Source organism: Rhipicephalus microplus, chromosome 3 (genome assembly GCF_043290135.1).
Source record: "Rhipicephalus microplus isolate Deutch F79 chromosome 3, USDA_Rmic, whole genome shotgun sequence".
NCBI lineage: Eukaryota > Metazoa > Arthropoda > Arachnida > Ixodida > Ixodidae > Rhipicephalus > Rhipicephalus microplus.
In genome coordinates, this window is record NC_134702.1 from 45,880,616 (window position 1) to 46,024,794 (window position 144,179).

Here is a 144,179-nt window from a genome sequence, read left to right on the forward strand (position 1 = left end):
CAAGATTGGTCCGGAGCCTAGCAGCTAGGCTTTCAGTTGTGCAGCCCTATTCTAACGCACTTGTTGGGTTTCGATTTCAAATCTCCGGACTTGGGGAACAAGGGGCATTTTCTTCGTTAGTCGGGGTGCCCAATGTTATCCGCAGCCCTTTCGCATGACAGCTCCCGCTCCTCCCTCATGGCGTCCTCCTCATCTTCATCCTCTTCCTTTCCCGTGCATCCCAGCCGGCACCTCCTCTTTTATTTTTGTCAGTGGCCGCAGACACCGGCAGATGGCGACTCTGTCGATGCGGCGGGCATCCATTCTTGGCTGGGCTGGCTGCCGCCGTGTGGCGATGCAAAATCGTCTCGGAAATTTTACTTCCCGATGACATGGGACCCCCGCCTATTACTCCGATGATCCAGATCATACGCTGCGGCCACGCCCGTCCTGTGAGTAGCCCACTGTGCGGCCTTCTCGATAGATTACTGAATGCTTTCCCCGTGAGCGTACCCGATGTTCCTTCCCGTGCAATACTACGCGAGAGAGCGGCCGGATCCCAATGTAACTGCTGCCTCCGCCAGTGGCGTATTAATTTGAGGCGCGCTGTCGAGGAGCTTAGGCAAAATACCGCTCGCGTCGATTTTGGGGCGTGTACTGTGCCCTTCGTGCGTGAAATGTAAGGCCCCGTTTGCGATCAACGACCGCATCTGAACGCCTTTGTAAGTGAATGCGAAAAAGGAAAAAGAAAAAAAAAAAAAATGACGGGGGTGCCATTGGAGCTGGGTGTTCCGGTCAGCGCGTCACTCGTCCCTGCTCCGTGCGATACTATTGTAGCGTGTCCGGCTTACAGCCCTGAAGGAATCGTTACTCGTGAAGTGAAAAATGCACGCGGCTGTTTCCTATTTTTGCAAGGCCGGCGCGTGTTCCGGCAACAGCGATAGGTTTCCGTTGCTGATGCTGAGCACTGGTTTCCATATCGTCAGCTGTAGTGGTCGTAGTGCGGCTTGCACGGCAAGTCTGGCTTCTCGCTTAACGTACTGCATGGGTTCGCTTGAAAACAGTAAGAGCGGACGTGTTTTCTGTTTTTGATTTCCCATTTACGCTTTGGTTTAGGGTCTTCCATTCTTGCTTTCGTTGTTAACGGTGCGCTGGTTGCTTACGGACTGCGTGTGTTCGCTGTTTTGCATGCGATGTTTTGCAGAGGCACGGTTAGGTTCAATATTTATTATTCGGAAGGAAAATGGCGCGCCGAAAATCGTCGGAAAAGTGCAACCAGCAACAGAAGCCGAGTACCCTGAAGCAAAAGAACAAGGCCAACAGCGACGATGAGAATTTCACGAGCTTCAAAGATCAGCTCAAAGCTATGGGGCTGACGCTGCGGGAAATACAGGGTGATGGGTAAGAGCCTCTTTCGCTCTTCTCGCGTGGTGCATCTCGATTTGTCTCGGTAATTGGGCTCACGTTTATTTAAATGCTAGATCGGTCGCTGGACTACGTATAGGTTTTTCCACGAAGTCATTTCCTGATTGTTGGTTGTGCCCTTGTTGTGGTAATCATGCCATATTCACAAATAACTACTGCCGAGAAAATTCGGCAACCATTTCTACCCTTGTCATTATATGCGTAAAAGTTGTCAGACTGCGTTTCGTACGGCGTAGGCTCCTATCCTTAGCCATCTGTCTGTCCGGGGGGGGGGGGGGGGGTACGAGCTTGTACTATATATCCAAGATACAACACAAATACTGCCAAGAAATTGTATAATAGCTTTGACTTGCATTGAAATTTCGAACTGACTGCATGCCTACTTTCCCTGCTTCTCGGATGTTGTGATTGCAAAGTGCATTTATATCGGATGTCTAAAGGTACTATGGAATCAATTTTTTTTTTTCGGACGAAAAACTGCACTTTGTGGCTCACTGAATGACATTGCGCTTACAACTCCTTCATTACGCAGGCTTTTGAAAGTGGGTGCATGCATGTATGTTTACCTAAAAACATGCAAAAAACAATTAGATGCATGCCTAACTAAGGTGCTCTTCACAACCATGCAGATTCCTCTGTGGAGGTGCTTGCAACTTGGCTGTATAAATTTTCTGGAGTAGCGGAACCAGGCTAATTTAGCTTTTCCAGGTTTGCCGGCATTCTGTGCCTGCTTTGTAACAAATCTTTCAAAGATCAAGTGCGTTTTGCTTACGGCCGATTTTTCGCTAAGAAATTTTTGCGTACCTCCGAATTGCACTGCTTTAGGTTATGTGTCTGAGGCCAAAAAGAAAACAAGGAGGCTTGTTCTTCTATTGGCAATTATTGCTTAACATTCTGCTCTGTTAATTTTTTGCACCATTCTCAGAACATCTGAATTGTAAAATTATAAGCCAAGCAGCATTCACTTTGAAATATAAACCTTGCTAGGAGAAGGAAACTTGAGAACATCTACATAAACGAGGACATAAGCACAAGGTCTGAACAAATTAATAGGCCTGTAGCTGTAGAGATTAGCAGTGCTAATGTCTAAAATAGTTTTGCAAAAAACGGCCATGATGGAACACTCACAGGCTTTTTCCCTGCACACACTTTGAAAACCATTATGTTTGGAAATTCAGTGGAAATGTCTCTTGCACACAAGAAAATATAGTTGCACTCGATATACACCCACTGTGCGCTATACTGTGTTAAGCATGCTGAAGGTGTTAAGGTACAGTGATACACGTGCCTGTCCTATTTGTGTGTGTGTGTGTGTTGGTGCAATATAATTTTGAGCCGCAGCGGTGTCTTAAACGTGTCTTACATAACTTGAGCTCGAAGGCTTTTAGTTGCTTGCATTTTGTTAATTAGGGCATCTATTTTCAGCAGTAAAGCTAAGAGGCTGCCTTTATGCTCTCTTTCTTCAATGCTAAAAAGGAACTGTCTATTCCGTGCTCTCAATGACCAACTCGAAGGCCATACGAGGAACCACCTCAAGTACAGGTTCGAGACGGTACAATACATGAAGGAGCACAGGAACGACTTTGAGCCCTTCGTCGAGGACGACGTCCCTTTCGACCAGCATTGTGAGTACATGGGGGCTGAGGCGGAAGGTTGGGCTAGTTGATATCATGAATAATATGACATGGTTGTAGCGAAATAAGAGACAAGGACGGGAAGAAGGGCGATAGGACTACGCTAGACTTCAACTAAACAAATGAGACGGGAACGTGAAGGAAGAAACATGGGACTACGCTCGACCTCAGCTAAAGCTTTGGTTTTGTTGAAGTCTAGCGTAGTCCAGTGTTTCTTCTTCTCGTCCCCATCACTTATTTCACTACTACTATGTCTTGTTATAAACATGCAAGCTGCATGCATGCATACTAGGGATATCAGAGTTAGAGGTCCATTGGCATCACCTAAGACATTACGTTTGGCAGAGCAGCAATGTCAGAATCCCAGCCAAAACTTCTGACCTAAAATGAGCTGCAAACGCATGCCTATTTGAGAAAGTGAACTATCCGAAATACTCAAGAAGTGCTTGACATCATGAAAATGTAGAAGCACTATTGCCTGGAGCGTTAGTGCAAATTCTCTGTAGGAAAGACGGCAATCTCTGTGGGCAAAGCTGCAGGTGGTGAGACATGCATACAAGTCTTTCGCCGCATCGACAGTAGTCTTTCAAGAGTTTTTTCCTGTTCTGAACCACCACCATGTTCAACATTACAACATAAGGTTGTTCACTGGCTAACTCGGGAAGTCTAGCTACATTGATTTTGGGAAATTGCTATGATCATATGAGACAAGCTCTGTGTCTAGTTCTCGGCAACGTGCTGCTAATTTAGCAGCTGTTATGTCGCACTGCTTAGTGCAAAAATGCTTATTTGATTCTCGTCTGTGGTTTTCACTTTTTCAACGGTGTTTAAATAAATGAAATGCCCATTTGCTTAGACTTGGGCACATGTTCAAGAAAACCCAGGTGGTCGAGATTGATATTGATTCTCCTGCACCAGTGTGCCTCACAATCGAAGCGTGGTCCGGTATTGTAAAACCCTAGAATTCAGTTTTCTAAAAGTTTTTTGCGCTGTTGCTAGGCTCGATGCAAGTAAAACAACGCTCGCAACACGTTTTGTGTTATGCACCTGTACCTTGGAATGCATTTTGTGCATGTGTATTTTTTGAAAGGTTTGCTTTTGTCTGCCGCTGTGGTGTAGCAGTTACGGCTGCTGACGTGAAGGTCGCTGGTTTGATTCCGGTCACGGCAGTCGCGTTTTGATAGAGGCCCTTTTACATACTGCGGGATGTCGGTGCACATTAACACCAGAAGGTCGGCATTTCCGGAGCCCTCCGCTATGATGTGCCTCACATTCATATCATCGTTATGGCATTTAAAACCCCAGATAATATAATAAGTATTGGCTTTATTTTGAATGGAAGAAAAACATAGTTATAATAGTAACAATGACATGAACTTGGAGGCCAACAGAAATTCAATAATTTAAAAACCACACAGCATGGTATTGAATGAAAAAAACACAAAAACAAGAAGACAGCATATTGGAGCAGGGAACAAAGAGGGGTATTTTATGCCTTAGTATACACTAAAACAGCCCTCTAACACTCTAGAGTGTTAGATCATTGAATGGCTTCATTAAGGATCTTAACCGCCTCATGAGTTGGCTTCAGCAAAAAAGTTTAAGTCCGTCAAATACTAGCAGAGAGAAAGCGATTTGTCACATGGACTTTGTGACTCCTGTTATACCAGTGAGCACGCTGAAATCTAGGCAAGCGGGGCGTGGAATGAAAAAGGGGCAAGTAGCTATGACCATTCATCAGTGCGTGTCATGACCTTGAGCACTTTCTTATTTATATATTTTAGCTTCGAACGCATCGCCCTCTTCTAGTGTGAATGCGAGTGTAGTGGTATTCCATGGCATCCGCAGTAACTATGCAGCTCACGATGCTGAAATGTAGACATTAGGTTTGGGGTGAGATCATTCAGGCTTATGGCATCAGTTCTAGAGAGATGAACGAGCGATTTAAAGTTGACATTAAAATAAAATTGTAAGTTACAGGCTACTTTCACGCTATAATGTCTAGCTCACATGTTCTGAGAAGTGTGAAGAAGAAGCCTCCTTTTCAGGATGTTCAACAATTGATCGCACTGTTTCCTGACCATGCTCAAAAAAGTGTTGCAGGGCCCCTTTGAGCAAAACAAATGGACCTGGGCAGACCATGTCATGAGAAGGACAGATAACCAATGGGAACAACTTGAACAGATGCCAAGAAATCAGGAGTGCGGATGCAGATTGCATAAAAAAAGTTTGGTGTAGCCTAAACAGAAAACCTGCAGGCATAAACGAAATTGGCACATGGATGACAGTCTGGTTTGGACATTATTTGGGAAGGCCTTTTTCTTGCAGTGGCGCTTTAGGTAGGCAGACAGTGATTATGACAGAAGAGCAACACCAAAAGTGGTGGCAACAACTGTATTGAGACAATATACTGAGCCGTGCATTTGCGTTCTCACATCCTGTGGCTGGTGATAATGCATTCACTTATGAATGTGTTATACAAAGCAAAGCTATTAAAGCAGAAACGTGGCTTTAGGAGTGCTTAGCTGGTAAACACACAGTTTGTACGTAAACATTGTCAACTGGAGCTGTTCTAAAGCAAATGCTACAAGCAGGTGGCATTGACACATCCGTGTAAGGTGTGCGCTCATTTGTAGTTTGTCTTTGACAGTCCTGATCGTATTGGCGAAGAAAGGTAACAGGAATTGAGCTTTGCGTAAATTTTGGTAATTGAGTATATAGTGGGCCAATTAAATGCAGTTTACCTTTTTTAAAATTATTTTGCATTGCTGGAAAGGTTGAACAGTGCATTGCGTCTTTCTTTAAACATGACACATACTTGACTGAGAGTTACAGATCAGAAGACACGAAATCTTGCATGATACTTGCATGCACGAGTTTGCTTGGGTATCAGCAAGTGCAAAGTGCATAATTGGCTCCTGGGTATGCGAGGCCTGTGTATGTGTTTTTTTTTAAATGTAAAGCTTTCTTTTTTCTGGTGGCACGAAAGATTTGAGTTTCCAACATATTTCCCTGTCTTAATAAATGAAAAAGAAAAGGCAGAGGATATACAGTAGTGGGATTTCCTCCGCTAATGTAATTTACAGTTGTCACATTTCTTGTATTGCAGTACATAACCTGGGTCAGCCTGGCACCTATGCGGGCAACGATGCCATAGTTGCCTTTGCCAAGCTTCGTGAGCTTGTAATTGTTATACACCAGCTAAATACTCCCCTGTGGCAGGTGAGTTTGACTGGCATTGTACCACGTATACTCTTTGTCACTTAAGTTTGGTGGAAACCTAAAATATGTTTTTCACTGGACCATCATAAACTAATTTGCGGCAGCTTGGAAACATGTAGCGCAAAAATGCCATTAAAAATGAGAATAAGGGCTGCTATAAAATATAACACTTTATTCATCTATTTGAGGCTTAATTAAGAAAATTACATGTTGTAATCTTAATCATTTTTTTGCTAGATGTTGCACTGCTAGGGAAGTTTTTAGTGACTTAGCCATTGGAACATTAGAGTACGAAGAGCTAACACGTGGCAGCATGTTTTTTTGAATACTGCAGTAGAGTTCACTATATCAGAAGCTTATGTTGCCTACAGACATTGTTTCCCGTGAAAAGAGTATTATCATGAAATAATAAGAATAAGAACTGCTATTTGTCATTTCTGTAGTAAATGTGTTTGCTGTAAGTTGTGCTGAAAGGTGCACTTGGTTGCTAGAAATGCATCTTAACACGACAAGTATGTACGCTGGTGGACACCTTATTTGGTGTACAGTGATATTTTTGAGTATTTTCATTCAGTACTGTGTTAAAAGGTCATTAAGCAACAAAGGAAACCTTTGATGTACTAGATAGTATTGACGGGAGCATTGCATTGCCGCACTAGTGGTACATTAGATGTGTTAATTTGAAGGCAGCATCTGTGTATTTTGAAGGTAGCAGGAAGTAAATTAAATTGTGCACCAAAGGACTGTGGTAACATTACTGCAGCTTCGTTATAGGATCATGCTTATTGTCACCGTAGAGGTTGGCAAGAGCAGTGGATTGAGGCTGCAGTTTGATTCAGATTCACAATGAGGGCAGCCCAAGGAAGAATAATGAAACTACGTAACACGGTCCTGAAATAGGAAGTGGAAGCCTATTCATTGCAAAAAAGGAAAAAAAGTGAACTCTGTGCATGTCCTGTGATTTGCAATCAAAATGTCACGGTCCAGGAGCAGCATAATGGGATCCCTTCTCAGCCATGATCTTGAAATAACTTGCACAAATATCATAATGTTTTGATCAGAAATTAGCATAGAGGCATGCGCCCTCTGGCAGAATCCTACAATGACTTGCGCAGATCGTTCAGGCATCAAAGATGGTGACATGTGGAGAGGGCACGACTGCAGTTATGACAAAACGTGCGAGCTCAACCCGGATCTAGCAAAAATATCTCGCGTTCAAGCAATTTTAAAAACTGCTACCTGGTATTTGTGGAAACCTCTTTGATATGCAAGGCATCCATGACTTCCCTTCTCACTTCTTTAGTTACCTCACTGCTCCTTGTGCTGCTGCCATCACGAACGTTCCCAAGAGTGCTAAAAAATTGTCAGTAATATATGTCATGAGACTATGTATTTATATGTAAGTATGTTGCATAGCTACATAGGCATTGAGTGGGTGTGGCAGAAATTATAACCAATCTACATCAAGTAAGCAAAAATATATATAAGAACGCATCGTGGGAAACAAAGAAGTAGTACTATAGAAATGCTATAAAAGGCGAATAAAAAAAAAGGGGTAGAGGAGATAAAGACTACAACATGAAAGCCGTCGTACATGTAACTGCGCAAGCAACAGAATGAACACTGAAAACACTAATTATTACATTTGATACGTTAAGTAGAAGGTGTACATCATGTCATGTCGACTGATGTGTTACCTGGAAATCATTTTAAAACAGAAACGCCTCTTTGCAGGTGAAGGGAACTGACAAGCCCAACGCCACGGAGCTCCACCTGTCCTACCACAATGGCGACCACTACAACAGTGTCCGCAAAATTGGCGACAATACTCAGGGTCCCGCATCAATCCGATTAGCTGTAAGCCAACACGAAGTTTGAGTGCCCGCCACTGTGGCCCCTCCCGTGTGCTGTGTGTCATTTTCCGCCCTTGGCCCTATGTGATCATGCTTGCATTGTGGTAACACTGCCACTGGCAAAATTGGCTGCCATCAGAGTGTGCTTCTCACATTCCTGTTTTACAAAAACCCCATTGTGCAACTGCGAAATTCATCTCTTCCCGTCATTCTTTGTGATTATTTCACCATCCCCTCGTGGCCTTTTCGATGTGCCAAATTGCATGCCAGAAGTGGAGGCGCAAATGTGTGATTAGGTACACGACTTGTTCAGCGTAGTGTGATAATAGATATTTATATGGTACGTTTGTATGAAGGGATTGTAAATCTTTGTACATATATAAAGCATATATATGAATAATCTCTACAGAGCGAAGAGCGCTAAATTATTACTATCGGCCATTTTTATGGCCTGTACTGCCAATGTGCTTTCAATAAAGGTGATGCGGGAGCCTGGTCTGTGGAGAGGAGAACCTTAACATCCCCTTATGAAAAAAGAATACCTGTGTACTGTGTGCGTTTCTTGCTTGGTTGTCGCTTTTTAGATTGAACTGCCCTGCCGAACTACGCAGCAGTCCACTCATGCATTAGGTCACTAGGTTACCTATGTTAAGATTCAGTTCCAGTGAACTTTCATTTCAGCAATATTCATTTAAAAATTGATAGAGACATCACCAAAGTAAGTAATGGCAAGTTTATCAAGCTGGCAACTTGATGTAGCAACTTTTCAACTTTCTGTGCGGGATTGCGGGCACCTACTGGAGGTGTCCACACTATAACTCTAGCATGTAAATAAGCCATACCTTGTTGTCAATGCCAAAACCGCACATGGAGCGGTAGAAGCTGTCCTGATGGGAAATTCTGTCCTTAGCTTATGCAAAAATATGAAGCGCAGGTTACACTAGTTAAGTGATACTCTGAGCAGGCACAAAGAGCCTAGTCAAGCCTAGTGTAAGTATACACCAAGCATGATGCCTTAAAGAGGCCTTGCAACACTTTTCCGAGTAACGATTGAGTGGGTTCACTAAAGGAGTTCATTGCCCCATGAATCGACCGCCAAAATAATGATTAGAATCCGCCAAACACAAGCCGAGTTGGAGGTTTGTCGCTCGCTGTAATTAGTTTCTCTCCTCTCGTCCTGACGAGCGGCTGGAAGATAAGCAGAGGGGGATGGCAAGGGGGGGGGGGAGTTGTGTCATGAGCATTATGACCTTCAGCTTTCTAGTTTTTTTTCTTTGACTGAATGGCTTACTTTCAGTGTGATTGCAGTCATGGGTACCACTTCTCAATGGCCACAATAACTATGCAGTTCACAATGTTCAAATCACCTAATGGCTTGAAATTTACGTATACGGTGCGGTCATTTAGGTATATGTAGAAAGAAGAGAACGACTTCTCTCTGTCCAAGAATCAACTGCAAATTCCAGGCCGTATACTGCGCTATAATGTTTGGGTTTGTGTTCTAAAGAGCACCGACTATTGATTGGCAGCGTTTCCTGATCATGCTGAAAAAATATTGCAGGGCCCCTGTTAGGGCAAGTGGTCATTGCAATAAGAAAAAAAAAATGTTTCTTTCATAACTTTCATGCAAAAAAGTCAATTAAAAAAAAAATTGTTTTTCGATGAGAATAGTTCCATTTTCGACTTGCTCTTGTCTTTAGCTACACCACGAACTTAGGCAATTTGAAATTTCAGAGTAGTTTGCCTTCAGCAGAAGAGGTTGACACTCTGTGCACGTTGTAATGGGTAACCGTGGATTATGCAGATCATTGTACGAGTCCATTCCAAATCAAGCGATCAATTAGAAAGACGTAAATGACAGAGGTTTAAGAGCCTACGATAAGTAACCCACAGTATGTTCCAGCTCGCAACTGCGAGGAGAAAAATTGCATACATTTTTGGAAATTCGGAGACTATTTTCAGCATGCAAACAAGACCACCTTCTGTTTCGATTGTGAATTAAGCGGTTGTGGGTGCGAGAGACACATCCTTAAATAAAGGAGGGAGGGGTAATGTTGGTGGGCATAATGTGGGGACTAACGGTGCGAATCGAGGTGTACTGTGTACTGTTATTGTAGGACTGCTAACCATCAGATCAAGCCATTTTGGGGAAAGCACAGGCTAAGCTATCTCCTCCCCATCCTGCTGTGCGCAAGGTGAAAGTTTTGCTCTATTCCTGCTTGCGGCCTGCTTGCTGATCCTGCCTGCCTTGTGTGTAAATCCTCTGCACTTTCGTCTTGGTGATTCTTGCTTAACTATGTCTCCTGGGATTTTATTCTCTGTGTTGTACTGTTGCAGTAGAAGTTTGGCGACCAGAAATTGCTTAACTGGAACAACTGCCTCTAACTAGGCTGGTTTCGTGTTTGCTCTGCAATGATCTCGATAAATGAAAATGCCTTTGAAAGAAACGCTTTCCTGCTCCTTTCAGGGTCTATGAACAAGAACTGCACTCAAGCCTTGATACAATAAACACGTGTGCAATGATTTGTTGGCTGTAACAAATTACAGTCACCAGTGTTTTTTGCCAGTATCTGTGCTTAATGAATATCAGTGACAATGACGGTATGACATCTCAGGTGCAGTTTTGCTTCCACAAAGTTAAACTGTCTTGGTAAAATCTTATGTCAATATGGTTTTTACGTGACATTCTTACTCAGGCACATTAGCAAACACTCCCACGTGGCATGAGCCATTTGAAAACTCGTGGGCAGGAACTAAAGTATTAATCTGAGTCGATCAGCTTGTACAGCCTATAGCATGCTAAATGAAGTTTTGCGGCTTGCAGAGGAATAACAGAGTTGTAGGACAGTAGTACGCTTTGGCATGCTTGGAAGAACATTACATCAGCCGTTTTAGTGCACCCTACAAATTCCTTATTCACGTATGCAATGATGCATAAAACCTGCATTTGAATTGTACCTTAAGGACTTGTATGTAGATATATGGATGACACAACCAGTATGTGGAACCAGTGCTGGAGTTTTTCACAATGCGTGCAATGCCGCCCTTGTGGTCACAATGCGCACATTCCAGCTAATTGAGCAGATGAAAGTGGCTACTAAATGAGGAGGTGGTTTCACTGAGAGCCAAAAGTGCCACAGTTATGCAGAAGTGAGTGAGAACGTTTTATGCCACATGTTACTTTTCTTCTAAGTCCCAAGAACGTGTTGATGGATTGAAGAAGTCATGCGAGCGATATGTTCCAATTGAAAAGTTTCTCTAGAGGCTATTTTCTTTAAACTTTTTGGCCTAAACGCCAGCCTGAGGCATGTGACCTGACTAGTTTACATTAACTGCATATCTAAGCTTGAATGAGATGTTTTTGACGTGCTAGCAAGCGTCGTCACTACTGTCCTGGGAACGAGCAGACGGTTCCGTGATAGCTGCAGGGTAGCACACTGAAATACCGTCATATGAATGTGAATAACATGTTGTTGCAATAAAGTTCTGTGCTTTTCACACATCATTGTTGACTTTGCATTTGCACCATAATTTAAGCACCTCAGCAGTGCAATGTAACCAACACCATGATTTATTATGTGCAATCGTGCATTTCCTTTCCATCGCAATCAAACAAGTTCACCATAAAAAATGTGAAACAAGTGCTCAACAGTGAACGAGTGAAAAGCCACACATGTTTGCTTTCCTAGGACTAATTGTTGGGCTAGTGCCTTGCATTTGGGTAGAGATAAATTAGCGAGAGAATTGAGGACAACACAAGAAAGCAGGCAGACAACTTCACTAGGTTGCGCTGGCTGAATGCTTCTTTATGCGAGCTAAGAAATGCCCGGTTATCTGGTCAGGTGGCTAAGATGTGCAGTGTTTTCTCCCTAGGCATCATGTGACACGGCAGATTTAGGCAGTATACTTGCTCTATGCAGGTTCCTCATATTGATGTTTCAAGTATGAGAATTCTTTGAGCAGCTGCAAAATAGCGCCAAAATTTACAAGAGTGTGGGTGTAGGCCAGTTGGTAATTCGTAATTGGCAAAGGCGGCCGTAAAAGGTACCCAAACAAACAGAGAGCAGGGATGTGAGATTGTACAGAGTATGACCCTCTACTTAGGCACATCCATGGTTGTGCAAAAATACCCAGACAAACGTAATTAATGCAGCACTCATTAAACAAGAGTTCCCTAAGAACAAAATCCAAGGACAGACACATGGGACAGGCATATCTGTCCCATATCCTTCACTTTATTCACTGTGCACACCTAAAGTCTCTAGATTTTCTTTTCACTTTGTTGTTAAGTAGCGACAAGCACTGAAGTGCAGCCGTCGAATCTCGTTGGGTGATGCTCATTTGCAGCAGCCATGTCGTTAACTCTTTTGCAGCGCCTGGTAAAGCTACGACGGTGGATTGGCGGGTGGAAATATATTCATTACGTTAGTTTATTGTCTGGTGAAAGGTGCATAGCTCATGTGCCAAATGCATGTGGCTTTGTACATATTCTAGGTTAGGAGAACATGGTGCCAGATGCTGGCTACATGCAAGAAATGGTTGCGAGAAGAGGCAGTTGTCGCTACTTAGGTATGAATGAAAAACCTAGGGACTTTGCATACACCTATAACCAGAAGAATTCATGTACTTGACCGTGAAGTTATGGCTCGAGAATAGGCTCGAGTCTTTCTTGAAAAAGCTATTGAAGTGTACTGCACTTGTGAAAAGCATGGAAAAGTGTTGAGCAAAGATGAATTTGAAACTTTCCAGTTGATGATGATGATAGCCTCTATGTATGGCTCACACCCACTTTAGGGCTTTGGCCATGAAACGAATAATTTATAAAAAGTGGTGACATGAGAATTCTATGACTAATGAATTATAGAATAGTTATACAATAAATTAATGATGCTGATTTATGTACTTAAAATCAAAACTGCACCGATTCATTTAGGTAAAGTTTTCCTACTGCAGAACAGAGATCCCGGTGGCAATGAGGTAATGAGTTCCAGCTGTCTTGCTTTTCTTCCTCTGTGTCCACTTCATTCTCTTCTCATTATTAGTGCCATGCAAAGCATCCTCCCTTCTTCCACTCGTGTTTCAGTGCATGCAATAGCCACTTCCTGTCCTCAGTGTCAACCAATTAATTGTTCAATACCTCTCTCAACAAAGGCAGCAAGGGCCGACAAACAGCAGAATTCAAGTAAGGAAGGGGCGGCGTCTGGTGATGCGGCGGCACCGTTGGAAGAGCAGATAATGCGAGAGACCGGCATCCAAGTAAGCAACCCGCATGCGTGTTTCACTTGTGCTCACAATTGTTGTTGGGCAAACGAAAAGCAAGCCTGTCGGGAACCATCATTTTTACAAAAGGAAGCCATTTTCACCAGGCCAATGACTACATTTCCATGACAATGTTCATTGGGCGAGTTGGTACAGATGGATTATAGATGGATTAAAAGATGATTAAAATACTTTAACCATACAAACGTGGCACTTTTGTTCATATAGTTAGTCTTTTCCTCTTAGTCTGTCATGCCCTTTTCTTAACATTGCAAACGTTTCTGTATCCACAGTGCTCACATACCAGAATGTTGGCTTTTGGCTTTCCCCATTTAGCGATTGTTGGTCACTTGAAAGATTTTGATATCTCGTGAACATTCATTTTTGTCTTCAAGATGGTGATAACGAAATGTTCTATTATGCGAGGGACCAACATGAGGCGTTGCGTTTGTTTGGGGTGACAAGTGACTTCTAAAGCAGCATCGTGAATGTATAAGAGTTGCCATTTCCCCTTACCAGGGCACTGGCTCCTACCCGAGCATGGAGGATAAAAAAAATGTCTAAAATGGAGCACCACATCACGCAGCCAGCCTTGGCAAGCATTTTCATGAAGCCATTATCATCACCTTTCGTTACCCTCGAATTGTCGGCCCAACACTGCGGGACTATGATACTCTGCATACTGGCTGTTGGTGTTGGGTTCCTGGTGGCTTTTAGTCATTGCAAACGTGCTCGGTCATGGCTTTGCATGCAAAATAAAAGCACTAAAACATGCCCTGTGCTCCAACGTAACAATTCTATGTTGGGCTGACTCGTTCGGATTCAATAGTGTGATGTGGCAATCACACTCCTGGTTTTATTCCCTCTCGGTGTAGCTGACTGAAGCTTCCCTTGCCTGCCCACTATTGTTCACTTCATCTTCATTTTTTTTAGTGTTTGGTTCTGGCTTACTCCATTTGTCAATTACTTTTCTAATTGGTGTCCTATTGAATAAGAATTAGATACGGCCATAGAGTACAAGCAACATTGTAACAATTTGTTCTTGTGCGAATGAGTAATTGCAGGGCTTTGAAAATGCAATGTGCCTGCAAAGAGGCATAAAAATATGGCTGTCTTGTGCCATAGTTTGGTGAAAAGTCCTGGCTGCGCTAATTAAATGCCGCTACCAAGAGCAGGCTCTAATATTTAGAGAGCCGTGTGACAGTGGAGCGAGAAAGGATCTCGTAAATGCACTGTCTCGTTGAGCTACCCCACAAAGATGCCCATATGTGACGTCGAAAACACTCTTGGGAGAGGCACACTGTCATAAGGACCCCAGGTGTCACTAGGTACGTCTTACTGGTGATGATGATGCCTTAAGGTGCTGCCAACTCGGATGAAGAACTTAAGTATTTGTTGTCTGAGTTGGCAGCACCTCATCACATCAGCTTACTTTTAAAACTGTATTGTTATACATTCAAGGCGATGTTTGCCATTAGCACCTGGTCATGTGTACCTACGCAAACAAGAGAATCGAACACAAACATTTGAAGTTTCATGCTTTGGAGACTTTTTTATTTTTTTTTTACTTATTCAATACTGCCAGCCACCCTCTGGCAGCCAAGGCAGGAGTGGTACAGTGCAGAGTTTGAACACAAAGTTTACACGCGACCAGTAACACGGTCCGCGGTACACAGGGAAGCAATAATGCAGTAAGCTTACAGATTGTCACTACACTCAAGCACGCACAATCAGTAACACGGCCCACGATTCGCAAAGCAGCAGTAATTCTCGTTACAAATAGCTACGTGAAAATTCAATAATACCGGCAATGCTAGTCTAATGCAAAACAAACAAAGTGCACTGCGCGCATTGACCAGGAAGCGCGAGTGTGCGATAGTGGCATGGAAGCAAAAGAACGCGTGAAATACGTTAGCTAAATAGAACAGGGGAACAAGACCAGCACTGACAATCATACACATTTTTGAATAGCTGTTGAAAAAGCATATTGATTAGTTAAGTTAGTAACGTCGCATGGCAAAGTGTTTTATTCTGCTATCGTTCTCGGGAAAAAGGATAGACGGTGAGCGTTTGTTCTCGTGAAAGGCATTAGGATTGTTTTGTTGTGCTTGTTTCGGGTGGGGCGTGACATGTTGAATTTGAGAAAAGTATAGAAGTCAGGCTTTGAATAACCATTGATTATGCTGTGTAATATTTTAAGACGATTTAATTTACGGCGGGACTCTAGTGTTCTTAGGTCAGAACGCCTGCGCAGCTCTGTCACGGATACTTGCCTGCTGTATGCGTTGTGAATAAATCGCAGCGCTTTCTTTTGTACCCGCTCGAGCATTGCTAAATCCGTCTTTGTGTGTGGGTCCCAAATAACGTCTGCATATTCGAGCAAGGGGCGGACCAGCGTAGTGTATGCAACGGTCTTTGTTTTGCTTCTTTTGTTCTCTTGATTTCGTTGTCTTGTCATTATAGCCACAACCCCCTTGTCTGGCCATGGCTAGACAAGCTGATGCTTACTGTTTGCAATGCATCCTCAGGACCTGCAGTTGATCAAGGAGGCCCTGCAAGAGAACGCCTTCAACAAAGTAGGAGCCATCAGTCAACTCATGACGCGTCGAGCCTCCCTTCCCAACAGGGACACAGGTGAGCACCAATGACACGATGCAGGATCACGCGCATAAACAAATCAAGGAGCAACGTTCACTATAAACAGCACTGATAATCACTAGATGGTGAAAATTTCTGAGAGATTTAACAAAAATGTTGCAGGAGTCATGGTTTTGGCTATCAGAACTTGTCTCCATCGTCGCAGCAGTCACCTTGGCAACTACAAGTCCCTGGCTCCTCTGCTCCGATGAAGACGAGTGTTGTCGAAATGTTGGCCCCAGCATGCATTCCTTGTTCAACTTTATAACAGTCTCTCTAGTCACATGAGTGTACATTGTAGTCATTTATGAACAGGTGAGTGCACGGCCTGCACTCTGCAGCGGCTGCCTGCAGCACCGTCAACTGACGGCTAAAAAAATCACATTCGCTTTTGCTGGCATCGCCCATTGCATGACTGAAGCAGGAGGATAATCTAGCAGCGCTTGTCCAATGACCACGATTCATGATATTGTTAGCCAATAGATGACGCCTAAAGCAGATGTACTTTCTTCAGATGGCATTGTGGGTAGCTCCCCCAGAGTGCAGGTCAGGTGCTCATGTTTTCCCTTTTATAAACGATAGCGGTGTACATACAGTATAAAATAAATTGTTCTTGAATATGCTGGTTGACACTTGAAGATGCCACTGTAGCTCAAGTAACTTCTTGGAGCAACAGTTGAAGCTGTCACGTTGACGATTTTGTGTTATCTCATCACTTGAGCTGCATGGATGCCTAATGAAAAGTGTCATGCTCATTGATATTGTACTCCCGAGTTTACACTTCTTTTCTTGATGCAAAGTGTACAGTTTTAAAATTTCTTTTGTGCTTGCGAATAATGGCAAAGGACTGCATTTACTGAATCTTCAACCACATGCCATGATTTGATTTCTTACTCTGCATGGTGGCTTTGCATAGCTAACATGTTGTGCTCATGAATGACTGGTCGTGGGTTCGGTTTTCGGTTGCGGCAGGCACATCTTGGCAGTGGCCAAACGCAAATACACTTATGTGCTTAGTCTTATTACCCTTTTAAGGAACCCCAGGGGGTCATAATGAATCCCGAGCGCCTCCTTCCCCCCCCCACACAATTGTATGCCTTATAGTCAAGTACTTGGCATGTAAAATGCAGGTATTCAATTTCAATTTTTAATATTCCTTTTGTTTTATTTCTCTCTTTATTCTTCCTCTAGATGACTGTGAGGACGTTGAGTCAGCTTGGAATGCTGACGGGCTGGAGCCTCTGATAGTCAATGAGGGTGCAGCAGCAGGAGCATCGCCGAAGAACGGGGTTACGGAACCAGAAGAGGCCAAAACGAAAGCAGAATCCACGCCTGGTCAAAAGGTAAAATGTCTTGTGTAATGCCACTACTGCTGCTTTTAAAGTGTAGCTGTTGTGGTGGGGTACTAACACCCCCTGTAAAGTTATTTGTACTTCTTGGCGCACCTATAGGGTTCACAACTGTTGAGCTGTAGGTGGCGTTGTGCTCGCGAGCGTTTATTACCACCACCATCATAGTTAGCGTGGTAGCGCTGGCACAGATGCCTGGCTGCCAGCCTGGGTGGTGGCACACGAGAGATGAGCAGGTCTCTTTGGCGCGTGGTGGCTGCCGCGAACGGTCGCCGCCTTCTCGCGGCGTGTGCGTGGGGATGGATGGCACTGTTGGCCGTTTCCCGTGAGCTTGTCGTGGTGAGTCAAGCGTTGGCGATGGTGCCTTCGCATCGCCTTGTGTTTGTTCTTATGTTACGTTGTAGAGTGTATTGTGATATTGGTTGTAAGGTTGTTTTAGCATGTTGATCACTTGTGATGTATTAATTCGGCTTGTAATATCGTGGATCTAAAAGTAGTTAAATAAATGTGTGTTGTTAGTTCGTTTCGACAGCATCTGTTGTGTCCTTGCGTGAGAGCGGCGCTCTCCATGGCAGGACCCCACACTGTTAGTCGGAGTTTCACAGGCATTTCCATGTAGTGAACTCTTCAAGACAAAAAATATGTGTACGCAACAATTGTAATCTATATTTTGGGCTTTCTTCGCGTGATCACCGTGCATTCAGTGGTCACGAATTAAGTGCAACAGTCGGCTTCATATAGCATTCATGATAAAAAACCACTGGGCGCATAGTATTCAAGAAATTAAATTTGAGCAGGCCTCATGAATATTATTTTTGTGTGGCAGAAAGACATGCCAAATGCTAGAGTTTGCCCTAAATGCTGGCGTGCTAGGACATTACTCTATACGAGACAATGATGAATCTGTTTCAGCCGGGTTCCCAAATTGTTGCTGTGAAATGCAGTGATTAATAGTAATAAAATAAAGCATGCCTTTGCTGCTTTACACAGACATACTATATGTTTGTTTGTTTTTTTGGCTAATAATTCGTAATTATGAATACTGCATACTCTTTTGAAGTCTATGCGTCTCTCAAACCACCGGCTTGAAGTTGTAAATTGTATGTGCCATAATGTAAACGGCTGAAAACTTTGCTGGTGTAACATTTTTAAGAGGTTGATTATTCATTTTGTTTTGTCAAGCAAATCATGTCCATCTCTTCAAGAAATCCAGCTCAAGAAATAGAACCGGGATGCGTGCCAAAAGCAAGATAGAAAGAAGTTCTGTGTGGTCTAAAAGTGCACCTGATAGATATCAGAGCTGATAAAGCCATATTCACATTACAGACATGGTTGTGGCTGAATAATTCATGCGACATGACGCGATTCGGATGGCTGTGCAGTCGGCATTCAGATGACGGGGAACGATTTCGGTATTTTTCACTAAAGGTCTCAGCATTAATGTGGGTTTTCGTCGTCTCGCAAATCGCTTTGCGCAGACTGAAGCTGTGCCACAAGAACAGGTGACATATGGTCACATGATATGCAGTCCCTGGGCTGGATTTTGATTTGGTTCATTGTGTGAATACAGGTTAGCAAAGATGGCATTCCTCTGGTCTGACTTTGACATTGACTCTTTTCAGAAACGGCTGTCATCCAAGGCGAAAAAAGAGATCAAAAAGCAAGAGCGCAAGCAGCGGAACATCCAGCGCAAGAAAGGGGACAGCAACACCCTGAAGCTTCACAACGAACAGGAGGCCAAGGCGACTGACGTCATTGTGGCGGACTTCAAGTACCTCACCATCTGAACGCCGCGAAGCAAAAGAGGCAGCTGCGACCACCTTGCGCTGATGATATGAAGAAAAAAAAAAGCAAACAAAACCTAACACCAAAAGTGAACTGTACAGACATTCCATGTTGCGTGCCTTAACGACCGTTGATTGGTTTCCGAGGCGATGGCGTAGTTCCTGTTCCGATTTCGATGCCGAGACGAAGAGGTCTTCGGCTTCATTAACTTATTTAGAATGAAAGTGGGTTGTGAGTGTCCTCCGCCTTGCAGGACAAGTGTGTAGGCACGTGTGAGCGTCTCGTGGACGCTTCGCCTTTTTGACGGACTCTGGGGGCTGCGACAACGCTTTCTGTTGTTGTTTGGAAAGAGAGAGAGACTTTGCATTTCGACTTTAGCGCCAATCGACCCCTTCTCGTGGGCTCCCATTTCCTATCGTCGTCGTACAACGGAGCGCTCTAGTGTGTTCCAAAACTCTCTATGTATAATTTATTTAGATGACCAATGAAGCGCTGCTCCTGTGGAGAGCGCACATAGATGATGTAAAGATATGATGTTGGCTATAAAGGAGATGACCGTATGTACATGATTGCTTGATTTTTCTTCCCATCAATGGAGTTAATGGATCTTGTCTGGGAGCAGATTACAGTGCCAAAACGGAACATGACAGACGAGTGTGTGTGGAGCATTGCTGGCTGTCCCATCTTGCAACACGGACACCAACGAGACATGCAGCACTTTAAACAAGCCACTATACACTATCTTGCAGATGGGTTTCAGTGTCCCTGTTTTTCGGGCCGGTAATCTTGCCATTTTGCATGTTAAACAACTAAACGAACAGTGCTACAGTAAACGCATACAAATGAAAACATTTAGTTTGGTGTATTTAGCGTTCCATGACCACGTTGATGTATTGTCACAACATTCCGCATTGATGTATTGTCACAACATTCCAAAGAAGTGAACATTAGCAGCCAAAGGTGGCGGTGCTCATGTGTCGAATCTAAATTTATCTGCAGACAATTGTGTCATGGTGTAAACGATTCCACATGCTGAATACTACAGTACTCGGACGAGGAGTGCTGAAAAGGGAGAGTAGACAAACGGGCACAGCTCAGCAAGTGTGTGCACACCCATACTTGCTTCTTAAAGCTTTCCCACCTATCTGTTTGCGCACACTTGTACCCACTCACGCCTGAAAGAAAAAAAATTCAATGCACTGGCGAAAATGCTTTACGAGCCGAACACACACAACAAAACAGTAAAAATAAACAGGCTCACTAGCGAAATTTTTTTTTAGTTTTGTATAATTTTATGTAGACAGACAGATTTGTGTCAAATACCCCTAGTGCAAAAGAAACAGGTACACAAAACACAGCGCTACTTTCAACGAATGTTTATTTAAAGGCTAACAGAAAAAAAAAAAAGCTGAAAGTTGACCTGCAAAATCGGCAGGTAATTTCGTTGCCTATGTTGCACTACATATAGCTTTTATTTTTGTCCTACGAGGACAAAGAGTGCTGATGAAATCTGGTTTTCGGGAATAGGTTTCTGTTGCTTCTATTATAACTGCTCAAATATTATTGTCCCCTATGAAAAATTCATAAAAACGGTGTGTGTATTGGAGCAGAAGTTTCGATGACTTTACTTGTCTTCTTCAAGGCTGCACCTCGTGCTAGTTATGAAGAACACTGTCATACCGTCTGCTCCAGTGCACACCTTCTATTGATGAATTTTTCTTTGCAAGCTTCCATCTTCCCTACCATTTTTTTTTTCCTTATTGTCCTCTGCGTAATGAATAACGGCACAGTTATAGATATGGTCATTTGCGACGAGTTTTCTCTGCCTGTTTCATTGCTTAGTCCCATTTGAGATCTATTTGGAAAGACGCGCCCAAGTTCACATACTGCTGGAAAAATCTGCTCAAGTGGTGTGTGTGCACTTGCGAACTGTTGTGCCGTCCTAGGCAGATGAGTGTGTTTGATATCAATGCATGCTGAAATATACATATTGATAGGTTTGGTGCGTCTGCCTCGAGGAATGGAAAAAGTGGATGAAAACCTAGAAGATTCATGAACCAACACTAAAACAATTGACTCAGAATTACATAAAACGGATGAGCCACGACATTGCCCACTAACCTACGCCCCAACGTGGCACCCACCGCGTGTGTGCATGCTGGTCCGTCACCCACTTTTTCGCTGGCGTTTTGGCTGGCACATGCATCGCTGATGTGAAACACTCCCACAATGTATAGTAAGAGCATAGGTGCGAGTTTATAACTTTGTATAATACAATCTTGATCAGTATGGTAGCCATCTTAGGGTGGCAAAAGTAATTGGGTGAAAGTGTTTGTTTAAAAAATTTTATTCACACAAATGAGCTGGCATAATTCAATACATTTCTCAATAATTAAAGCTTGTTTTTATAGTTATTGTATGTTTCGTAGGCTCGAGCGAACACGGTTGGCCCTGAGAACAGTTCTTTGCTCGAGTGAATGCAGTTGGCTCTGAGAACAGCTTTTAATTCACCTGAGCACACATATACACAGTTATGCTAAATGCTATTCAGTGGTATGGAATTGCATGATAGCTGCTGCACTGGTTAGAATACCAGCATGAGCAACACGACCACGAAAGCACCGTGACTCAACAAACACTTGCTCTCATTTTTCTGTTGAGCACAAATGTATGTATTAAATAGTAGTATATAGCATTTGGTAAACAAGCAGCAAAAGAGAAGCCATGAAGCTACACTTCGAGAGCATCTAGACAAAACAAAGCATTGAGTTTTCCTCTAAAACTAGCATATGTATAAAATAGATGTTGTTCAATTAAATGTATTACAAAAAAGAAAAATATATGAAGAGATTCTGAATAGAGAAGCAGGCAGAAAATATAAGGCACTAAATGTGTAGCTGGCTACAGTAGACATTAAAAACAGCTGGTCAGTACACAATAGATTGCCACGTAATACTGACATACATAGTTACGTGGCACTTGATATTGTTATGACTATTTATAGGCTGTCTGCAGCTGATAAAATTTTATAAGACCAAGTGTCTCTCATGATATTAAAAAAAAGCAACATTTCACTGTATATAAAGAGTATTAAGGAGTATTCGTCAAAATGCATTTGGTTATAATGAATGCTATTGATTGTGCATTTGTTCAAGAATTGTGATGAGTATTTTTAATACCGATAATTATTGTTGTGACCAATATTGATACTACAAAGTAAAGCGGTCTGCATAGAAAGGTTTGGCCTAATTATATTACTTGTAACTAATAACACTCTGGCACTTTCACGTCTCAAGTTTTGTTCACTCTTACTGATATGTGTCAGGCGCACATTCATCCACTACATGAAAGGTTATGTGAGCACACTATACTGCGTCGCACACAACTGCATGTCATCTCAGAGACATGTTGATAATAGTTTTACTTGCAATTAAGGCGTACAAACCAGTGCACCCAGATTACCTCTGTGAATCCACACTCTTTGACCACAGCGCATTTTTTACATTACTATTGCATTTCACTGGTATCATTTCACTGATACGAAAAGGCACACCGAATTGAGGCGAGCATCACTGGTCACTTACAGGTTCAGACGACATGCAAACATGCCTCCACTAAATTTTCTTATTGACCATAACGCTTAATTATGTATTCAGCATTATGTACACTTTTTGTTAAAGTTGCGTTAGCTTCATTGCTGGTGGCTGCCGGGCCTGACTATGGGCTGTTTACTGAACTTCCTGCAGCATACAGTAAGTTCCAGAGCACTGGGAAATGAAAAGAATGTTCATAGCAACGATCTGCTGGTCTGTAGTTTTGTGAATGGCATAAGATCTGCACCGCACAGGCACGACCATCTACTTTAACCTAACCAAACAAAAGTAATTAGTCTGAGGCAAGGCCGTGCAGAAAGGCCAAGTCGCGGACTTCACAGAGCGAGATTATGCCGTGGTTACAATAGTCACACGAAAGACTCTGTTGAACCTGATCAGCTTCGGAATCAGCACGGTGTCGATTGAATGGACTACGCCGTTGCTCACAGCAGCATCCGCAAAGATGACCGAGGCGTCGTTGATGTGAACACCACCTGAAGAAACACAGACGGGTAACTCGGTTGTTGAGAAGCATGTCTAGTAGATGTGCTCGGGCATTTATTTTGCAGCTACAGTTATGATATTAAAAAAAATTCTTGAAGCAGTTCAATGGAGGCTTTTCAATGGCATTTCTCAAAAATTTCTTTCTATTCACTCAAATTAGTTTGGTACTAAACCTTTTCTGGTATGAACGCCATCATCAGAACTCTGATAATTTCTAAACATGTCACTAATTACTTTGTGAACTTCAACATCGAGCCCCCACATGTGCATAGTGTTAGGATATAAGCACAGAAAAAAAATTAAACCAACTGTATGAGGTTAGCAACAACAAGTTTCAAGTTTATTTCAGTAAGTATTAGATGCAAATTGCCAAATTTTAGTAGTGGGCCGTTTATAAACATGTACAAGTATTTACGTATATAAATATGTATTTGGTGGTAACAAGTTAAAGGGACACTAAAGTCAAATAACAAATTATGTCAGAGTAAAAGCCCAATGAATGGCAACATTTAAAACGACAATATTATCAACAGCAGTGCCCTATTTACCGAGAAATTAAGGTAAATACACAAGAATACATGCGTCGCAGCAGGACATTCTCAAAATGATATTGATGATGTCAGACGAATTGCCTACAATTAATCACTAGTAATAAATCTAGCTGCACTGAATAAAGAACCTTCCTTGCTTCAAGAGACTCAATAAAATGCTGCTTGTTCATTTGTTTGAGTCATGGAAAAAAGAACTGCCAAATGTCACTATGGGTAATGGCGCGAATGGTTAAAAAATTCAATTTTCACGTGGTTACACTGGACAGGTCATGTCATCTAGCAGGGTGCACTTGAACCAAAACACATCTGCCATCTAGGAGCCAATGGCAGGAAATTATCAATAGCCTTTGCTGCTGTGGTACCCGCTGCTTTCGTTCTGTCTACTAGTGTCGGCAACCGCGCAGATCTGAGCAACATTGTGCACGGCAACAGTGACGCGAGTCGGTCCGCTTCTTGAGACTGGCAATTGGAAATGCGCTAACCCAATGCAGGCCACTAAAACATGATTTTATTTCAAAATAAGCCCTTCTTTGGCACAAGGGTAATACTATAAGGTTTCTGGACTGCTATTTCAACAATCGTCTCCTTGATAGTTACTTTTAGTGTCCCTTAAAGATACAAAAATTACTGAGGATGAACATCAGAAAAACAACACAATTGTAGCTATCTAGATGAAAAGTACAAGAGAGCATTTAGCAGTTCTTTTGCTATTCTTTATTTAGCTTATTATTATTTATAGTCTCAGTTAATATATTTGCACTGCAAATGTCAATACAAAGTTGCGAAATTCATTCAGGCACACACATTTCAATTGTTTACAGTATGCCGTCTTTTGGATATTCATTACACGACGACAATATTGCAAAGCATTAAGCATGGTGCTTCCTGAAGCTATCACTTTTTTTTTTTTCAAATAATTATATTTATGTAAACATGGTAAACCGCAACTCATTACAGGCACCTCACCTTCATTGATGGAAACAGATAAGTTCTGTCCCTGCAGTGTCTTCAGCTGCCCATTCGTGAGCCCGGCACTGTACCACACATCGGGCACCACATGGTAGAGCAGAACCTCTGCGCAATTATGCGGAAACTGAGTATGTATTTGGAATGTGCACGGTGAAAAATGCTAGAAAAAGTGGCAATGCAAGTCTTACTTATATGCAATAGCAAGGTATTCTCTCGAAAATAACAAGAAAGTGATTAACCAACTGTTAAGATCACAACTTGAAGTGCCCATCTGCTTGTTCATGATGCACAGATTACTTGGATCCCACATTTATGTTCCCAATGTATGTCAATGGATGAGCTGCGAGTTTGATGCTGAAGATGTTAGTGTAAATAACATGGCCCCAAGAATATGCCGGTCACACTGTTATGCACAGTTAATACAATAACTCATACTACAAACGTAAGACGATAATGCATGTCTGTAGCAATAAAGAAGTGACATAGAGCAAGATTGTTGTGTAGGAACACATAGAGGATTGTTGAAATCGAATTGTAAAAGCAGGGCTCTGGCAGAATTTGAAGGCCCAGAGACATCACCAACGAAAAGGGAACATAATAGAAATCACTGGGAAACCGTGAGCACTTTTCATACTACGTCTTGCAGGATGTTCTCATCCAACGCTCCTGTTCGTGACTTCATCCTGTACTTGGCAACACTGTCACCGCGGTGAATCTTGTTGCAAATTTCATTTTGTTAAGGAGTTCTTTAAACTGAGAGACTCTCTGTCTTGTGGCTAATCCCAACTTCAATCCATTTTCTGTCAACTGGAATAAAAAGAGTTAAACGAGTCTAAACAAAGAGTACACACCCTTTTTCTAGAGCACAACGCTAAAGCTTAATCAAACATTCCTCAGTGCAATAGCTGGAACAAAATTCAGTTTCATGTGTGCCTGCATTGGACAAGGGTAATTTAACTCCTCAACTCCACCATGTGCGGTACTAATGTGGGATTCACCCCAAGATTTTCGAGTGGCACCCTCTCCTGTATGATGTCAGGAGGAGGACTAGGGTGTTGCTCTTTGGCTGCAAGCCATGAAGGCTGCTCAACACTGCCACACTGTCTGTCCTGCTTCAGTTATAAAAATAAAAGCATTAATGGTCCAGTTCACAAAACAATTTGCACTGAATGTTCCGGCAAAGTGCTCCGTAAAATCGAGTGGGGCTGCTGTCCGAAACATGTTCAATGTCTATTGCTCGGGGTGCCTATTGCTAACCATCAAGGTAGAGATCTGCACTTATGACTTGGTTATTCGTTCTCAGACTGTTATATGGTCCTAGTGCGCTCAAAATAACTTGCTAACTCGTTTTAGATCACCAACTCCCATGTTTGGGATTCTGCTTTCATGTCTGCAGTATAGCAAAATGTATGTGTACAGCATGCTGCACGTGTTTGGTTGCCCAGCCTGCTTCGTTGGTTCAATTTGCTGGTCAGAATTTCAAGCATATCACAAACGTGTGATGTCATCCCAATAAGATATTGTTGGACACAACAACCTTTGACGAGATTCAAGTTTCCAGCAGCTCTTGTGCAAGAGTGAAAACTTTTAAAAGACAACAAAAGGGTTTATTTTGCACTAAAAGCTACCGTAACAGCAATAGGATTAAGAACACAAGGTAAAAGGGGATGCAAAATGATGGCAGAAAATACCGAGAGGTTTAGTGTAGTTCTTTTATGCAACATATCTTGCTGCCTGCGTAGATTAACTGATATTTTCTGACTTGTTCACTGTCATCTGATAGTGTTCTGAACAAAATTAGTGCTATCATATCAATGTAGCTAAACACAAAGCTATCCCATCAAAAAATCGTATCAAGATGTAGAGTAAACAGAAATCTCCTAAAGGGACACTCACCAGGCCCCATACCGAGTTTTAGTTAGACAGTGGAATTAGTTGGGTGTCCGATGAGGAACATTTTGCCACAAAAATTTTTTGAATCGGTTCATTACGAGCGGAGAAAACAGTTTTTTTGAAGCGGCGCGAAACAAGGATGAGAGGAGGCGAGCTCGAAACCCTTGCCACTCCTCCGCGTAGCCTTCGCAAGACAAATCTCTTCCCCACCCTCTCCAGCATCCGACCATGAGGTGACGTGCTCATGACGTGCCCAAGCAAGTGCAACCCCCGAGAACGCGAGCAGCGTTGCTTTGTTGACCAGCATTATTTTGTGGTCTTCTGCCTGTTTCTGTGGGATGGTTTGAAAACGCTAGCTTATACGCGGTAAAGTAGATGAGCACAATGAGTGCGCGAACGCGTAAAAGCGTTCCACAGCGGTTGTCTGCTTCATGCGCTGACCGCGGGGACACTAACGCATGCGAAACGCTGGCACATTAGCCTCGCATCTCGTAGGATTTCACAGGAAAAAAATAAAAGAAAGGCACGCACAATTTTTATTGCGTCTGAATATTTAATTCAAGTTTTATTATCTCTTAAAGCAACAAATATATAAACTACGCATGTTGTGTTAAATAATTTTTGCCATGTCACGTGGTATACTGTTGACAACGTCAGAGCAGGCTCGTCCTACGCCTACGTCATGCCCTCATTCTCTACGCAGGCGCCGGCAGAGGGGAGGGGAAGCAGCTTTCATCTTGAAATTTGACCCACTTCCGCGGCGCGTAGCGTTGCCAAGTTTGGCAGACGTGATCATGAACGCCTCATCTACGCATTGCACTTGTCAGCTAAAAATTGTCAAACCTGGTGAGTAGCCCTTTAAATGACATTGCCGCTTATATGGAACGACTGCCTCAAATATGTTAGGTTTCGAACTTGGAATTCCGCACACCTCTTTATTGCTCAGAAAATAAGACTCCTGTCAAATAGAACACATTTTCCTGATTCCTTCAATTTCCGTTCAACGAGACTCTACAGTATTTGCAATACAACGGTGTATATCACTCCTGATGGTCAACGCCAGATAGAGCATGGTGCGATCGTAGTATGAAAGATTCAATCTTGTTACAGCATCGTGATTAATAGCAATAACTGGACAAAGGTGCCAAAAATAGGGTGGAAAAAGCAATCTTTCCTTTATGCCTGGTCTTGTTTGCCGATTTTTCCTGTTGTTTACCAAGCTTTACTATAGATATCAGACGAAACGCAAACAGTGGAGCACATGACCTAAGCATTAGCTACTATATAGTAGTGCGCACCTTCTTGTCATTATCATCGACAGGAGTGCACCCGTTTGGGCTAGGTTGGGCAGCACTGTGCATAAGTCATGAGTGTATCTATCCCTAATCAAGAGGGTGCAAACTGTACCACATTCACGACAGCTGTCACTTCATTTGGCGCCGAAAGGATGTGTAAAAAGTTTTAATATGCAGTGTCAACTTCCACAATCCATGCTAGTTGTACACAATAGCTCGTTGATGGGTGAAATTATTTATTTTATTGGGAATGTTTTGTTAATGACATGACACTAATTCTGGAAGAAATCAAAATTTCTGTTCAACTGCGCGGCCTGCCGCATGAAGTGGATACAGCGTAGCATACCTAGCAGTCCAGTTATGCGACTTCACATCATGCGCTTGCCTTTTCATTGTCGTTCTTACTTTCTGTAGATCCCCCCTTGTCCGATGCCTTTTTGGGGCCTGCATGGTACCTTAAACAAAAATAACCATTACCTTTCAAGGCTGTAACATTGTTCTTGAGGTGGTCGATGACATCGGGACTCAATTTTGCGAATGCCTTATCCGTTGGGGCAAACACCGTGAATGGTCCATCTCCTGTAGAGTCACAAAGTTTTCTCGAGGTTAAGTTTGAAAATAGGATAAAGTACAATACCCATGTTTACAGTGCGAAGCAAGACGTGCATGGAAGAAGACAGTCTAGGAAGTCAGCGCTTGTGTATCATCTTGTTTTATTCTTCTTTTGTGTCTTTTTTTTTCATTCTAATGTAAAACAAAACAATCACCTGAAAAAAACGAAGCGATGTTGCTCCTTCAAGCAGCTTCACTCATGACGTGAATGTGATGTACTGTCGCAAGCACTATGACAGCGAACACGTTAGCATCTGGCAAACCGTCTCCAATCACAATTTAACCAATACTTTGTTAGCGCTGTGAGAAATTAATTGGAAAGGGTGACATTTTATTGTGAACTGTTGCGACTTTCAAAAGAAGTCTTTTTTAAGATGCACGAAATGTATGACCTATACCGAGCTTACAGTCACGAATGACCATGATACGCAATGAGCTGTCCTTCTTTATCAGCAAAAGCGAAGCGGGCGTGTCGACACTGAACAGGTAATGGTGCTCTTTCCCCTTTATTTTAAAGAACGGCAGCCGAAAATTGCTGCGCTTCGTATTTAGGCTGCCTGCCATGCATTTGAGCGTTCCATCTCATAATACTTATTCATGTCATTATTCGCATGATTCTCTTCATGTAATTACTTAATAAGACGTAAAACAAATTTTTCACGAGAAACCACATTTCAGAAATAGTTAACAGAACATGGGCATATAATAACATGCCTTGAGTTGGTGCCAACCCTGATTCTATTACAGAATAATAATAATAATAATAATTTTATTTCTGCCTCAGGAAAATACAGTGACAGAGAGCTGCAAGAAAAACTGTCATCGACAGCTTGATTGAGCCACAGCCCCCAAGTACAAGGCAACAGTGAAAGGCAGTTCAAAGCAAAATCGTCACTCACACACAGCATCATGTAATGAAAAAAATATAAATAGAACATAAAAAACATCAGGCGTAAACCAAGAGCTGTGCCAGTGGGGCCTCTCCCCTTTTTAATGTGTACAAGACTACTTTTAAAGCATTTACACCTGTTAAAACTCATCTTGTAAAACAATAGCCATTAGCTCTCTTGCATGATCCAACAATAGCCATTATCCAACTTGCATGCTCCTTGTGTGCCAAGTACTTCCAGATCGTGAACAGTGCACATGTTAATCGGAGCAACGTATCAGACTTCGCAAAAAAATAGTAGGTGCAGCTTTCAAAAAAGGAAACGAAAGCATGAATGACGACAATTAGCATCTGAAGAGTAGATATGCCTCAAAAGGTGTAATCTCTCTCTTACAGTTTTTTCCTTTTTTATAGCCCGAACTTTTATAAAATAGAAAGATGCGATCCATCTTAATGCCTTGTACTGGTCCAGCGACCTACCCACTCTGTACTGGATTATATATGCATCTACATTCAAACTGAGCTTACCGTCGAGGGCGCTGTAGAGGCCAGCTTTCTTGATCAAGTCATTAAGGATCGAGTAAGCCTTGCAGCGACTTAGCTCGTAAGCTGTGCTTCCTTTGAAATTTGAGCAGATCACCTCCGAAAGTACGTGCACGACTCCATTGGAGGCCACGTTGTCAGTACCGGTAATGTGTTTTCCGGAAACCGTTACAGACTGCGACAGAGGTGTACAGTCGCTGGGTTAGTCGGCACGTGCTGAATTGACTCAAGTCTCACATTTTTACTTTTCTAACCGAAGAGCGAATGGGTTTGCTGAACAAAAAAAGGGCAATTCAAGGGCTCATTTTTTTCTGTTAGACACAACCTTCATGAGACGCAGTAATCATGCCAGGAAAAGCATAGGGGACATTATTTGCAGTAATCGCAATATAAATGTGAAGAATTTAAAGCTGAGGAAATAATAACTTGAAGGTTGCACCGCACCTGCAACCTTCAAGTAATGCATCCAGTGCACTACCAACTGTGCTATGACAGCGATCATCCTTCTGTCCATTTCATAGGGTACTATATCTGCACATTTAAACATGGGAGCGCTAGTCAGCACCACTCCTAGCCATCACGACTAGTGTGGCACACACTTTTTTTTTTGCCTGCTGGTGCCACGTAGCACATGATCTACAAACGTGCTACCAGCTTTTTCATCATTCCTCGGACACTACCTGAAGGCATAAGGTGTGCTAGAACAAGACCCTCGCTACCACTAAACAAAAAAAAAACAACAAAAAAAAAGAAAAGAAAAATTAAGAGCTTGTTTTCTTTGTTAGACATGACCTTGATGAGAACAGTGAATTCAATAAAGAGAGTTCATTGCAACTTTTCTGCTGACGAAAGTGTCGTCAAGTTTAGCAGTGTATTGAATTTAGGGCTATGAAATGAAAGTAGCTTTGCAGGCAATTGCTCGCTCATTATAGCTGGACACATCATATGAGTTGCTCAGCTGTGAATGTTATCAACAAACTCAAGCGTGCAGTATGATGCAATTTCAAATACCTCCAGAGAAAGCATTTGCACAACCAAGTTATCATTCAACTCTTCTCGCTTCTTCCAAGCATTTTTTTTGTTGTCATTTCAGTACGAGATAAAGACAAACAAAACCTTTTTTTTTTCAGGCTATTAATTAAGTTGTTTTCTTCTTCTCACACATTGCATAGCAAAGAAAACTACTAACAAAGCCACTAAAAAGCAGATTATGCCCGACTATAATGGCGTGTTTTGATCGAGCTATTTTCCATCTGGTCTGTTTTTTAATCCTTCAGAGATAAATATTCCTGAACAAAGAATGTTGCGCTGGAGCCAACTTCAGAGACAAGTGGTTTTGCCTTTTTTTAGGCTGCAACAGGGGCACTTCTAAGATTTTTATACCGAAAGGGGAGGGAAGGGCACTTACGATAAGCGAGTTTCTTCATGGATGTCTGGGAAGCCGGCAGTTTAGGTGGTGCATCTTGACGAAGTTTGCCTATGGAGGTGGGGGGGGCTAAAGTTGGGCAGGCGATAATTTCTGGGGGGCTCCAGCACCCCCATACCCCCCACTGGCACTGCCCCTTGTAGAGACCACTTGTAGAGACATTGGCTACAACACGTTGTGTTCAAGAATTTTTCATCTCCTCAAGCTTCGATCTTCTCTTGAATTCCCAAGTTTCATCATTTAGTGGCTTCTCATTGGTACACATCAAATGACAAGAAACACTATCCCAATTTCTCCCTGAGCTATGCCTCTACTGCTTGAGTGAGCTGCTACCCTTTTATTTCGCAACACTGCACACTCATTTAGCAATGCTGCAACAGAGCTTGCTCCGTTGCCATTGTATAATAAAATAATCAAGACTACATCATGGTATGCACCAAGTGATCAGGAAGTACACATCATCTCCGATAATTGCATCCAAAAGCATGTGACTTCATTACCTTACGAGTAAGGTAGTGTCTCGACAGTATTGGATCCAAGTCTGTTCACTCACCTTCGTCTGCGGGTAGATATTGATTCGCAGTGTGTGTCCGGGCAAAAAGCTTCTCAGCAGTAGGTTGTTCTTCAATTCATTTTTCTTATGCGCTCCAAGCGCAATGTGGTACTTGACGATACTTTTCAGAGGAACATACTTGCAGGCGTCGGGTGCCTTTTCGAAAGCTTCGTTCGTGGGACCAAACAAGGTGAATGGACCTGAAGAATCCACACAAGGGAAATGCAAGTCACTTGTTTCGCACTCACAAACTTGCATGATCACAATCCTTACAAAGGTCACAAGTGCCAGCGAATAGATGCGAGATCGAAAAACCGGACAGTTGAAGTGCTTCTCCAATGCATTCATTTTCATAGGTTGGCACTTTCCTTGTACATGTATGATGAATAAGCTCAACCAACAATCAATATTAATTATTAGTGCATGAAAAGATAAGTTAATCAGTGCTACACAAGAAAAGTCCATCTCAAACTTTAACAAACACTCCACGGAGATCAAATTACCTTCGTGATTCAGCAGTCCTCCAAGGCCAACTTTGATTACTGCTTCAACTAGCGTGGTCAAGTTGAGCTTCTTTGCTATCTCGAGCAGGTTAGAACGCTTGGAGGTTACGTTCTGCCATTCGGGTGGTAGCTGTCCCGTCAGCGAGGCGATGGTATGCTCAGTTTCACCGGTACCGGGCACGAAGTTTAAGAAACGCTGCAAAACAGTGCCATTTCCGAGGTACTCGATGTCGGGGTAGCAATAAGAGACGTGCTGTATGCCGACGACAACGAAGACAAGGGCAACTATCGCCTTCATTTCGAAATTCACGGAGGACGTACACACGACTGAGTGTGTATTAGCGCTGACAGACAATCGACTGGCCGAACATGAGTGCGTCTGTTTGCGCACGACCCCAACCGTCCCCTCCCGTTTTCCAGAGGGCCCGCTGCCAGCTAGAAATACGCTCTCTATCAGAGCTACACGAGACTCAAATAAGCAAGATACGCCGTACCCTGAAAATGACCTTGAATCGTCTGCCAGAGTGCAAATAACACCCGGTCTTCAGCGGCGGGGAGCCAGAAAAACCGAGAGAGAGTTGCTGCTACCAGCGCCGGTGCAGCAGGTGACATGCATAGCACGTAGGCAGAACTGCGCGAGCAATGTATTAAACAAAACACTTTATTTTTGCGCGTTCCGTGAACTAGACGTGGCATGTTTCCACAAGGCGATTGCGGGTCATCCGATACGCTGCTATCACACACGTGTAGCGTCCGCGGTCCTTGTCGAGATAGGCAGCAAGTAGCGAGGGGCCGGCGCCCCGTCCAAAGCACTACTAGCTCTTGGGCGGCGGTGTCTCTTTTTCCTTGTCAGTGCCGAGAACATCTTGTTCCAGCTCCCACAACTCGATGTTCTGCGAGCGGATGGCGTTCTTCACGCACTCCTGGTAGACCTTCAACAGCGAAGCGCAATGATCTTCTTTGCGGCCCCTGAGGAATTGTTCCGAGAACCAACTGTGAAAGCACGCGTCGTACTTTTGCTTCAGCTCGTTGCACTCTTCTCCGACGCTGTTCATCTTGAACCATAGCCGCCAACGCGCCGTCGACACATAGACGTGAGCCCACGAACTACGAGCGTTGCATCACACAAATACTTGTTTTCAGTCACACGCAAACACATGCGCAAACACGCCGTTTTCACAGCTATCATCATCAATCATCCGGCTACCACAGTTAGCCACAGCGACGTATCAAAGCAATAGCCACAGCCACCGGCAGCCTTCACGCAAGTCAACAGCCAAGACGCGCCAAAATTATATTAGCTGTCATCATCAAGCAAACTACTCGATAAAGCGCGTGTTCTTGCGCGAACGCGCAAATCGCCGATGCACGTCCAAAGTGATGTAAATAAAGAGACGTTATAAATTGAGTGTCTAACTCTAACAAAGTGTTACACATGTTAAACCAACATGTGATAAAGTGTTCATGGCAATAGTCGTACAAATAAGACTGGTTTTTCCTCGCATACGAGAGAGTGAATGGGGGCAGCCACATTACGCGCACTACTTTTATAGAGCGCAATGACAGCGTGCGCGAAAGTCGTGGTTTCGTCTGATCCCATATGCGCCCTGCACTGCACACGCTATTTCTGATGCTATCTCCTTATCGCGTACTCCCGACAGTCTGTTTACATCACCGCGACAAATGTGAACGTTCAGACGAACCGATCATGTTACGAGCATGCAATCGCGAGTAGTGCGCCAAGAGGGAACGGTGACTTGACTTGTGACAAGCGTCATGGCTGACGAAATCGGTCTGGAGGCTCAAGAGGATGTCCAGTCTCCTCCTCAAGGTCTGCAACTTCTTCCATGTTAAACTGAGGAAGTGCTAGCCAGTTGTAGCGAGTCATTGAAAAAAAAAAAATCCACGCGCTATACGCTTCGTGCAGCCAGCACGATCCAAATGGCAGGTCTTTCCACGCGCGTAGTGGTTTCACTTCGGAATCAGCTGATGTAGCGGAATCTATGTTTTATGAAGGAAGGAATGCGTTGCTCGCTCGACGGCGTTTCATGTCGCTACCACGTTTTGGGCTGAGGTTTCGCGTAACGCGTAAGGGCGCAATAATTGCGATGCGACGTGTTGAGATGTCGTTCGATGTTGTGCGAGCACTGCGCGGGATATGGCTGCGTCCGGCTGTCGCAATTTCGCGCGTATACCCGATGCACTTTTTGCTGCCGCGATGCGGTGTTTGTGTAACACCGTCGGTATGTTCATTGTTCGCGAAGTTGGTAGGCACACTACGTATTCGCGTCTTTCATAATTCGTGTTCCTCTTTGAAGGTGTTCAAGTGCCGCACCGCCTTGGGAGGCCGCTGCAGAAAATTTTGGGAGATGCCGGCTTGTATTCCTACTGTGCCATCTGCGCCCTTTCGCTTCACGACCTTTTCCCGGATGAATGGGACCGGTAAATAGCGATATGTATTTTCGCAGCACCTGTTTTACCTACAATAATAAGTATAGTAATATATATCACTACAGTTATCGCTAAACATTGCAAACGTCTACTAGTGGTACCACTAGATGTGTGTATATATATATATATATATATATATATATATATATATATATATATATATATATATATATATATATATATATATATATATATATGTAATCCCCACCACCATTATCTGCGTGCAAAAACTATAGATGGCTTCCCTTGACATCACTGAAATCAGCATATGTTGTAGCACCAGCGTAGAGGTGACCCCAGTAGGAAAAAAAAAAAACATTGACACCAATTGGGAAATCTAATTGATTTCGATTGGCCCCAGTTAGTGTGACCCATTATCCAATAAGTTTCAATTTTTTTTAAATTTATATTTGGCAAAATATGGGAAGGTAGGCTACGTTAGAGCCGGCTATCTCAACATCATGACAGTAATGTACAGAATAGAAAAAAAAAAAACATTTTTGATTGGCACGCAACATTTGCAATGTCACATTAAGGTTATCAAAACATCATATTAAGGTTCTTTAGCTATTCAAGTACAGAGGTATCCTCGAGACTTCATCGTCACTTTAAAGCAGGATAACCGCAACTTGTTTGTTTTCGAAGCCACCACCGCAGAATGCTAGCGCATTGAGAATCGGCGTCCATGACATCACGTCAGTACCTATTACACATCACAGGAATTATTATAATGCCTTCCTCAAATGAAAAAGGCTGTCGAAGTTACTGGTACCTGAAAGTTTGCACAGGCAATCACATTGGGTCATGCATAGCCAATGGGCATTCATCGAACACCTCTAGGTTGTGCACGCTTTTGTTGGTTTCAGCATTGGTCATAAAAGACCAATACTGAGACCTAAATTGGAAGACACTCTATTGCCTTGCCACATAAGCATGCCTCTATGACTTTTTCTTTTTTGTAAGTACAAAAACATTTGTAACTTGCTGTTTGACAGCCTGTCGAGTTTCTGCCTTTTGTAATGTGTCACAATATTAGCATGCAGACTAGCTTGTATGTAATCATGATGCTGTCATGCAGAATGAAATTTTTCATAATTGCATAGAAGTAATGCTGGGAAATATAATGCTATTTATTAAGAAACATAGGGTCACTGCATGCGCGCTTGTGTGTGTCAACAATACATTATTTGGCACATCATTATGCTTGCTTGCCCGTGTTTTAATGATGTATAAAGGATACGGACTGTTAAATGCAAAAGAAATACAGGTTGAAAATGTCACTTCATTGACTCTTCTAAACCCTTCGGTCTCCTGAAACGTTTTGATTGTGATAGAAGCTGAGTAGATGACTGAGTAACCTTTACATGGCTGTACATCAAATGCTTTATGAAAAAACTAGTTGCTGCCTATTACTTTCATGTGTAATTAAAGCTACCAAGCTCTGTTTCAATAAAAGTAGTTTAATTTTTTTACTTTAGGCACTAAAGCGATCGTTGGTCATTGCTCGAGTCCTCTCTGCTAATTTGCCTTTCAGAGAATTTTGCGAAAAATGTCTTCTGCAGCTGATACAGCACCTCGGCCTGCCTTCGCAGGTATGTATTTTCCTGCTCGGCTTTTAGTGCTCTGCGATTACTGTTTTCGAAAACAAGGTATTGCTGGGTTAAGTGACTGGTGCTTTTGAGAAACATGGTAGAAAAAGTTGTCGCCCATGCCGATGCCATGGTGGTCGATGTTCCATGTTTGCAAACATGATTTACCCTGGTGAACACTTTCTAAGCCTCTCCAAGCTGATCCGGTACATATACGAGCTAGGATGGTCAGCAAAAGCAGAGACAAAACAGCAAGGGAACTGCTAGAGGTGTAATGTATTAGAAGTAATGGGTCGGCTTGTGTCAGTGACACGTCGATTGTACACTATTAATCTGAGTTGTCTTTTTTTTTAATCGACTGCTCGCGTGATGACATGTCCGTGGCAACTCTTTCGCTCCACTGTGCATGGGTGGAAGTTTACCTGTTTTTCATCCTGCACTGGCAATAAACAGTTGGTAGTTTGGCGCCCGTCTTTTCCTTTCCTCCCCTCTTCTTCTCTTCTTTTTTTCATATTCCTAGTATAGTGCCAGTCGCGAAATGTTCAGAAAACTAAGGCACCAACTCGGCCAAGAGCAAGTTATTTTACGGTACATATGTACAACCTCCCAAAAAAGCTTTTTCCTGCCCCCAGTGGCTCAGTGGTTACGTTGGTTGGCTGCTCATCACAAACATGCATGTTGGATCACCGGGATGGCATTTCGACTGAGGTGAAATGCTGGAGTTCGTATACCCTGTGATGCCACCTCTCGTCAAAGAACCACAGGTTGTTGAAATTATCTATGCACATCACAGGCTGAGTAGCTTTGGGATACTGAGCTCCATAAACATAAACCAAGTAACCAAAAAAGCTGGAAGGGGAAGGGCCACAGCTCAGTAGTCGAGCTTAGCATACGTAATGCAGGTGTGGGTAAAGTTTATCCCATGTATGTGATGTTGCCTCAGTGTCCACCTATATTCCACCTTCTTATTCTTACATTGTAATTAAAGAGAATACTAATTGGATAACCCTGTCCTTTTCCTCGTCGTCCATCTTCTGTGGGTGGTTGTAAGGCACCAAAATTCAAGCGAAAGTTTTCCAAACACTTCTAGCTCGAAAATTCAACAAGAGCTTCCATTTGTCGCAATCTGCCTTCCTGTACAAAGATGCTGTTTGTTGGACAGGAAAAGCTGAAAACAAAGTTGTGAAATTTGTGGACTCTCTTCAGTGGCTACATTTTGAACAGTGGGGCCAATGTGAACAGTGTGGAATTAGAAGGTGCTGACACTGGAATTAAATGTAATTGTAATGTAAATGTGAAGACTACTGGTGGCGCTGACTGGTTCTTTCACATTTAAATGCACATATATACCCTATAAAGTGCACTGAGGGATGATGGCTGTCGCAGCTCAGTGTTAGAGCATCGGACTCGTTATTCGAAGGTTGCTGGTTCAGTCCCTGCGGACGGCAAGTTATTGTTTCATCCACATTTCTTTCTTCACATTTAGGTTGCAATTAATTCTAACAACATCCTTCGTATTTTCCTTGGCATCATTGTCTGTTAGTTGTCATTAATATTGTGTCTAACACAGAAAACAAGCCCTCAAACTTATACTTCTTTCCTTCATACATGCCTTTTGATACCACTGCATGCACATTTGTAAATTGATTTCATTCTTCAGCCACAAGCCCATTTACGGTGCATAAAAAGTGACACAATACCCTTTGCTTTTTGATCTGAAGCAGCTTACATTACTGTAATACCTATCTGGTATGCCCACTTGTGAATTTTCTTTATTAGTCAATGTCAGTGTGTAGCCACTTCATAAAACTTGAATGTAATGAAGGCATCTGTACAAGATTTGATGCTGTGGGGAAGTTGAATGTGTTTTATATTATAAACAACAAACAAATTCTTTCCTTGGGAAGCAAAGCCAGTGAAAACGGAACCAGCAAAACAGAAGACTATGCACCTTTGAAATGTGCAATGCAAAAAACGAGGACACAAGAAACGTACAACAGTTGTGAGAAGCCGCTGTGTGGTGTGGTTTTTTGTGTTGCCTATCTGGAATGTTCATAACCAATTCCAACGTGCCCAAATATCAATTCTTCTGGAACGTGTGACCCTACTTTCGCTAATGTGGAATGCTCCGCCCAGGTGCAATCTGTGATGCAGGCTCTGATGATGGGCGAGGGAGGTGAGGCTGAGCCATTTATACACGTTCTCAAGGACGAACCGGGCCTCAATGGAAATTGTTTGCGGATTGTCGAAGACCTCATCCTATTTGCAGTTCAAGGAGGTATGCAAAGAAGTTCTTGAAGAAATTTCGGTTTAGCAGTGTTATAAACTGCAATAAGATGTGAAAGAAACATGGTAGCAGTGGCTTCGAGTTCCCATGTCAACATGCCTTGACTTCATGACCTAGTTATTGTTATTAATTAGATTTTTCATGTGTGGGCTGTTATGACAAGGTAAATGTTAATTGAATTTTGTCTTCAGCTGTATCTGAATGCAGTGTAGTTCTTGACCAATAAAACATTTAGTAAACATGTACACATAACTTGAGATTCACACCTTGACAGCTGGGAATATGAATTAACACTCCTGCACAATTTTTGTGTTGACTTGCTTGCTTTCATCAACGTGCTCTCCTTCTGAGTGCCCCCTCCCCATTTCGTCTTCACTTTTACTGTCAAACATTCGGAGGAGAATGGTAACGATGCCATGCTTGTTTATATGGAGACGTAGGAAAATAAATGGATACGTTTGGAACGGCAGCAGATTTCAGCTTAATATTGATATCTGCTACATTTGCCTCTTTATCTATTTTTGTGCTATTTTGGAATGCAGGACAACACTTTCTTCACCTCACTCTGGCGACATGACGGAATGTGATGTTATAATCTACTCGGACAAGTTATAAGTGGGAATTCCACAAATGTTGATGACAAAGGCCCAAACACCCTGCTACAGATTGTTGCATGGCTTAGTGCGAACACTGACAATGCAAAGAAAAGTGGTGCTGAACTTTACTGGCAGCAAATTGAGGCACATATAAGTGGAGACTCGCGTACGAAATGAATTGCACCTTGCATAAAGTTGCGTGTATATTGCCAATCACAACTAATATCTGTTGAATAATGCCTAAAAGAATGTCAATGATGGATGGAGCTTGAACTGGGTTTTGGGCTTGGAACTGCTGGGCTGACAAATCAAAGAATGACTGACAGTGCAATGAGCAGTTATACTTGAAAAAGCTTCCCGAGGTGTGCCAACCAATGTCTTTAGCATGCATTTCCATGTCACCTCCAATCTTTCACATCCCTTATACTTTTCCAGCCTTATATTCAGAAATAGCACTTTTTATTATTACAGAAGCTCAATTTACTAATACGGCCCATTTAGTATTTTTTTTTTCTCGAATGTCCCATTTAACAATATTTTTCATGTATCCACTGATGAGTGTTTCTGGTCAAAAGAACCAACTCGAATAAGTTACAAAACATGTACTGCTGTGTTAGTGTCCTCAATTACAATGAGGTTTGAGCAGTTTGGTGTGCTGGCAGTATTTGCCATTACACGTTTATCAAACGAGATGCACAACTGAATCTTCACTTTTATCTCGTGGCAAAACAGGCTCACTTCAGAAATGCATTGATCCTTTTTGAAGATGAGAACCTAGCTGTAATACCTGTAAGTCTTGGTGACATTGAGTTAGGCAGCGGTTGCTTTCTTTGAAGGAAAGGAAAAAAAAAAATGTCTGTGGAACCGTCATCAGTAAATTTGTTTGTAGCAGGCAGGTGTGAAATGATTAGCTTATTTGCTAGCTATGTGGTGTCCCAGATAACTGACTTTAACGTTAGCGATTTCGTGCGAATTGTAAATTGCTTTTGACACATATTTCTCTTTTTCCCCTTCTTTCTTTCTACTGGAACAAACAGGACTGGCTACAGGTGTGACAGGTTGCAGTAGCACGTATTTTTTTTTCATCTATGTTGCTGCTCATGATCTTGCATGCATGTGCATGTGCTGTAGGTAGTGGAAGCAGGTAGTGTGCGTTCTTTTTTAAAAAATAGTTAGATGCACTGTTAGGTGCATGTGTTGAGTCTACTCTAGAACACTTAAGTTACCTTTTTTTAAATCTAGTGATATGCTGAAAAAGTAAAAAAAAGATGCCTGTGAAGAAATGTACGCATTACACGAAAAAAAAAATGAAAGTTATTGAACTTAATCTTTTAATAGAGATGCAGTGAATATAATGTTTACATGTATGATGTTCACCGTTCAGAATTTTCTCCGGGAGAAAATTTTGAACTGAGAAGGTGCCAATAGCAATATTCCTCTCTCTCTTTTTGTTTTCTTTTTGTTCTTTTCTTTCTACAATGTGGTTATGCAACTCTAAGGGAATTCAGGTTGTAGAAAATCGCACGTTGTTAGATGTGTTCCTCAATGTCGTTTTTCAGCCAAGCAACCCTTCTCTGTTCGTGTCTAACACGTTAATCTGTGAAATATTCTAAGGTGAACCACTTTTTAAAATATCACATTTATACTGCAGTCCTACTGGGAGAATTGAAGAACGTAATGTTACACTGGATAGATTTTCGGTGCCCTGTTTTTTTTGTCAGTTTGTAGAATGCAGTTCTATGAGTTTGATGCTGTCATGCGTACCTAATAAAAGAGCACGTCCTAACATTCTAAACTTTTTTTAAGTTAGGGAGATTTTATTAGCGTGCTGTTCGGGTAGGAAACTTGGCATAGAATTTGGCAGAAGTGGTTTGCTGTACGCTGCATCATAAGCAAACGAAGCTATGCACCCCCTGGCAGGCATTTGAACCTCAGCCCTGGCGTGATGTGTGCAGTTTGCGGTTTGCTAACTGAAATGTATGCTAGAGCATTGAAGTCTTGCGTAGTCGCCGAGTGGCCGTTAGAGTAACATTTGTCAGATTGCATCAGGAGTTTTGCACGCGGTACATTCGAGCATGCTTGCGTCAATGTTTGCATGCTTAATTCTGCAGCTTGCTTATGTTACTGGCTGTTTCTTTCAGGCATCTACGATGCTCGAACACGTGTGTTCATCTTTTATGTTGCCTGGAGGCTTAGGGTGTCCCAGTCACTTGTCGAGATGTACGAAGAGTCGGTTGTCGAAATGCTGTCTCAGGAAGTCCACGAACAGTCAGAGTGAGGCTTGATTTTGTTTTATTGTGTATGTGACATAGCTTTTCAGTTCCACATTTGGTGTTCTTTTCCTCGCACTTTTCACCTTTTCATTACAAGTTATATTATATCATATTTATACAATTGTAGGTTGTACTACTTTATTAAAAGTTGAAACTCAAATTTTGGGGAGGGGGGAAAGGAGGGTTCAACTTACAGTAGAAAATGAAACTAGTGCCACTTGTAACGGTGGAAAAAATTAGAATTGGGCACCCTGTGCTGAGGTTACAACATTGTTTGCTTTTCAGTTGTGCTTGTAGCACATAATTATTGCACGCTTGTTTAAAAAAAATGTTCTTTTGCAATTATTATCGAGCCGTTGTTCAACGTCAGGAGTGCTGCTGCTGGTTGGAAGTGTGGCTCTTCCATTGAAAATCAACGATCTCTTCCTGCGCACTGTTTTTGAACTGTTGGTAATTGATGTACTAAATGAATTTCTTTGGTAAAATGTCCAATTTTTTTTAAATGTACAGTTTTTGGGGAATCAATGTATATTCAAGTTATATCTGTAAACACACAAATTAATGGACAAACGTATGCAAACATTTATTACACGGTTCTCTCAAATTACTTTTTGTGGGCTCATCTGTTTCAGAGAGGAGCGAAAGGAAATCGCCAAACGTCAGCGCAACAAAAAGCTCAAGCGCTTCCTTATGATTGGTCTTGCCACTGTTGGAGGAGGTGCTGTCATTGGTCAGTACTATCATTCATTACCCACAGGGCTTCATTTTCACAGCCTTTCAAATGAGAAGAGTTTTACATCACTCCCGCATCCTCAGGTCACATTTCTTTACAAATTTTGAGTTAGGATTGTAGCAATGTAGTTTAACAAGCATGATATACAACACACACGTCTTTGTGAGGTCTTGCCGCGCAGAACAAAAGTTCAAAACATTTTACATCATTGTCTCTGCATGCTGAACTTATGCCCCTGCAGTGGCATTTTGCGTTTTGGAGCTGGACGTGACAATGTCTATTGTATGATCTGTATAGAAATCTTGCATAGTCTAATATTAGTGATGACGCCTGTATGAGCCAGCCGTGGTAGAAATATGAAACAGCTCTCTCAACTGCCATGCTGTGTGTCTCTTCTTTCTTTTGTCTTAAACGTAAACATTTTGACAGCAATCTGTTTTGTGTTTAAAAAAGCGCTGTTTTATATTTTTAACATTAAACCTCACCAACCCAGCTATTTGCCTGTCTTCGTGAGCCAACAGTTGATAAACTTGCGTGAAGGAGGAATCGAGTGCCTGAAGAGTTCTCACCTCTCGCTTAAACCACCACGCAAGCCGGATTGTTAGGTATCGCCTTTTGCCAGAGCATGCCCGGATAAGTTTCTGTGTCTACTGTCTTTTCAGTCGCTGTGCATCTTTTAGGGATTAGCCAGTGTTCTTGTTGTCTTCTATTTTGAGTCTGCATTTACACACCCTCTCTCTTTAACATGAATAACTACCAACTATCTCGGCTATCTGTTAGTCCAAAAAAATACACCCTGCATAAGAGCATGTGGTGATTGAACCCTGTCATAGTTGCAACATGTGACCTGAAAAATGCGATCTCATCGTCTCATGCACTGGCAATCACCTCTTTTTTTTTTTTAACTTTAAGGAGGCCCTGCATCACTTTTTGAGCATAGTCAGAAAACGCTGCCGATCGGTAGTAGAGGCTCCCGACAACATGCGAGCCAAATATTATAGCCCAGCACGTGGCCTGGAATTCACAATAAATTATCAAAGTCAGCTAAAAATGGCTTTCTCTTCTCTCGGCAAATGACAGAAGGCGCTCAAAAATCACTCGTAGAAAGCCCATTTATCAGCCATTGGCTTATTTGAACATGGCGCGCTCGGTCGTTAGAGACATCGTGTCGCGGGAATCTCGCCGTCGACGTCGGCCTGTTGGTTGTGAGCGAAATATTATCCGTGAGTGAAAAAGCAAGTTACAGAGATCGCCCAAAAAAGCCGCTACTTGTCCACGCGCGCGCGCACGCGGGATCACAGTGAGAAAGTTGCGCATTCGAATAAAAAAAAAAAGTGCTAAAGGTCACGAGGCGCAGTATTTTCTTTGCCCCTGCCACCCCTTCCTGCTTAGCTTCCAGCGCTTTCGTCAGGACGAGAGAAGAGAGTGCAATTGCAGCATGCGACAAATCTTTGTAACTCCGCTCGCACTCAATGGATTCTTAAAATTTTTGTGACATAGAATTCGTAAGGCAATAAGCTCTTCCAGTGAATGCATTCCATGGTTACTTCAAAAAGTGTTTCAGGGCCCCTTTAACTAACATTGACCTTTTCAGGCCCAAGTTATTTCTGTTCCATGTAAGTAACCGGTTCTGCCAGCTCTTGATCCACATGATGATGGTAATAGTTTGAAAAATTGAAAACATTTCTATCAAAAGTAATTTGTGGCCTAATAAGTTATACTCAATAAATATTTATTATTTCAATTCTTTTTCATTAAATTGCTATTTCAAAATTTATTTTGATGGCTTATATAATATTCAACAGCCGGAGTTCAAAATTTTGATACAAGACTAAAATGAGTGCCCCACTTCTGCACGGTAAAAGAAGCAGCTACGTTGGCATAATATGCAGAGCAGGTGCTAAATATGCGCTCTATTGGACAAGCAACGTTTTCTTTTCACCTGGTGGCTGCTGACGGACATACGAAAACGCTGGTTTGGAATTGCTGGGCCGGGGAGGGTTTGCTACTACTCTCAAATATTCGTATCTTTGATCAAATGGGCCCAGCAGAGTGGCATCATAGCTGCTACCCATTTCATTTGAACTTGCAGGCCTGACAGGGGGTCTAGCAGCACCACTGGTAGCTGCTGGTGCCGGGGCTATCATAGGGGGCGCTGGGGCAGCTGCCTTGGGTTCTGCCACCGGCATTGCAGTCATAGGTTCACTCATTGGGATTGCCGGAGCTGGACTCACAGGTGAGAGCCAATCAATGCCGACTTCACATTGCAGTGTTGCATAACGAATAGTCCTTCGCACGTATTTTGATGTTGGCCCCGAATGCAGAGATGCCCAAAAATGCATCGTTATCAGCTCAAGGAGCGAAAATAGCTGGGCAAATATACCCGTGACAGCACTTCTGTCAAAATTTGTCTGGTGCTTTTGAAAGCGTTTGGCTACCGAGCGGGTTTACATTAATTGTATGTGGCACTTGCGAAATGAATGCACTATAGTCAATTCAGATGATATCAAACCAAGGTAAATGAACTTACCCTTTCTACCGAGCGATTTTTAAACACAACAGTGCTGTAGCATTAGCCCATACAAAAATGTACGGCTACATCCAACAAAAATAGCCAGGACAGTTCATACATTGAACCTCGACCAGCACAAAATGCTCCGAGAAGTTTGCCTTATCTCGTGAAAAGTTTCTTTCCTGCGTGCATTGAGGAGCGCGAGCAGTGTGATCAGGAGGGCACTGCTGGGAGAGAGTAGAAAACACCACTTGCCACCATGTGGTTTCTCCCATGATCAATTATCCTCGCATAAGGCTGCTGTCCACTTCTCAGCTCCCACTGGCTGCTCTAAAATGAAAGGACCTGCTGGTCTCCGCAAAGTAGGCAATAATCAATAATACCGAATGCAGAAAAACTAAGTCTGACAAAGCTGCTGTGCCAGACATACCGAGAAGCTTGCTGAGTGCAGTATTGAAATCTAGGCTTACTCGAATAGTGAACTTTAGGTTCGAAGCGAATCTGAAGCGAATGATGATTTTGGTCGAATAATTTCAAATCGAATTAGTATAGTATATATATCGCATATTATAAAGAAAAATGAGCATATTTGTCATGACATAACTAACCTGCACAATATTTAGAAAAAAATTGAAACGAGGCCTGTGCAAATGCCATTTTCTTGCATCAAAGGAAATGGCAGCAACTTTGTAGCAGGATTCGACTTTCGGTAGAATGCAAGTGATGGCTTGTAAAGTATGCCACTTATTGAAATTTGCTCTACGTAGAGCATACAAGTCAGTATGATGAGCTTTTAAACTGAATAAATTAATCGATCTGAAGGTAACATCTTCATTCAACTTTGAAATGTGACTTTGCGGCAGGATTTCTTCTGGATATGTCTTTTCATAGTTTAGCACCATTCTATTGCAGTGAAACCACTTTTGTAGGGGGTTACTTGCGAATGGACATATATTTGGATAAATGCTTTCATTGCTCATCACCCCTTCACTGCAGTGAAACCACCTTTACAGGATGTTACTTGCAGATTATATGCATTTGTTTGTTTGTTTGTTTCAAATAAATCGAAATCATCAGTAATTTATATTCGATTTGAAGTAAATTTCAATGCTGGATCATTCGGTCAAATATTCAAAGCATTCCAATATTTTCACATACCTATCAAAATTCGTGAGCACTGTGTATTGATCTGGCTCGTGATTGAAATATGCATTACTTTTTGATGCCAGGATACAAGATGAAGAAGAGAGTTGGCGAAATCGAGGAGTTTGCTTTCGACACGCTGACTGAGGGCAAGGGGCTGCACATCACACTGGCCATTTCAGGATGGCTGTCTGACGAAGATCCAGGTGACATTCGAACTTTTCATGTTTGTTTATTCATTTCACAAAACACTTGAAACATCTTTCCTGGGCATTATGCCTATGACTGGCTATACTTCGCAATTAGCACAGTACACACCAAGACAGTGACTTACGAAAGAGACGTAGGGTGCAGAAATAAGCACAAGACGTGGGACGTGGAAACATTGAAGGGGTACTGACACAAAAATTTTGGTCTTGCGTTTTTTTTTTCTGCATTGTGTTTCTGGGAGCCTGATAATCATAACACGACACGTTTCCTGCAGCGCTGACATATAATTAATGGCAGGCCCGTTATTATCGACCAGTGTCCCTTTCGGTTTCAAAAACGACAAGCCACTAGGTGCAACTATTACCACCTAGGGGTTACAGCACTCGACCATGTCAGCACAGTGAACTGTGACACTTCTGCGCAATTCGTATTAAGAAGTTCTTTTCGAACAGAAAACGAGACAGCAATGTCATCAAACACAACTTTCAACTCGTGCGCCGTGGCCAAGGACTATTGAGCAGCTGCCTAGTACTAGCCTGCTGCAGCAAGCGCGACCGAAAAAAAAATGGTGGCTATGACGTCGTCATAACTTGCTGCAGCGTGGTCACGTCACGGAAGTAGAGGGTTATTAAGAGTCCCCTTTGAGGGTGTCAGTAGTGCCGCTCACGCAAACTTCAAAATTACTTTAAAATGCCTTCCAAGCTATATTCGCTGTTAATGTTTTGGAGATGATATAGGCATGTTCACGAGAATCTATTCCACAGGCTATCTCAGCCCTGAAATTTTGTGTCAGTACCCCTTTAAAGTTCAGGGGTGGAAACTTGCAACTCGATCACTCACTGTAGTAGATTGACATTGTTTTAGAGTTCTTGTATTGGCCGCATACATCACCGTCATAGCATGTGCGAGCACCATGTGATATGGTATACACACTCACAATATGTATTGTGCCTGTCTTACACCATAACAGCTATAAGGCATGCGTGCAAAGACTTGTACAAGTCATGTAAGTTAAGAAGGTGCCTGTGATTTTTATTTTCTGTAGTGTTCTGGTACACGGTCACGGAACTTGTGGCTTCATGCACCTCAGTAGATTTGCGTTGTTACCAATAAGCCAGAGGTTCTCTAGCATGTTGATCTCAGGGAACACGACGAAGCTCCATCAAGTGCCAGGGAACCCCTCCCTCTACCTTCTCGCTTTTATCCAAGCATTCTTCATTCGAGTCACGTTGCATCCTCATGCAATAAATTTAAAAACTAGCATAAATTAAAATTACATTCACTGTCGCGCAACAGAACTCGCTTTCCCGGCACCAACAAATGCGTGTGAGTAGTGGAGGTTCTCTGGATCGATCGCACGGTACGCCACCTGAGTGACTTGGTGAGTACAGAACCAGGAAAAGTTATGGTTGGCTCGTGGAACCTCGAGGAGGAGCTTGTGGAACCCCTAGGTTCTACGGAACCCACTTTGAAGAACCATGCTCTAAGTTAGTGGAGGGATGCTCATGAGCCGATATCTTCCTCAAGATTAAGGAAACAGATCCCTCTTGCTCGCTAATCCCCTGTTAAATCTCTTATAGGCAGCAAGGCATTTTATCGCAGCTGTGCTTGCCAAGGCTGGGCAAGGAATTTCTTCTCAGACACTGAGCTGATTGAGCCGAGCCGAGTGGCGTGTGTTGACTTAGGGAAACAGTTAAAGTGGTGGTCAAGAAATGTTCTTTCTGTCGTCCATTCTTCAGTGTTCCCGATGGAGGCAGAAATGTTGTAGGCCCGTGTACTCAGATTTGGATGCAGGTTAAAGAACCCCAGGTGGTCGAAATTTCTGGAGCCCTCCACTACGGCGGCTCTCATAATCATATGCTGGTTTTGGGGCGTTGAACCCCACATATCAATCAATCAATAAATCAATCAAATCTTCAATGTTTCACTAAGGGACACCCTTATATATCACTTCAGGGGTCTCTTCTTCTCAGAGAATTTGATGGGGTGTCATTCCAACAAGTCTATGATGTTATCATCATGTCAGACTTTTTCTTTCCAATGAGGTAGCAGATCTCTCTGTTGCATAATATGTTGAAATCTAGATCAGCGTAACCTTCTTGGGAAATACTAGAAAAGTATTTGTATATAGTCCAAATCTTGGTATGATCTGCACCAACAGTCACAACACTGTAAGGAACGTAAAATGCTGTTTATTTGTTCTGAATACTTTCATTCGAAGCTGCTCTCGATAGCTTTCTTGGTCTTTATTCTCTCTAAGTGTCATCCAGTGCATTCTTGTGGAATGTGTAAAGCTTTGAATTTGTTCCATGACCTATGTTGGCAGCACTCACAGCAGCCTGTGTTGAGTGCCTCTGAAGTGCGTAGGTCTCCACCAATGTCTTAAGATTTTACAAGCTAAGCTCGTTTGGAGTAAGGTGAATAAGAGCACAAGGTGGTAGGCTTGATTCCTCTCCGCTTCAGTCACATTGTAAGGGCAAACGAAACAATGTGTGTTATCATGCTTTTCATGTATGAACTCCTGGCAGTCAAAGTTAATCTGAAGCTCCCATTAAACAGTGTCTTTCATGACCTGGAGTGTTGCTTTGAGACGGGAAATCTTGTACATAAGGTTTTTGTAGATGGTAGACTCAATAAAATGCCGACACGTTCAATACATTGCAGGGGCTTTGAAGAGGCCGTGGCGAACGCTTATGAACTCGCGTGAGCAGTATGTGCTGCGATACGAGTCGTCCTACCTGCTGGAGCTCGGTCACGCCATCGACTACCTGTTCAGCTTCGCCGTTTCCATGGCAGCCCAGGAAGCCCTCAAGTATACCATCCTCTCAGGTTTGTTTTTGCCTTTACCATCATTCTCACAATCATCCGAACTATGCTCGCTGCAAGGCAATGCCTTCTCATGTTTCTCTAACAAACCCGGTCCTGTGCACGCTGCGTCCATGTTGTCCCCATAAACTTCTTAAATCTGCCCACTTAATCTGCCTTCCTTCGAATCCAGTGTCGTGCTTTCCTTGTGCCTAAATTTTTATTCTCTCCTTGCAAGGCTTGTAAAGAGGGCTTACGAAAACGACGGTCTTGTACACGATGTCAAGTGTAAGTGTTCTACCTAGTTTTCTTTCTTTATGGGGGACGCGGGTCTTAGAAAAGTAAAAAATGGCCAAAAAATGGATTTTGAGAAAAACGCATTTTTCGTATCCTTGAACCTATAAGCACCTCTCCTCAAATTATTAACGCTAAAATCGATAAAAAAATAGGTTAAAATCTATTTTCAAACCATCACGGGAGTCGCAAAACAACCCGCAAAACAGAAAATTTGTTCGAACTTCCCCCGCGCGCCGCCAGCGAAGCAGCCGGCGGATCGGCGCCATCTTGAGCTTGTTTTGAAGCTGGTTAATTTGTGCGCGTTTTGCGGGCTCTCAAAATGGCGTAGCTTCAACACGACTGCCCTCCCCCGTTTTGCGAAGCCGTCTGCCGAACCGCTGATTGGCTAGAGCGCGCGCGCGCCGGCGAGCCCCCCCGTCTCGCGCTTACCATTGGCGGGCGCGGCGGCGCGGCCACGGTTGCTCGCTCTTTTTTTTTTGTTTGGTTTTGCTCCGTCGGCGCCTGCTCTCATGCGTGTTATCTCGTCTGCTACCCGCTCGTGTACCGACGTCGCCGACGTATACGTCTTTCTGAATTTCGCCGGCATGGCTTGGGAAGCTCACCTGAAGAAGAACACTCATCAAGCTTTCGGCAGGAAACGAAAGCGAGCGTGGAATGCGCGGCAGAAGGGAGCGGCCTGCGCGCCGCCGAGAACGCCGGAGATGGCCGAGGCAGCGCATTCTGACGACAACGGGCTGTCGAAACTGCCTGTTATTGCGGAGGCAGCACATTCAGACGACGACTCGCTGGCGCAAGTGCCTGTTGTTGCCGAGGCAGCACATTCAGATGACGATTCGCTGGCGCGAATGCCTGCCGAAGCGGTGCACTCTATTCGGCCCAGCTGCAGCACTTCGTCAGATCATCACGTCAGCGGATCGTCATCCGGCACTACTGGAACCATTCAAGGTCGTGTCGACACGACGTTTTACTCTGCTTCACAAATCTTCACTTTACTCGGCTTCACAAATCGCGGAGGGAGCACCTGCAGAGCAGTTCAACAAAGGCAACACTTGCAAAGCGACATAAGCCTGCAAGAGACACTGCATACAGCCCTGGCATACTGTAGAATTGTAAGGATGTCTGGGACAAAAATGTGTGTTTTACTTGAAATAGTGTTTTATGTATAAAAGGGCGATGTTTTTATATATAACATGTGTCTTCCTTTGGTTTTCAGTGCACTAGAACAGCCACAAAGTTGTAGACTGGGTTCCTTATACTGATTCCACGGCCAGTACACAGTTTTTAAATGAGCTGTGGCAAATATTTTGGGAAGGTGCATTGACACATTTGCTACAGCCATACTCACATAATGTAGAGCTATACAACGGTGCCATTTTTATTGCTCTAGCTTCACTTTAGCAAAAGTTACAGTTATTAGAAACTTTAAATGCGTTTTTCTCAGTTCGATGTTTTTGTGCACCACACTAAACCTTAGGGGTTTTTCTTATACGTTACTGTTGATTGAGAATGACAAACTTGGTATCATTTTATTTGTAATAACATTACCTATGGGGTGATGCTATTTTGATTACTCTAGAAGCATACTGTTAATTACAATTACGGATAGTAATGAGCGAAATTTGAACAGAATATCCATTGTAAGTGCTGGTCTGTTTTCTTATCTATATAATGCCTAAAAATTAATAAACATAGCATCACCCCATACAGAAAGCCCTCAGCATTGGGGCTATGCATTTATTTTTTGGATCTGGCTTGATTAGGTTGCCAAAAAGCCCCCAATGAAGTGCATAATTAATTAAATTACAGATGTTAATATCTTTTTATCCACTGAAGCTATTTTAGAAACAATTACATATTTGAAATCAGCATGAAAAACTGTCCAAGATGGTGAGGTTTAGTCAAGATTGAGCCAAAAACAGAAAAAAAAATTTTAAAGACCCATGTCCCCCCTTTAGTCGCCGGTAATGCTTGCCCCGCCGCGGGTGTCTAGTGACTAAGGTACTCGGCTGCTGACCCGCAGGTCGCGGGTTCGAATCCCGGCTGCGGCGGCTGCATTTCCAATGGAAGCGGAAATGTTGTAGGCCCGTGTGCTCAGATATGGGTGCACATTAAAGAACCCCTGCAGGTGGTCAAAATTGCCGGAGCCCTCCACTACGGCGTCTCTCATAATAATATGGTGGTTTTGGGACGTTAAACCCCACATATCAATCAATAAATCAAGCTGGCAATGCTCGCTTCAGAGTGGCTTGAAAGCTGGCCAAGTTTTAGCATGTTGCCGTTGCTCAAACGTATGTGTTGCAGGTCACACAGCTTGCATATGGCCGCTTTACTACAACTTTCGGACCATGTTCGTGTAATCATTGGTAACAGTGTACTACTGTAAGCATATTATTTTTGCTTTGTTAATTTTCACCCTGGATTTTAAACCTTCACGGTGCTATCAGAATTGTGGAAGGTAGAAAACCCGAGGCACTGGGCCGACAGAAGTGAAAATACGAAGCACGCATTTGAGTTGTGTTCTTACTGTCAGAGTATAATACTCAGCTCACACAAAAAGCCTGACCACTGTCAAGCCACTGATAGCTGCTTTATTTAATTCTCCTTAGACCGCTCTTAAATTCTGATCATCGCCACTTTAGTACAGTCGCTGACGGATTTATTGGACTCGAAAACTTCTGACTTGTTGGACATTTTGGACCTCACAAATGCACCGTCGAGGTTCCCATTGCACTAATGCATTTTTGCGCCCGATTTTTAAGACGAATATTTGTTACATAGTTGAATTTTCCAGACTAAATTGTTTGTTTTGAGTAGGCTTATGCGAATAGTGAATTTTAGGTTGGAAGTGAAGTCGAAGCAAATAGTGATTATGGTTGAATAATTTCGAATCGAATTCGAATGGTATGTATGACATACTAAAAAGAAGAAATATTTATCAAGACCTAACTAGCGTGCACAATATTTCTTTTGATTTGAAATAGGGACTCTATGCAAATGCCATTTTTTTTTTTCGTTCAAAGGAAGTCGAAACAACCTTGACTAGTAGTTTTGGTAGGATGCGAGTGACAACCTGTAAGATACTTTACGTTTTAAAATTTATTATACTTGGAGCATATAAGCCGTCATAACAAGCCTAATAAAATGAAGAATTGATTTGAGGGTAACATGTTCCTTTGCAACACTTTTTCAAGTAGCCATGAAGCTAGGAAACATGCTTGTTGCCTCGCAAATTTATCACAGCAAAATTTCTAGAATTAGTTCAGTACGAGCGGAGTTTCAAAAATGTATTGCCCGCTGCAATTGCATTCTCTGTTCTTGTCCCCACGAAATAGCTGGAAGTTAAGCAGGGAGGAATGGCATGGCAAAAGAAAATACGTCACGTGCACCTCGTGACCTTGAGCACCTCTTTTTTTTTTTCTTTGAATACGCGGATTTTCAGTGCGATTGGGCACATACTCGTGGACAAGCGCTGGCCTCCCGCAGCAGCCCCGGTAACGACGAGCGCGCCATGCTTGAATCGGCCAATGGCTGTAACCAGAGCCGTATATTCTTTCTTGCCTGTGACAAGTGATTTTTGAGCTTGTAGTGTCATTTGCCGAGGGAAGAAAGCAATTTCTAGCTTTGAAAATTTATTTTGAATTACAGGAACGTGCTGCGCTATATTTGCCTCGCGTGATCTATGTAGCCTCGACTACCGATCGGCAGCATTTTCTGACCGTGCTCAGTAAGTGTTGCAGGGCCCCTTTACATTTGAAGGGGGGCTTCGCGGCAAAGATAATTTTTAAATAGGTGTTTTCACGGTTCAGCATTTGCACATTGCAGTGAAACTACCTTTACAGGCGGTGACATGCAGATTAATATACACCTATTCGTTCATTGCGAATACTTCGAAAATATTCGATAATTTAAATTCGAATCAAAGCGAGTTTGAATACTCAACAATTCGTTTGAATATTCGAAGCATTCGAATATTTGTGCAAGCTTAGGTTTTAGCTATGCTGCTTGAGTTTGAAAGCCGCCTTATTGGTTTTTTTCTTATAATAACCAAGGAACATGCATCCCAAATACGAGAAAGGAAGAAGACAAGCCAGGATAAAAATGCTCAAGCAGATACTACAATGCATTAACAGCAATGAAGAAGATGCTAGATACACGGACACAGCGGCTTACCTTACAAATGACCGTTTTGCTATAAGCGGTATCGGCAAAAGCGGCTAAGAATTGAGAGCAGCATGCACACGTGCTAAGGACGCGAGTACAGTGGAAGAGCTGGGCATAGCCCTGGCCATCGTTACATGCAAGAAGACGCGGGTTACCCGGATAACAGATTTGCAAGAAACGTGCAGAAGATACATGAACGGAAGAATTAGAAAGGCAGCACTACATGTCTTAAAAAGTACCGGGATAGACAAAACAACTATCTTTTAGAGACCGGGACATGAGTCTGTCGTGGGGAACTGGGCTGCGCACACCACGGCTCGAGATCATGCACGCTGAGCCATCTCCGACACGCAGAAAACATCATGCACCGATGGCTGTCACGACGAGCATGAGCGCATACCGAAGAAGTACGCAGACATATTGGCACACTACAGAAAGCAGAGGAAGTGGTACCCGCCGGGGCACAAGAGTCTGAGTATGAAACAAGCAGTGATATGGAGAAGACCACAAGCCGGAACTTACCCGCACGGAACGTTGATGCACGCAATGTATCCAGGGACCTTCAGGCGGGACTGCAAGTTTTGTCCGACACGCGCAACACTCTGTGCCACATGGTGTTAGAGTGTCGCAACAATCCGGACATACCACCGTCATCACCGCCAAGTGCAAACGAAAATAAAAAAACAGATCCAGAGGAAGTATTTGAAAACCAGTGGGAGGCTTTGCTAGTGATGCACTGCCTTGACAACCAACTACGATTGGTGAACCGGGCTCGAGCGGCACCAGCGAGCCATGGCTACCTGGTCTGAGGAGGCCACCCACCTTAGGGCTGGGCTGATGTACAAAGAGCCTGGTCCAAATAAAGTTCACTTCATTGATTAGCTTGGTCGAGTTTGGCTTGCAATGGCTAGTTGTGTGGCCTTCAAGATTGGAAGCGTGCACAATCTTTCAGTTTTGGAGGCCATGTCTGATTTTCCTTGGCTACCAATACTTTTCTCTTTCAGTCAGCTTTATCATCATAATTAATATGCCAGTAGGTTTTCATTTTATGGGCGTTTGCTTTTATGGTCGTCATTGCGCACGGGGTCGTGTTAGTGGTGTGCTCCAAGTGTGTTTCAGTTGTTGTGCGCATCACATGCTGCTGTTCGCGGTTGCTCAGTAGCACTTCGTGGTTACGGTGCTCGACTGCTGAGCTGGAACAAGCTCATTGGATCGTGGCCGAAGTGGTAACGTTTTGATGGTCGAAAAATCCTGGAGGCTCACGTACTGTGCGATTTCGGCACAGGCAAAGGAAGGCCAGGCCAGACCGTGTTGTTAATTCTCACCAGCATTAAGTTTTGTTTAATCAGCATTAATTTAATCAGCATTAAGTTTTGTTTGCTTGGTTCCATGGAGCCACCAACTTAGCCATCCGCAATGGCCGGCAGCAGCGATTTCCAAGGCGCTTGCCAACGATGTTACTGTAGCCCAAATAGAACCAAGTTTGCTTTTTTCCTAGAGCAGCATAAAGCATGGCATTATTGGAGTTTTCTTTAGGCTCTTCTAATCTAAATAAACTTCATTTTCACGACTTGATCATTTTATTGGGCTGTTCAATTTTTCGGACTATTCGCAGTTCTTGCCCGGTCTGGAAAATTGGTTGGCAACTGTATTTGAAATGTTTGATTAGTCGTGTAACAACTGGTCGATTGCTGCCTGTGCTGTGCTATCTCGTAAGCTTGTAAATATTAGGTGATGAATCTTGTGCACAAAGACATCAGACTCGGGCTACTCTTAAAATATAAATATTGAGAATGTTACTGAAAAAAAAAAAAGATCGAGACAAGAAAAAAATGAGGTGCCACAGTATGTGTGGATATGACTATTCTTGAGCGAGTAGTGAGTGTTGCTGTAGCCAACGTTTCTACATGTGGTCCAAGGGAGCATATGCTTACCTTAGTGCTCATATTTCATGTACGGTCCTGCTCATTATGAGTCTCAGCATGGTGGTCGGGGTTGAAGCAGCTGCAGGCCTGAACAGGGGCACCTGCAAACAATAAATTGGTTTATACAATACCTAGAACGGAAACAGTTTTTACTTCAGTAAATTTTGCTATTTTGGCACACCTTTGCAGCGTTGGCACGACTTCGAGTGTAGACAACATGTTCTGACTCGTATTGGGTGCGACTGCACATGTGCAAAGGGAGGCAGTTGTTGCCCTAATGAGGAATGCAGCACCACTTGTCGATGTGTTAGCTCGAGTGATGCCCACCATACGAGGGTTTTTCATCTCTTCAAGCTTCCATCTTTTCTTGAACATCTGCCCCAGTGCGTTGTAGTTTTGAATGTTTCTTCTCTTTCTGCATATAATGGTGAGATATTTGATGTGGTGTAAAACCTAAAACACTGCCTGCCGTACGCAACAGGTCTGATCACGGCCATCACATGGCCTGCCACCTTGGTCATGGTGGCCGGCGTCATCGACAACCCTTGGGGCGTGTGCAATAGGAGGTCTGCCGAAGTGGGCAGGCACCTGGCCGAGATCCTCCTGGCACGACAACAGGTGAGGGCATTCGATGCCTCCTCCGTCTTGAAGTGTCATTATACCATCATTTGTTTTATAAATTGACTTGGGAAATTTGAGCTTCAAAGTGAAGTAATCTGGGAGAATGATTTTGGATCGAATAGATCAGACGGTATGTATCACATAGTAGAAAAGGAAGTTTGAATTTTTGTCATGACCCAAGTAGCTTGCACAGTATATTTGACAATTCGATTAGGTGTGTGTGAACGTCACAGTTTTGGTTCAAAGTAAAGTGGAAGCAACTTTGAATTGTAAAAAAGTAGGAGTTATGAGTTTATGTTACATTTAAAATTTGCTAAATTTAGCACCTATAAGCTCGTCTAACATACTTTTATACTAAAAAGAAAAATTATTAATCGAGGTGCTGGTTTGTGCAACATTGAAGTCTGGCTTCCCAGAAGTGCGAATTTATGCTCAAAAGGTGGTTCTGTGGCGCAGCAGCCACTCGCTGCAGTGAAACCTCCTCTACAGGGCAATACTTTCAAATATGCGTTGGCTCATTCATTTCAACAACATTTTGAGTAACGTAAATATGTGTGGAAACTATTTCAAGTGCTGTCGTATTCATTCGAATATTTCCTCCATCCCTAAAATTGACAAAGTCATTTGATTTGTTCATGGGATGCATCAGGAACTTATTGCGAAACAAAAAACCAGAGTACAGCACTTCGACATGAGCAGGTGACAAGACATATGCCAAACCCAGTTTGGTCTTTCGTACAGTTTTTGCGCTCTCTCTTAGTGAATTGCAACCTTATGATTTTTTTTTTCATTTTTTTAGGAGCCAACAGTGCTGCAGCCAAATTCATGACATTACATCGACGATCATAGCTGGTACACACATCCATGAACATAGTCATGCTGATACCTCCCCATCAAATTTTGTACAGCAGGTTCGATCTAGCACTTGCAAAACTGGTTCAGTATACAAAGTTGGATCGTTGTCTAAGGCAGTGGTCTCGAAGTCTCGTCAGCTACCGGCAGCAACAGTGAAATTTAGTCCCACAAAGGGCCCATGACAGTCAAAAGAAGGAAGCAAAAGGCGGGGGGGGGGGGGGGGGGTTTGAATATGAACTAAATGAAGGCCAATGTTGTCATTCGAAATAAGGTGTTCCTGATATCTCGTTTATGTATAGTTTATTCAAACGATTTGACGTTAGGGTTCAAGAGACATATTTATGTCGATCTCCACAATGCACGAAATCCGGACAGAAGTGAAGAGTTCTTTGTTATGTTTCAACGCAAAGTGACCGCATGGAGTGCCTTACGAAAAACAAAAATAAATGCTTGAGACCAGTTGCGTCTGTAGAGCTTACCTGAATAAAGCGTTAGTACTTAGAATAAGCAAGAAAATTATGCTAGCACCATTTAGCAGTGTCAAAAACACGGTTTTGGGATGTCAAACCTCAAATTTTATTAGTGTTATAAGCAGCTAGCCACAAAGCCATAAAAAATACGAGACGAAGACTGTCATGTGCGGGCTGCAGGCCGCTTGCAAAAGGTCGACAGGCCGCCTGCGGTCGGCTGGCTACGTGTTTGAGACCCCTGGTCTCGAGTATTAGTATTTATATTGAGAAAATGATGTAACTATTAAACGTTCAGAATATTATACAACCTATGGTTCCCCAAAAGACTGAACCTGTATCTTTTTGCAGCACTATTGTAGCGAAATTTTAGAGGGGACTATCATAACACAAGTTTTCCTCTTTATGAAGCGCCATAAGTTGTTGCTTAGACTTGTCCCGGCCTCATATATTTTTTACTTCCCCTACAGGGCAAGCGTCCTGTTACTCTAATTGGCTTCAGCCTTGGTGCTCGCGTCATATTTTACTGCCTCAAGGAAATGGCCAAGCGAAAAGGTGAGGGCAATTGTTAAAAATTTTGTTCAAGTGTGTCACAAACACATCGCGATGTCCTGGTTGAAGTCACTAAAGTATTAAAGTTTCGCTGCATAGATTTACAGATGGGGGAGCCACCTCTGCGAGAAACTAAAAGTTCCATACCAAGCCCTTTTACACAAACACAGTCTAGTCGGTACAAAAGAGTGCAGTTACTGCCTCTATCATTGCTAAGTTCTTGCTGACGTTAGGGGCGATTGTTGGAGTTTCCATCAGCGGTGAGCCCACCAACAACCCTGGCAGGCACGACTCATGTCACGCACGCACGCACAGCCTTCTTTTCTATTTCTCCCACGTGACGTTGGTCTGGTTAGCCGTGCCCATGAATGTTACCTGCTTACGTTAGACATAGTGTGTGGTTTCTGCACAATCTTTCCATTTACTTCCCTTGTGTGATTGTCTCGAGATTTGATTTTCTCTGTTTACTCCCAGGATGCGAGGGAATCGTAGAGGATGCAGTCCTCCTCGGAGCCCCTGTTCCAGCTCACAAGGAAGAGTGGAAACCGATGGCACGAGTAGTTGGGGGAAGGATCATCAACGGCTACTGCAGGTGAACATTGGAATTCAATCATTGTTTTATAATCACTGTGTGACTCAGGGGAACCCTAGAGTACGTTTGATTCTTGTGTAGTTCCTTCATTACAATCCCGCCAAACCTTCAAAGGGCAGACACGCATTATGAAATGAAATCACATTTTTATTGCACATTTTTATTTAACGACTCTTTTTTTTCTCTCGTTAGGGGAGACTGGCTGCTCAAGTTTCTTCACCGAACATCGTCAGCAACGCTGAAGATAGCTGGTCTACAAGCAATTCGGTGGAATGACAGACGAATGTTCAACATCGACTTGAGTGACGTGGTTAGTGTTTTTCAAGAAATCTACCTGTATTAGCATTACAGTACTTTAAGGATGAAAAAAAAAAAAAGAAAAGCTTGCAAGAAAGCAATTTCTATTTTTTCGCATTCAAACAAATTTGTGATACATCAAGGAATGCCAAGTGAAAAGTTTATTGAAGAATAAATAACGGGGGTCGGCTTAACTACGCTCACCTAAATCTAGCAGCATATTTCATTTCTTATTTACACATTTCAGTGCAGTGCACATTATTACAAAGTCATTGACTCGAAGGCGAGCTCTATGAACCACCACACTTTCTTTTCAATGCATCAAGACTCCGAGTCTTCACCTTTCCTTGTTAAGATGCCATGCTATAATAGACAACCAACTACATGAAAACAATTTGACAACAGTTTGTGTTCACAGCATTACATTTCAACAAGCTCTTGCACATTTAAAAATAACCAGCAGTTTTCAAGCAAGAATTGCTAGCCCATCATAAAAAGCCAAGTTTGTATGTCTTCAAATGTTCTGTGAAGTGCAGTAAGCTTTATTGGAAGGGGTGTAGTGATTGCCAAAAGAAAGTGTCATTCTGATTTTTACAGGAATGGCTGCACTGAAAGCTTACTCTTGATGCCATACCCCGGAACTTCTTTTTGTCTGAATATCATCCATTGGCACCAGCGGGATTTTGTCATGGATAGTGCAAAGCTGTGTTGCATTGCAGCTGGGGAAGTTGGTGGGGGGGGGTGGGAGCACTGGTGAAGCTTGGATGGGTAGGGGGAAGTGCTGATGTGGCTCAAGGAGGGGGGCGGGAGGAAAGTGCCCCTTCTGCACCTCTCTGCCAGCGCCCATGATATCGTGGCTTCTCTATGTTGTATACATACTTTGTCAAAGAAACATGATAGTTGCACATTTTCCTGGGTACCTGAGCTCAAAACTGATGTAAATAGGAGAAGTAGTGAGCAGAAAGCCGGTTCTGATCTCAGGTGTCTGGGCACACCGATTACGTGAAGAAGATGGACATCATTCTCAAGGCCGTTGGCATCCAGACCTGTGACGACGTGCTGGAAGCTGACCCAAGCATGCGCAAGTCGAAGTCTTATGCACCAGACAGGGACGAGAATCTGCGTGGTCCCCAGATGCATCGCTCGAGGTCCGACTCTGTGCTTTGCACCAAGAAGAGTGTGATTGTGGTCAGTCTCTTTTCTTCTTTGTTTTTTTTTTCTTCGAACGAGAACTGTCTCATAGATGGTTTTGGCAAAGTGTTTCTTGCGACGTGCTCCACTCATTCAGTAAGTGAGAGTGCTAGTGCACTCGCAATAAGTGTCCCGATGCAATCACGTGAGTAGACCATTTTTTTGTTTCTCTATAGTCCCTCCTTTCAGCAGAAGTGCGTACAATGCACACATCGGTCTGCCAAAAGTTGTAGCGGTTACAGTGCTCGTTTGCCGACTTAAAGGTCATGGGTTCGATCAAATTCGTGGCGATCTCGTTTGGATGCGAGGCGAAATGCTAAAGGCTGATGTACTGGGTGTGATGTTGGTGCACATTGCACAACACTGGATGGTTGAAATTTATGGAGCCCTCCGCTACAGCGTCCTTCATAATCGTATAGTGGTTTCGGGGCGTAAAGCCTTAGATCATATTATTAATTGTGCACATCAATTGTAGAGGCCTGTCATGCACCACGTGTTACTTCGATTGGTTTGAAATGCAATGTGCTTATTTTTGTACATTTCCCAATTGGGCTACAACCGCTAATTTAACTTCACTGTACTATATATTGCTGCAAAGAATAACTTCAATGAAAGCACTGCCACATTCAGCAAGCTGTTCGACGTGCCCTATTCTGAGAGCCATGCCAAACTACAACTTTTGTCGATGTTAAATGGATATAACCAATAACTGATTGCCCGAGTACTTCAAGCCCAGTAAGTGACTATTTTTATTAAAAAATGCAATGTGAATGCCTTCAGAATAAATAGATAAATAATTACCGTAATTTCTGGAATCTAACGCACACCTCTTTTCCGGTTAAGCGAGTTCATAAATCGCATGCGCGTTAGAATCGAGTAAGAAAAAAAAAATGAATACGGTCATTCTATTGCCATCGGCATTTCCAAAATGGCCGCCCCCTACGTGCGTCGGCATGGCGCGTCGGCCATTTCTGCCTATGTGTTTCCCATGTGCGGCACTTCGTACGTGTGCTGAAGAGTTCGTCATCTTGTAGTGCATTAGCATTGACGGCATGGAAGGGCCGACTCCAAAAACTCGAGGGCACCACGGTGCCGCTTTTAAAAGAAAAGTCATCGCTTGTGCAGAAACGGACGGAAATCGGGCCGCATCGCGGGCGTTCGGAGTTCCCGAAATGTGCGTGTGGGACTGGCGGAAACAAAAGCAGAAGATTGTCAACAGCAAAGGCTTCAGTGGACCATAGTAGAATCGGTTTCCGCAAATTAAAGAGCTGCTCGGCAAGTATGTGCTTGAGCAGTGAGCGGCACAGCGGCCCGTGACGACAAAGCTGCTCCAAGTGCGGGCTATGCAATTAGACTTAATAAAAGGTCTAATGCGGAGCCAGTTTAAAGTGAGCAGGTGCTGGCTAACTAACTTTATGAAGAGGAAAGGCGTTTTTCTCCGAAGGTGAACGGGCATATCAGAAAAGTTTTGCGGAGGAGTACGATGAAAAGCTTCACAGTTTTCAGAGTTTCGTCCTAAACTTGCGGCACAACAACGGCTACCTGCTTGGGCAAATCGGGAATGTTGATCAGACGCCTCTTTACTTCAACATGCCTAGCACCACAATCGTCGAGAAGAAGGGGGCGAAGCAAGTGCATGTGCTGAAATCGGTCCACGGTAAAATTACAGTGACGACAATGCTTTGTTACACGTCAGATGGGCACAAGCTTCCCCCGTACCTCATATTTAAATGGAAGACGCTCCCGAAAGGAGTCGTTTTTTTGAGTGGTGTGATCGTGCGGGCCAGCGAGAAAAATGGGTGCGCGTTGCAATCGATGTCTTACTTTTTTTTTTTCGTCGTGGAAATCGGGTGCGCGTTACAATCGAGGGCGCGAAGAATAGAGTAAATACGGTACATGCTTATTGAGATTAATTACTGACAAAGACACATTAACGTATTACCACCTCTTGTTTTTTACAGTATCAGGCACATGTAATTAAGTTAACCTAAATTTGACACATTTACTAACAGTCAGTCGTAATTATTACCCGAAGGGGATAGATATTGCCGAGCACAGCATGCAAGCGCTGTAGTGGAGATAGTAAAAAAATGCTAGACGGCTGCTCGCACTGCCACAACTGTGGCGCTCGCCACGGTATATGTGTTAATATGCTCGAGTGAGACAGATTGCTCAACAAAACATGGCCACTGTAGTGGCTGATTGGTTACGGCACTTGGCTGCTGACCTGGAAGACTCTGGTTCTATCCTGGTTGCAGTGGTCAGATTTCGATTCAGGCAAAATCCTGAAGGTCCGCATGTGTTGCAGTGGCTTTGCACTTTAACAGAACCCAAGGTGGTAGACGTCACCCAGATTCGTCCACGGTAGCATATCTCGTAGCTCAAGTCATTTTGGCATGTTAAAGGGCCACTCACCAGGCCCTTGCCGAATTTTAATTAAACAGTAGAAGTTGTTGTGTGTCCGATGAGGAACGCTTTGCCACAAAAATTTTTCGACACGGATCAGTACAAGCGGAGAAAACAGGTTTTTTGAAGCGGCGCGAAACGAGGATGAGAGGAGGCGAGCTCGAAACCCTTGCCGCTCTTCCGCGTAGCCTTCGCAAGCCAAATCTCTTCCCCACCCTCTCCAGCATCCGACCATGAGGTGACGTGCGCATGACGTGCCCAAACAAGTCCAGCCCCCGAGCACACGAGCAGCTTTGCTTTGTTGACCAGCGTTATTTTGTGGTCTGCCTGTTTCTGCGGGATAGTTTAGAAACGCTGGCCTAGACCCGGTAGAGTAGATCAGCACAATGAGTGCGCGAACGCATAGGAGCGTTCCACGGTGGTCGTCTGCTCAATGCGCTGATTGCGTGGACCTGAGCGCATGCGAAATGCTGGCACATTAGCCCCGCATCTCGTAGCATTTCACGGAAAAAAAATGTAAGAAAAACGCGCACAATTTTTTATTGTGTCTTATTATTTATTTCATGTTTTATTCATCTATCAAAGCAACAAATACATAAACTACGCATGTTGTGTTAAATAATTTTTGCCGTGTCACGTGGTATACAGTTGACAACGTCAGAGCAGACTCGTCTACGTAGAGGACCAACGTCACTGCATTGCCATGTACGTAAAACCATTCCTACGCCTACGTCATGCCCTCATTCTCTACGCGTGCGCCGGCAGAGGGGAGAGGGAGCAGCTTTCATCTTGAAATTTGACCTATTTCCGCGGCGCGTAGCGTTGCAAATTTTGGCAGACGTGATCATGAACGCCTCATCTACGCATTGCACTTGTCAGCTCAAAATTGTCAAACCTGGTGAGTGGCCCTTTAAACAGCACAAACCCAACCAAAACGTACACAACAAAATGAAACTAGCGTGGTTATGATAATGGGATTTCGTCAACGAGCAAGCGAACGGCATTCGAGATCCTTCAGCTCGGCTGTGCAATCTCGCACCTTCGCCTGGCAATTCACCTGTGCTTACCACAAAAAAGTGCCTAGTGTGATGTCAGGCATTATGAGATTCCTACAATAAAAGACACTGCTCGGCATCGATAGACTTTAGTATGGCGCATACTAGGCTTGTGGGGATAGTGAATTTTAGATTGCAAGCGAATAGGGACTCGGTTGAATAATTTTGGGACGGATTCAAATAGTATATATCACATATTATAAAGAATGGGCATATTTATCATGATGCAACTAACCTTCAGGCTTTTTTTTAAGAATTGAAACAAGGTCTGTGCAAATGTCATTCTTTTTGGTTCAAAGAAAGTTGTGACAACCTTTGAATACACTCAAACCTCGATGTAGTGAACCCGAATATAATGAAATGTCAGTTATAACGAAGTAAATGAACAATAGTTTTGCAATAGATACAATGTTAATATTAAGCTTTTATAATGAATTTTTGGATATAACAAACTTCATTTTGTGTAAGATGCAACTTTTTTATAATGAGGTTTGAGTGTAGTACCAGGATCTGACTGTCAGTAGAATACAAGTGATAGCCTGTAAAATGTGGTACGTTTTAAACTTTATGCTATGTTTTAAAGTATTTAGAGCATATAAGCCTGTATAATGAGCTTTAAAACTTGAAAAATGATGAGGCGATTTGAGCGTAATGTGTTTACTTGACTACAAAGTGAGGCTCCGTGGCAGTGCAGATTTTTCCTGGATAGGTGTTTTCATGGTTTAGCATTTATTTCGTGCAGTGGAACCGCCTCTACAAAGGGGGTTACAGGCTGGCATTTATTCGGTCATTTTGAATATCTTGAAACTGCCAATGATATTAATTTGAATCAAAGCTAATTCAAACACCGTAATATTCTCTCGAATATTAGAAGCACTGGAATGTTGGCGTAAGCCTAGCATATACTCTTTGATGTAGTTTCGATACCACCTTGAAGAGCAAAAAGCCTAGGGCTAAGCTAAAACACTTGGCTAAAACAAGTTTTTTTTCTGGTTTCAACTGCTCGGAGGAGCATGTATAAGCGAGAGAAACAGAGAAAAGGAATCATTCTGCTAAATATTTCCTACCGTGCCACACTGATGATGGCAGTGCGCAGTGTGACATGCTTGCAGCAATTTTTTATGCCTTTCTAAGTTATGCTGTAGTAGTGTTCACTTCTTAATGGCTGGCACATACATTTTCTCGACATCGAAGTTATTTATGTCTTGTTTCGCTGTGGTGTTATGCCGTTGATGCTTATTTTCGTAAATTTGATGTACTATACCTTGGTACACTATGTAGCAGTCAATACATTTGCTATTTTCTTTTAGGAAGTTATGTGGTCAGTGAACCAGCCATCTATCTAACTTGTAAGGGTTTCTGGACTCTATCAAGCTGTTAACGGCAGCTTTTATTCAGCATTATTATTCCAGGAAACTTTTGCTTACCCTACTAAAGTAGATTTAAGTGAATTGAATAGCAAAATAGATAAAAATCCAAATAAATAAGACCATTAAGATTAACCTGTCATAGTGACTTTGCAGGGATCAGGGATGCCCTCTGTTGCTAAGCATGTCACTGGTTTGCTTCATGTGTGTGTCATCATTAGGCTGCATCATTACAGCCTCACTCTTTTAAGAAGTTCAGGAACACCAACAGTAGTTGACTACTGTCAGTAATGTTGGCAATCGATTTCACGTGAAAGTGGCTTGCTTTGTTTGTACTACACGCACACCATATCTTCCTCATCTAAACAGGCTTGCCCTTCAAGAGAAAATCGTCACCTGTCGATCACCGACCGGCCGCTGAGCTACTCGCTGGAGAGCGTCTTGAGTCGAAGCAGTTCGGCCTTTGGCGGCAGTAGCAACGCGACTGCCGACGGCCCCCGACGTTGGTCACCCCGCGATTTCCTGCAGTCGACGCGCAACCTGTTGAAAACCCGTGCACCGGTCGCCACCACGGCAGTTAAGGATGACGACACGACTAGTGGTGTAGTCTCCACAGCCGACAGCTGGGAGTGGTCGGCGTGGGAAGATGAGGCACCCGCACTGGCCACGTCTCACATGAAGCCTCAGGCCTGACTCCTCCTGTGAACCACGCCTAGTGCAGTGCCACGGGGTGGGGGTAATGTCTCTCCTTTTCGAGTCCTTCGTTTGTCACGCGTGTATGCTGGTGCAGAACAGTTTGTTTGTGGTTGGGGAAAGTCTATTTGTGTTTCGGAAAGTTGACTTTCTAAGAATTCAGCAAAAAGTAGTGTGCATTCTGTCTGCGACAGACACAACGGGGAGTGTGTGAATATGGAGCCCCTCCGTCTTCCGAAACACAATGGGGATGGTCAAGTAGGCCTCGGAACCAAGTAGGCAGCTTGCGACACCGAGGGGAGAGAACAAGCCATTTCTTCAAAGTCTCCGCATCCTTTACGTGCTTATCCACACGACGTGATCGGCTACTTCTGAAGCCGTTTCTTGTCTGTATGGCTGAGGTTTGGATGATTGCAATTGTACTTGGCAACGTGGGCTGTTTTACAACTGTACACCCCTCCCTCCTACTTTGGTACCTCCTTTCTCTATCAATTCTACTCCGCAAGTCTTGTCTTGGGTATTGTTGCTTGGTGGAATTTCTTTGCGAGACGCGAGAACAATGCTGCTATTTTTCTTGAGAGGGCCCCTTTTTGTGCATTCTCGTGCAATCACAAGCCTTTCACGCCTTATGTGTCGTTTACGCTGTTTTTCTTGAGGGCAGCTCGCTTCTGAAAAATGTTGAGATCAGCCAAACGACAATTGTGCATGCTGTTTTTAACATATAGATAGTGAAAGTTCATTGCTGTCTGCTTACTGTGAACTTGATGGGCCCTAGTGGCAAATTGTTTAATGACTTACAGTTTGGAAAGAAACAAAATTTGAAATCCACACTATATTGAGAAATTTATCCACTTTTCAAATGTGGCCTCTTTGTGGTCAAAACAGCGTCTACCTTGAAAAGAGTGTGACGATTTCTTGCCAATCTATCCTTCTCATTTGTTTTGTTCTTTTTTCATCATTTTTTTTTATGTAAAGGCCACACACTGGTACTCCAGTGATCTTGGACCCGAAATCCAGCTACTCGTTGATAGTACATGTTCATGCTTTTCATTGAAGGTGTACTGCACCAGTGTGTTTTGGTAGCATTAGAAGTGAGAGTGTATTCTTGTTTGGATAATTGGACATTGGAATAAGTTGAGTTTAAAATGCACTATGTTTGATTGCTGTGTTTAGTTATAACAAAGTTTTCAATATTCAGATATCATGCATATCAAACAATGTGTGGGACCATATTTTGCGAAAGCTGTGTGAATACGAATGATTATGCATTGTGTTGTTGTATTCCTCTCTCAAAAATCTATTTAGCTGAATAAAGATCACAAGTAATGAGTTAAACTCTGTTATTGTCGTACCATGTTGAGGTGTTATAACTATGATACGTCCATGCACGTTTTGTCTCATTGTTCAGCAATGAAAGAAGGCGTCTTGAAAAAAAGGTGTGCTTCCTTTTATCATTGTGACAGTTTCGTTATATATATATATATTTATGCATTTTATTTTTGTATGTATGTGTGTGTAAGTGGACTGAATTGCTGTGATAAAAGCAAAGAAAATTATGGCAACCATTTGCCGTTTTTTCGATTTTGATTGTCATTATTGAATTGCTGTGAAATATGTTTTATCTCAGTCTGTTAAGGTGGGGGTCGTTTTCTTGGATGTGTGGTTTTGTCATTTTGGCTGTTTTAACAGAAGTGTTTTAACAGAAATTTTTTTGGGTGGTGGTGGCAAGGGCAATGATAATGATATGATAATGGTTATGGAAGTAGAATACAAAACATTACTGATAAAAGGAGAAAAGAGGATGGTGTGTAAGAGTGACATTAAGGGCATATCTCAAGTTGATTGAGCCTTATTGTTGCATTATATGCAACGCAGCTGTGAGGCGACCAAGCCTTTGAAGGGCCGAGCGTGAGGTCGCGGGTTTGATTCCCGGCTGTGCTTACTGCATTACAGAGAGCAGGGATGTGCAGGGAAGCTTGTGCATGGTCGTTTCGGTCATTGTAAGATGTGGGGTTATCTAAACCTGACACTGAATGCTGCAATATTTCTTATAGTCTCTTTTGAGAGGTTAAACCTTGTATCTTACTTACGAAATAAATTTGTTCAGTTGTCCTTCCATAGCAGCAAAATGGCTATTCTCTATGAAAAATACAATTGTCGAAAAAGAGGAAGTTGTTATTATATTTTTGTTAATGATAATAAACCTCTTTTGTTTGACAAATAAGTGAGCAAGAAAACAGGTTAAACAGATCAAGCAAAAGCTCTTTAGTGGCCCTTTAACGTCTCAGTATGTGCTGGTTTTTGTGGATGCTGGTTACCCGAGTTGTTGAGCCTCAGGACACCCATCACTGCAGTAAGGTAATGCAAACCATTTGTAGGTATACTATATATGTTCAATTCTAATGTGTGCTCTTTTTCTGAAAAAACAAAACAAAAAAAGATAACTGAAAATAGCATGCGCTCTGTTACTCTGCATTATAGAATGTAGAACTGAGTACTGAAATAGGGACAAGTTATTATTGATTGCTATAATCAAAACCAGTGTACGTGTTAACTGCAGTTTTGAAATTAGGAGCAACATATAAACATCTCTGTAAACTGGGTAAGCTGTTATTGGCCTCTTGGAATGGGAGAAGTGCAGCATTTAAGTGCATACATTGGTATTGGAGGGGAGCTTTTATGGGATGCTGGTAATGATAAGCAAGCCTCTGATGGAAATGATGAGTAGTGTTTGGTCATATAATTTTTTCCAAGTGATAGGTTTGTGTTCTAACTTCAGCCATTCAAAATGTATATTTACTTCAGTATGGTAGGGGCCATTTTATGTTCTGAAAATCAAACTCCAGGACACCTTGTAATCAGGCAAACGGACTATCTGCAAAGCAGCAGCCGAAAATACAATCCCTGGTCACAGCGTCACAACAAAAAAATGTGACTTCAAAAAATTTCTGAAAATAACGAATTTCTTTTGCTCAACCACTGCTACCAGGTGCCTAAGTATGTAATATGAGTGCAGTTAAGTTTTGTAACTGCCAGTAAGGGTTTCTTTAGCTGTTGTAATCCGCATAGGCATCCTAAAATAGACCTTTCAATCTTTCTGTTTATGGCGGTGCGAGTTTGTTGCCCACTCTTTGCACTGGTGTATTTGAGCATAATTGCCGTCTTGCAGTCGGGCTGGTTGGTACTGTACATGTTGAACAGTGAAACAGCACAAGATACAAAGCAAGGATGAGAGCTTCGTCTGCTTTTCTCTTTGTCTCGTTTCTCGGGCTGTTTCATTGTCTGTGTACTCGAGCATCTTCATGTAAGTGCACCGCCGAATGCTGGCAATGCTTGGCTCGCATCAACACTAGTGTAAACTTCAGTACAGCTTGCCTTTTGTGCACTAATGTTATGTATAATTAGCTGTGGTTCTCGCAACTTGGTTCTAGCCAAGGTAAAACATGATTGGTTAGAGAATATGGGTAACTTACGAAACACACTAGAAGAATGCATTATTTGAAATGTCTTTGAGTTGCTACATTTCTCAGTCCTTTATTCAGCACTTTACGAAATTTATGGAACAATGTTCTCTTTCCTTTAGCTATTTATATCATAATCGACCTCAACCAGAGACGCATAACTTGCCAGCAGTTTCATCTGGAGAAGATGATTTATACAAAATAATTGGGTGTGTGATGTTTATCTAATAAATAAAGAATTAGTGAGGCAGGGCTGCTCTGTGCACATGTAAATGTGCACATTTATACGTATGTTCAAGGTGTTTGTCATGCTGCAAGGTTGTTATGCCAACAACATGCACTAAGCATTCATATCTGCCCTATTGCTGCTGGTTTGTGTAACTGGATAGTCACGGTACTTTCAATGAAAACTAGAAGACATGGTAGGAGTATGATTGATATTTGAGTGTAGTCTTCCTGGCGAAACAAAACAACAAAGACTGAGTAACGGTGTTGTGGTCCACTTCTTCCAAATGGTCGTGTTAGGCCATTCAATTTCTCACCAATGTTCTTAATAATGCTGAAATGAACGTGCAGTGCACTTCCTGGAGACCATGTATGCTTTTCAAAGTCCTTGTTTATACTGGTGCCATTCCTGTTTGTGCAACCTGACCAGTGTATTAGTATTTATGCGAATGCTTGCTTGTCTCTATTAGAGAGAGAGAAAAATGACCACCTGTGTTGTGGTTTCGTTTCGTCATTCATTTATAATGGACTACATAGGTAAAGTTCCCATTCTAGTCACTACAGAGTCTCGCACCAAGAGATAAAGGTACACGCGTAGTGATGTTTTTTAATATATTTTGTCAAGTGCTTGGAAGTTCTTTACATATTGTAGCCATTGCGGATAGTGCGATCTTGTGTTTGTTATGGTGAGGTCCCTGCTGATCTTTTTGTTGTATTCTATTGGTTGTTTATTTTTGGACAGCGAGTGCTTGTATATATTGTGCTTGATATTAGTGATTTTACAGATAACAAACGTATATTGTAATCAGTATCATTTAGGAGGGCTTTTTTTAAAATGTACATAATACACAGTGCCTCATTTGTGATTGAAATATTACGTGTTGACTGTAAAAAAATTTGTTCGAATAAGTTTAGCAATGGCCAAATGGGGGCATTTTTATTATTCATTTACTCATGTTTTTGAATTGTTAAGTCTGGAAGTTGTAAAAACTTCGTGTTTACTATCCGCAAAAGTTTTGGTTCTCTTTTTCTCTTTGTGACACCTCATTTGCAAATGCCAACTTTGAAAGCAGTTACTTGAATTGAGCTGTCTCTCATTAAGTCACATGTGTGTGCCTGTAAAATAATTGTTGTGTATTGGGTCTCTCACTGGTTTCTTTAGTTTCTTGCTATGAATTACTTGCCAATGTTTAGCCTTTGGCACAGACATTTACCAGCACTTCATGTGTTTTTGTGGCTTGTTTCCTTGTGGTTGCATGTAAAGTAGACTCTCAGTAAACGGAAATCTGTTAAACAGTAGTGCTGCCTAAATGAAACAACTGTCTCCAGCACGATCGGTTTTATACTTCGATTCTCCACCCTTGTTCATCTCTCAGTAAACGAAACTCCTGTTGAACGGAACACATTTTCCCGGTCCCTTCAGGTTTCACTTAAAGTATGTACTGTATATACAATGAGATAAGAATATTTACGCTGCAGATGTTGCTGCAACTCCTGGATGGAACGAATGTAACCTGGGGCTGAATTCTTGGTCGTTCAGTTTTACGGATACAATTACTTTTGAGAAATTTCGCGAGACTAGTTGTGCTGATGTGTGATGTTTACGAATGAACATGCTTTGGCATGCTGTCTTAGCTGAGTGCCAGCAGTGCTGTTGCCCGAATATGTCGCATGAAATCTCCAGAAAGGGATTGTCATTTCCGAAAGTGATCAGCGAACGATACTGCACCACTGCACATGCGAGGCATGCTTTCTAGGACCTTTCAAGTGTGGTGCAAAGGGTGCGAGTTTGATTTCCACAGGCATCACGTCCTTTTATAACTTGTTTCTCTTTTTTCTGTTGTTCATCATCCTTCAGTGGAAACCTCAATCAATTTCAGCTGAGCTCTCCTAATCTTCACATTGTGGTGACTAACAAAACAATAGGTATCAGCAAAACATGTGTGAGCAACATGTATGAGGTTGTGCCATGTAAGGACGGCGTCACTCTGTCTTGTTACATGGGAAAATGAGATTAGCAATCTTGCTACATGTAAAGATGAGATTAAGCAGTGCTACCCTAGCATTTGTTGCTTGCTTCACTTGGATGACACTCACACTCACTCTGCAAGAGCATGCTGGCAAAGAAAAGTGTGGGCAGCCCTCACTTTTTTGTTTAGTCAGCCAAGCGAAATGTGACAGCACATTCTTTCAAATTATATGCATCTAGCCAATTTCTTGAGATTGAACACTCGGGAAATGTGATGTTAACGTGCTCATTGTAGCAATTTCATTAAATGTATATTGGTCAGGCCATGAGCAACACTGAGCTTAACTGTCCATTTCCAAGTTCTTGTCTTAAGTATATAATATCTGCAAAACATGATCTCCCGTTTACTTTCTGTTGCACTTTGTGGATAAAGGTGTATCACTTTTCAAGCTGTAGAAGCTCTTTACCAAATTTTATTTGGTAGCTATGTGTTCATGTGCATTATTGGGAGTGGCTATGACAATGTTGCTGATAGGCGTTGTGGGCTAACACTCAAAGGAGCATTGTGAATTGACTGGATTGGCAGTGTACTAGCGGCGGTTACTGAAGGAGCTTCAGCAAATTTTTTCCTCTTAAAATGAATGGAAATCGCAGTAGGTGTCAAAATTGTATTGCTCTGTTTTTGTCTTTTGCACAGGTTGTTATGCTAGGTTTAGGGGGGAAAAAAGGTGTTCTGAAAAATCGAGAGAGCATGCACTGCTTGCTGCATCTGTTAATTAGGACCTGAAGTATAATGAAAAAATCTTTGCTGCTGAAACACAATCCAGCCACATCAGGCCCTTTGAATGTACGTAGTAGAAATACAGCATGCATTAGACAGGTATGCTTAATTTTAAGGTTGATAACACCATGTTCAAATACAACATGTGCATTGTGTATGATCGAATGTGCAGCTTGGTGCTACTGGCAAGAACATGACCGTCCCTACTAAAATGATAGAGGTGTTTGGTACATGTGAACGGCAATGTGCTGACTGTAGCCTGTATGCAAGAACAATCGTTTTAGTGTTTAAAAGTTCAAGCTCTATTCCGCCGCCTTGGCCTTTTCAATGTAGTCATTGTTACATATCACTTTTTTGGCTGCGGAACCAAACACATCAGGTATATTATTTCGTAATTTTGGCAAAGTTTAATAATACTATATTTCTACAGTTCATGCAACATTAATAAATCAAAAAGGCAGTTTCTAATATCAAATTTTTTGCCATTTTTCAAACATTCATTCTTTAATTTTTTTTTTAGTGTGAAGGTATCTGTTGTGAAGCTGAATTTATGGATCTGTAAGGAAATCTGATGTAAACTTCACCTCTTACAAAATGCTACTCCAGTGTTGGTGCATTAGTGCTGCCTTTGCACATAACATTTTGTGGCACTGGAAGCTTACACATCTTTCTGGTTGTCACGAACTGCATGACTAGGATTATGGCTTCTTATTGTCATAGGCTGGTTGACGTTAGTTACTTGAAAGTGTGGCAACCCATATGTGGTCTCTGTATGCACAATCCTCCCCAGAGGTTGTTGTCTATTCCACAAACTCTTGTGGCACGACGTATAGATTCAGTACTATGTACTACATGTTACTGCTACTGTGTGATGCAGTCGATTCTCTCATTGAGGTTATTTATCAGACAACTTACAATTTACTCTACTCCAAACACGTCCTTATGGCGATGGGCAAGCCTTGTGCGCGACAATCATTTTATGTGTGTTGGGGCGTGTGTGTCGTCTTGCGTGTATACCGTAGCAACAAAGCTACCTGCTCCCTGTTGGTGGTGATACCTATACAGCATGTTGGTCATGGTGAACGAAGCGATGTTATCACTGCGGGTAGGAAGTTGAAATCGGGGTCTGTGCATGTTGTCTGTTGTGGGTGGCGTCGACACAGTGCTTACAGTGTCTCAATGTCGTCGAAGTCAAGCTGTACCGAGATTGCTTACACAGAAAGGAAATGAAAGCGTTGGGCTCATTGAACATTCCTGTATTTCGTCCATCCATGTTTGCTGGAAAGTCAGGTATTGCATTTTGCTATTTGATTGTGGGAGCTCTTAGAAAGGATTCCCTTACTGAGAGATTTCTTTAAAGCCCGCACAGTACAAGGCAGAAGTTTATGAGCCTACAACTCATCGCGTGCTGTGCATTTGAGGGGATGCGAATGAAGTCTCGCATTTACTGTGTCTCATCATTCACGAAGCTGACACGGAAAGCCTGGTAGTTTATATTTACTTGGATTTCAGGTATTCTTTCAAAGTATAGGACTGTAGCTAGTTAAGGTGCTTATAATAACTTAGAACTCTCCAACCAAGAGCACTGGAATTTCGATGAATGGTTATAAAGCCAGAAAGACGGTTTGTTAATGTCCTACAAGATGCATTGGTGGGGCATAATAGGTGCTGTTATTTAATGCAGCATTTTCTTTCACACCTGTCTAGTTAATTGTGATGCATTTTATTACCACTGAGTGTGCAACATGTCAAAGTTCTGCCACAAATAATTTTTCAATTTGTGTCACAGATTAGTCATTATAGGCTATGCCACAAATAATTTTTCAATTTGTGTCACAGACTAGACATTATAGAAAGTCGCGAGCTTGTGCACCGAACTAGTACTGAGCAATCTTAGGTATTACTGAAAGACATTGCATGTCATTTTTGTTTGTCATTACCTAGCAGTGCTGTCATAGCATCATGACATGCAGTTGCCATGGCACCGTTCAAGTCATTAAACGTGGTAATGCTAGTGACAGCTGTGTCTGTCATACCATATCTTGCCATGCTGCAGTGTCATGAGCACGTGGGATCCTGGCATACGTTCACCACTAGATGATTTAACTTAACGACGTGTAATAGACAGTTCAGACAGTAAATTCAGTCAACCACTGCTTATGGTCTAGTAGTTTTTTACAGTGTGTGCGAAGCTTGTATCAAGGCATAGTTTCAGTCTACTTTGTGTATTCAAGCCAGAAAGTCGATATAGAGTAATTGAGCGTCTTTGCGTGTCACAATGAATCACGTTAAGCCAACATCATTTTCTTGCTTCCAGTTTCAGGGATCGTTACTTTAGTGCTGAGAGTGAACCTGCAACTGCTACAAAGTGGTTGTTTGGACCCTCTTTGATGGTTGTTGCTTGATCGTGGTACATCAGTCCACCTTAATGATTATCAATGGAGCTGGAAGCTATGCCAGTGAGCTTGCCCTTTTGACTACCTTTGCATCCTGTAGCTGTTTCTTTTTGTTTTTCTTAACTCTTTCGTTACCATGCAAAAATGCTTGTTTTGCATATGTCTCGGGAAGATCGCTTTTGCCTGTTTAAAAAGTACTCCAGCACGCATTGCGTCATACTAAACTTCGCACAATGAAATGCTCTTCCCCAAAAATATATGTTGTGGAGCAACAAAAATATTTTACAATGAATAAAAACATGAAAGTGTAGAATTTTTCGTCGCCAGCTGGTAAACAGTGGAATAAAAAGCCCTTTATATGCAAAAGAAAATTCAAAACATATATTTCCTAGATGAATGACCCAGGAACAGTATAAAAAATAATGAATGTTGTACAAAATGTTTCTCTTCACATAAACAAAGAAAATTAGAATTGAGGTGCTGCTTGATTGCTCATGCCATGCGGTCAAGCATTGCATGGTTTTTCGTGAGACACACGTGTACTTGTACACCTTCACAGTAAAGTTTTGTTTTCTTGCGATAAGAGTCTCCAGGTGTTCCAATATAGATAGATAACCGTGATGTGAGTAATGCCTCTATAAATGGCACGCAATGAACTTTGTCAATCCATTTAGCGTCATATCTTTTCATGAGCCACCTCACTCAGCATAGGTTACCGTTCTGATATATGTATCCAAGCATATTTCTTTGCATTTTTGCCCTTATCGTATTAAAGAAAAGACAATATCACGCGCAGTTCTAAATTGTTTCAACTGATCTATAGTCAGCGTCAAGATGTGCTCCAGGGGCCTTTTTGCCATTAGGAGAAGCTCTGCAGCCAGCGCCAGCACACCGTGCCCCAGTGAAGTATAGACTGCGCATGTAACCTGAGTAGCTATAAGAGTGTGCACAAGGCTCAACAGCTACGCACTTGCGGTGGAAAAGACAACTTGAGGCTGTAAACAAAACAAACCCACGAAAGGATGTGGATGTCTCAGGCTGACACAAAACATTGCCTCCATAAAATTCGAAGCTGAGGTGCTGTCATCATCGAACTCTAAGCTCGTCCTCACTCAATTCAGGTGGGGTTGCAAGACAGTTTTGAGCAGTGCATGTTTTATGCAGCGCTGGTGCGCACCCATGCGTGCGTGATGACGATGTCATAGGAGCAACTAGTGACACTAGATGCGACCTTGCATCTGATATAACAATGCAAGCAAAACCAAAGCTGCTGGAAAGTGTCAGAGAAGGTCACCTCGACACTTTAAATGCATGGTAGACATTCGTAAACACTTTTTGTAGAACAAATTTTCCCTGACTCCTAGGAAAAGCTCTCTATTGAATATCTGGCAAAAATTTCTGACAATTAATACTTCTCATCATAGTCAAATTGCAAACCTGACACTTCAATTCGATATTTGGCTTGAAAGGTTCTTTTCATTACGTACAGAACTTCGATGTTGCTGTAGCATAATCATGACGGGTACGCAGTTCTGTCATGTTCGCCAGCCTAGTGCACTTTTTCAACAACACACGCACATTAGTTTGCGCTAAGGTCTGTCAAAAATCACTATGTTGCCAAAATGGGCAAATTCGAATTGATTTTGAAAGTTCAGTGGCTGGACTAACTATTAGAAAGTGCTGGTGACAAATTTAGCATGCCAAAATAGATGATCCAAAAGCGTTGATCACCGGTTATCGATTTGAATAAGTGTGGTAACGAAAGAGTTAAACAGCTGTATGGTATATAACTTTCAAAGAACACTAAAGAATACTGATAAGTTGCACTCTATTATAGTAAATTGTGTCTCTTTAGTGTCAGAGAGGCAGCTCTTGCATAGAAACTTCCTCCTTTGATCGTGTCATTTCATTTTTCTCTTGGTACTGTTCTTGCTATTTTTGTCTTGGTTGTATATGACCGGGCATTCTGTTGCATGAAAGCAAAAAAGTTGTTGCGAAGTGGTTCAGAAGATAAAAGCTATTGCAAGGAACAGGGATGATGAGCTTAGTAGTTAGATTCTTTTGCGAAGGAACCACCTGGCCTTGAACTTTCTTGATAGCATTTATTCTGGTGGCCATGGTGCACGGTTGTAGTGGTGGTGCTGCTTGCAGCATTTTATCAGCCATGCTCCCTGTTTTCGTATGATCTTGGAAGGGAAGCTGCAACATTCTAGGTGATTCCAAAAGCCACCTTTGACTTTGCACTGTCTAACGAACGTTTAGAAAGAAGAACAGCCATTTTAACCATGCTGCACTTAACTAGCCGCGATGTTGTAACATTGTCTGCCCAAAATAGAATGTACTCCTACCGTAGTCAGACATGTAGAGTACAGCTGGTTACAAGCTTCAATCAAAGTAGACACTAATCGAAGTGTTGTCGTGCGTAGCAATGTGTGTCGTGTTTGGTAGAGAGATTTGTGACAGCCCGGCATTTTCCGAGCGCCCTCGCTCGTGTGCATGCCTGACGTTTTACACTAGGAGCGCGGAACTAGACTGGATGTTATGCAGAACTAGGTGCTCCTGTTGTTGATGTTACAATGCCAATGGTAGTACAAAGTAAATACTCGAGGGCCTGTGTTTTTAGTGTTTGTCGTGTTGCACGCTTATCTAGAGAAGCAGGAGAAACTGCCCACAACCAGGCTTCCACCCGTGTGTCGCTGTTTTCTCAGCTTGTAAGGCACGTGAAAATTTGTGCCTTTGGATTGAGCTATCTGCCAAGAATAAATTTTTGTTCTGTATTGCAGCAGAACTTGCCAAAAATTAGCATGTTCAGTATTCTGTAATTTTCATCATGGCTGTGCAACGAAGCTGGCCTCATGCAGCCTTCATAGTTGCTTGAGGACATTCGCATAGAAGTTGTACATGTGTGACCAATATGTGTAACCATCGAAAGACACTTAACAGGAACAGTAAAAGGCTCCAGTGCAAACCTAAGGGCTTTGTGATTTTAGTGTAATATTTTCATACCCAAAAAGCTGGGCTCATGGTCAACATTGTGCGAAGTGTTGTTAATTATATACCAAAGTGGCTCACTTTACAACTTTAAGGTGACAGGACTGGGAAATTGCTTTTTATTAAGTTACATATAGCTACCTGTCTTGCAAGCAGTGTGGGTAATTTGTAGTGAACCAGCAGGACACATTAGGCTGGCCTCGTACTAAATACATAACACACGTAGTCTAATGCCGTTTGACAGTGGAAGCTGTTCCACTGCCTTTCTTTGGAATGTGTCCAAGAATTACCATAGCTACGAGGAATTCATAGTGACAAGTCTTAGCTACAAGCAGCAATGTTGCCACTTCCCCCCCCCCCCCATTTATTCACTGACTTCCGCATTTGGCTTTAATTGCTTCATTGCCTTTCATATTTGATTAGTGCAGAATGAAAATATACTTTTGCATCAAGTGCAAAAGAAACCTTTGGCTCTGCATCTAATATTTAACTAGGCAAAAAGAAAATGGTTGTCCTCAGCACATACTGCTCTAAATTTGATGAGCTTGTTGCATAACAAGGGAAAATAAAAGCATCAATGTGTAGCAGTATCACAAAATAAAAGAAAATCAAGTTTTAAACTTTGTTAATTGGTGATAAGTAATGATGTACAATTCCACTTGTAAAACAATATTGATGTATTATATAACACTGTTGACCATGCCACTCGTTTGGGAGTATGACTTATGCTGTAACAATTTCCTGCAGCAATTTTACCTAAACTGCATAGCCTCATGTTAAACTCGTCCACATTAGGGTACGTAACATATTCAACATGGTACAACTGTCATTCGTTTTGTTTTTCAGTGCAGCATTGTGATTTCATAACCATACTGCTATTTTTAACCTTTTTAATGTTCAGCAATTTTCAGAAAAGAAAACAATATAAAAAAAAAGCTTGTTTTCTGCAGAATACAGAGTGTCTGAAATGTAAGAGTCCTTTAGATTGGTCCACCAAATCGCTGACAAGTGTTTCTGCGTTTCATTATATGGAAATTGCTTGGAATTGGCCGCAAGCTAAGGTGTACGTTAAAGAAACACTGCGTGGTCGAACTTATTTTGGAGCTCAACGCCATGGTGTCTCTTGCAACCTTGCTTGCTGCTTTCGAATGTTAAAACTAGCCATAAAATCGTCAATCTGGTGGAGGTCTGACGTGTAGGCACGTTTCTCCTGTGTGTGTGTCAGAGTACATGCATGTTGTGCTCAGGAGGTTGTGCTGGGCGTTCATATAACTCTACCATGTGCGTTGCACGCATGCAGTACTCTTCACTTAGGCGGAAAAAAAAAATGTGCTTAGTTTGCAGGCAGTTCCATTGATTTTGCTTGTGGGTGCTTGTTTTGTATTGATGTAACTTATTTCATTCAGACTTCATGCTGAAGCGTGGAACTTTGCTTGTCATGTTTAGATCTAATGAGGACTAAAGCATAAATAGAAAGTTGAAGTGACAGCATCAAACGAAACTTCGTCGCAGTCTAAACAAGCGGCATTGGTCTTCAATATGTAGTTATCTGAGAGTAAGAATACTTTACACATTATGAGTAAGAGGCAACTGGCATAGGTAATGCTTCTTTTTAGAGCTTCCACAAGGGTGTGCTTATTTAAAAAAAACATCTAATATTTTTTGTTTTGAGGCATTATAAAGTACTGATTGAAAAATTTACCCAAAGTCTGTTGTCAGAATTAAGGGTTTGGGATAAGGTTGTCAATGCGTACATACAACTGAGGATCATACAGAACAATGCACAATTGCCCAATGTGCACCAGATTTTCAGGCTGTGTAGTTGACTCTGTAAAAGGGATGCTCTACATAAAGTGCATGTTTGCTTAAATAATTTTTGCAAAAATGTTTATTGTTCTGGTATCAATCATAGAGCGCTATTTCAAGCGTGCTGTTGTCAGTTTGGTGGGCCTTGAAACTTTGGAATGCTTGATTTGACTTGCTGTGCTGGTGTAGACAGTGGCGAGCTTGAGATAGTGAGCTCTGTTATTGTTAACCAGGTATTTGCTCTCATTACCATTCGTCATAGTACTGATGCCATGTACCGAGTGTTTGTCAGACAAAGAAACTAATACAAATACAGCGTAATGCATCTGATCTATCAGTTGCATGAGACATGTTTGCCCCCTCCCCCATTTTATAATTGGCATTGCATAACAGTGTGTACACCCTCACGTTTCATATCAGAAGTTTGTGAGCACAGTAGTCTGCTTATGTCTTAGCAGAGCTGTCACTATATCAGTAATTTGCCCAAGAAAAGAAAAAGACACTGCTTTCTTCATTATCATGAAATGTATATTTACGAATACAGTCTCCCTCTGAGCATATCTTTATGTGGTACCTGGTTGAAAACATTTTACTCTTATCCATTTCTTTGTAACATTTACAAAAAAGGGATGAAATAAATTGCAGCAAAGTGCCTCCTCAGTGAAAAACTGGCATTCCTTTGTCTAACTTATGTAGATGGTTGTGCGCCACGGTGATATCACATGGCCGATCTGGACTCACACGTGCGGCATCGAGACCGGTTGTGGACAATTCCAAGAGCACCTCTGACGTACCCGCCATGCATGCTTGTGAGATTTCACTCTCGTATCGCGGACAATGCGGAAGGAAGGCCACATGGTCTTTTGTTAATTTCAACCATTTGTGCACCGTTTGAGCATTTCACAATTCACAGAATGCTAATTCGTTGCTTCTTCTCAAGGCTGCAGGGGGAGGGGCCCTATACAAAGTCCGAGCTGTACTTAACTTGGCCATTTGATTGGCACTCACCACGATGCTACAGTTGCTTGTGCTCTGCTTTCAAAAAACAAGCTGCACTTGCCAAATCACTTGACATCGCACATTTTGCATTTGGCACGTGGACTTACAAGCTAGAAATTTGTATCTCAGACGGACCCATAAGTGTGAGAGCATATAATTGACTAGAACACCATAAATTTTCAGTCAGCTTTTCCAGGTGAACACAATAGTAGCACTACTCAAGCAAGACTTAGCCTAAAATAATAACGTACTGTGTGATTAAGTATCAAGTCGGTTGTGATTATTTTGCATACTATTAAATTGCAACATCATTAGAATAGCATAGTCTGCAAAACTGGATCGCGATGTGAGTTGCTTCGAAAATCTTGGGAGGGACACGTAATTACTCGGGCATGTGCTTGGTTTCGTGAGATCGGTGCATTTTTTTAGCCGTCTCTTGGATGCACTCTTGCATCTTTGGGATGAGTTGTAATTACTAATGCGATGTCTTGGGCAGCGGCCAGATTACCAATATTTTCATTAATTTGTCTCTGCCCCACAACAATTGTTTGGCATGGTCAGAGAATGCTGATTAGTAGTTGAGGCTCGTACAAAATGTGAGCCAAACAATATAGTGGAGTACTCTGTGCGGAATTATTTCATCTTACAAAGTCGGCTAAGAATTGTTTGTGTTAAGATGGCAAACAATTTGACTATTGGTGTGCTCATAGGTCTGCCTATATAGGGTTCTACATCATGGGGGAGGGGTGATGGTTGACCACAGCGCCCCCACCCTATTACTATGAGACAGATTGAACGCCTACCCCCGTCTTAGGCGACTAGGGGAGGGGAGCAGGGGAGAACGAACTCTGATTGTATGAAATGCTTACATAGTGCTGATACTCGTTTTTAAAATGAGAACGCATTTCTTAGTCTGGCTATGTCAGGCGTCTGTCGAGATCCGTCCACCGCCCTCTCCCATAGCAACAGCTGCGGGCGCACGCGCTTATCCTCGACCCTAGCGACCGGAGTATGTGGTGCGAGAGAGTGTAGGAGAGGGTAGGTGCAGTGCTTCGCCGCTCTTTCTCTCGCCATTCCCTCTTTCCTCCCTGCGCCCCACTTTTCTGTCCCGCTCGCGCGTCACTCTTGACGGTTGGCTGGCTGGGCGCCTCTCAAGAACACCCTGAAATGCGTGCTCGAGATGCCACTCTGAAACGCCAACGCCGAACCGAGAACGCTGTTTGTTTTGTTTACTTCATGGTATCTTTAGATGCGGAGCATCTAATACTCGAGGCTTGTAGTGCGGCACCGTCCGCAAGCTTCCTCCTCCTTCTTCCACCATCTGTGCATCCCTTCCTCCTCTACACACCGCGCGCGCTTCACTCCTCCACCATCTGTGCACCCTTCCTCCTCTACACACCGCGTGCGCTTCTCCTCTTCACGAACATTCGCTAGCTGTATAATGTAGCGCGCATGCGCCGTCACGCTTCGAGAACATCGGCAGCTGACGCGCGCGCATGCGCCGTCGCGCTTCGAGAACATCGGCAGCTGACGCGCGCGCATGCGCCGTTGCGCTTCTCCCCCTTCTCGAACATTCGACAGCTGACAGTGCATGCGCCGTCGAGCTGTATATATACTCAAAGTCGGCGCTCGCTCGCTCAGTTGCCGCTCGTCGGTTGGTTTGTACGGCGCGTCGACGTCCAAGGTCGCGGTGAAATGAATTCCAATGAATCCACAAACACAATGATCGACGTCCCTTCGACCAGCGCCGCCCTTTCGCATACGTGTGTACGTGTTCACTCATTTAACACCCCCTCCTACAACCACGTTAACCAATTTAGCCATCGACCCAAGTAAGTCGCAATTTAACACCCCATTTCACAAACACGTTAACCAATTTAGCCATCGACCCAAGTAAGTCGCACTTTAACACCCCGTTAACCAATTATATGCTCCGCATCCTCCTCAGTGTTCCCCCGTGGGAAGCTGCGGGCAATTTTTTTAACCGTGCACGCTAGCTACTAGAGCTGGAAACGCAAACCGCGTTTCTCGCGACAGAAAAACGCCACGTGCGGCGTACGACGCTATTGGCAGCACGGTGTAAGAAAAAAAAAACACTGTTCTTCTAACGCAAGGTTCTCACGTGCGAAATGCCGTTGTGCACGCTGCGCAATGCGTTCGCATTTCCTCGCGACTACCTCGGGATAGGTTGGGGCATATTTTACGCGCGGGAACTCCGATAACGCACTGCTAGAGCATGCAAGAAAATTTACGCGTTGTTCAGCGCACTTATCAATCCATTCCTCCCGTCTGTTCATGTTTTTTTTTGGCGCCATTTTGTAAATTAGTAGAAATAAAATTACGAGTGGAATCAACTCCTGGATGTTTGCAGTGCTGTTATAGCATTTAATAACAGGGCAATAATGCCCAGTCCCCCGTCGCAGTGACATCAGAAAGCAAGGAACGCTTCGCGTATGCCCGAGAACCAATGGGAGAGAAAGGGTCGTCCATGGTCCACCATCTCGGAGGCTATGGTCGTGCTCATTGCTTTCTCCGGTAGGGGAACGGCAAGCGCTGGTGTCGGCGAAAAATCTGAGCGCCTTTCCTGATCTGTCTGTAAGCAGGCGCTGCCAAATCTCGCGGAGCTTTGTTGCGCGTTCGAAAAATTCGAAATTGCGAAATCGCACGCTTTGCAAACCGATCTACACCTTTCTCATTGGAATGTTTGACCCATGTTCGTTCCTCCAGAAGTAAGTTAATTAAAGGGGTTTAACAAAAATCAGAACACAAAAAAATAGTCTGACTCACTTTAGGCAACGATCAGCAACGTGAATATGGTCGCGTCGTCATTGCGTGTGTCGGCATATTTTTAAACTCTGGGTAAAGATTGCTGGGGCACCTTCTATATATACGTGCGCACGCGTGTGTGTTACATATGTGTTGCGATTTTTTTCTGTAAAGGTACATACGTAATGTCTCTTTTAAAACAGTTTTGCTAGGGCGATTGAAAAAATTACACTTAAGCATTTGTAGACTTCTTACCGTATTTTCGTTTAGGTAGCTATTCAACTTTTACAGCAAGAATAGGGGTATTTCTAATTTTAATTTTATGATAGCTGGATATTGTAGTACCGCCGCTTCTACAATGAGCCTTTTAAGCATGCACATACTTGGGGAGCAAAATTTGCCTGACGTTAAATTTCCGGAGCCCTCCACTACGACGTCTCTCATAATCATATGATGGTCTTGGAACCTTAAACCACACACATCAATCAAAGTTTGCCTGGCGCTTTTCTTTAAACTGTCGTAAGTTAACGCAAGCTTTGCGCTCGAGCAGTCTTGTAAGCTACATCCGAAGCGAAAATAAGCTAAAAATATTCAGTTCGTATAGCCGTCTCTGTACTCATTCGATTGTTTTCGTAAAGTCTTCGCGATGTGCTATGTTCATATTAAGTGCTAGTCGATGCTAAAAAAATGTCGAATGAAGCGGCGTGCATTTTGCTAGAAAAACCACTGGTGACCACGAGCATTGGCCAGTGGTGCGTGTATAGTATAGTGGTGAGCGAAGCGATCTATTATTGCGCCTAAGTAGTCCAGCTGACTGCTCGTGTAATTTACGTTTCTTTCATTTTACTCTAAATCATTGCATGCACCATGCCATTGCCGGATTACTCGTGCGAAAACGCTTCTTTCTCATGTCCCTGCTTATTTTACGCGTTTCTACGTACGCACCAACGTCCTCAGGCTTAGCCACTGGAACTAGGCCACGTTGGGACCGCTTGACACATGATTTTTTTTTTTTTTGGCATTCGGCTGTTACTACCGCACTAACACAACGTTAAAGATGATTAAGCTCAATTGTGCACCGCTTTATTAAAGTTAGATTTCAAGCAAGTGCCCTATGTGGAAACCCAGTGCAAGAAGCTACAGCGCCTAGCAGACGCTCCCGAACGCGGATAAACCACGGGTCCTAGAGGAGGCGAACGAGCGCGCAGAGGAGGAGAAGGGGCCGGTGCAGAAGTGGCGTGGCGTGGCAGCTCACTGCAAAAGTTCCACGCGGGAGCCAGTGCTTTGGACACTCTCCCTATTTTAGGTGACTCTATAGGCACGCATTTTTTAAACGGAAATATGGACTTTCAAGTTTTTAAGAAAAGGCCAGGCGAGCTACGAGTCATGTGAAGTTGACAACTGATAGGCTGTCAGTGGTATTATACAGTGCTAAGAAAGTGCAACAGAACCCCCTGCTTAGAGAGAACGCAGCAGTCCATATAGCATGCAATGACAGAATTCGGTTCCCACTCGTATATTTACTTGAATCGCGTAATGAAGGAAATATTAAATAAAGAAAAAAAATTCCGCCATATCCACGAAGTGAATGATGATGAGAGGGCGAAGCTCCGGAGGTATACCTGGTAAACCATGAATCCCCTGTACATTTTGCCCACTCGATTTTATTACATCGCTCCCCCTAACGTACGTCGCCGCACTAAATCGAACGATTGCCTTCAACCAATGACACGCGCCATATGTGACATCATTCCTATTTTATAAGATCTCGCGTCTTTCATCAACTACAAGTACCGCTTTCTAGTTTATAACATCTTGCACCTTTTCATCATCAGCTACAAGTACCACCATCTAGTAAACACTACAAGAACTAAACGAGAGGTGGCTACATGGATGGATGGATGCTATGAGCGTCCCCTTTATAACGGGGTGGTGACAAGTATGCCACCAGGCTCGACAAAAAAAAAAACAAAAAAAAAAAACTTTTTTTTTTATGTTGACCTAATGCCTCTACTTCGATAAATTCTATCTTAATGGAAAAAAGGTAAATTTTCAGCTTAAGTTCTCTGCCATTTACGGCACACTGTCCATATTTTATTTTTCCAATATTTATTTTTGTCCTTTCTCTCTAATTTTCTGCCACCAATACTCTAACCGTCTCTTACTTATTTCAATCGCGGGTGTGTTCAGCTTTCCTTACAGGAAAGCTGAACACAGGAAGCTTTCCACAGGAAGCACAAGAAGCTTACAGGAAGCTTTCCATACAGGAGACGGTACCGCCATCTAGTAAACACTGCAAGAACTAAACTAGAGGTGGCTACATGGATGGATGGATGGATATGGCTGTACCCTTTAGATCGGGCGGTGGCTAGCGCCACTAAGCCGTAATACCTAATGAACCAAAAACTATATTTATTTTTTTTCCTTAAAAAGTGAGTTTGAGGATTCGTACTTTGCAGTGAAGAGTTTAATTTTCACTCGTGTCTTGACTTTAGCCACCAATCAGATAACCTCCTTCTGGTTAAGTCTACCCGCTTAAAGTTTATTTTGCCCTCCCGGTCCCTAAACCCCAGTGCTTTGAAAAACTCTGCGCCATCATCCTGAACTATAGGGTGAAGCCCTTTACAGAACATTATCAAGTGTTCGGCAGTTTCTTCTTCCTCTCCACACGCACTGCATACTGTGTCTACCCCTTCGTATTTGGCTCTATATGTCTTGGTTCGCAGTACTCCCGTCCTGGTCTCAAACAGTAGAGAACTACCCCGAGTATTATCATAGATCCTTTCCTTGGCAATTTCCTGCTTAAAAGTTCGATAGATCTCTAGTGCGGACTTCTTAATCATGCCCATTCTCCACATGCCAGTCTCCGTTTCTTTCACTTTCTTCTTAACCGATAGTTCTTTTTGGTTTGGCCACCTGCTGTTTTCTGAGTATTTACCAGTCAACTTCCTGGTTCGCTTCCTCCATTTGGTATCGACATTCTTCATGTACAAGTAGCTGAAAACCTTCCTAGCCCAACGCTCTTCCCCCATTTCTCTCAATCGTTTCTCAAACTTTATCTTGCTGCTAGCTTCCCTGCCTTCAAATGATGTCCATCCCATATCACCTTGTACTCCCTGATTTGGTGTATTCCCGTGAGCTCCTAAAGCAAGCCTACCTATTCCACGTTGCTTAATTTCTAATCTTGCTTGAACTTCTGATCTCATGCACAAGACCGCATTGCCGAACGTCAGCCCAGGAACCATGACCCCTTTCCATATTCCTCTCACAACATCATACCTATTGTAATTCCACAGTGCCCTATTTTTCATGACTGCTGCATTCCTGTTACCTTTAGTCGTCACGTATATTTCGTGTTCCCTCAGATACTCGGTCCCATTGCTTATCCATACGCCCAGATATTTGTATTTATCTGTTATCTCTAGCGTGACCTCCTGTATTCTAAGCTCACTACCTTCGTTGTCATTGAAAATCATGACTGCTGATTTTTCCTTACTGAATCTAAAATCTAACCTATCTCCCTCAGTACCGCAGATGTCCATCAATCTCTGCAAATCTTCCTTGTTGTTGGCCATTAGCACTATATCATCTGCGTACATTAATGCTGGTAGTGCCTGATCAATAAGTTTTCCTTGTTTGACTAAAGAGAGGTTGAAGCCCAGTCCACTTCCCTCTAATTTTGCCTCTAATCCTTGTAGGTACATCATGAATAAGGGTGACAGGGGGCACCCCTGCCTAAGCCCCGTTTTACCTCTGCAGGCTTGGATACCTGTTTTTCCCACTTTGTAACTACCTTGTTACCTTTATAGATACCCTTTAAAAGATTAGTGACTACATGTTCCACGCCTAGTGTGTCCAGTATTCCCCACAATTCCTCTTGAACCACGCTATCGTACGCTCCCTTGATATCCAAAAATGCTAGCCACAGGGGCCTGTGTTCCTTTTCTGCTATTTCGATGCACTGCGTCAGCGAGAACAGATTGTCTTCCAACCTCCTGTGTTTCCGAAACCCATTCTGCAGTTCCCCCAGCACCCCCTCATCCTCTATCCACGCCTGCAATCTTTCCTTTATAATTTGCATCGCCAGCCTGTAGACCACTGATGTCACTGTTATAGGACGGTAGTTGTTTATGTCAGCTTTGTCCCCCTTTCCTTTATAGATCATGCTCATCCTGCTAAGTTTCCATCCATTGGGAACTTCACCATCGATTATTAGATGCGGAGCATCTTATACTCGCGCCTTGTAGTGCGCCGTCCGCGCCGTCCGCACCGCTTCTCGAACATTCGACAGCTGACGCGCGCGCATGCGCCGTCGCGCCGTCGCCCACTCTTCCACCATCTGTGCATCCCTTCCTCCTCTACACACCGCGCGCGCTTCACTCCTCCACCATCTGTGCACCCTTCCTCCTCTACACACCGCGTTCGACATCTACAATTCTCCTGATTCTCCAGTGGACGCGCATGTGGCGTCGCGCTTCGAGAACATTCAACAGCTGACAGTGCATGCGCCGTCGTGCTGTATATATACTCAAGGTCGGCGCTCGCTCGCTCAGTTGCCGCTCGTCGGTTGGTTTGTACGGCGCGTCGACGTCCAATGTCGCGGTGAAATGAATTCCAACGAATCCACAAACACAATGATCGACGTCCCTTCGACCAGCGCCGCCCTTTCGCATACGTGTGTACGTGTTCACTCATTTAACACCCCCTCCTACAACCACGTTAACCAATTTAGCCATCGACCCAAGTAAGTCGCAATTTAACACCCAATTTCACAACCACGTTAACCAATTTAGCCATCGACCCAAGTAAGTCGCACTTTAACACCCCGTTAACCAATTATATGGTCCGCATCCTCCTCAATGTTCCCCCGAGGGAAGCTGCGGGCAATTTTTTTATTTTGCTCACTGCCTCTCTCAAAGCCTGCTTAGACTTCGGACCTAATGTCTTTATCAGCCTAATTGGAATGCCATCTGGGCCTGTTGATGTACTACCAGGAACCCTTTTCTCAGCCCTTTCCCACTCTTGTTGTGAAAATGGAGCCATTGCACCACTTGATTCGTCCTTGTCTATTGTGGTGCATAAAGTACTTCTTTGTTGAAATTTTTCTGTCACCCTTGTTCTTATATATTCAATAGCTTCGTCCCCTTCTAGCCTAGCACCTTGGGCTGTAGTTATAAAACTCTGCTCTAGGCTCGTCTCATTTCTTAGGGAGTTTAGATGGTTCCAAAATTTCGCAGCTGCCTTTCTATCTTTTTTATGTACTTCTGCCAGCCACTGAGCTCCCTTCCTTCTAATCTTTTCATTGATCAGAAGGGATGCATCCCTTCTACAGCTTAGAAAGGTTGCCCATTTTCTTTCAACAACATCTGTCGGTTCACCCCGCTGCTTAGCATGTCTGTGTTCCATAGAGGCTTCCTGACGTTTTGCTATGGCTCTCTTAACTTCCTCATCCCACCAACTTTTGGGTTTGTGTCTTCTTTTCCGGGGTGATTTGTCACGCGTCTTAGCAAGCTCTAGCTCAAAGAGTCTAATTAGATTCGTGTATGTCCACACTGTCTTTTTATCCTCCGTGATTACTTTCTCAATTTGTTTAGTGGCTATTTCAATTTGCCTTTCTGGATAAAAATTTTCCTGTAGTTGCTCATCTTGTCTCCTTCCCACTTTCACTGCTCTTCCAAAACTTAGCTTGATACGTTTGTGATCGCTACCCAGGCTTCTGGAGCCACCTTCATCTATGTGCATTCCCCTGAGCTTATCATACATCCTATGTGACATCAGTGCATAATCTATCGTCGACTGAAGCCTTCCTACCTCCCATGTTATTTGCCCTTCACACTTCTCGGTACTGTTGCAAATGATCAAATCAAGCCTTTCACACATATCCATGATCATTTTGCCTGTCGGGTCGGTATACCCATCTATATCTTCTATGTGCGCATTGATGTCTCCTAGTATAATTATCTCGCACTCTCTTCCTAACTCCTGAATGTCCTTTGATATACACTCTACCATTGCCTGGTTTTCCTCTCTGGCCTTTGCTCCCGTCCACAAGTACACGAAACCAAGGAGTGTCATTTGACCTGCCACTTTCCCTTTTAGCCATAAATGTTCGTTGCACTCCTGCTTGACCCTTTGCCAGTCTGTACTTTTATGAATGAATGCCCCAATACCACCCCCCTTTCTGCTGCCTTCTGTTCTATTACAATATTCCCACGCGTAGTCCGGATTGTTCGGAGGTTGTTCCATGTCCCTGAGATGTGTTTCTACAAAACCGTATACCATCGGCCTCTCTTCACTTAGCTGTTCTTCTATCTCTTCCCACTTCAGCCTGTTCCTACCACCCTGCATGCTAATATACCCTATGTCTGAATTGGCTCGGCGCTCGTGGCTACGTCTATTTATGCCCCGGACTCTACCTATCTTAGATATTGGTGCCACTTTGATTTCGTATCTGTCCATACCACCTGTCGAAAAGTCTCCCTGGTTGTTTTCCTCGTTACTAGCTATCCTGCACCCCGAAGGGCTCGCTTGCCCCCCAAAAAAGCTACTGCGCGTCCTGCAAGTCGCCAACCCACCTCATGACCTAGCCGCCCATCGAAGTGAATTCTGTCTCGTTGAAAACCCCCCCACCTATGCACCTCTCTGTTTATTTCCACCACCTCAAAGCCTTTCTCTCGACTCATCCGCCATATCTCTTGGTTTGCGTTGACCACCGCTCTTTGCAGGTTGCTATCACGCACCGGTGCCTCCGGTATCGTGCATATAACTACCTGTACCTTAGGAGAAGTGGCGCGCATGTCATCGACGCCTTTCGCCAGTGTGGCTGCTAGTCCTTCTGCATCTTCATTGAGGACATCGTTTAAACCGCCTGAAATTATCACGAGGTTTCGTCTATCAGCCGTCGTTTTGAGCTTTGCGCTCGCTTGCCTCATGACTGCTTCCAGCTTGCGTCCTGGGAACGCCCCTACCGCAACCCTCTTGTCACCTCTTACCTTCTCTTTGATGGCTTCTGTGCATCGATTTAAATTCGAGTCCCCGGCTATTATCACATGCTGTGACTTTTCAGCTGGAGCGTTCTGCACCTGGGGGCTACTTACACCTGTGACGCCGGCTGCTTTGTTCCCTCCCTGCCCCACCACTACCTCGCTGAAGCTGGGCCTTGCGACAGTTGAACCGGCTAAACCTGTTTTTTCTAAACTTGCTTGCTTTTCCTTCTCCACCGTTCTGGTTGCCGGTTCCCTACTGTTCTCTCGGTAGGTCGCTTCTTTGTTCAGCTTCGCTAGCGCTTCCTCGGCGGACTTCAGTCTTTCTCCCATTGCCCTCGTTTTCTCTTGCTCTGTCGCCACCGCAGTCTCGAGCTCGGCGATTCTCCTCAGCAGTTCACTCTGGGCAACCATCATTTTCTCCATTTTTTCCTCGACCTCACATTGCCTACACTTCGCGTCAGCCTCTTCTCCATCCGCTTCTACGCTTGGGTCCACTTTCAAACCCACTCCACATCCTGAACACTTTACAGTCTTTTTAACCATACCTTTCTGACACCAATTGTCCCTATACTCAATAATTACTAAACTCGAGCTCTGCACTTCGAAAAAAAAAAAAGAAAGTCTAAGCTCTACTACAAAAATTGGCGTGTTCAATGTACGCGCACCTCCCCCACGGGGTGGCAAAAAAAAACAACAAAAACATTTCAAACACACACACCCGCACTAACTAATAAATACCTGGTGTCTGGCCCCCGAAAAAGCCGTACCATAAAATAAGTACTACGAAGATTTCAACCGCTGCCTTATAATTATAAAGACAAGCTCAAAACATGCAAAAACACTTATCTGCGCAGTCGATCCGGAGCGCTCAAAAAACACGTCCATCCACCTTGACAGCCTGAATCGAACTAAATACATACAGGGGACGGTACCGCCATCTAGTGAACACTGCAAGAACTAAACTAGAGGTGGCTATATACAGGCTACAGTGGACGCACAGCCCACGCCCTAAGGAGCTTCGTCCCTAAAAAAAAAAGGTCTGGGCTGCGGCCTCACCGGCAAACACCTGCCGGTAATGCACTTACTCACCAGAGTAGGATTGGCCACCTCGGTGCAATACTTGGCCACTACCTCCCTTATGAAAACACCAACTAACCCATGGCCCTCAGTCCCCAGCGGCTGTGAAACAACTGCCCAATGCGGCGGTCAGACCAGTGGCGCAGCGGAGAGTGCTAAGAATCTCTGGATTCGGGCAGGCTGCCATTGTAATATGAACTTGGCCACGTTCAACGCTAGTCTAGCTGTGCTAGACTAGCTGAAATAGAGGCAATAGAAACAAACAGAGGGTGTGAAATGGGATGCAACAGGGCTCAGTGAAGTTAGAACCACACTCGAGGCTTATACAATTCGGAAGAAAGAATACGTCCTATGCTACCATGAATTAGTGAACAGAAAAGAACTAGGGGTGGGGTTTCTTATACACACGAATATAGCTGGAAACATAGATGAATACTATAGCATCAGTGAGAGAGTGGCAAGTATAACAATGAAGTTTAACAAAAAATACAAGATGAAGGTGGTACAGCCCTTCGCGCCTACATTTAGCCATGATGATCATTTGGTTGAACGCTTCTGTGAAGACGTAGAGTCAGCCATTAATAAAGTAAAAACAAAGTATACTATTCTGATGGGCGACTTTAATGCCAAAGTAGGTAAGAAACCGGCTGGAAATCATGCAGTGAGGGAATATGGCATCGGCTCTAGAAATGCCAGAGTGGAGTTATTAGTAGAGTTTGCAAGCGTGATAATTTACGGATCTTTACCTTTTTCAGAAAACAGGCTAACCGTAAGTGGCCGTGGCGATGTTCTAATGGCGAAACTAAATATGAAATAGACTTCATTCTGCGTGAACACCCAGGGATTGTACAGGATCTAGAAGTGGTTGGCAAGATACGATGAAGTGACCATAGAGTGGTAAGAGCTCGTATTGACGTAGATTAAAAAAAGTCAAAGGCATAAACTCATACGCAAAAAGCCAATTAATGAGCTAGCGGTGAGAGGGAAAGCACACGAGTTCTGAGTTTCGCTTCACAATAGATTCGAGGCTTAAAACGAGGTAAGCAACGTTAGCATTGACAAAATGAACGATAATCTTACTAGAATGACCAAAGAGTGCGCAATGGAAGTCGGATGTGCGGTCACTAGACAAGACATTGGCAAACTGTCTCAGGAGACAAAAAATCTCGTTAAGATGCGACAAAATATGAAAGCTTCAAATGCAACCGACAAAATAGAGCTAGTGGAGCTTTCGAAGTTAACCAATAGGTGTAAGGTAGCCGACATAACAAGGTATAACATGGAGAGAATTGATCAATCTGTAAAAAGCGGCAGAAGCCTAAAAGCTGCGAAGGCAAACTTGTGCATAGACAAAAATCAGATGCATGCATTAAGGGACAAGGAAGGCAATGTCATAACCAATATTAGGATAGTTGTGGCGGAGAAGTTCTACAGAGAAATGGACAGAAGTCGAAACAACCAAGACGATATCGTAAGATGCGAAAATTGGCAGATCCCACGTACAGTGGGAATCGATGAAATGCGAAGCATAAACGAGAAATGCTGATATGTCACTTTACAATCAGCACAACGTTACGAGGTGGAGGTAAATGATGCCGTACATGGCTTCCATGTCATGATTATCATGTTTGGATATGTAGTTTACCTTCGTCATCTATTCACGTCACGTGATACCAAATTTAGCATATGTGGAGCTACCGAAACGGCCGCTAGCACGCTATGAGCGTGGTATGTTGTCTTGTTCTTACATGGCTCGCGTGTCAGGATTATCATGTCTGCACCAGTCATATATTTCGTCATCCATTGGCGTCAAAAACACCTAATTTGGTACATGTGGAGCTAGCAAAACGGCCGCGAGCGCATCTTGGAGGGCCCAATGTACTTCAATGTAGCGTTGACGCGTGCGCACGCTAGGCACAGCGACGCTACGTTAGCAAAACGCGAGCACTCTATAGTCTGACGCCAGGCGCGACCAGCGTCCGTCGGCGCGGCCCGATGGCAACCGGTGCGAAATGCGACATGCTGCATTTAGCGCCGACGCCATATACTCTATCCGACGCGTTACGCAGACAACACTGCGTCTCCCTCTCTTCGTGACGGAGGGACGCCGGACGCACTGAAACGCGCATGCGTCAAAGCAACGCAGCGCGGTGCGCGCCTGCGAGTATATGGCAGGACCGGCGCCTGGCGTGGCAACGCCTGCGTTGCCACGCCTGCACAGGCGTACCGCCGGCGAGCACGCGTACCGCGTCATGTCGAAATGTATTGGCGCATTGACTGTGGCATGTAGTCATGTTCTCATATGACACGCATCTCATGATTATTATGTTTGCACCAGTCACATATTTCGTTATCCATTGGCGTCACGTAATACCGAATTTGACATATGTGAAGCTAGTGAAACGGCCGTGAGCGCATCATAAGTGTGGCATGTAGCCATGTTGTTACATGACACGCATGTTGTGATTATCATGTTTGGATGTGTCATTTACCTATGTCCTCCGTTCGCGTCGCGTGATACCGAGTTTGGTACATGTGAAGCTAGCGAAACAACCGCGAGCGCATCATGAGCGTAGCATGTAGTCAAGTTGTTACATGACACTCATCTCATGATTATCATGTTTCCATCAGTCACATACCTTCGTCATCCATTCACGTACCGTAAAACCAAATTTGGTATATGTGACGCTAGCGAAACGGCCGCAAGTGCATCATGAGCGCGGCATGTAGTCACGTTCTTACATGACACGCATGCCATGATTTTCATGTTAGGGTCTGTTGCTTGTGTTCGCCATGTAATCATGTCATACCATACCAGTTTTGCAACATGCCATGTGAACGAAACCACCGCAAGAGCTGCTTGACCATGAAATGTAAATCATGACATTCATGACATACGTATATGTGATGATTTTCATGTAGTGTCTAGTCAAATATGTTCTTCATACAGTCATCTTATGCCATACCAAGTTTGGTATTGATATTATTATTGAAACGGCCAGGAGAGCTAAAAGTCGTAGGCTGCTAGATAAATAGATAGATAGATAGATAGATAGATAGATAGATAGATAGATAGATAGATAGATAGATAGATAGATAGATAGATAGATAGATAGATAGATAGATTCAATGTCGCCGAAGTTTGCTATGAAATGCTTCGCATTTAATAATAGCCCAGAGAAATTCAACATCCTAGCAGTAGCTACAGAGGAAGTAAGGAGAGTCCTAGAAGAAACGCAAAGAGGCAAAGCTGCTGATGAGGATAAGGTAACAAAGGACCTGCTGAAAGATGGCGGAGAAATTGTGTTGGAAAATGATTCATTGATATGTGGGGTTTAACGTCCCAAAACCACCTTATGATTATGAGAGACGCCGTATATAGTGGAGGGCTTCGGAAATTTCGACCACCTGGGGTTCTTTAACGTGCACCCAAATTGTGTTACGAAAAATTGGCCACCTTATATACGAAGTGTCTTTTTACGGGAAGGATACCAGAATCTTGAAAGAACACCAACATCATTTTAATCAATAAGAAAGGAGACGTGAAGATCTCGAAAAATTACAGGCCGATCAGTTTACTACTGTCCAGGGTTCTCTGCAAACTATATTACAAAATTAATAGGTGACAGAATTAAGGCGACATTAGAGTTCAATCAACCAAAGGACCAATTAGGATCACACACAGGCTACTTCACAATAGACCATATTCATACTATAAATCAGGAAATAAAGAAATGCGCGGAATAAAACCAACCAATATACATTGCTCCCACAGATTATGAGAAGGCGTTCGACTCAGTCGAGAACTCAGCAGTGATGCAGGCACTATGGAATAAGGGCATCGAAGAACTCTACATGGACATACTGGAAGAAATGTACGACGGTACACAGCCGCCAATAGTTCTCCATAAAGAAAGCGACAGAATCCCAATAAATAAGAGTGCAAGGCACGGAGACGCGATCTCTCCAATACTATTCAACGCAAGTTTACAGGAGGTTTCCAGAGCCCTAGATTGGGAAGAGTTACGAGCTAATGGAGAGTATCTTAGTAACCTGCGATTCCCTGATGACATCGTCTTGATGAGTAACTCAGGGGGCGAATCATAGCTCATCATTACTGAACTAGACACGAAAAACAGAAGAGTAGGCCTGAAAATTAATATGCACAAAACTAAAGTAATGTGCAACAGTCTCGGCAGAAAACAGTATTTTGCGATAGGCGGAGAAACGATTGAAGTTGTAAAGGAACATGTTGACTTAAAGAAATAGTAACCGCGGAACCGAACCATGGGAGTGAAATAAGTAGAAGAATAAGGATGTGGTGGATGACATCCAGCAAGCATTCTGAAATCATGAATGGTAATCTGCCCACTAACCCTCAAAAGGAACGTATATAACAACTGCATCGTGCCGGTACTTGCCTACGGAGTAGAAACGTGGAGGCTTACAAAGAGGGTTCAGCTTAAATGGAGGACTACGCAGCGAACGATGGAAAGTAAAATGATAGGTGTAACCTTAAGACACAAGAAGAGAAGTGGTTTTGAAAGAGGAAAAGGAAGAAAAAAGCGCAGTCCCGTTACTGCCTCTCTCAATCGAGGGCACCTCCACAGTTATGCGCAGGGAAGAGAGGAAGGGGAATTAGAGAGACCGAAGAGCAGCGGTAAGAGAAGGGTAGTGAAAAGCATTCGCACCGCAGCACATAGCATGCGTCTAAAACCGCTGGGATGATCCGCAACCATCAGGAAAAGCCGCCGGGAAGGCCGGGGAAATAAATCACCGAATAAGAAGAGGGTGAGCCAAAGAGGCGCATCAAATGTTGGGGAAAACACTCGCTTGAGCACAGAGCACAAGCACGAGAGTAGAAAAAAAACCGAATGGTTCCCGTTCAACCAGGAGAAAAAGAAAAAAAATCAGTTAAGAAAGCAGAGTGGGTGAGGGAACAAACCGGCGTTAAGGATATCATAGTTGAAATCAAGAAGAAATGGACATGGGCCGGGCACGTAGCACATAGACAGGATAACCTCTGGTCATTAAGGGTCACTGACTGGATTCCCAGAGAAGGCAAACGCACGAAGAGGAGACAGAAAGTTCGGTGGGCTGATGATATTAACAAAGTACGCAGGTATAACGTGGAAGCAGAAAGCACAAGACCGGGTTGATTGGCGGATCATGGGGGAGGCCTTTGCCCTGCAGTGGGCGTAGTCAGGCTGATGAATGATGATGATGATGATGATGATGATGATGATGATGATGAGACAATGCCGGCCGGGAGGCATGCACACGCTACTCCAGAAGGGAGCGAGCACGCTCCTCCAGACCGGCCGCTAACCACAGCTGGGTGGTGGTGGTGGTGGTGAAAACCATTTGCTTAGAAAAGAGATGTGTAGGTGCTCTTTAGAGGTCCTTACAGACTAGGCGGAGTCTCTATTCCAGGACCGGTTGGTTAAAGCCACCGTCCTGGCTCTCTGGACCAAGGCCCACTGGGCCTGAAGGCCTGAGCAGCCGAGCAGGGCCGCCTCCCAGTCCTCTCGCCTAGGTTTTAGGTTCGGTGTAATGGCTGCGTTATCTTGGCAGGCCCGCACCATGTGGCAGGTGTCTGCCAGCTCCCCACAGTGCTGGCAGTGTTTTGTGACCGTATACAGGGTCAAAATGTGACCGTAGGCGTGGAGTCTCCGCCCTTTCACGTATACATAGAGTGCTTTGATAGGCGAACGAGCACATCGAGGCACTGCGTCGCTACAACCAACGTTAGCAGATATGTATCTAGTAAAGTATCAAGCGTTTGCTACAAGCGCCTCAGTGTGTCGACGCAATGTGGGCTAGGTGGTGCCTACGCCTCACTACAAGCGCTGCCGCTGTACAACGCTGTATGTTGAATACAACGCTGCAGCTGTTTAATACAAGCATGCTTAACAAAGAAAACAGGAATTGCGTTTCTAAGTAAAACAATTATCTTAGTTTAAAGATATTAGCAGCACATGCTGTATGTTCACGCATATTTCAAAATGTTTTTGCGCGTGCTGAGACTTTTAAGAGACAATAGGAAAATTGTCGTAGGCTCCCAGCGCAACCACAGAGGTTATGCAAAATAACCACCTTGTTTTCTGCCAATTAGTTCCGTCAGCGGTAGAACAATGGGACTTCGTGTTAGACTTCGGTTGCGTTGTTAGCATTGTATCTTTACCTTGCAGTATCGGACAGCTTACTGCTCTCCCATAGTTGAGTACCACGTACTCAATATCGTTACACATTTTTTTCTAAACACATCAACGCCATGTGAAAGCGGCGTTGCGCTCAGCATAGACTTGGTAGGGACTAGTTTTAGTAGGGACGGCTTACTGCTCTCCCATAGTTGAGTACCAAGTACTCGAAATCATTAAACATTTTTTGTAAGTGAGACGTTTCTCATTTGGCAATGGAACTGCAGGGGCTTCCCCAGTAAAAAGGCGTCCTTGCAGCAGTACATTCGATGCTCTAGCGAAAAACCCCTCGTCATTCTGCTTCCGGAAACATTAACCCCAAACGTCACACTGACTGGCTACCAGCCCGTCTCGCGTTATTCTCATGGCCGGGGCGTCTGCACCTTGGTCGGTAACAAGCTCACACACATCTCTCACGACCTCAAAATGGCCACCAACAACGCCAAATATGTCATGACCGAGATTCTGCCGCGCAGCTCGGACTGAAGCAGCATTTTTTTTCTCAACATATACAGTAGCCCTAAGGACAGACGACAGCGCTTCAGAATCCTCATAAAGAAGGCCGTCATCCTGGCGGGTCCCAATCCCCTGGTTGTGGCGGGTGATTTTAATTCTCCGCACCACACTTGAAGCTACCCGTACAATACCAGCAAGGGCGCGGAATCGTGGCAGAACGCGACTGACATTGACCTGACTCTAATCACTGAAAAAGCCTTTCCCACTCGGTTGGGCACCTCATTCTGCAGAGACTCGACTCTCGACTTGACCTTCGTCAAGAATCTCCCCGATGTACCGTGGGCCAACTTGAACATTTACTTAGGTAGCGACCATTACGTCCTGGAGACGCAGTTCTTAGTGGTCCGAAAGAGGGCATGGGAGTTTTCTTGGACAGACTGGGACCAGTTTCACAAAGTCCGCAACGACCGACCCCTACCTACAACCAGGCCAAGCCTCGAGCAGTGGATTAGCCAGGTCAGAGAGGACGTCATAACTACCACGAAGACTATTAGTACTGACCTTCCGGTTGCAAAAATGGACAGCCGCCTTGCCCACCTGCTCGAGGCCAAGCAGTCGCTTCTCGCCCGCTGGAAAGGCCAGCGCCTCAATCGCAGGTTGCGCAAGAAAATCTCCGACCAAGGAGCACGGCCGCGTCCTCTCCAAGCAGCAGTGGGACGAGGTGTGCAACTCGTTAGACGGCCAGATGCGTAATGGCAAGACATGGAACCTGCTCAAGCACCTGCTCAGCGAGACTAACACCAAAACTAACCAGCGGAACGTACTAGCGTGAGCCATGCACGAAGCCAAGCAGTCCTCTTCAGAAGAGGAGGTTTTGAAGCAGCTGGTACATAAGTACGTATATGTCGACTCGAACCCTGCAACAACGTACCCCGAGGACTCGAGATTGGCCAATACTGAACTGTACGCCGAGATATGCCACGAAGAGGTTCGGCAGGTGCTCCACGGTGTTACAAAGCAGTAACGAAGTCCTTGGGCGGGATGGTCCCAAGCGTGCCTTCCCGTCATCTCGGACATTCTGTGTGGGGGCGGGTTGTCACCTGCACCGGCTCTGTTTGTCTCGGCTGTGCGCTTTGCCTGCGGGGCAGTGGCTACGGGCGGTCCCCTCTGGAATGTGCGGAAGGCCGGTTGTGTGCTACAGGAGGGACTGCCGTGAATTTCTCCTGCGTGGTCGCTTCCGAGTCCCCGCGCGTGTGCCACGTGCATCTGCCACGTGTGTGAAGGGACACTTGTGTTGTGCTCTCCATGAGTAATTGGTTCCCCGAAGAGACATTCCGCCTATATCTACGGAACTGCACGGCGAGGCAGGGGAGCAGCCCGCCAGAAGAAAGAGGAGAGTGTCGCGAGAAGAGTCGTCGTTCGGACGTTACTGTCCAACATGTTGCAAATAAACGTCTTGTTAAGTTTTCCTTTACGCCTGTCCCTCTGCCTCAGCTCTCGAGAGTTCTGAACGTCCACGTGGCCTGCGGAATGACGACCACCACCCAGCTCCATGCTACCTACTGGGTCCGCTGCGGCCACCGACGCGGCTCGTAACAACTGGTGGCAGCGGTGGGATTCTGCTCACACCAAGTCGCAACAAGCTTGGGCCAGCATCGGAATCGTCTCCGCTGAGATCATGGCTGCAGAGTGCGGTGAGTGCTTGACTTTTCTTCACTGAGATTTTACCAGGCTTTATCTAGAGTTTTGGGGGAAAGGTGGTAAATTTGGATAACTACTCTACGTTGACCTGTGCATGGGAACGTAGCGTCCTAGTAGTAGTGAAGTTAGCAGCACTTGTAGCAACCATGAATCTGAAGGCACTGAAAAAACCGCTTTTGCTAGAGTTAGCTAAAAGTTTGGGTTTGGATGTTCGTGAACAAATGAGAAAGCCAGAGATTATCGTGGCTATTGAGAACCTTAACGCAGACGACGACGAGCTCTCAGAGTGTCTAGAGCTGATAGACGAACATGAAAGGCGTAAAGCTGAAGAGAAAGAGAGAAATGAGAGGCTCATACGCGAAGCAGCAGAAAGGGATCTTGAGATGAAGTGCCTTGAAATCGAGCTGCTCAAGGCTCGAGGTAGTAGTGAAGGTAGCGAAGCGTCTAGCGGAGTAGAACGAAAGTTGTTCAGGATGAAAGACCTAATGCAACCTTACCGCTCCGGAGAGGACATGGGTCTGTTCTTGGTAAATTTCGAGCGCACATGCGAGAAGGCGCGTGTTACCAAAACGATGTGGCCGCAGTGCTTGCTTACCCTACTACCCTGTGAGGCTGCCGAGGTAATTGCCCGATTGACAAAAGAGGAAGCAGATGATTACGACCAAGTTAAGTCGAGCCTGCTAAAGAAATATAGATTGTCAGCAGAAGCATTCAGGCAGAAGTTCCGGAACGCCGTAAAGCAGAAAGACGAGTCGTATGCTGATTTCGCATACAAGTTAATGTCTAATATGAGGGAGTGGCTCAAAGAGGCTAAGGCGTTCGAGCAGAAAGAGAAAATCGTGGAGTGTTTCGGACTCGAGCAGTTTTACCGCTGTTTGCCACAAGACGTTAGGCTCTGGGTGCAAGACAGGGAGGAGGTAACCACTGTGTCGAGGGCCGCGGAGCTAGCGGAGGATTTTGTTTCGCGCCGCGCGCTTGATAGAAGAGAAATTTCCCAGTGGGAGGGCCAAATCAAAAAGGCAACTGGGTGGAGGGGACATTCAGTCCAAGAGAATCGACAGCGCAACAAATGCATGGTCCCGAAAAGCAACGGGAAGTAAGTAATGAGACCACGGTTGAGGAAAAGCACCAAAACAGTGCGTTTGAAAAGAGGCGACCACTTGTGTGCTATAAATGCCACTAGCCAGGTCACATTGCGGCCGTCTGCAAGAGTTCAAAAGTTGTTTGCCTCTCAGTCGACAGCGAGGGTGAAAACATGCGACTGCTGGAGCCATATATCAGAGAACTGATAGTAAATGGGAAAGAGTGTCGCGTGCTGCGGGATTCGGCAGCGACAATGGACGTGGTCCATCCCTCGGATGTTCAAGCTGAACATTTCACAGGAGAGTGCGCTTAGATTAAACAAGCAGCGGAACCATCAAGCGTATGCCTTCCGATTGCTAAGGTATGCATCGAGGGCCCCTTTGGCGCATTGCACACAGAGGCTGCAGTATCTGCTTATTTGCCAAAGCAGTATGCATACTTGTTTTCAAACAGATCCGATTGGTTACTAGGACAGAAGAACCTAGCGTACGGGGATGGGGTTGTGTGCGCGCTCACTCGCTCAAAGGCGCGAGAACTCGCAATTAGAGCCGCACCGCTCGATGTTCCCTCAAAAATCACCGAGAAAGCCGGAGATGGAGAGCCCACAAACACGGTAGACACGATCACAACAAGCACTGATCAAGTGAGCGATGAAAGCGCGGATGAAAACGAGGAAGACCCTCTTGAATCTGGAAGTGTGTGTGAGGAAATGATTACTCCTGCATACAGTAGCCTGCAGACTTTGCTGAGAGTGGATCGATCGTCCCTTATAGAGCAGCAAAGAGCAGACCCCGCTCTTCAAAATATAAGGAGTCAGACTAATGAGGGTATTTCAAAGAAAAACGTGATGTATCAGAGCAGGGCCGGGATACTTTATCGTAAGTATCTATATCGCAGACGGGTGCAGTTTGATCAGTTAGTGGTACCGGAACGTTACCGCCGTGATCTTTTACACTTAGCTCACGGTAGCTCATGGTCGGGTCACTTGGGGGTCAAAAAAACGAAGGATCGCCTGCTGCAGGAATACTGTTGGCCGGGTTGTTTCCGGGAAATAGAGAATTTTGTCAGAACCTGCGACACCTGTCAGCGTGTAGGAAAACCAGGGGATAAGGTTCGTGCCCCAATGAAGCTCGTGCCAGTGATGACTGAGCCCTTTCGACGACTCGTGATCGACACAGTAGGGCCTCTTCCAACAACAACATCCGGTTACCGTCATGTCTTAACAGTAATTTGTCCCGCGACCAAGTTTCCTGAGGCAGTGCCTTTAAAGGAACTGAGCTCGGTAGAAGTGGTAAACGCGCTGTTGTCTATTTTCGCACGCGTTGGTTTTCCCGCTGAAATACAGTCCGATCAAGGGACCGTTTTTACGAGTGCACTGACTACAACTTTCGTAGAGAAATGTGGAATCCGATTAATCCACAGCTCGGTGTATCACCCCCAGTCAAACCCAGTAGAAAAGTTACACTCGGTAATGAAACGCGTCCTTCGAGCACTCTGTTTCGAGCGCGAAGTCGACTGGGATGTGTGCTTGCCAGCAACCATGTTTGCGCTCAGGACTGCACCTCATGAAGCCACTGGATTTACCCCGGCAGAATTGGTCTACGGTCGCTCTCTGCGATCCCCACTCCGTATTCTTCGGGAGTCATGGGAAGGGCGAGCGGAGGACCCTACGGTGGTTGAATATATGCTAACTCTGCTAGAAAGGTTGCATAGAGCACAGGAGCTGGCAGGGGATGAGATGAGCAAGGAACAGGCTCGGGCCAAACGCTACTACGACAGGTCGGCAAGATCACGCCGGTTTGAAGCTGGAGATCAAGTAATGCGGCTGAAACCTTCACCAATGAATAAGCTAGATGTCCAATGGGAAGGTCCGGCGGAAGTCGTTCAAAGGCTGTCCGACACAAACTATCTGGTAAGGATGCCAGGTAGACGTAAGACGCAGCAGATCTACCACAGCAATCTTCTCATTCCACATCGAGAGAGAGAGGTTGTCGTAAACATGGCGGTAAACGTGCCCGAAGAGCCACCACTAGATTTCCCCTTTTCGGGAGCGGGAATAAAGGAGGATAACGCTGGTCAAACGCTCAAGGCCATGGTTGAGGTAGCTGAGCTTAGAGCTAACGAGAAGCGTGACCTAGAAAGCCTCCTGATAGAATATGAGGACATGTTCTCGGAGAAACCGGGTCGAACAAATTTGGTAGTGCATGACTTAGAGCTTACGGCCACTCAGCCCGTGCGGTCAAAGGCGTATCGAGTGTCGCCGCGTCAGCGTGCCATTATTGAGACCGAGATTAAAGGAATGCTCGAGCTCGAAGTGATTGAAGCTTGTGAAAGCGATTATACCTCTCCGCTTATATTAGTGGAGGTTCCTGGGAAAGATCCGCGACCATGCGTTGATTACCGGAGGTTAAATCACATAACGAAGGATCAGACCTACCCCATACCAAATATAGAGGAAAGAATTGAGGCAGGAAGCAGTGCTAAGTACATCTCTACCTTCGACCTCGTTCGGGGTTATTGGCAGGTGCCTTTGACCGAAAGGGCCAGCAGATATGCGGCGTTTATTTCTCCCATAGGAACATACCGCCCTAAGGTGTTGAGCTTCGGCTTAAAGAATGCCCCCTACTGTTTCTCGGCTCTCATGGACAAAGTATTGCGGGGTTTAGAGGGGTTTGCCCTGCCTTATCTGGATGATGTAGCAGTATTTTCAGGGTCATGGTCCGAACATCTCACCCACTTGCGAGCAGTGCTTCAACGTTTCCGCGAAGCAGGTCTGACCGTGAAGGCTCGGAAGTGCCAACTTGGCCAAGCAGAGGTTACTTGCCTGGGTCACATAGTGGGGCAAGGCCACCGCAGACCTTCCGATGTCAAAATGGCGGCAGTTAATAATCTTCTGCAGCCCCGGACAAAGACATATGTGCGGTCGTTCCTAGGATTGGCAGGGTACTACCAGCATTACATTTCCCGTTATTCAGAGCTTGCCAGCCCGCTTACTGACGCTCTTAGAAAATCCGAACCTCAAATTCTGGAGTGGGATGAGAAGAAAGCGAAGGCATTCTTAGCGCTGAAAAATGCGCTCATGAGCCAACCTGTACTTCAAGCCCCCGACTACGCTAGACCCTTCGTGGTTCAGTGCGATGCATGTGACCGCGGCATGGGCGTAGTATTGTGTCAGAGAAACGACGCAGGAGAGGAACATCCCGTGTTATATGCAAGCCGCAAACTAACTGTAAGGGAGGAAGCCTATAGCGCTTCAGAGAAAGAATGCGCCTGTGTTGTATGGGCGGTTCAGAAGCTCGCATGCTATCTCGCGAGATCCGAGTTTATTATCGAGACGGACCACTGTCCCCTCAGGTGGTTGCAAACGATGTCGCCTAAGATCGGCCGGCTACTTCGCTGGAGCTTGCTATTGCAACAATACTCTTTCGAAATTCGTTACAAGAGAGGCAAATTGAATGGCAACGCTGACGGCTTAAGTCGCTGTTTCTAGGGATCTTGATGGCGTCAGGTAATCTGGCTTGGGTATTTAGGTTCCATTTTTTTGTGTGTGTGACAGGTTTACAATTGCTTTTTTTGTATTTGTGCTTTATCACGACGCGTGTTTGTGAATTTGAGCAGCCTATTTCAGGTTGGGTTGTTAGAATTGCTGCTGCTATTGTAATGAAGAACAGGTCGTTTTGGATGAATTAAAAACCTGGTGGGTCTCAGGAAGAGAGTATGAGCGCTTGCCTGCTTGGCAGTTGTGTTTCTCGCGTGGTGGACACATGTGCTGTCTTTCGAGAAGTAATGTTGGCCAGCAGAGCGGGAGCCTTTCTCCAATTTTGGACGACGCTACCAGAGGCTGCAGATCACCAGGGTGCCAGAGGATTGCAGCAGAGCCGCATCGAGGTGTCCACGGCTTCAGCACCCCAGCATTGTCTTCATCGACCTCTCCCCACAAAGGTGGACGACCTTCGTACGTCGAGGTCTCGGCCGGCCGCCGGGGAAGCTGTTACAAAGCAGTAACGAAGTCCTTGGGCCGGATGGCCCCAAGCGTGCCTTCCCGTCATCTCGGACATTCTGTGTGGGGGCGGGTTGTCACCTGCACCGGCTCTGTTTGTCTCGGCTGTGCGCTTTGCCTGCGGGGCAGTGGCTACGGGCGGGCCCCTCTGGAATGTGCGGAAGGCCGGTTGTGTGCTACAGGAGGGACTGCCGTGAATTTCTCCTGCGTGGTCGCTTCCTAGTCCCCGCGCGTGTGCCACGTGCATCTGCCACGTGTGTGAAGGGACACTTGTGTTGTGCTCTCCATGAGTAATTGGTTCCCCGGAGAGACATTCCGCCTATATCTACGGAACTGTACGGCGAGGCAGGAGAGCAGCCCGCCAGAGGAAAACAGGAGAGTGTCGCGAGAAGAGTCGTCGTTCGGACGTTACTGTCCAACATGTTGCAAATAAACGTCTTGTTAAGTTTTCCTTTACGCCTGTCCCTCTGCCTCAGCTCTCGAGAGTTCTGAACGTCCACGTGGCCTGCGGAATGACGACCACCACCCAGCTCCACGCTACCTACTGGGTCCGCTGCGGCCACCGACGCGGCTCGTAACAACTGGTGGCAGCGGTGGGATTCTGCTCACACCAAGTCGCAACAAGCTTGGGCCAGCATCGGAATCGTCTCCGCTGAGATCATGGCTGCAGAGTGCGGTGAGTGCTTGACTTTTCTTCACTGAGATTTTACCAGGCTTTATCTAGAGTTTTGGGGGAAAGGTGGTAAATTTGGATAACTACTCTACGTTGACCTGTGCATGGGAACGTAGCGTCCTAGTAGTAGTGAAGTTAGCAGCACTTGTAGCAACCATGAATCTGAAGGCACTGAAAAAACCGCTTTTGCTAGAGTTAGCTAAAAGTTTGGGTTTGGATGTTCGTGAACAAATGAGAAAGCCAGAGATTATCGAGGCTATTGAGAACCTTAACGCAGACGACGACGAGCTCTCAGAGTGTCTAGAGCTGATAGACGAACATGAAAGGCGTAAAGCTGAAGAGAAAGAGAGAAATGAGAGGCTCATACGCGAAGCAGCAGAAAGGGATCTTGAGATGAAGTGCCTTGAAATCGAGCTGCTCAAGGCTCGAGGTAGTAGTGAAGGTAGCGAAGCGTCTAGCGGAGTAGAACGAAAGTTGTTCAGGATGAAAGACCTAATGCAACCTTACCGCTCCGGAGAGGACATGGGTCTGTTCTTGGTAAATTTCGAGCGCACATGCGAGAAGGCGCGTGTTACCAAAACGATGTGGCCGCAGTGCTTGCTTACCCTACTACCCTGTGAGGCTGCCGAGGTAATTGCCCGATTGACAAAAGAGGAAGCAGATGATTACGACCAAGTTAAGTCGAGCCTGCTAAAGAAATATAGATTGTCAGCAGAAGCATTCAGGCAGAAGTTCCGGAACGCCGTAAAGCAGAAAGACGAGTCGTATGCTGATTTCGCATACAAGTTAATGTCTAATATGAGGGAGTGGCTCAAAGAGGCTAAGGCGTTCGAGCAGAAAGAGAAAATCGTGGAGTGTTTCGGACTCGAGCAGTTTTACCGCTGTTTGCCACAAGACGTTAGGCTCTGGGTGCAAGACAGGGAGGAGGTAACCACTGTGTCGAGGGCCGCGGAGCTAGCGGAGGATTTTGTTTCGCGCCGCGCGCTTGATAGAAGAGAAATTTCCCAGTGGGAGGGCCAAATCAAAAAGGCAACTGGGTGGAGGGGACATTCAGTCCAAGAGAATCGACAGCGCAACAAATGCATGGTCCCGAAAAGCAACGGGAAGTAAGTAATGAGACCACGGTTGAGGAAAAGCACCAAAACAGTGCGTTTGAAAAGAGGCGACCACTTGTGTGCTATAAATGCCACTAGCCAGGTCACATTGCGGCCGTCTGCAAGAGTTCAAAAGTTGTTTGCCTCTCAGTCGACAGCGAGGGTGAAAACATGCGACTGCTGGAGCCATATATCAGAGAACTGATAGTAAATGGGAAAGAGTGTCGCGTGCTGCGGGATTCGGCAGCGACAATGGACGTGGTCCATCCCTCGGATGTTCAAGCTGAACATTTCGCAGGAGAGTGCGCTTAGATTAAACAAGCAGCGGAACCATCAAGCGTATGCCTTCCGATTGCTAAGGTATGCATCGAGGGCCCCTTTGGCGCATTGCACACAGAGGCTGCAGTATCTGCTTATTTGCCAAAGCAGTATGCATACTTGTTTTCAAACAGATCCGATTGGTTACTAGGACAGAAGAACCTAGCGTACGGGGATGGGGTTGTGTGCGCGCTCACTCGCTCAAAGGCGCGAGAACTCGCAATTAGAGCCGCACCGCTCGATGTTCCCTCAAAAATCACCGAGAAAGCCGGAGATGGAGAGCCCACAAACACGGTAGACACGATCACAACAAGCACTGATCAAGTGAGCGATGAAAGCGCGGATGAAAACGAGGAAGACCCTCTTGAATCTGGAAGTGTGTGTGAGGAAATGATTACTCCTGCATACAGTAGCCTGCAGACTTTGCTGAGAGTGGATCGATCGTCCCTTATAGAGCAGCAAAGAGCAGACCCCACTCTTCAAAATATAAGGAGTCAGACTAATGAGGGTATTTCAAAGAAAAACGTGATGTATCAGAACAGGGCCGGGATACTTTATCGTAAGTATCTATATCGCAGACGGGTGCAGTTTGATCAGTTAGTGGTACCGGAACGTTACCACCGTGATCTTTTACACTTAGCTCACGGTAGCTCATGGTCGGGTCACTTGGGGGTCAAAAAAACGAAGGATCGCCTGCTGCAGGAATACTGTTGGCCGGGTTGTTTCCGGGAAATAGAGAATTTTGTCAGAACCTGCGACACCTGTCAGCGTGTAGGAAAACCAGGGGATAAGGTTCGTGCCCCAATGAAGCTCGTGCCAGTGATGACTGAGCCCTTTCGACGACTCGTGATCGACACAGTAGGGCCTCTTCCAACAACAACATCCGGTTACCGTCATGTCTTAACAGTAATTTGTCCCGCGACCAAGTTTCCTGAGGCAGTGCCTTTAAAGGAACTGAGCTCGGTAGAAGTGGTAAACGCGCTGTTGTCTATTTTCGCACGCGTTGGTTTTCCCGCTGAAATACAGTCCGATCAAGGGACCGTTTTTACGAGTGCACTGACTACAACTTTCGTAGAGAAATGTGGAATCCGATTAATCCACAGCTCGGTGTATCACCCCCAGTCAAACCCAGTAGAAAAGTTACACTCGGTAATGAAACGCGTCCTTCGAGCACTCTGTTTCGAGCGCGAAGTCGACTGGGATGTGTGCTTGCCAGCAACCATGTTTGCGCTCAGGACTGCACCTCATGAAGCCACTGGATTTACCCCGGCAGAATTGGTCTACGGTCGCTCTCTGCGATCCCCACTCCGTATTCTTCGGGAGTCATGGGAAGGGCGAGCGGAGGACCCTACGGTGGTTGAATATATGCTAACTCTGCTAGAAAGGTTGCATAGAGCACAGGAGCTGGCAGGGGATGAGATGAGCAAGGAACAGGCTCGGGCCAAACGCTACTACGACAGGTCGGCAAGATCACGCCGGTTTGAAGCTGGAGATCAAGTAATGCGGCTGAAACCTTCACCAATGAATAAGCTAGATGTCCAATGGGAAGGTCCGGCGGAAGTCGTTCAAAGGCTGTCCGACACAAACTATCTGGTAAGGATGCCAGGTAGACGTAAGACGCAGCAGATCTACCACAGCAATCTTCTCATTCCACATCGAGAGAGAGAGGTTGTCGTAAACATGGCGGTAAACGTGCCCGAAGAGCCACCACTAGATTTCCCCTTTTCGGGAGCGGGAATAAAGGAGGATAACGCTGGTCAAACGCTCAAGGCCATGGTTGAGGTAGCTGAGCTTAGAGCTAACGAGAAGCGTGACCTAGAAAGCCTCCTGATAGAATATGAGGACATGTTCTCGGAGAAACCGGGTCGAACAAATTTGGTAGTGCATGACTTAGAGCTTACGGCCACTCAGCCCGTGCGGTCAAAGGCGTATCGAGTGTCGCCGCGTCAGCGTGCCATTATTGAGACCGAGATTAAAGGAATGCTCGAGCTCGAAGTGATTGAAGCTTGTGAAAGCGATTATACCTCTCCGCTTATATTAGTGGAGGTTCCTGGGAAAGATCCGCGACCATGCGTTGATTACCGGAGGTTAAATCACATAACGAAGGATCAGACCTACCCCATACCAAATATAGAGGAAAGAATTGAGGCAGGAAGCAGTGCTAAGTACATCTCTACCTTCGACCTCGTTCGGGGTTATTGGCAGGTGCCTTTGACCGAAAGGGCCAGCAGATATGCGGCGTTTATTTCTCCCATAGGAACATACCGCCCTAAGGTGTTGAGCTTCGGCTTAAAGAATGCCCCCTACTGTTTCTCGGCTCTCATGGACAAAGTATTGCGGGGTTTAGAGGGGTTTGCCCTGCCTTATCTGGATGATGTAGCAGTATTTTCAGGGTCATGGTCCGAACATCTCACCCACTTGCGAGCAGTGCTTCAACGTTTCCGCGAAGCAGGTCTGACCGTGAAGGCTCGGAAGTGCCAACTTGGCCAAGCAGAGGTTACTTGCCTGGGTCACATAGTGGGGCAAGGCCACCGCAGACCTTCCGATGTCAAAATGGCGGCAGTTAATAATCTTCTGCAGCCCCGGACAAAGACATATGTGGGGTCGTTCCTAGGATTGGCAGGGTACTACCAGCATTACATTTCCCGTTATTCAGAGCTTGCCAGCCCGCTTACTGACGCTCTTAGAAAATCCGAACCTCAAATTCTGGAGTGGGATGAGAAGAAAGCGAAGGCATTCTTAGCGCTGAAAAATGCGCTCATGAGCCAACCTGTACTTCAAGCCCCCGACTACGCTAGACCCTTCGTGGTTCAGTGCGATGCATGTGACCGCGGCATGGGCGTAGTATTGTGTCAGAGAAACGACGCAGGAGAGGAACATCCCGTGTTATATGCAAGCCGCAAACTAACTGTAAGGGAGGAAGCCTATAGCGCTTCAGAGAAAGAATGCGCCTGTGTTGTATGGGCGGTTCAGAAGCTCGCATGCTATCTCGCGAGATCCGAGTTTATTATCGAGACGGACCACTGTCCCCTCAGGTGGTTGCAAACGATGTCGCCTAAGATCGGCCGGCTACTTCGCTGGAGCTTGCTATTGCAACAATACTCTTTCGAAATTCGTTACAAGAGAGGCAAATTGAATGGCAACGCTGACGGCTTAAGTCGCTGTTTCTAGGGATCTTGATGGCGTCAGGTAATCTGGCTTGGGTATTTAGGTTCCATTTTTTTGTGTGTGTGACAGGTTTACAATTGCTTTTTTTGTATTTGTGCTTTATCACGACGCGTGTTTGTGAATTTGAGCAGCCTATTTCAGGCTGGGTTGTTAGAATTGCTGCTGCTATTGTAATGAAGAACAGGTCGTTTTGGATGAATTAAAAACCTGGTGGGTCTCAGGAAGAGAGTATGAGCGCTTGCCTGCTTGGCAGTTGTGTTTCTCGCGTGGTGGACACATGTGCTGTCTTTCGAGAAGTAATGTTGGCCAGCAGAGCGGGAGCCTTTCTCCAATTTTGGACGACGCTACCAGAGGCTGCAGATCACCAGGGTGCCAGAGGATTGCAGCAGAGCCGCATCGAGGTGTCCACGGCTTCAGCACCCCAGCATTGTCTTCATCGACCTCTCCCCACAAAGGTGGACGACCTTCGTACGTCGAGGTCTCGGCCGGCCGCCGGGGAAGCTGTTACAAAGCAGTAACGAAGTCCTTGGGCCGGATGGCCCCAAGCGTGCCTTCCCGTCATCTCGGACATTCTGTGTGGGGGCGGGTTGTCACCTGCACCGGCTCTGTTTGTCTCGGCTGTGCGCTTTGCCTGCGGGGCAGTGGCTACGGGCGGGCCCCTCTGGAATGTGCGGAAGGCCGGTTGTGTGCTACAGGAGGGACTGCCGTGAATTTCTCCTGCGTGGTCGCTTCCTAGTCCCCGCGCGTGTGCCACGTGCATCTGCCACGTGTGTGAAGGGACACTTGTGTTGTGCTCTCCATGAGTAATTGGTTCCCCGGAGAGACATTCCGCCTATATCTACGGAACTGTACGGCGAGGCAGGAGAGCAGCCCGCCAGAGGAAAACAGGAGAGTGTCGCGAGAAGAGTCGTCGTTCGGACGTTACTGTCCAACATGTTGCAAATAAACGTCTTGTTAAGTTTTCCTTTACGCCTGTCCCTCTGCCTCAGCTCTCGAGAGTTCTGAACGACCACGTGGCCTGCGGAATGACGACCACCACCCAGCTCCATGTTACCTACTGGGTCCGCTGCGGCCACCGACGCGGCTCGTAACAACGGGCTCAATGGAAGGTCTGCCGTGGGCCCTGACTGCATAACTAATAAGACCCTGCGCAACCTAGACGACCGGTCAATGGACTACCTAATCGAAGTCATCAACGAGGCATGGAAGAGTGGTGAGGTCCCCGACCCGTGGAAGGTCGCAAGCATCGTGCTCATTCCCAAGCCGGGGAGGCCACCCAACTTGGACAATATGCGCCCCATTTCGCTCACATCCTGCGTGGGCAAGGTAGCCGAGCATGTGGTACTCAATAGGTTGACTCGGTACCTGGAAGACAATGGGCTCACACTATGATTGGTTTTCGGGCCAGGCTTTCGACGCAAGACGCTATGAAGCTGCTCAAGCACCAAGTCATCGACTGCAACACTCGAGACATGCGGGCCATTCTCGGCCTCGACTTAGAAAAAGCCTTCGACAATGTTACTCTCTTTCGTATTGTGGTCGATTGCGAGCTCGGCCTTGGAGTCAGATTCTACAAATATGTCAAATCGTTCTTGACCCGTAGGAGAGCCACCCTCAGTGTGGGAGACCTTGTCTCCGAGGAGATCAAGCTGGGAGCGCGCGGCATGCCACAAGGGTCAGTGATATCGCCCACCCTGTTAGACCTTGTCATGGTCGGGTTGTCCAAGAGGCTCTCACGTATCGAAGGCATTAACCATACAATTTACGCGGACGATATTACCATTTGGTGCACAGGTGGCAGCGACGGGCAAGTCGAGCGCTCCCTGCAGGAGGCCATAGACACCACGGAAGATTACCTCTATCCCACAGGACTGAGGTGTTCCCCAAGCAAGTCCGAGCTCCTCCTCTACCAACCCACTAGGCGAGGGCCCACGCCCGAAAACTGGCAGCCGATCTCGAAGAGTGATATGAAGCTCTACACCGGAGATGGCAGTGCAATACCCAGAGTACCCAATACCCTGATTCGCTCGCAGGATTTCAAGCTGGACGGTTGTGCCCTCGCGATCTCCGACTTCAGCGTAGCTCCCGCCGACTGGTTCGCCCTCCGCGGTCTCCTGACGCCGTGTAGCTCTCGCATTGTGGCACCCCGCCCTTGGACTGCTTCGACCGGATCCCCACTTTCCTATCTCCTTCTTTTTCCTCTCGTTGGCTGTCTTCTTCTGCTTCTACTTTCCTTCTATTCTTTTTATCCCTCCTTCCCCCCACCCCTATAAGGCACTGCGCCGTGTCGCCTGAAGGCAGACAGAAATTAGGTGCCTTTTTCCTCTTCATTCTAATCACTACCACCACCACCACCCAGAGTCGACTCCATTCGGGTCCTAGGCATGACCATCGAGTCCAATGGTTCCAACGGCAAGACTATACTCAAGCTCACCGCCAAGACGGATAACGCGGTTCGGCTGGTTCGGCGGGCGACCAACCGCTACCAAGGCCTCAAGGAAGACAACCAAATCCGCCTGGTCAATGCCTTTGTGCTCTGCCACTTTTCATATGTCGCGGTCATGCACAATTGGCAGCGTGCCGAGCGTGACAAGATCAACGTCTTGCTCAGAAAGATTACCAAGCGGGCCCTCGGTATTCCGATCAGGACGCGCACCGAGCGCCTGCTCCAGCTCGGAGTACACAATACGTTGAAGGAGATTGCCGAAGCGCCGGAGCGGGCCCAGGTCGCGCGCCTTTCGAGCTCCCAGACTGGCAGACATATACTCCGAGAGCTCGGTCACTCTCCGGCTGAAGTGGACGAGAAGATGAGACAGGTGCCCCGTGAGATTCGCGACCTCATCACCGTGGCACCAATACCGAGGAATGTCTATACCAAGCACAATCGTGGTAGGCGACGGGCAAGATCTGCCACTCTTCTCAAGCAGATTCACAGTGAGGAGCGCGGCGTCAGCTTTGTCGACGCGGCAGCGTACCGCGGGAGCCGCGCCTTCTCCGCAGTCGTCGTCGACTCCAAACAACAAATCACCAACTGCGCATCGGTTCACACTGACGACCCGACGATTGCCGAGCAAGTGGCCATCGCCCTGGCCATCCTGGAAGGTGAAAAGGAGGTCATATATAGTGACTCTAGGTCAGCTATTCGTGTTTTCGAGCGCGGTGTCGTCTCCAAGAAAACCCCGTGCGTGCTCCAGAGTGGTGGCCGCGATGGTATCGAGCACCACGTACTGATCTGGTTTCCTGCACATGTTGGACAGGTCCAAGGCGCTCCCCCCAACCTCAAAGAGTCTGCCCACGAGGCCACGTGCGCGCTAATCGACCGCGCCGGTTCCGGGCAACGACTCGGGGCCAACGGGGTTGCGGAAAACAGGGACGCCCTACGCAGGCGGCCCTACGCAGCTCCCTCCTGGCCGACCAACTTTGGGCCGTCCAGCAGGCCCGCGGAGCGGCCGATAGGCTTGGCCTAACGGTCCCGAGGTGGGAGTCTCCCGCTTCGCGCTGACGCGCGCCTTGCAGCACCACAATAAAGTTTCGCAACCAACCAACACAAACTTATATTGCTCTCCATTCGTAGAGTACATCGTACTCTAAGTCATCGAACATTTGTAATGAATGACTTGAAAAGCTTACTGCTGTCCCATGATAACGTACGTACAAATACGTTTTATCTCCACATTCCAACATTGCTACGATGTCCTTCAACTGTTGTCCGAAATCTTGAGCTTAAAGCAGCTCCTCTATGCTGTGAAACCTTATACAGTGCACCCAGTAGCTGTTAGTCATAGCTAACATATTGAAGAAGTCAACATATATTCCATCCCTGTGGTGATTCTCCTTTACTTATCTGGATTTTCAAAGACCACACTTTTTTGTTTTTTGATGCGAAGCAGCTTATGGCGGAGCTTATGGCGGAGAGGGGCACGCGCAGTGGCGGAGCGGGTAGTCACCCACGTCTGGGCAAAGATACTTTAAAATTGTATCGCGATACAATACAAGATAATCAGGAAAAAACTATTGGAGATACAGATACAAGATACTAACACAGAAATTGTATCCGATACGATACGTGCCAAATGTATCTTGAGATACTTTAATACATTCGCAAAAGTCTTGTTATAGGCCCCAGCAATCTAGTAGCGAACGAGTATGCACAAAAACGATGGCTTGAAAATTTCGGAATTGTGCCCAATTTTATTTTAAATTAATGTCCGCTGGTAGGCTCAAAAGTCTTGTTCCAAAGGAAATTAAGTTCACTTTTGAAGAACTTGCTATAGGGTTTGTTTTAGCTGGCTGACAGAACAGCTCTGTAGACACTTCGCTGACAGCGGTTCTTGCTAGTAATTTCTGCTGAGCTTGCCAACCAGCTCACGTATTGTGGTCTGATCGTACGGGCTTCAATAAGAAGCCTTCGCATGATGGCGCAAATACCGGTGTGTAGTTTCAGCTTGTCCATAAAAGATCGTTTCGCAATGCCAAATCACAGGTGTACAGCAGCAGCAATGCTCGTAGCGACATTTTTGTGGAACATTGGGAATACAGGCCTACGTAGAGGGCATACAGCTGCTATTAATTTTATTATTCTTCTTATTTGCAGTCTCAAATCATTATTATCTATATACTGACTCAATACATATACACACTCAATATAAAGGTGTAAATGATACCAAAAATAAATCAGACAATTAAAGGTAAGGATAAAACAAAGAGCTTGTTTAAGCTGCAATTTATAAAAGGCATAATGCATTCACGAGACCAAAAAAAAAACGCGTTTTGAGCATTATGTAATGTATGGGATGTAAGAGGACAACTGAGAAAGCACTTGTGCTGACAATCATATTATAACTTCAGGAGTTCTTTGTATAGAAACCGTAGGAAGAAAACAACACGCCAAGATATACAATGACAGATAATCACTTGTTATAATAGATACAAAATCAGTACCGGTGGTGCTAAATGGGTGCACGCTATATAAAGAGTGGCATCAGAAATTGTGTGTTCAGTCACACGCGCATTGGGGCAAGCGGCGCTTGCAAGTGGATAATGGGTAGTGTCATGACTTTGACACAACTAAAAAAGAAAAAAAAAGAGAAAACAAAAGATGAACGGGCAATCACGCGAACGTATTTTTCTGGAGAACTGCGTGAGCTCTGTCATGTTGCTCTGCTCCACCAAAAGGGACGTGCATACCTTATCGTCTGTTCTCACTGTGAGAGTCGACCAAAAGGATGAAATTATGCCACTGACCCTAGTTTAATTCATGAGCATAGCGGCACCAGTACCAGTCTAGGAGGCGGAGATTGGTCTGCGAATAACGTTTCGCATGGTGGCTTTGCGATTGCAGTATCTTGTTTTTTTTTTTAATAGACACGATACAGTGTTCAATGTAACAGAAATACAGATACAGATACCAGTTTTGCGAGACATATTGTGATACAAATACAAGATAACCAAGAAGTATCAAAGATAGTATCTCAGATACATGTATTTTCGATACTACCCAGCCCTGCGATCGTCGAGGGCCTTCTCCTCGCACGATCGCGAGGAAGTTGCAGAGCAATGCCTCCGCTTCGTTTCTCCTCTCCCGTTTGTCTCTCCGCTACAGCTCACACCGTTGCACGTTCCTAAGCAACGCTGGGTGTTCACTTTGCAACACCCACGCGGTAACACACACAAATGGGAGGGTGGCTACATAAAGTATTCACAACATATACACAACTCCACACACAAATGAAAAGTACATGAAAACATACAAATGGAATAACAAATGGAAACACTGGCGAACACCAGCACTGCTTCACATCCCCACATGGTTCCCTTCAGTGAGAGACGGTGTAATCGTTTTTCCAAAGTCTTTATTGACTTCAATATCACATTTCACGGTTGCTCTTTCACTTAAGTGTGCGCAACTTTCGTTGACGTCTACAATCTGAGAGAAAAAAAGAGTTATTTTACTTGTGAGTACTATCTGACTTGCCGAATATAAGCTCACTTCATATAAAGAAACACACTAACTCTCTTTGGAGATGATTACACACTCCGAACTTTCTTTCGGAGAGACGAGCGTTCCACGACTCCCCATAAAAGAGTTCATGTGTCTCTTTAAAAGGAGTTGTATTGGTTGCACGTCTATAGGCTCAGATGAGCAAGTCAAACTACCATATCTTTTTTTTTTTTCCTTGGAGGATGGGCTTTCATATATATGAACGTAGCACGAGCTAGTAGCTTCTGCAAGTGATCCCTTTGTACCGATAACCGTGTTAAAGATAGCTCCCGCTGTGGAAGATAAGCGCTTTTAACGTTATCTATTTTCGCAATCCCTTCGCCGGCTTCCTCACTGCAGCCGGTCTTATCGAGAAGTCGGCTTTCTCCTTCCCCAGTTCCGTGGCTGTTGAGAATCAGCGACTGCTAGAAAAGAGGTCCTCAAGAGCGCACTATAACGTGAAACATATTCGTCGAAGCTTTTCACAGGACTTCACAAAACAAATCTCGCCGTCTGTCATACGAGAGGACGCACCAGTTCAAGTAAGGGCGGCACTGCGTACCAAAGTTGCCGCATACAGCATACATCTATAACAAAAGCAACAGAATTGCCGACTCCGTAGCCGAAAACGTGGTCGACGTCGACGGCGAAAATGTCGTTCAAGGTGAGATCCGCCGTACGCGACGACTGTGGCGCCATAATGGGCCTGATTCGAGAGTTGGCCGACTACGAGCGAATGCTGGATCAAGTCCAGGCGACTGTCGACGACCTCGAAGACCACCTCTTCTCCGACGACAAAGCGCGCTGGGCTTGCGCGAACGTAGCGACGGCTGATGACGGTGGACGCGTCATCGGTTTCGTTCTGTACTTCTTCATTTTTGATCCACTGACCCTGGAGCGCGTGGCGTACATGGAAGACCTCTACGTGCAGCCCGCGTACCGAGGTCGGGGCGTCGGCCTGGCCCTGTGGAGTTCGGTCGCGCAACACGGTGTCCGGAACTCGTGCGAAGTGCTCAACTTCGAGGTGCTCGACTGGAACGTGCCGTCGCTGGAGTTCTACGCCAAGCGGGGCGCCACCAACATCACGCGTTCGCGAGGTTGCCAGCACTTCAGGTTCTCCGCTTCGTCCGGCGCCCCATTTCTGTGAGAATACCGCAGTTATATGGTGCGGTCTGTGTTGGAAAGTATTCCTTTGTCGGAGCCTTTCTTGTTGCTGTTTTTATATTGCGTTCTTGAGACATCGTGCTTTATAGGCAAGTAGTTTATTGTTAATACTCGATATATTGGCCGAGTGGTCTTTAGGAACGTTTTCTATACATATTTTGAACGATGACATGTGCAATATAGTTTGTATCTTTCATGTTAACATAGGCATCCCACATAGCGTTAGGGTGACCACATTCCTACCAGGTAAATGCGGGACACGCTAAATTAAATGACAGGAGTGGGGTAACACAGCAAGATTATTTGTTTATCTAATGGTCAGGAAAAATGAGACTGATTTAGGTTTAAGTTCAAGTGCATATTCTTGTAAACCGCTGTCATATAGAACAGTTAGTGTCGACACGTCACCCCTGTTTTCTGCCTTTAGAATCAAGTTATAATGTACCTCCAACTCGAAACAGGGCTAGTATTGTCAGCATAGAATCCCCCTACTGATTCGCAAGACAGAACTAAGCCTTAGTTTCCACCGCGAGCCGCGCGCGTGGTTGACATTTCTTCAAAGCTGGGAGTGCTTGCTGCTAACACATGATAACTAAAAAAAGAACGATGCGATGCCGTTGAAGCTAAGGCATGGCTGACCTATAAAGCAAGTATGAATGTGGAGCATTTTTGAAGACGTTCATATCTCTTGTGGGGCGTGGGACAATGGCCCTCGATGTGACAGTCCCTCGAGGAGCGGGACGAATAGCCACTCTGCGTTGCATGTAATATTTGTATTTGTGTCTATGTATTAACATCGCAATAAGCTCCTGCAAAATCAAGAAGAAGAAATGGACATGGGCCGGGCATGTAGCGCGTAGACAGGATAACCGCTGGTCGTTAAGGGTAACTAACTGGATTCCCAGAGAAGGCAAGCGGGTTAGGGGGAGACAGAAGGTTAGGCGGGCAGATGAGATTAAGAAGTTTGCGGGTATAAATTGACAGCAGCAAGCACAGGACCGGGTTAACTGGCGGAACATGGGAGAGGCCTTTGTCCTGCAGTGGACGTAGTCAGGATGATGATGATGATGATGATGATGAAGCTCCTGCGAAACATTTATTCAGCTTTTTTATGTAATTGTACGACCACATCTGGGGCAGCTTTCTACTTCATTGGCACTTCAATTGCAGCCTGATTTGTACTGGGACAGCTTTTTTCTCTCCAATAATAGAGTATATTGTACTCTAAATCGACGAACATATTTGTCTAAACATTTGTGCCAGCTACCAATTGAAATTGCCTATGGTGGAAGTAGCCGCCAGTTCAAGCTGCCTAGTTTAGCAGCTTACTTATAGGCGGCTCTCCTTTATGTACTGAAGAAAAATAAACTTGATTCGTCATGATCTAAAAGTGCTCGTGTAATGACCGTGTTAATCTTTGTCAAGCACAAACCTTGTCAAATTTGCTATGTTGCGTTTAATCGAGAAGTGGTAATTTGTGTATGGTGATTTCTATTCTTTATGTCTCTTGGGAAGATTTGTTAGTTGTATATAACGATATCATTATTTTCCGATAGCCAGCTTTGAAGACGGCCTAGTTTATCGTGTTTTACCGACTATAATTAAAACAGTAGATGAAAGTCGCCCCCGGCTCCTGACCCCAGAAACAAACAAACAAAAACAGGAAAAAGGCCCATCGTCTTGAGCTATTCCTCCAGATGCCAATATGCAGCTTTGATAATGCTCTACCACCCCCCTGTGTGCGCGCTTTTACCGCACTTCGGAATACGTATTCTATGTTGGCCTTTCCAGACTAATCAATTCTACCTGTCAGTCAACGACGAGTGCTTTTCATTGGCCATTTCAAAATACGTAAGGGTTCCCGACATGGGTGGCGGCCATCGTATAATGACACGGAAGAAACGGAATGGTATACTACGTATTTCATGGTGGCACTTAGTATCGTAGGATAGAATCGCAGGCGCGCGAGGAGGGGGAGAGGAGAGGTCTAAAGTTCCCAGGCAACGCTGCCATAGGAATACATGGGATAGTGGCCTGGGAACTTTTAACCAGCCCTGTACGTACGCACGTACGGTAACTGTGAAAAGTTTGGAGACCACGAGACGCAAGAACAAGTTGCACATTCTCGCTGCATCGGCAGACAGTCGCAAATTTGAATTTCCGTGACCTTCTCTGCAACCCGCTAACAACACTTACTGTGCAGTTCGACCGAATACAGTGACAAATTACTGCAAAATTCAAACTTTTCTTAGACTTATTAGTTTACAAGCTTTTGTTGCCGAGTGGTGCAAGTAAGTGATTCTTAAATGAAAAGAAAAGAAAAGTGAGCCCCGTAACTGTCTCTCAGGGGGAGGACACCTCAACAGTAGCTCACAAGGAATGGGGGTAAGGAAGGATTAAAAGGTATAGAGATAGAGAGAGGGGGAAGGAGAGAGCGAAGCGCAGGGACAGCGACATCCAGAAGTAAGAAGATAAGAAAGATGGACACGGTCGCAGGAGTTTGAGGACGGGGCACCACTCGGCGAGAGCTCTTGTCGGTGTCAGGAGATGGCGTAGGGCGAGCCATTCGGCCAGAGCTGCGCTGTGGTCGGAGATCGTGGGGCCCCAACCGGTCGGCACGAAATCCAGCGAGCAAGCGTGTGCCACATTGCGCAAGTGGAATGGTTTGTGCGCGCACGCCCTCATGCGCGCCCGAATGCACAAACGGACGCATATGTGGCTTAGGTTAGCGCTTTTATCGAAACGCGCGTAGACCCGCTCGGATTCGGCGGCTAAAGAGCGGACCCCCGCGGAAGCGCGAAAATGCAAAGCGGCGATGCGCTTTGCATTTGCTCTCAAAGTCTTCAAGGAAGTCTCTCGCTGGCACGTGTGGAATAAGTCTGTCGCAATGTCAACGTCTCGCAACAAGCAGCTGCTCAATGAATGCGCTGCAGAACCGATTGGAAAAAGAAGCAATGCACACCGAATGGAAACCTCAGTTCGCTTATCCTCAGGGTAAGATGACTATGCATTTCGCTTCCTTCTTCTCGGAAGCTGGATAGCTTGCGACGCGCGGCGCGCATTCATTCATAGGGCTCCGGATTCCGGCGCCTTGCGCCTGGATTTGAATCCCTTCACGTATATAGAGCTTTTCAGGGAAAAACAGCCCTCCCGTATATCCTTTGAAAATACCACCGCGCAGAGACGTCGCAGGCCACCTCGCTTTACAGAGTAAACAAGTAGAGAAATTTCATAAAAAACAATTGTATCGGGCCAGTTGGTAAGGATCCATCTTGCTAGGAAGCGCAGCCACTATTACACAGAACACACAACACAAACGCTTAACTTCAACTAACAGTTTATTGCAAACGTCAGAGTTTATAAAGGGGGTGAAAAGAGAAAAAGAATAATAAAAAGTAGACAACAAAAAGCACACGTGCCAGTTCCGTACATTACTATCCGTTATTGTCCATCACACCATCTAAAAAACATAGTTCTTTGCGCGTGAGCGAGATAGAGGGTGCACTAACACACTCAAGATCATCGCGTGTCATTTCCGCCGCTTCTACTATCAAACGGGTTAATAAATCTGTGTCCTGATATAACACGCACGTGTTATCGAAATAAGGCACACAACCGCACTCCTTACAGTGGATCGCCAAGTGACCACCAGAACCCTTCTGCACTTTATTGTGGTGCTCTTTTAGCCTCTCATTAATGCATCTTTCAGTTGTTCTCACATGAACAAGACCACATGACAAGGGCACTGTGTAAACAACCGACTGTGCACACTCAACATATTTAATGCGATGCTTAATTTGGCATCCTTTCTTTTCTTTTGAAACAGGACAAGTTTTGTGACATATGCTGGACAGTTCTTCAGGAGCAGACATGACCACTCGGACGCCCACCTTATTACCAATCTTTTTAAGATTGTGTGCCACGCTATGGATATAGAGGACAACAGCCGTTTTACGCTGCTGCAGGGAAGTGTTAATACGCTGCCTATTTTGTTTCTTTAGGTCCCTATATATGTAGCGATTCAGCGACGCTTATAACCATTCGTTGCGGGTAACCTGCTGCCTTCAGTCGCAAAACCTGTTGCTCAAAGCTCTTCTTGATGAGGTGAAAACAGGACTTCTTCAACGAATTAAAAAGGCACATTCGTGCAACAGCCCTCTTCACTACTTTGGTATGGGCAGAAGAGGAAGGCAACAATGGCCTTTTGCTCCTGGGCTCATAAAGCCAACAAACGCGGTAATCCTGAAATTGCAACAAAAGATCTAGGAATCTGAGCGTTTCACCATAGGGCACTTCATGTGTTAGTTTCAGAGGCTGACAAACTGTCTCAAATACTCCATCTGTCAAAACAGCAACACTTTGAAACTCTTTGGTACCACACTTCATAAAAACTAAATAATCATCCACAAACCTGAAGATCTTTAAAACCTTAGTTCCCGACAACCTCTCATCAATTATTCGATCTAAGTGGGCCATAAAAATATCACTAAGGACGGGTGCAATAGCCGAACCAACACAAATACCCTGTTTTTGGATGTAGGTGTTCCCATTTCAATTAACGAATGTGGGCGTTAAGTACAAAGCCAGTAAATCCAGAAAACCTCTCACTGACGTACCACAAGTGGTCTGAAAGGTCACTGCACCATGCTCAAGTATGCACTGTTCGACACAATCTAGAAGCATTTTATGAGGTAAAGAATAGTACAAATCTTTCACATCTATGGACAACGCCTTAACGACAGTTTTGGCATTCGATACCAAAAAATTCACAATCTGCTCAGAATTCTTGGTGTGAAATGGGTCATTAATTTAAAGTGGTCATGTCTGCTCCTGAAAAACTGTCCAGAATATGTCACAAACTTGTCCTGTTTCAAAACAAAAGAAAGGATGCCAAATTAAGCATCGCAATAAATATGTTGAGGGTGCACAGTTGGTTGTTTACAGAGTGCCCCTGTCATGTGGTCTTGTTTATGTGGGAACAACTGAAAGATGCATTAATGAGAGGCTAAAAGAGCACCACAATAAAGTGCAGAAGGGTTCTGATGGTCACTTGGCGATCCACTGTAAGTAGTGCGTTTGTGTGCCTTATTTCGATAACACGTGCGTGTTATATCGGGACAGAGATTTATTAACCCGTTTGATAGTAGAAGTGGCGGAAATGACACGCGATGATTTTGAGAGTGTTAGTGCACCCTCTATCTCGCTCACGCGCAAAGAACTATGTTTTTTAGATGGTGTGATAGACAATAACGGATAGTAATGTACGGAATTGGCACGTGTGCTTTTTGTTGTCTACCTTTTATTATTCTTTTTCTTTTTTTACCCCCTTTATAAACTCTGACGTCTGCAATAAACGGTTAGTTGAAGTTAAGCGCTTGTGTTGTGTGTTCAGTGTAATAGTGGCTGCGCTTCCTAGCAAGGTGGAAATACATAGCCCCTTACTAGAGTAAACGATATTATCGTCAGAATAAGTTTCGTTCTACAAAGAAGGAAAAAGCATGGCTTTTTTATTATTAAACGGCATAACCAAACTGTGGTAATCTGGCATTGCGCGTACATCAAGGAACTATATCCTTTCAGATATCCGTCCTGCTTCCTTTTAATGATTTCACTCTTGCTGTTCCATATTGCTCTGCTCTTATTACACGTGTATTATTTCAGCATCGCTGTCTGACACTCCTATTATATTTTTCTTATTGTTTCCTTCTTAAATTTGTGACGTCGTCATACCCCGTGACGAAAGAGCAATTACATTCACTCGGGCAAACTCGTGCTGCTGCTGCGTTGTGTTCAACAAGCAAGCAAGCAAGCAAGCAAGCAAAACAGACAGACAGACAGACAGACAGACAGACAGACAGACAGACAGACAGACAGACAGACAGACGGGCAGACGGGCAGACGGGCAGACGGACAGACGGACAGACGGACAGACAGACAGACAGACAGACAGACAGACAGACAGACATTCTGGTAAACAAACAGACATGCACTAACAGACAGAAACAAGCAAGCACGCCTGCAAACAGAAGCAAGTGATAAAGAAACACCAGAACGAACAGACGTACAGTCACCTCCACCAAACAGCAAACAAACCCCTTATTCACACATTCAATAGAGTCTGCCCAAGAAAGAGTCGCCTAGGCAATAAAGACGGAGTGGCCGGTATGCGGAGACGAATTAAAGTGATATATAGAAACATTCGAGCAAACGGCCGTTCACCGTCGGCGCGGCGATACGTTTCGCGCCTCTTTTGCATCACGTGCGAATGTACCGTTGCCGGCCGGGCCAGAAGGGGGGTGGGGCGGAATAATTTATCGCCACTTTCGCATAACGGGCCACGTGGCAGCTCAAGAGAGGCCGACAGCTGCGCCGCAATGGTTCGAGTGAGCATCTGTATAACGTGTCGAGTCAGTTCTTAGAGACGTTTGTAATAACTCCGAGTCTTCCATCTACGCTCGCCACTTGCATAGGTGACTGGTGGGCGCGAGTTTGTGTGCTTAATAAATGTTTACTGAGCCTTATTGCGCCGCGGCTGAGAACGACGTTCGAGGGAGCTACTCCGAGTGAGCCCGGAGTAGAATTTTCGTGTGCCTGAGTGAGCCTGTTAGTATGACTGGTGGCCCTTAGTGTAAGTCATCCTGGTTGAGTGAAATTTGGTTAGGAGTGTGCACAAGTGAGCCCGGTTGAGCAAAAGTTTGTTGAGTCTCAGTCCACCTTGCCCAGTGTGACTACTTTCTTTGTTGGGCATAAGTATATATATATATATATATATATATATATATATATATATATATATATATATATATATATATATATATATATATATATATATATATATATATATATATATATATATATATATATATATATTGCGTCCGGTCAAATATTGACCACCTCCCATCATGCTGAACAACACAATCATGTAGGTATATGTGAATGTTCGTAGTAGTTAGTGAGGCGTTATATTTCGCGAAAAAAAATTGTATGCCTGAGGGCGCTTCAAAGTTTGGGCATCTAAGTGAGACTCTGTCGCGCTAAATAATTTATATAATATTGCTTGTTTGAGTATTTATCCCAAAACGATTATTTTCAATATTGTCAAGTCGCTAGTCTTTCATGACTCTGATACTCTATTCATTGTTGTTTGATTTTCTTTCTTCTTCCCTTCAGCGAAAAATTGAAATACGCTACATTTTTAGCATTTTTCATAAAAAGCACAAAATTTTTTCGGCAGCTGTATATTTCCATTTTTACTTTGTTTGTTCTAATATTAAATGAATAAAATACTTCGGGAGCAAATTCAGCAAAGATATTGCCAAAATATTTTGGCAGACATGGGAAGAAACAGAATTTTGACTCATATTGCGGCTTCATTTTCACAATGCGGAGGTCCAAGAAAAAATATGGATTTTATGTTGTCGCATAGTACAACTTGTCGGTAAGATAACAGAAAGATTTAAGAGAGTAGTTTTTATTTAAATTTAATGCAATTCAATTTATTTTCCAGTTTATACATGCTGGATGGTTGCGTTGGGTTAAAAGCTACATAAGTAGCTTGACAACACCCAACGACCAGACTATACAGGGCAGTAACAACAAGCAGTCCGATGCAGTGACGAGAAAACCAACAAGTAAAACAGAATACCATATCGTATGTACATATACAGCGATTTACATGGATTTCCAGCACGGAGATTGCAGAAAGAAAAAGTGAAATTAAATACATGTGCATAAAAAGTGCTAGAAAAAACAAATAAATAAAGTGCTACATACAATAAAATACGGCTATAGCATAAGTAATAAACATAAATAATAATAACACAGAATAATAACACCGTACCAATGTAGCAATACTAGCTATTCGGGACAAAATAAAAGAAAAACACTGGCCATATAACACAGGAAGAAATTCATGTAAGCAGAAGACTATGTTAAAGAAACAACATAAGTTACGCACAATTCAATTACACAGAATGTCACAGTATGTGACATTGTAAGTGAACGAAATATAAGCGGAAGTCTTTTTTACTGACCGTGTCAATATCTTTATATTTATTTAAAGTAGATGGTAGGTTATATGCCAACGATTGATGTTTGTAGTGCGTCCTGAAATATGGAACTGACCATGTCTCAGGGTTCCTTGTGTTCACATTAATTCTACGTCGTTCTAACGATGCCAACTGTTTTATATAGTTCTTGAGGGATTCAGAAGCATATCGCGCAGTATGTAATAAACGAAAAGTATAAACGTTGTCAATTCTAATAATGTTGTACTTAGGAAACGCTTCTCTGGTGCTAGAATAATAGTCTATGTTGCCATTATAGCGAATAATCTTCTTCTGTAGCATAAGAATTTTACGTATGTTAGTTATAGTGGTTGTACTCCACACTAAAGCGCAATAATTTAAGTGGGCATGAAATAAAGCATTATAAATCTGTACTTTGGCCTTTGTATGTAGCAAACTACGACATCGTGATAAGACACCTGTCACAGAGGAGAGCTTTTCACATAGGTAATTTACATGCATGTCCCAAGTAAGTTGTGAAGAAAAGTGCACGCCAAGGATATTGTGACTGTCAACTATTTCGATTTTTTCACCTCCAAAAGCAATAGTATTACTTAACGGAAGCAATTTGTTCTTGGAGCGAAAAATAATTACCTTAGTTTTCTTCGCGATGATCCTAAGTTGATTTAGCTGAGACCAGGTAGATAACTTTCTTAGCAGTTCATTGCAATCCGTTGTCAAGTTGCGCACGTCGTTCCCAGGCAATATGACAGTGCTGTCATCAGCGTATATAATAAATTCAGCATTAGTATTAAAGCTCACAATGTCAATAATGTAGATATTAAATGAAAGCGGCCCTAAAACGCTTCCTTGAGGCACGCCAAATTTGTTTATTAGACAAGACGACCGGTGACCGTTCACGTAAACACACTGGTATCTGTCACTTAAGTAAGACTTAAACAGTGATAAGCAGCTACCGCGCACTCCGTAACATTCTAGTTTGTCTAATAAAATGTTATGACTTAGGCAGTCGAATGCCTTACTAAAATCTATAAATAACACCAGCGCATAGAATTTCTTTTCTATGTTCCTTATTATCGTTTCCTTGATTGACAGAAGGGCTGTTTCCGTTGACCTGTGTTTCCTAAATCCGTGTTGCGCGTTAGTTATGATACCAAACTTATCGAAGAAATTGACCATGCGACAGTGTATAATTTTTTTAGCCCCTTAGAAAACACAGGTAACACCGAAATTGGCCGGTAGTTGTTGGGGTCATTAGGGCTACCTGCTTTCAATATTGCCGAAACTCTGGCGTATTTCATTGCCTGTGCGAATACGCCCGATTGAAGCGTTAAATTGAATATGTGAGCAATAGCAGGAGAAACAGAAGTTATACAATGCTTAATAGGGCCTAGTAGCAGGTTGTTTGTGTCTAACGCATTAGTATTTTTCAAGGATTGAAATGTAGCGCAGACTTCGTATTAATCAGTAGGCTGGACGAAAATGCTTTCGACAATAAGACTTGAGTTTGTTATTCCCGACGTTGCAGCGCAGGTGGGGTAGGCAGCAGGAATAGCAGCGTTAATGAAATGTCGGTTAAAGTCTCGCCTTTCAACTCAGTACCGTCATGAAGTATACTGTTTGGAACACTTTGTTTGGTCCGACGACCAAGAACATCGTTTATTATTCTCCATGTCTTATCGGACCGTTGCTGTGAGGCGGACAGAAAAAGTTGCTCGTAATAAGCTCGTTTGGCACGCCGTAGCTCACAATTTAATTGGTTTCGAAAAGCTTTAAATTCCTTTAATTGTATTTGCAAACGAGACTTCAAAAATGAATGATACAAGAAATTTTTACGCGAAATCATTTTCAAGTGTTTTTTCGTTACCCATGGCTTTCTCGCTTTTTTTGGTGGTTTTACTTGTTTCATAGGAAAATGCCTTTCGTATATTTTTATAAATTTCTCTATGAACTCATTGTATGCCTCATTGGCGGACGTTAATGCCAAGACAGAAGACCAGTCTTGGGCCATTATCTCAGTTTTGAAGGCAACCAGCCCACTATCTGTTATTCGCTGAACAGTGAGTGTTTCTACCTCACGGTTTCGAAAAAGGTTACAAACAACCACAAGGCACGTAAGCCTGCCTTTGCCTCACCTTTACTGCATAGCAAGTCAGCGCGAGGTTCCAGCGGGGGCTTTTTGGCAGAACCGAAAAGCGAGAACCTGACACGCGCCCCTCGCTTCTCTTACGGGCTGTTTTCCCAAGGCAAGTTGTTGCACAATTTGTGCGCAACTTGCCTTGATGAATGACCAGTTGGGCGATAAGTTTGTTCACATATTTACTTTATTTGATTGTGCATTGTATGAGTGCTTACGCTCCTTTGCTTGCTAACTTAAAAAAAGAATCACTAAACTAAAGTCACATCTCTTGTGGATTACGCAGTCGAGCATGTCACTGAGGAGGAAAAAAGAAGAAAGGGGAAAAACATCACTGCTGTCATGCTTATTGTTAACCTTTTATTTTCAACGTGCTTGCGATTTTCATCTTTTTTTTAGTGCCGCGACACACATGTTTGCAAATATGCACAAAGAAGTGAATACGTGCTGAATATTAGAAACGATGCACCCTTGTGGATGTTTGATGGGAAAACGCGGCCAGCCACGATGAATAAGAAAGTAAAAAGAATTTATTAAGAAAGGAGAACTGTATGGCTTCAAGGCATTTTCGTGCTTCCGTTCTCCCCCCCCTCTCCTTTTTTTTTTTTGCAAAAAGAGTTCCCGCGAGTCTCAGGAATTCAGATCCCGCGCATGCACATCGAATGAGCGTAATCATAAATCTCGATTGCTCCCTGATTGCGATACCCAAATTTTTCTATCGCTACATCTGCCGCCCTGCCGACGAGATTCTTCGCCGACCTAAGAAATGGTATGTAAATCGCTCGCAGCGCCACGCACGTAATGTAACCCGAGCTACGGAGCAGGTTCCGCCAAGGCACGCGTACTGAAGTGCGCGGTGGCCCGAAGGCGCAATAATAAACGATGCACGAGTTCCGAGGCGCTGGAAAGATGACGCCGTGTACGCCCACTAGGGTTAGCGAGCGCGCCGTTATAAATGTTGCTGGTGAAGAAGACAGATGACGACGGACGGGCGCGGGCTCGCTGTTACTTAACCACCCCGCGGCCTCTTCGATTTTGTAAATGCGGAGCATTTAAACCTCATTCGCAAATCCGGCGTCGGCGGCGTCGACACCCCCAATGCGTATGCTCGCGTCTCGTGCCGCATTTCATCACGTTATTTAGCTTCATGCTTGTTTTTCATTTTGGTCTTCAATTTCAACACAAAAACAAGTTGAGGTTAATTGCAGAAACTGCAACTGCTGTCAGCTAGTGTCTTCATGTAACATCGTACAGCAACTGTGAATGTCACGATCGTAAGTACCAGTTCTGATAGACACACGATAGTTAATTTTTTTCCCCCACAGCTGATTACTCCTGAGCAGCATCGACCTGTACATGAACGTGACGTGCGAGATCATTCGTTGCTTCATTGAAGTATAAGACGTTTCGTTATCACGTGGGTAATGAAGCTGAGTGCACCCTCGAAACAGTTCATTTCGACTTTCTTAAGCGCTTGTTTTGCAAACGAGTGCCATCAGCTCTCACGTGAAGTGAACATCACCCTTTATGACGCGGCGGTAGATGGAGTCAGCTGTTCAGGGTATGCGATTACATAATCGCTGACGACTGTTGAGATCTGCGCGTGAGGTCAGAGTGTACTGGCGTCTCAGAATTCCGGAATCTATTGTGTGGGTTGCAGCATACCGAAAGTCTCCTGCACCAAAAGGCGGAATTCTGTCAAACGAACTGCATTATTTGCAGAGGCAGACAAAACTTGCCCGGTAAATCGCAATGCTGTAAGTAAATTTAAAACATCCTAATTTCATATGTAATACTTCGACACCGATGTTTAATCACGTGGTATATGCCAAGTTGTAATGAAGTTATACCTATTTAGCGAGAATATTTTCTTAGCACCGATTTCATGGAGTATGCCCACGATGAAAACAACTAATGTAGCACTATTCTGCACCCTTATATTCAAAGTGGATTATCTGTTCGGATCAGAGTTCCCCATCCTAAGCTACATTATGCATACTTTCTGCAGCTTAGTCTAATTTTCATAATAATAAATACATTTACTTTGTACCTTCCTTCCTTCCTTCCTTCCTTCCTTCCTTCCTTCCTTTCTTTCTTTCTTTCTTTCTTTTTTATTCTTTCTTTTAGTTAGTCCATCCCTATTTCACATTTACAGCCAGTTTTCATCCTTACCTATTTTTCACTCTCTGTCCTCCAATAATTTTTTTGGTAATTTACACTTTCTATTTTATTTTATGTGCGCATTCTTTTTTCACGTTCAGTTCTTCGTTTTCTTATTTGCCTCGATTTTTTTTGCAATTCCCGCCATTCTAATCTTTTTATTTGTCATCTCCCCTTGACGTTATTTCTTTCCTTTTTATTTTTCTTCTTTCTTTTCTTTCTCAAATTTAATTTTTTTTCTTACGCCTTCCTCGCTCCTAATTCTCTCACAGACACACCCTCTCACCTTTTCTGTCCACAGCAAGCCACAGCCAGAAACTAGAGACACGTGTTTCGTGAGGCGTGAATCAATTTCGGTCCTTCACAATTGCCAAAAGTGTACAAGAAGTGGGATTGCGACAGGAGTGCGACGTACGGGTGCTCTTAGTGGCGCGAGCGGTGGCACAAAAGAAAATCAAACAAATGCAGCCGACAGCGCTGCGCAGTTGATCGGAAACTGCAGCCATCACTCGGCAAATAGCACCTATAACGCCGACGGCTCCTTTATTAACTCTGGCACCAATTTTTCTCACCATATCTTTTTCTCTTTCAGTCAATGACTCAATCGAAGTGCTGACTTCTTACACTTGTGTTTTGTTTTTTGTTCTTGGTATATCTTGAGCTCTAAGGTGAAAGCTTTTTAGGCCATACGCAGGAGCTAGGTGTGGTGATAAAGGGGAAAAAAATGAGGGGTGCGGCTTTCCAGAGAAAGGTTTGCAGATACGTATTCAAACTGAGTGGAGTTTACAATCTACAAAACAGCATGAATAGCATGTAAATTTCTGAACTAGACCACGTTTGAAGAGTTTTCAATCGTATACTTACGGGAAAATTGACTGTCCCAACTGATTTTGCTTATGTGTCCGGACTTCATCAAATGGATGGATAGATGGATGAGCTTAATTTGGCCCTTCGGAACGTGCTTTAGCATGTTGTTGGCCGCTCCCACGTCGGAACAGAAAGACCAAGTCTCACTGACCACGGATTTATCGCGCAGAAGCGGAGCAATGGCGTGCACTGCATATAAAGAGCGCAGTGTCTGCTTGCCGACGTCACATCTAGAGTGTCGAAGTAAACAACAACAACAACAACAACAACAACAACAACAACAACAACAACAACAACAACAACAACAACAACAACAACAACAACAACAACAACAACAACAACAACAACAACAACAACAACAACAACGACGACGACGACGACGACGACGACGACAACAACAACAACAACAACAACAACAACAACAACAACAACGGCGGCGGTGGCGGCGGCGGCAGCAGCAGCAAAATGACAGCTTCACCGCAATGGCGAAACAATGAATGTGATAGCAACGTATTTGAGTATTTTACGAAGTAAGGCTAGTAGATAGCTCCTTTAGGATCGAATCTCGCTTAGCTCGATAAGACGCGAGCATAAAGGCATGCGGTCGCTCCAGAGTGCGAAGCGCTTTTCTGTGCACGCGACGTAGGCGGCGAAAGTAGCGTAGGCACAATAGGCCGTCTGCTGGTTTACGTCCAATTAGTGCGCACGACCGTGCCATTTTGCTGAAAGTGCGCACTTGCTGCCAAAGCGACGCAGCACGTCCTTCATATTGTCACGTAAGAGTGAGGGTAGCCCGAAGACAGGAGACCGGGAGGTTAGTAGAAATAGGAGATTCGTTTATTTGGCGGACTTGCGCCCACTAAAGGAAGAAAAGACACACTGGCTTAGCGGGAGGCGAACAGCGCGTTCGACGGCCGTCGGTTAACAGAAATGAATCAAGGCGCGTTTGACGGCCGTCGGGTAACAGAAATGTCCCACTGGAACGCAAGGCGCGTTCGACGGCCTTCGGGTAACAGAAATGTCCCACTGGAACGCAAGGCGCGTTCACCATCCGAGACACAGTCACCGTAGCGTCTGGCGCTATCTTGTTATCAACGAATGGTCGACGTGCGGGCCATGATCTTCGCAGATGAGTCGCGGTGCATCCTGGGCCACGATAAGGCCGCGTGCCGGCGGTATCGGCATGCGCAACACTATCCGCAATACGCCTCGCGGCATTGTTCCCCTCCTCAACGTAAGCATCGACCCGATGCTTTGTTTAAAATAAAACCAAAACAAAAGGACAGCCTGTGCGAAAGTAAATGGCAAATAAGCACGAATCACGCACACATAAACAAAACAAGAGATGCAAACAGGGAGCCTCCTTTAGCGCGCATGATAGGGCTTCAAACGGGCGACGTGTACCACTTCTTTTCGTGCGCGGCGTCGTTGGGATGAGCTAGCCCCATCAGGGACTTCATAGTCCACTTCACCCACTTGACGGATGACTTTGTATGGGCCGACATAACGGCGCATGAGTTTTTCGCTTAATCCTCGGCGGCGAACGGGCGTCCAAACCCAGACTTTGTCACCTGGCCTGTATGTTGAATCGCGTCTCCGCAGGTTGTAGCGTCTTGCGTCGTTTCGCTGTTGGTCTTTTACGCGCAGACGAGCAAGCTGCCGGGCTTCTTCTGCGCGCTGAAGGTAGGCGGCCACGTCTAGGTTGTTTTCATCGGTGACATTAGGCAGCATGGCGTCCAGGGTAGTAACGGCATCCCTCCCATGGACGAGATTAAATGGTGTCATTTTAGTGGTCTCCTGCACCGCGGTGTTGTTGGCGAAGACCACGTAAGGCAGAATTAAGTCCTAGGTCTTGTGTTCTGTGTCCACGTACATAGCGAGCATATCGGCAATGGTCTTGTTCAAGCGTTCCGTGAGACCATTTGTCTGCGGATGGTACGCAGTTGTTCTTCGGTGATCTGCATGACTGTAATGTAAGATTGCCTGAGTAAGATCAGCCGTAAACGCCGTTCCCCTGTCTGTTATTAGTACCTCAGGTGCGCCCTGACGGAGGAGAATTGATTCGACAAAAAATTTGGCAACTTCTACGGCTGTGCCGTTCAGGAGGGCCTTAGCTTCAGCGTATCGGGTAAGGTAATCAGTGGCCACTATGATCCACTTGTTACCGGATGTTGACGTGGGGAAAGGTTCAAGCAGGTCCATACCAATCTGTTGGAATGGTCTCAACGGGGGTTCAATTGGCTTGAGAAATCCAGCTGGTTTTGTTGGAGGTCTCTTCCGGCGCTGACATTCGCGGCAACTCTTGACGTACCGCGCAACATCTGAGGAGAGGCGGGGCCAGTAGTATCGTTCTTGAATTCTGTGGAGTGTGCGTGTAAAACCGAGGTGGCCTGCAGTGGGTTCGTCATGTAACGCTTGTAAAATTTCTTCTCTGAGGCTGCTTGGGACGACAAGAAGGTAAGCTGCCTTATTCGGTGCGAAGTTCTTTTTAACTACCACCCCGTTTTGCACACAGAAGGAGGATATCCCACTGTTACAAGCTGCCACTCTAGCGTCGCCAGCGCGAAGTCGGCGACGGCAATGACAGCAGGTTGGTTCGTTCCGTACGCAAGCAGAGACAGTGAAGAGATCAGAGACGTGAGAAAACAAAACAAACTTTACTCTAGTGAGATTGCAGCACACGGGATCTAATACAACACTTCAATACAACTAACGAAATACATGAACACTTTATACAGCTAGAAAGTACATAAACAAAACAATAAATCAGCTTACGAGAGAGAACTATTACAAACTACACAAACTAACAATAATCGACTACGGAGGAGAAAGTTCGAAGATATAAATAGGTGAAGGCATACGTGTGATGACCGGCAGCGTTGCGTCCCCGACGATCGGATGCGAGAAGTCGAAGAGAGTTCTGGCACGACTGTGATGTCGGCGGTGTTGCAACGCTGGTGGCTCCGGGAGGCTAGTGCTTGCAGGTGACTTCGAGCAGGTTGAGCTAACTCGAGGCGAAGTCCCGATGTCTACGTTGCAGACGTTAATATCGCGTCACAACTAGACGAACGGCTAAGTTTAGGTGGCCAGCCGATACAGAGCCACACCAAAAAAATGCCGCCACATCCACGAAGTGAATGATGATGAGTGGGCGAAGCTCCGGAGGTAAACCTGGTAAACCATGAATCCTCCGTACATTTTGCCCACTCGATTTTATTGCAACGCTCCCCCTAGCGTACGTCGCCGCACTATATCGAACGATGACACGCGCCATATGTGGCATCATTCCTATTTTATAACACCTCGCATCTTTCATAATCAACTACACGTACCGCCGTCTAGTTTATAACATCTTGCATCTTTTGGATGGACGGACGGACGGACAGACGGATGGATGGACGGACGGATGGATGGATGGATGGATGGATGGATGGATGGACGGACGGACAGACGGATGGATGGATGGATGGATGGATGGATGGATGGATGGACGGATGGATGGACGGACGGACGGACGGATGGACGGATGGACGGATGGATATGGCTGTACCCTTTAGATCGGGCGGTGGCTAGCGTAATACTTAATGCCGTCAGCTACAAGTACCGCCATCTAGTGAACACTGCAAGAACTGAACGAGAGGTGGCTACATACAGGGGACGCACAGCCCACGCCTTAAGGAGCTTCGCTCCTAAAACTTCTAGAAGAGATGCTTGTTGATCTGTTTCTACACCATGTTGGCCAGCGACTAGTCTGCCTAGCAGGGCAAATACCTGCGCTTAAATCCCCCTCGTGTCTCCTCGCTCTCTTCCTTGGGGACAAGAGACCTCTACATGGGTCCAATCATGCGCGTTTAATTGATGGGAACTCCGCCCCAAAAATATTTTGACCCCACCCCTTTTTAATTGGGAGAGGGCCCTCAACTAGCGAGAGTGACAACCTGTCGGGTTGTTGTCATACGGCTTGGCCACCAGAGCGTTTCCGACGCTTTTCCCCGTGGGAACGGTCAACCATTTAGCTCTCAGCCGGTGTGTCTCGTAGTCTAATTCTTGTCCGGGTTTATACCGCGGCCTTCTACAACCTTGCAGACGCCGCCACAGTTACAAAAGGATTAACCGTCGGCGGCGACGTTCTAAGAAGAGCACCCCATTTTGCACTTCTCGGCTCCCTTTCATGCGCCGCCGTTTCTCACGGTCAGTCGGGGAGTACGGCGCCCGTTAATTGCCGTGACGCGGTGTCGCCAAAAATGGCCGTCCGTGACATTGTCCCCCACTTTCAGAATGTTATTCATAACATTTGTTCACACGGAGGGGAATTTCTTCGACAACAAGGAACAAAACACCACCAACAAGGGAGACATGAGGGCTGTCCCTCTCATACACAACATAACTAGGCAGAGTGCATCAAAGTAACAACAAAAGAAAAAAACAAACAAATTGTTAGAGTACCAGCTTCAGTTACACGCAACAATATCAAGGCGCAATACAAACAAGAAGAGGAAATAGCCGTGTACGGCAGCCATCAATACAGAATACACTGCACGAATGTATACTACGAAACAAAACGGAACAGGTGCGCTCCTCTACTGTAGTGCAATCCTTCAATGTGCATTACAGCAAGTAAAAACAACCAATACACCAAGCAAAAAGAAAATAACTCAAAATACACTTCTTATACAATGAAATACGCCCATACAAACAGAAAACAACCGACGAAAGGAAAAAAAAACATGCTCATAGACCTCAAGAACTATATCCGGCTCAAGTAATCGGCTCCCACGTTTTCGCTACCCTTAATATGCGTAATGGTGAACTGGTACTCTTGGAGTAGTCAACTCCATCGAAGTACTCGAGCGTTCAGCTGTTTCGCCTGTTGGATATAACTCAGAGGCTGGTGGTCTGTCTTTGTTTACGGCCGCCAAATATTTGTCTACTACTGAAGTCTGCATCTGCAAAGCAACACCTAGTAACCATGCTTAGCACGTACGTGCAACAATTCTTCAAACTGACCACCCCCCTTTTCTCAATTAGATTCGCTTGAATCGCACACGATGGGGTCGCGTTCCCGGCGGCTTTCGAGCACGCCAGAGGTTACAAGAAGCACGAACGCCAGACTGTGTCCTGCTGTCACGCCTCATTCTGCATTTCGGCCGGCTCCCCTCGGGAATGGGCAAGGGACGCCAGAAACAGGGGGGAAGCCTGGGTAATAGTATCTTTGTGGTCGCCCCCACGCAGTACTTAGCCGTTGTGCCTTTTCGACTTTGAACCTTCGGGCAAGGCCGCTTTCCCGAAGTCGTCGAAATGAACCGCGCCTTTCGTTCGGGTGACGCACCTCCTTTTCCCCCTCTACACCTGGCTCGCCGCTTGTGCCTCCATGAACGCCACCATTGACGTTTCTTGAAACGGATGAATGGCCTAGCCTTTCGTCTTTCTCGATATGGAGTGGGATCTGCCCTAGGCTTACACAGTGCGGTGCGCTTCCGCTTCTTTCGTTTTCGGCGATGTTTGCTTGCCCCCTTTTTCTCGATGTCATCATCATGTCGCTTCGGGACCTCAGAAGTACGGAAGCTCGTTGGAGCTGGCGCTAGGTCTTCCCTCCCGATAACGCTTTTTGAACTCTGCGTCACGACGGACTGTCGGGCCAAATTAGCTTTGTCAACACTGATGAAGCCATCAACTGGGCCCTCTCCGACGGCATCGCTGCATTCCTGAAGCGTCGCGTCCTCGCTCTGATTTGCCACTGTGCTAATCATGCCTACATTTGACGATGTCGAAACGTACTCTTGAGGCACGAAGGAGGTTTCCAGCATCTTACTGGGCCCATCAGGGCTGCTGTCACTCTCCTCATCCACGCAAGGAGCGTCTTTCGACATCGTCTCTACCTCCAGACCGGCCAAGGCCTCGTTCTCAGCATACTCTACCTTGATGCATTCTAGAATACGCGGGCCATTTTCTGGCGCGATCTCTGGTTCTAGGGCTTCCTGCCACACTTTAACGTCCATCGCTTTCCGACGCGCCTCGCTTTCAGACTGTTGTCTTTCTGTTTCGCGCTTTCTTTCAGACTCTTGTCTGAGCTGCTCTTCTTTTGTCCAGACAGAAGTTCCGAATGTCCGGAACATCTCTGCCTTAACTACCTCGTAGTTGTTCGCGTTCTGCTGACTGAGTCGCGCAACAGCTTCATTTGCCTCGCAAGGCAGAACCGTGAGTAGCCCTTGACACCATGTGTCTCGCTCAAATGACAGTTCCTCGCCGGCATCGCCGTGCTCACTGCTGGATCGGCTCACCCTGCTACCCTCACTGAGGCGAATCTTTAATTGCAGTAACTGCACTTCCCGTTCTCCGGCTTCCCTTGCCGCTTCTCGTTCTTTCGCCCTTTCTTCCCGGGCCCATGCTCGCTCTTCTCTGGCTAACGCCTGCGCCTGTTCCTGCTGCTCCTTAACCCATTGTCTCAGTTCGGCACCCTCGAGGCCTAACTGTTTACCTTGCGTGATCCACTTATCAAAATCCATACACTGCATACTGCAACTGTCACTATAACGCCACTAAAAAACCAGCGCAATCATATGCAGGATGCAACCGCTTCAACTGTGCGGCTCTATCACCACGCTGTCCACACGGTTCTCGTTCACCCCTCACTGTCTTACTCTTGTACGGAACGTCCTGTCTCGCGGACGCCAGTTTTGTTACAAGCTGCCACTCTAGCGTCGCCAGCGCGAAGTCGGCGACGGGAATGACAGCAGGTTGGTTCGTTCCGTACGCAAGCAGAGACAGTGAAGAGATCAGAGACGTGAGAAAACAAAACAAACTTTACTCTAGTGAGATTGCAGCACACGGGATCTAATACAACACTTCAATACAACTAACAAAATACATGAACACTTTATACAACTAGAAAGTACATAAACAAAACAATAAATCAGCTTACGAGAGAGAACTATTACAAACTACACAAACTAACAATAATCGACTACGGAGGAGAAAGTTCGAAGATATAAATAGGTGAAGGCATACGTGTGATGACCGGCAGCGTTGCGTCCCCGACGATCGGATGCGAGAAGTCGAAGAGAGTTCTGGCACGACTGCGATGTCGGCGGTGTTGCAACGCTGGTGGCTCCGGGGGGCTAGTGCTTGCAGGTGACTTCGAGCAGGTTGAGCTAACTCGAGGCGAAGTCCCGATGTCTACGTTGCAGACGTTAATATCGCGTCACAACTAGACGAACGGCTAAGGTTAGGTGGCCAGCCGATACAGAGCCACACCAAAAACTTCTAGAAGAGATGCTTGTTGATCTGTTTCTACACCATGTTGGTCAGCGACTTGTCTGCCTAGCAGGGCAAATACCTGCGCTTAAATCCCCCTCGTGTCTCCTCGCTCTCTTCCTTGGGGACAAGAGACCTCTACATGGGTCCAATCATGCGCGTTTAATTGATGGGAACTCCGCCCCAAAAATATTTTGACCCCACCCCTTTTTAATTGGGAGAGGGCCCTCAACTAGCGAGAGTGACAACCTGTCGGGTTGTTGTCATACGGCTTGGCCACCAGAGCGTTTCCCACGCTTTTCCCCGTGGGAACGGTCAACCATTTAGCTCTCAGCCGGTGTGTCTCGTAGTCTAATTCTTGTTCGGGGTATACCGCGGCCTTCTACGACCTTGCAGACGCCGCCACAGTTACAAAAGGATTAACCGTCGGCGGCGACGTTCTAAGAAGAGCACCCCATTTTGCACTTCTCGGCTCCCTTTCCGCCGTTTCTCACGGTCAGTCGGGGAGTACGGCGCCCGTTAATTGCCGTGACGCGGTGTCGCCAAAAATGGCCGTCCGTGACACCAACGCTTGAACAGTGCAGGCGGTATGGAGACCTTTCCTTCGATGTAGTTGATCAACTGTTGTAGGATCGGGTCTGAGCGCTGCTGTAATGCAAAGGTGCTGCTGCTGATAGGCCCAAGAAAGGCATCGTCGTCTTCATGGCTTGGTGGTGCGCCGACAGGGGCTCTTGAGAGGCAGTCTGCGTCGGAGTGCTTACGACCAGATGTGTAGACTACCTTCACGTCAAACTCCTGAAGCCGTAGGCTCCATCGAGCGAGGCGGCCAGAAGGGTCTTTCAAACTGGCCAACAAGCACAACGCATGATGGTCCGTTACGACCTTGAAGGGTCTGCCATATAAGTATGGGCGGAATTTCTAGGTGGCCCATACTATCGCAAGACACTCCTTCTCAGACGTGGAATAGTTCACTTCCGCTTTCGACAGTGAGCGGCTTGCATACGCGATGACGCGCTCGCAGCCCTTGTGCTTCTGAACGAGAACGGCACCTAAGCCGATGCTGCTGGCGTCTGTATGTATCTCAGTTTCGGCATTTTCATCAAAGTGACCCAGCACAGGCGGCGACTGTAAACGTTGTTGAAGTTCTTTGAATGCCTCACGTTGCTCAGCTTTCCATTCGAAAGGGGCGTCCGACTTGGTGAGCTGCGTCAAAGGGGCAGCAATGTGTGAGAAGTTCTTGACGAAGCGTCGGTAATAGGCGCACAGTCCTAAGAATCGGCGCACTGCTCTCTTATCTTGCGGTTGAGGAAACTGTGCGATAGCGGCTGTCTTCTCGGGATCTGGTCTTACGCCATCTTTGCTTATAACATGGCCAAGGAACTGTAGTTCTTCATAGGCAAAATGGCATTTTTCTTGCTTCAGTGTCAGCCCTGATGACTTAATTGCGTCCAGTACCGTCCGGAGCCTTTTCAGGTGGTCGCTAAAGTTGGAGGCGAAGACGACCACATCGTCCAGGTATACGAGACATATTTGCCACTTGAGACCTGCCAGTACTGTGTCCATTAGACGCTGGAAGGTTGCTGGAGCGGAACAAAGTCCAAATGGCATCACTTTGAACTCATACAATCCATCCGGCGTGATGAAGGCGGTCTTTTCTCGGTCTCTTTCATCAACCTGAATTTGCCAATACCCTGTCTTCAGATCAATGGACGAGAAGTACCTTGCATCACTAAGACGATCTAGGGTATCGTCGATCCTTGGTAAAGGGTACACGTCCTTCTTGGTTACACTATTCAACCGTTGGTAATTGACGCAAAACCGAAGACTTCCGTCTTTCTTTTTGACAAGGACGACTGGTGCCGCCCATGGGCTTTTCGATGGCTGAATTACATCGTCGTATAACATTTCCTCAACTTGCTCTCGGATGGCCTGACGTTCACGTGCCGACACACGATAAGGGCTTTGATGGAGAGGGCGGATGTCTTCTTGTGTTATGATTCGATGCTCTGCCAGAGAAGTGTGTCGGACCTGTGAAGAAGTGGCGAAACAGTCGTCATAACGTCGAAGGAGGTTCTGGAGCAGTTGCTGCTTGCATTGAGTCAAGGAAGGGTTAATGTCGAATGACAGCTGCGAGTTGTGGGTCTGTGGGGTGATGGTCGCTGGATTCGAGAGGGCGAGGGTGTCACTGACTTCCGCGATTTCACCGAGAAAGGCAATGGTCGTGCCTTTGGCCAGGTGACGGTGTTCTTGGCTGAAATTTGTTAGCAGCACTGGGCCCTGTCCATTCCGGAAGTCCGCAATGCCTCTTGCGATTGCGATATCACGGCCAAGCAAAAGCTGTATGTTACCTTCGACGACGCCATGAGCATTTTCGGCAGTACCAGTGGTTACGGGGATTAGGGTCGTTGATCGGGGTGGGACGCTCACGTCATTCTCGAGCACACGGAGGGCTGCGCGATTATGTGGCCATGATCTTCGCAGATGAGTCGCGGTGCATCCTGGGCCACGATAAGGCCGCGTGCCGGCGGTATCGGCATGCGCAACACTATCCGCAATACGCCTCGCGGCAATATTGCACCCCTCCATGCCCCATATACCAAAGGGGCCGGTCGGTGCGTTGCATCCCTAATTAAGCCACATCCGTCTGCAGCCATCGCAATCTTTCATTCACACTTGAAAAAAAAACGACACGTGGGACGATGTTATTGATTTGGACTTTGTGCAGATCATGATGGCGACGGCGATGACAAAGTACGCCTTGAGTGTCCATATATTTGCTATCGCAATAAAAAAGAACGGCACAGTGTCTGTAGAACTAAGACAGGGAGGTAAATTACGCAGGGCCACATAAGCCACGCTGACTGATATGATGCTGAAAAGATGTCAGCATCCTTTAGCAACTAAATAGAAGCTATAAAAAGATTACTTGAAGGCGAATTATAATAGAGAATTGTAATGGCTTCCAGTATCGCAAGTTACTAGTAACAAGCAATTTTTCCCTCTGAACATTTTGTCATGCAGTAAGCTTCTACTTTTAGGGGCGAAGCTCCTTAAGCCGTGGGTTGTGCGCCCCCGATGTATGTAGTAGTAGTAGTAGTAGTTGTAGTCCCCGTAGTAGTAGGAAGCCACTTCTCATTTAGTCCTTGGAATGCCCGCTGGATGGCGGTACTTTATATGATAAATATATGATGAAAAGATGCGCTTTGATTGATCGGTTTGTGGGGTTTAACGTCCCAAAACCACGATATGATTATGAGAGACGCCGTAGTGGAGGGCTCCGGAAATTTCGACCACCTGTGGTTCTTTATTATGCACCCAAATCTGAGCACACGGGCCTACAACATTGCAGCCGCCGCAGCCGGGATTCAATCCCGCGATGTGAGATGAAGGTACTTGGAGTGCTTACTAGATGAATGGAACGACGAACGAACGGACAGACAGACAAACAGACGGACAGACGCACGGACGGACAAACAGACGCACGAACGGGGGGGGGGGGGGCGAAGCGTTACCTCAGCACCCCCTGTTAAGTAAAAATATGGCACAGGCGTCATCCTTCCATTCTGTAACAAGCCCCCTCTCCCTGCCCGGCGCAATCCTATTCATCTATATATGCATCTATAACGAACTCATCGATAAAAAGTGGTTGTCCTTTTCTGTAGCACCCGAGACGGTGAAGAATGAAGACCATTTCATTTCATACGCGTCATTCAATTACATTCTGAGATTTTATTTGTTCAAGACACGATTATATGTCGCGAATGTCGAACGTGGATGCGCCTTGATTGATTTGCGCGAAACTAAATCTTCTGCGCGAGAATTCAAAGCCCTACGCCCGCGGTGTCTCGCTCACACTTTCCGACTGTCTTAATTGTCCTCTTTAAAGTTTTTTTTTTCACGCAGTTTCTACCTCACTCAAAATTAAAAAAAACGTCGTCAAATATCTAAGAGGAGCTTATTATCACTGAAGTTGGGATAGTTGGTGGGCTAGTTGAACCTTATTATCTCTCGTCTGTGGCCTTAATTGAAGAACCGGAAATTACGTTTCCGGTCCTCCTAATATATATATATATATATATATATATATATATATATATATATATATATATATATATATATATATATATATATATATAAGTGTGTGTGTGTGTGTACCGGGTATAAATGAAGCGAAAGTAAAAAGCGAGTTGATTAGTTTCGCTTATTGCTTATCCTAACTTGGAAAAAAAAATATCGGAAAAGAAATATTTTCTTCAGTTACTTTGTATGCGGCCTGTAATTATTATTCCTCCTTGTTTCCTTTGATAATGGAGAGGGCCGCTGCTCTCATCATAATAGCGACACTCAACAATTATGTTAGGCCTTGCTTCAATCAACGTGCATACGATAAACAGGCGCGTACAATGGAAGCACCCCGCTTCATAAATTTTTATTCGAATCATAAATTGATCCGAGAGACGCCACTCTGAAGTTGCAAGTCAACGAACAAACTTTGTCGCGAGGAATGTTGGGAACCCAGAAATTGTAACGCACGCGAATGAATAGTTTTTTTTTCATGCTTAATTTTTGCCGGGCCGTTCACAAGGCTGACTCAATCTTGTTCTTTTACCCCTTCTTTCTTTTTTTCAATTTAAACAAGCTTCATACTTGGACGAGCTATAGCTGGAGAAACCACATCGAATAACATGATGCAGTATTCACGAGGGTTTGCAGCTTCATTATATAGTGGCAGCCATTCCCGGGCAGTCCGTGACAGACACATTCAGCACGCCGTTGAAGCGACCGCAAGGAGCGTGAATTGATTCGTGCTCGCTATAGTCCTCTTCTTTTTTGTTCTTAATTTTTTTATCATGCGAATGAGAAAATTGGGTGAGTAGGGGTGAGCAATCCAAGATCGGAGACCTATTTTCGTTCGAATCACATGCACGGAAATTTCGATGCCAGCCGGCCAATTGCAAGCGCTCTGGCTGGTCCGACGACGATGCCGAAGGGGCACATGTAGAGAGTTATAGAATCGTGATAGATATAGATGTGTAGACAAGCAGTAAATGGCAGGAGGGATTATACTAAATATAAATAGATAGAAAAGCTGACATACATACATACATACATACATACATACATACATACATACATACATACATACATACATACATACATACATACATACATACATACATACATACATACATACATACATACATACATACATACATACATACATACATACATACATACATACATACATACATACTGCAACGAGAGAGTTCCCGTATAAACACTAGTTATTATTGGTGAAGCGCTAGCCGCAACAAGCTGGTTCAGGCAGGAACCCGGAAGCACGAGCCACACGGACGTCAACGTCTTCTTTCACGCTGGCACAGAGCTGACGCCACTATGCTCCGGTCCAATACATACATACATACATACATACATACATACATACATACATACATACATACATACATACATACATACATACATACATACATACATACATACATACATACATACTGTATTTCCACATAGTTACTTAAGCGCAGTGCTTTTACTTTTTTTTGTTTGACGTGAGTGAGTTCATGTGACTTGTTCAGCCATCATTTTCAGTATATTTAGACCACTGCAGGTCGAAGATTGCTCTTCACAATGTCCAGTTTAATCTGCAGCGTTCTGTACCGCTTGTTTCCTTCTTTTTTTTTTGTAACCTTGCGCCTTGTCGTTTTAGGAAGAGATGCATAAACTGGCTCAACAGAGCGTATTGCTAATCTCCATTTTACCGAATGCTGTGCCAGTTAATTCACGTTTCTGCCATCGGTTTTTTTTATTCTTTTCGTCACTCAATTCGATTCACTACCTGTCTCGTCAGCGTTTTCTGGGCCTTAGAAAGCATTCTGTAGCTCTTATCGTAGGGTGGTTGCCTGTTATGCGCATTACTTGGTCGGTCCAGGTTGTGTTAGGCCGACATTTGGATCCTTGATACGTGAAGCAGTCAGCATATAAGATTGATCAAGCTGAAAGGAATGTTTTGCGGTAACTTAACAATGTAAACTACAAACCATGCGCGTCCTTGTCATTCCACACAAACTCTTTCATAAAAATGGACTTGCAGGTTTTTGACCAGTTGTTCTTGTGTGGCATTCCGCGAACTCATCATCGAAAAAAAAAAACACCATTTTTGACGGCACGCCATTGACAGCAGCACATTCTGACTCTTGCTATAGGTTTCTTCGCCTCAGAGTGTTGGATTAAAGCGGAGCTGACGTATTTTTTTTATAAGATGGTTGTACAGCTTTTGTTGCAATGTCCTACGACATCATCTATCCTGGCTTGCAAGCATAGCTCCAAACAGGCTGGATATGGCTGCAGAGCCCACAGTTTATTGACAAGCTGTGCAGATCGAATTGGCGTGACAGCGTAGTTTGACCTTTTTTTTTCGGTAAAGCAAATAGAATCTGTTTTAAGCAACGTGTAGTGTTAATTTACGACCCCCCCCACCCAACCTCCGTTTTTTTTATCTTGGTGCAATGGGGACTTCATAACTTCAACCAGTCCATGAGGTGTCCCCGAGAAATCCACGACTGAGAACCATTGCTCTAAACGCTCATATCACTCATTAAAACTTCCGCGCATCACTGTCAATAAAAAACTTCTTTCTTGGGCAATGAATAAATAAAGCGAACTTTTTCTCTGATGGCAAACAATCACGCAAAGAAAAAAAGAGAAAAACATATGCTGTCTGAGAACTCATAGTTTAGCCTGTAAATGAGCCATTCTCTCGACAAACTTGCCAGATAGTGGTGACGCGGGTGAGTTAACCAGCGATCAGGTGCATGGTTTAGTTACTCTTCACCTGAACGCGACCATTTCAGAAAATGGTTATCAGCTGAT

At 44.7% G+C, this 144,179-nt stretch overlaps 5 protein-coding genes across 10 annotated transcripts; 3 read left to right on the forward strand and 2 right to left on the reverse strand.

Moving 5' to 3' along the window:
- The first annotated feature begins 267 nt into the window (after positions 1 to 267).
- LOC119175560 (OTU domain-containing protein 3) lies at positions 268 to 19,707 on the forward strand. 4 transcript variants are annotated; one of them, XM_075889406.1, is made up of 9 exons: positions 269 to 431; positions 1,184 to 1,380; positions 2,830 to 3,029; positions 6,148 to 6,260; positions 7,995 to 8,117; positions 13,265 to 13,369; positions 15,901 to 16,006; positions 17,201 to 17,352; positions 18,981 to 19,707. In XM_075889406.1, the coding sequence occupies exons 2-9, from the start codon at positions 1,223 to 1,225 to the stop codon at positions 19,143 to 19,145; spliced, it is 1,122 nt and encodes a 373-aa protein (XP_075745521.1). In that variant the 5' UTR covers positions 269 to 431; positions 1,184 to 1,222; the 3' UTR covers positions 19,146 to 19,707. The 4 variants fall into 4 exon arrangements, with proteins under 4 accessions (XP_075745522.1, XP_075745521.1, XP_037282368.1 ...); XM_037426471.2 differs by having other exon boundaries at positions 271 to 431; positions 2,881 to 3,029; XM_075889407.1 differs by lacking the exon at positions 13,265 to 13,369 and having other exon boundaries at positions 268 to 431.
- Positions 19,708 to 21,474: 1,767 nt separating this feature from the next.
- Positions 21,475 to 33,022, reverse strand: LOC119175549 (transforming growth factor-beta-induced protein ig-h3-like). Its single transcript, XM_037426463.2, has 6 exons — positions 32,475 to 33,022; positions 31,972 to 32,171; positions 29,978 to 30,167; positions 28,426 to 28,527; positions 24,758 to 24,865; positions 21,475 to 23,230 (listed from the first exon to the last, which is right to left on the reverse strand). The coding sequence occupies exons 1-6, from the start codon at positions 32,770 to 32,772 to the stop codon at positions 23,085 to 23,087; spliced, it is 1,044 nt and encodes a 347-aa protein (XP_037282360.2). The 5' UTR covers positions 32,773 to 33,022; the 3' UTR covers positions 21,475 to 23,084.
- LOC119175535 (transmembrane and coiled-coil domain-containing protein 4) lies at positions 27,361 to 79,849 on the forward strand. Of its 3 annotated transcripts, none has more exons than XM_075889404.1 (15): positions 27,361 to 27,499; positions 32,117 to 32,195; positions 34,793 to 34,916; positions 38,651 to 38,792; positions 41,539 to 41,671; positions 42,303 to 42,400; positions 44,496 to 44,639; positions 46,145 to 46,264; positions 48,933 to 49,097; positions 55,938 to 56,074; positions 57,870 to 57,954; positions 58,426 to 58,543; positions 58,736 to 58,853; positions 59,822 to 60,028; positions 65,229 to 79,849. In XM_075889404.1, exons 3-15 carry the CDS (start codon positions 34,908 to 34,910, stop codon positions 65,550 to 65,552), a joined length of 1,800 nt encoding a protein of 599 aa, XP_075745519.1. In that variant the 5' UTR covers positions 27,361 to 27,499; positions 32,117 to 32,195; positions 34,793 to 34,907; the 3' UTR covers positions 65,553 to 79,849. The 3 variants fall into 3 exon arrangements, with proteins under 3 accessions (XP_075745519.1, XP_075745520.1, XP_037282351.2); XM_037426454.2 differs by lacking the exons at positions 27,361 to 27,499; positions 32,117 to 32,195 and adding exons at positions 33,711 to 34,305; positions 36,460 to 36,517; XM_075889405.1 differs by lacking the exons at positions 32,117 to 32,195; positions 34,793 to 34,916 and having other exon boundaries at positions 27,390 to 27,499.
- LOC142803710 (uncharacterized) lies at positions 33,118 to 33,664 on the reverse strand. Its single transcript, XM_075889408.1, has one exon. It carries the CDS (start codon positions 33,527 to 33,529, stop codon positions 33,290 to 33,292), a length of 240 nt encoding a protein of 79 aa, XP_075745523.1. The 5' UTR covers positions 33,530 to 33,664; the 3' UTR covers positions 33,118 to 33,289.
- A 36,058-nt stretch (positions 79,850 to 115,907) lies between the features above and the next one.
- LOC119160060 (diamine acetyltransferase 1) lies at positions 115,908 to 118,236 on the forward strand. The gene has a single exon (XM_037412804.2). It carries the CDS (start codon positions 116,335 to 116,337, stop codon positions 116,827 to 116,829), a length of 495 nt encoding a protein of 164 aa, XP_037268701.2. The 5' UTR covers positions 115,908 to 116,334; the 3' UTR covers positions 116,830 to 118,236.
- Positions 118,237 to 144,179: the final 25,943 nt, after the last annotated feature.

Coding starts and splice junctions, on each gene's coding strand:
- LOC119175560 (XM_075889406.1), top strand. CDS start 1,223: ATGGCGCGCCGAAAATCGTCGGAAAAGTGCAACCAGCAACAGAAGCCG. Junction 3,030..6,147: donor CGTCCCTTTCGACCAGCATT/GTGAGTACATGG, acceptor CTTGTATTGCAG/TACATAACCTGGGTCAGCCT. Junction 8,118..13,264: donor CCGCATCAATCCGATTAGCT/GTAAGCCAACAC, acceptor CTCTCAACAAAG/GCAGCAAGGGCCGACAAACA.
- LOC119175549 (XM_037426463.2), bottom strand. CDS start 32,772: ATGAAGGCGATAGTTGCCCTTGTCTTCGTTGTCGTCGGCATACAGCAC. Junction 28,528..29,977: donor CCTCTACAGCGCCCTCGACG/GTAAGCTCAGTT, acceptor GTGACTCTACAG/GAGATGGACCATTCACGGTG. Junction 23,231..24,757: donor ATCTGTTTCCATCAATGAAG/GTGAGGTGCCTG, acceptor GTGTTTCTTCAG/GTGGTGTTCACATCAACGAC.
- LOC142803710 (XM_075889408.1), bottom strand. CDS start 33,529: ATGAACAGCGTCGGAGAAGAGTGCAACGAGCTGAAGCAAAAGTACGAC.
- LOC119175535 (XM_037426454.2), top strand. CDS start 34,251: ATGGCTGACGAAATCGGTCTGGAGGCTCAAGAGGATGTCCAGTCTCCT. Junction 36,518..38,650: donor ACCTCGGCCTGCCTTCGCAG/GTATGTATTTTC, acceptor TGCTCCGCCCAG/GTGCAATCTGTGATGCAGGC. Junction 58,854..59,821: donor ACATCGACTTGAGTGACGTG/GTTAGTGTTTTT, acceptor TTCTGATCTCAG/GTGTCTGGGCACACCGATTA.
- LOC119160060 (XM_037412804.2), top strand. CDS start 116,335: ATGTCGTTCAAGGTGAGATCCGCCGTACGCGACGACTGTGGCGCCATA.